This window comes from Aquarana catesbeiana, linkage group LG06, assembly GCF_042186555.1.
Source record: "Aquarana catesbeiana isolate 2022-GZ linkage group LG06, ASM4218655v1, whole genome shotgun sequence".
Lineage (NCBI taxonomy): Eukaryota > Metazoa > Chordata > Amphibia > Anura > Ranidae > Aquarana > Aquarana catesbeiana.
The window spans coordinates 49,871,718-50,015,896 of NC_133329.1; the positions used below are offsets into that span (position 1 = coordinate 49,871,718).

Sequence of the window (144,179 nt, forward strand, 5' to 3'; positions counted from 1 at the left end):
TGACAGGCTGACCCCCCACCCCTTTAACCTCTGCAGCAATGCTGGCAGCACTCATACATCTATTTCCCAAAGACAACCTCTGGATATGATGCTGAGCATATGCATTCAACCTCTTTGGTCGACCATGGCAAGGCCTGTTCTGAGTGGAACCTGTCCTGTTAAACAGCTGTATGGTCTTGGCCACCGTGCTGCAGCTCAGTTTCAGGATGTTGGCAATCTTCTTATAGCCTTGGCCATCTTTATGTAAAGCAACAATTCTTTTTTTCAGATTCTCAGTGAGTTCTTTGTCATGAGGTGCCATGTTGAACTGCCAGTGACCAATATGACAGAGTGAGAGCGATAACACCAAATTTAACACACCTGCTCCCCATTTACACCTGAGACTTTGTAACACTAACGAGTCACGTGATACCGGAGAGGGAAAATGGCTAACTGGGCTCAATTTGGACATTTTCACTTAGGGGTGTACTGACTTTTGTTGCCAGCGGTTTAAACATTAACCACTTCAATACCAGGCACTTAGACACCTTCCCGCCCAGGCCAATTTTCAGCTTTCAGCGCTGTCACAATTTGAATGACAATTGTTCAGTCATACAACACTGTACCCAAACTTTTTTATCATTTTGTTCCCACAAATAGAGCTTTCTTTTGGTGGTATTTGATCACCTCTGCGGTTTTTATTTTTTGCGCAACAAATAAAAAAAGACCGAAAATTTCGAAAAAAAAAAATTTTTTCTTTGTTTCTGTAAAATTTTTTGTAAATAAGTAAGTTTTCTTCTTCAATGATGGGCACTGATATGGCTGCACTGACGGGCACTGATACAGTGGCATTGATGGGCACCGATGAGGTGGCACCAATAAAGTGGCATTGATGAGGTGGCACTGACAGGCACTGATGATGGGCACTGATAGGCGGCACTGATGGGCACTGATAGGTGGCACTGGTATGGGGCACTGATGGGCACTCATAGGTGGCACCGATGGGCACTCATAGGTGGCACTGATGGGCACTCGTAGGTGGCATTGATTGGTACATATGGGTGACACTGATGGGTACTGATGGGTGGCACTGATGGGCACTGATAGGTGGGCACTGATGGGCACTCATGGGCAATGACAGGTGGCACTGAACACACTGATTGGTGGCACTGATAAAACTTATTGGTGGCATTGCTGGGAAGATCTGAAACATAATGGTGCCAATCAGTGCCCATTTGTGGGCACTGATTGGCACAGATTGGGCACATTGGGCACATGTGGATGGCCATGGGGTACATACCTGGCCATCCACATGTTGCCCCTTCCCTGGTGGTCCTAGTGGCGATCCCTGGTGGTCCAGTGTGGTGATCTGAGGGGGGGCTGCGCTGATAAACAATCAGCGCAGACCCCCCTGTCAGGAGAGCAGCCGATCGGCTCTCCTCTACTCATGTCTGTCAGACGCGAGTGAGGGAAAGCCAATCAACGGCTCTTCCTATTGACAGCGTGATCAGCCATGGACACGGCTGATCACGTGGTAAAGAGCCTCCGCCGGAAGCTCTTTACCAAGATTGGTGTAGCACCGCTCCACTGATCTGCGCAATGCACGCCCCTGCATGCGCACGGCGGCATGTTATCCTGCTGGACGTCATATGACGCCCAGTCAGGATAACTGAACCACCGCCCGGCCGTCATCTGCTATGGGCCGGGTGGGAAGTGGTTAATGGCTGTGGGTTGAGTTATTTTGAGGGGACAGCAAATTTACACTGTTATACAAGCTGTACACTCACTACTTTACATTGTAGCAAAGTGTAATTTCTTCAGTGTTGTCACATTAGAAGGTAGAATGTTTGCAGATTGGTCTGGCAGGAACTTCTTCTCATAAACCCATGCTGATTACCACTAATGATATTCTTCTCCTCAGTAAAACTTTGGATATAGTCCCTAATCATCCCCCCCAATAATTTACCCACTATTGATGTTAGGCCGACTGGCCTATAATTACCTGGAATATGTCTCCCTTTTTTTTACATTGGTACCACGTTGGCTTTTCTCCAACCAGCTGGTACCAATCCTGTCATTATGTTGTCCACAAAGATCAGGTATAATGGCCTGGCTATAACTTGACTGAGTTCTCTGAGGACTTTCGGGTGTAAGCCATCTGATAGCCAACAATCAGAGGTATTTTTCACTGCCATGGGAACACTGGGGAATATAACAATTGTAATGTATTTTTTAAACAATCCCTATTTAGACATAAATATGGCCCTCACTGCCTTTGCATTGCCTACTATAGTGTTGTAGTTTTTTTGACTATACTGTATTTTCCAGTTTATTCAAGAAGACTGAGAGGTAATGTAAAAACATATAACATTAAACATGTATTTTCTTACAGAAATTGATACCAAAAGGACCACCTGTCATCATCTAGCAGAAAAAATGAACATGGAACCTTACCTGACTTCAAAATTGACTCTGAGGGATATCCTGAGTATTGGCTTAGAGAACGTGCATGACGAATGAATGAAAACTGTAGATGACCTTCCCTGGAATTACTTAAGGAGACTCATGGCCTCAAACAGGACTGCAAGAGACATTCTTCTTGGGAAAGATCAGTCTACTGGTTTTGATGTATATGATAATGGTGATGATAATGATGATGAAAACCTATTTAATGCTTCTTTAGTTACAGGTGATAATTCATTTATCTCCATTCACCCCCTGGATATCCTGTGTGTCCTCCTGCATTGCTCAGACAGTTTTCTCCAACAAGAGATTGTAGCCAAATTGTCCATGTGTCAGTTTGCCGTCCCTCTGCTGCTCCCTGCTGGTGATGGATCACACTGCACCCTCATGCTTTGGGAAATAAGAGACATAGTGAAGAAGTGGAGACCTCAGTCATTCAGTCATTAGCGGACAGTAAAGGGTTCAGAGAAGAAAATATGGTGAATACTTCCATGCCAATCTTTTCTTATGTCAGATTGGGAAAAAGCAAATTATCCAATCTAAAATCCTGAACCAAGTTCTTAATCCACCTCAGCTACATAATAACTTCTTCATACATGACAATATGGATGGAGGAAACATTAAGAGGGAAATATCTGATGGACTTGTAGAAGTTTCCTGGTATTTTCCCTGTGGTAAGTTTGATGTTTTCCCAGAACCCATCACAGTGACCAATCTACGAGGTGACCTGGAGGCCAACTGGGACCAGTTCACATTTCTGACAAGAATGTCATCAGCTGTGTTTATATTCATTGAGGATATTTCTGAGAGGGAATTCAGACTGCTACCATCCTGCCCAACCACTGACACCCAGTATTACTTCATTGTTACTACTGGTCCCAGCAAAATCTTGAGTACACAGACACAGACAACCCTTAAAGACTTACTGCCAGTTCTAAAGTTAAAAAAGTCAAATATAATAATACATGAAGGCATGGCAAATGAGGCAGCATTTGTAAAAAAAAACTATGAAGCACTATTGTTTGCTTCTTAAACGGTAAGCCAAGAGAAAAGAAAATGAGAGACCTTGAGGAAGAAACTCATGGATTGAGCATCCAAGTGGACGAGAGAGTTCCTGAATGTCAGAAGGCCAGGGAACATACTAAAAAAATTACAAAAGAAATAACAAATGTATCTGAGTACAAAAAGAACACTATGAAGCTAAAGAAAGATCTCTGGAGACAGTTATCTGAACTGGAAAAGGAACTTTGCAGAATGACAAAGCAAGGTGGTAAAGACACACAACAATATCAGGATGAACTGCAAAAAAAACGTATTTTACTACATGAGGAACAATATAAATATAAATATAAATATAATATAAATAAATAATAAATAATATAAATACAATATAAAATCACCTGCTCCATGGTTTATATCTCTTTACTAGGGATGAGCCTAACACCGCCCTGTTTGGTTCGCACCAGAACTTGCGAACAGGCAAAAAATTTGTTCGAACACGTGAACACCGTTAAAGTCTAAGGGACACGAACATGAATAATCAAAAGTGCTAATTTTAAAGGCTTATATGCAAGTTATTGTTATAAAAAGTGTTTGGGGACCTAGGTCCTGCCCCAGGGGACATGGATCAATGCAAAAAAAGTTTTTAAAAGGGCCGTTTTTTCGGGAGCAGCGATTTTAATAATGCTTAAAGTGAAACAATAAAAGTGTAATATTCCTTTACATTTCGTACCTGGGGGGTATCTATAGTATGCCTGTAAAGGGGCGCATGTTTCCCGTGTTTAGAACAGTCTGACAGCAAAATGACATTTCAAAGGAAAAAAGTCATTTAAAACAACTCGCGGCTGTTAATGAATTGCCGGTCCGACAATACACATAAAAGTTCATTGATAAAAACAGCATGGGAATTCCCCACAGGGGAATCCCGAACCAAAATTAAAAAAAAAGACGTGGGGGTCCCCCTAAATTACATACCAGGCCCTTCAGGTCTGGTATGGATATTAAGGGGAACCCTAGGCCAAAATTTTAAAAAAATGGCGTGGGGTCCCCCCAAAAATCCATACCAGACCCTTATCCGAGCACGCAACCTGGCAGGCCGCAGGAAAAGAGGGGGGACGAGAGAGCGCCCCCCCTCCTGAACCGTACCAGGCCACATGCCCTCAACATTGGGAGGGTGCTTTTGGGTAGCCCCCCAAAACACCTTGTCCCCATGTTGATGGGGACAAGGGCCTCATCCCCACAACCCTTGCCCAGTGGTTGTAGGGGTCTGCGGGCGGGGGGCTTATCGGAATCTGGAAGCCCCCTTTAACAAGGGGACCCCCAGATCCCGGCCCTCCCCCTGTGTGAAATGGTAATGCTACCCCTACCATTTCACAAAAAAACTGTCAAAAATGTTAAAAATGACAAGAGACAGTTTTTGACAATTCCTTTATTTAAATGCTTTTTCTTTCTTTTATCGTCTGTCTTCTATCTTCCTTCTGTTTCTTCCTCCATCTATTTCTTCTTCTGATTCTTCTGGTTCTTCCTCCATTGTTCTCGTGTGGCATCTTCCTCCATGGTGTCTTCTTCCCTTCTTCTCCTCGGGCCACTCCGCATACATGATGGCATGATGGGAGGCTCCTGCTGTGTGACGCTTCTTCTCTTCTGACGGTTCTTAAATAATGGGGGGCGGGGTCACCCGGTGACCCCATCCCCCCTCTGATGCACGGGGACTTGACGGGGACTTTCCTGTGGCATTCCCCATGACATCAGAGGGGAAGAAAGAAGATAGAAGACAGAAGAAGCATTTAAATAAAGGAATTGTCAAAAACTGACTCTTGTCATTTTTAACATTTTTGACAGTTTTTTTGTGAAATGGTAGGGGTACTTTTGTACCCCCTTACCATTTCACACAGGGGGGAGGGCCGGTATCTGGGGGTCCCCTTGTTAAAGGGGGCTTCCAGATTCCGATAAGCCCCCCGCCCACAGACCCCCACAACCATTGGGTAAGGTTTTTTTAATATTTTGGCCGGGGTTCCCCTTAATATTCATACCAGACTTGAAGGGCCTGGTATGGAATTTAGGGGGACCCCCACGTCATTTTTTTTTCAATTTTGGTTCGGGGTTCTCACCTACTTTAGTTTGGAGGAAGGGGGCTGCACCCACAAAACGCGTACATTGGTATCCCATGATGGGAGATAGCACATGTTGACACACTGGGGTTGATTTACTAAAGGCAAAAAGACTGTGCACTTTGCAAAGTGCAGTTGCCCTCTGCAAGTGCAGTTGCTCTAGAGCTATAGTAGATGAGGTAAGGCTTCACCTTGCAAAGAGTACCCAATCACGTGCAAGGAACATAAAAAAAACTGAATTTTTGCTTGAACATGATTGGATGTCAGCAGAGCTTCTACTCACTTTTCTAAGCTCTGGAGCAAGTGCACTTGCAGAGTGCAACTGCACTTTGGAAAGTGCACAGTCTTTTTCCCTTTAGTAAATCAACCCCACTGTGTGCATCTTCAAAATTTGGCTTTGCAATTCATTTAAAACTGAAAAAACATGTACAACATAACGACAACTAGAAAAGTTTATTTTTGTTTAGATTTTTCCTAAAATATCTATGATGTTGCTCAGTCTTTTTTGAACATCATGGATCTTATGTTTAATTTGTTCCAAATCACGATTGTACACCATGATCTCCCTGATCAGGATTTGCGTACTTGCACTGCTGAAGTGAGTTTCTTCTTCCACAACATCCACATCACCTAAAAATAAAAAACACACCATGCATTATAAATATGCAGGCATCCATCTATTACCTGAAGCTTTTATCGACACCATTTCTACCACTTCACCCAGCACTTCCTGAACATATGCATCCACATCTTCAGGGTGTGTGGTGAGTTGCCTTTCTTCATTCAGTGTAGGGTTCCTGGTGTCCTCAGATGTCCCTATTCTTTTCTCCCCTATGTGAATACAAAAAAGGTATACTTAGCAGACAGATATGTTAGGCTATAAATAGAAATATGAAACATTGCTTGAAAGTGTCTTCCAATTGTCTGTTTTGGCAGAGTTCCAAGCTGAATACATTATTTATTCCCTTTCAAAAGCTAGAATACTTACCTGTTTTGTGCAAGTTTCACACATGGAGAGACCCCTAGTATCCACTGGAGCACCTGCGTGGGACACCATAACAAGGGTGTTATGGTGTCCAACACTAGTGCTCCTGCATCCAGATGTGTAAACAGTTGCTGAGTGTCCTCTCCTGACACTGAATAAAGTTGTCATTTCATTATAGTTTCAAACACATCTAAACAACAATGTAATAAACGTATTTTAATCAAAATAGACCTGAACAAATGTAGTTAACCTGCCAAAAACGACGTATTAGTGGTCGAACAAACAATGTTTAATACAAATGATTCCTGTGTCCACGAACCTCAAACTTGGCATTTTAAACTGTACAACAGTAAAGAAAAGCACATGGACCAGCAGGAAAGTAATAATAACAATAGGAACACACGACAAATACTTACTTTTTTGCAGCACTTTCCTGATCTTTCTATACTGATCTTGCTCCCTCAATTTCAGGTCTGATCAGCGTTTCCTCAATTGATCCTTGGATCATCGTACCCCAAAATTCCTGTGTAGATTTCTGACAACTTTAGCCATGATCCTAGCCTTTCTCACATTTGTGTTTCTGTACGGCCCATGATTCCCATCATAGTCTGTCCTCTTTAAGATGTCCACCATCTCCACCATCTCTTCAAAGGACATATTTGAGACCTTATATCTCCTCCTGGATCGGGAACTGCCTTGCTTCGGGCTTTCCTTGTTGCTGATAACAGCACACACCTGCTGTGTCTCCACCATGTGCTCACCCACTGCCTGGAAAGAGAAGAAGTGCGGAATACACTAGAAAGAAGGACAGGGGTGGAGTTTCATGCATGCGCAGTGTATATAAGGCATAACACACGGGTGATGTAACGGACGTACTTATGATCTGTGAGTGGAGGACGGAGGATCGTTATCTCTGAACGTTCAAACAAAGGTACAATTGTAAATTGGGGCATCAGTGGTTAGTCGCCTATACTGCTTATAGAATGAGGCCTATATTGGGACAAGATTATGAGAGTTTAGCCTGACATTAGGGTTTGTCTTGTGTTGTGTCTTGCAGATAAAATGGTTGATAAATTCACGGCCCCAGATTTTCTGCCTCTCTTTTTTTAAAAGTACCAGGAGCTGCCATGTTTCTGGCAAGTAAAATGCAGGGACTATTCTAACAAGATAAAGAGGAAGGCAGCGATGGAGAAACTGTTGGAATTGGTGAAGCCTGTGTATCCCAAGGCAGACATCAACTATTTGAAGTTGAAAATTGGTAGCCTGAGGATTACATATAATAGGGAGCACAAGAAAGTCCAGGATTCCCAGTCCAGGGAGCAGCAGCAGATGACGTATATGTCCCCAGGCTGTGGTACTACAGCAGTCTTCGTTTTTTGTCCGACCAGACAAAACCCAGGCCTTGCTATCAACACTTCCTTCCACATCATCTGAGGCTCCTGAGGTCCAACCTAGGCCTTCCATCCAGGAAGATGATGTGGAGGAGCCCAGCTTGACCCAGGTATAGCATTGTTGAACATATTTCTTGTCAAAAATTGGATGATGTTAACTAGATGTTATTGATCACAAATTTCTGAATTAACAAAGTGGTTTACAAATCAATAGACAGTAGTGGCCAAAAATGATTGGGACAAGAATGAAAAATGCTGGGGTCAGAATGATAGTCTCTTCTATTTGTTAGCATTCAATTTGAAACAGTCATAAGCTCAAGATTGTGTGTGATTGATGACCAAAAACCTAAAACTATGTACCATTTTCATACACAGGAAAGTCTCATCAGCCTCAGCCAAGAGGAGGCCGTGGCAAGCAGCCTGACCGAATCACAGGTTCCTCCCCTACGCCCTCTAACAAAAACCTGGATGATGCCACAGCTGATTTTCTGCGATTAGCATGACCCCTGATGGCCAGGAGGCCTTTGGATGCCTCACAGGGAATACATTCAAACAAATTAATTAAGGCCAGCGCACTATATGTGAGGAAATTATTCTAAAGGCCCTAAACAAGGGCACGAGGGGCAAACTCACCCTGAAAACGCATTTGTGCGAGTTGGACCATGCTCCTCCACCACCTCCACCAACACCACAGCCACCCCACCCACCACAGCAGCATGGAAGGAAGCAAGGAAGGAAGTGTTAAGAGTGATGGCCTGGGTTAGGTGTGGTCTGGCAAAAAACGCAGGCTGTTGTAAGACCACAGGGACATATATGTCATCTGCTGCTGCTCCAGATCTCTCTGAGGCCTGGACCGTATTGTGCTCCCTATTAAATGGACTCCTCAGGTTACTAATTTTGACAGTCAAATAATTGACTGCCCTTGGGTACAAGGGCTTCACCAGCTCCAACTGTTTCTCCATTGTTGCCTTCCTCTTTATTTTGATACGAACTTGTGCTCCCTATTTGATTAAAAATGTTTGTTTTGACAAATACTTGACTATGTGTTTTACTTCAAGAAGGACAGTTTGTTTGTGAGTAAATAATTATTCTGGCGATCACTAGAAAAAAAAAGAAATACGTTTGTCAGAACCGCAGCTTCATTATTATACCATTATAAAGAAGAGAATGTGCTGCATTGAGAGATTTCATAATTTGCTGCATCACAAATGTGATATCTCCATTACGAACGCTAGTTTTACAAAACCAAGTGCTTTCGGCTCGTCCTTGATTCCGAGCATGCGTGTTTGTACTTTGGACTTTTGTGCGACGTACTTGTGTACACACATGATCGGAAAGTCCGACAACTAACATTTGTTGCCCGAAAATTTGAAAACATGCTAGCCAACATTTGTTGACGGAAAGTCCGACAACAAATGTCCGATGGAGCATACACACGCTCACATCCAACATTTCCCGTCAGAAAGTCCGATCGTGTGTACGCGGCATTAGAGGTGGATTGGTTATAGTATGCATTGAACCATTGATTCATTCTAAATTTAAAAGTGAATCTTGGTTAAAATGACCAAGTTTGTATATGGTTAACCATATATTGAAAAAGTGGTTTTAGCTTTAATATCTGTTTGTTTTGAGAAGGAATCACAGTGCTAAAGTAAACACCAGTTTATTTTTTTAAGTCCATGAAGCCACGGAAAGCTATTCACTAAGTTACCAAGTCTAAAATTTACCAAGTTATCATTCAAATATTGAAATATGGTATTTTGTAATAGGAGCTTGAGTATAAATGTGATTATCATTTGTATTCCCATATATATTTGATATTTAAAAGTATATCCATATTTGTATTATCACGAAATATACCTTATATTAATTTGCACTGAATTTTTAGTTAATAAATATATATGTTTTAAGCATATAATTTGTGTCATTTGTCTTCAAAATAGCACAGATAAACAAACTTGAATTACTTGGTTGTAATTGTGGAAAAATGTAAAATCTCCCAAAACAAAGACTTGCATAATTTCATTAATACAATACTGTTTAATTATTTCAGTATAAACATTCTAACATAATTGGAGGTCCAACCGAGATCTGTCGAAGTTTGAAACAAGTGATATATTTGTGCAAAATTATATATATTTTATTGTCATTTTTTTTTTTTTTTTGAAAAAAAAAAAAAGAAATTCTTAAAAATTAAGATTTTTTTTGTTTTTGTTTTTGATATTGCATTGTTAGTTGCAATATTGAAAAATTACTGACACTAAAGTTATTTCTAGTGTAGCCGGCCCTGCTGATGCAGAAAATGAAATTGGTCTGCATCACAGAAAAACCGGAGAATTTGTAAAATATCAGGTGATGTCTTCTATCAGAGAAGTATGGGAAATGAAGACAGAACTTGGTCCCTATAGGTCAGCTATTGCTGCCAGAAGGACCATGTATACTTTGAAATGTAGGCCGAATCAAAGTCCCAGAGAGTTTTTAAAAGTTCTCAAGAAGGCCTGAAGCTTGGCTATAGCCTCATAAAATAAAAGTTGTTATGGCCCGGGATTACCATCCCTAAAATGGTTTGGATTGGCTAATAGAGAGCACCATTATCTGTTGCTGTTCTACAGAACAGTGGGAAGTCTCAGGATAAATTTTAAAAGATAATAGCTGAGGCTCAGTTTAAAAAGAGGCAGGGACAAATTGAGGCTCCAAAAAGTAATTATGCTGGAATTTTTAAAAACTCCAGTCCTCCCAATCAGAGGGAAGTTACACCAAGTTCTAGAACTCTGTCTAAAACTAAAAAGTGAAAAGCTAGCTGAGGTGTTAAATCATGTAAATGTCTGTGATTTACCAGTCAGCAAGAATGAGCAAACTTAGCTCAAATATTTAAATGTCTGTAATTGACCAGTAAAGAAAGAGAACACATGAGAAAAGCAAATCTAATGTTTATATATATTTCTTTCTTTCTTTCTTTTTTAAATGAGCTCTACCCCTCCTTTGCAAAAGTGTAGGAAAGGGGGGAGGAGACTGATTTCATCTCGCAGCCAAAACTTTGTTGTGCAGAATCTGACAGTCTTTAGGAATTTGTGTCTGTGTAAAAAAATCTGGGGGCCATCTCCTCCTTACACACAGCAGGCAAAAGTGAAGCAACTGTTACATGTCATTCCAGGTTTTTATATTTTTGTTCCTTACTAGGGATGAGCCGAACACCAGAACATGCGAACAGGCAAAAAATTCATTTGAACACGCGAACACCATTAAAGTCTATGGGACTCGAACATGAATAATCAAAAGTGCTAATTTTAAAAGCTTATAAGCAAGTTATTGTCATAAAAAGTGTTTGGGGACCTGGGTCCTGCCCCAGGGGACATGGATCAATGCAAAAAAAAGGTTTTAAAAACGTCTGTTTTTTCAGGAGCAGTGATTTTAATAAAGCTTAAAGTCAAACAATAAAAGTGTAATATCCCTTTAAATTTCGTAGCTGGGGGGTGTCTATAGTATGCCTGTAAAGGGGCGCATGTTTCCCGTGTTTAGAACAGTCTGACAGCAAAATGACATTTCAAAGGAAAAAAAGTCATTTAAAACGACTTGCCGCTATTAATGAATTGTCGGTCCGACAATACACATAAAAGTTCATTGATAAAAACTGCATGGGATTTCCCCACAAGGGAATCCCGAACCAAAATTTAAAAAAATGCGTGAGGGTTTTTTTGCATTGATCCATGTCCCCTGGGGCAGGACCCAGGTCCCCAAACACTTTTTATGACAATAACTTGCATATAATCCTTTAAAATGAGCACTTTTGATTATTCGTGTTCGTGTCCCATAGACTTTAACGGTGTTCGCGTGTTTGAACAAATTTTTTGCCTGTTCGCAAGTTCTGCTGCGGAACCTAGCCTGAGATCCTTCATATCACAATCCTTTTTATTACATCAGTGTTCTCAGTCCCACTGCTCATCATCCTCCCCTTTACATTACATTCCTCAGCTCCCTTTTTCCATTCTTGTTTGTGGCCCCCATTTATATCACCCCCTACTTCAAATTGCAGTTCCCAGTCCCCTTCATTTCACCCCCCTTCACATTCCTGTCCTCACCCCCTTTATAGTACCCCTCCTTCACATTGCAGTCCCCAGCCCCCTTCACATTCCTGTCCTCACCCCCTTTATAGTACCCCTCCTTCACATTGCAGTCCCCAGCCCCCCTTCACATTCCTGTCCTCACCCCCTTTATAGTACCCCTCTTTCACATTGCAGTCCCCAGCCCCCCTTTACATTCATGTCCTCACCCCCTTTATAGTACCCATCCTTCAAATTGCAGTCCCCAGCCCCCCTTCACATTCCTGTCCTCACCCCCTTTATTGCAACCCCCCTTAACATTCCTGTCCTCACCCCCCTTAACATTCCTGTCCTCACCCCCCTTAACATACCTGTTCTCACCCCCCTTCACATTCCTGTCCTCACCCCCTTTATTGCACCCCCCTTACATTCCTGTTCTCACCCCCTTAACATTCCCATCCTCACCCCATTTATAGCACCCCCTTAACATTCCTGTCCTCACCCCCTTTATAGCACCCCCCCTTAACATTCCTGTCCTCACCCTCCTTAACATTCCTGTCCTCACTCTCTTCGCATAATTGTCCGCACGCATTTTATAGCACCCCTTTTCACACTGCAGTCCCCACCCCCCCTTTACATTCCTGTCCTCACCCCCTTTGTAGAACCCCATCCCCCTTCATTTCACTCCCTTCACTCTACCCTTGGTAGGGTAACCCAAGGTCAGGTTATGGGTATATGGGTATCTCAGCCAATGGGCAGGGGTTTTCTTGAATTCACTTGGCCTGCTGGGATAACCTATATATTCGGGAGAGGTCAGGTGATCTGTGTTCTGTGCCACCCGGACTGTGCGATTCACATGCGAGCTATAGTGTACACCCAGGATCACTCACTGTGGTTCTCTGCTGGGGTTTCCTGTGTCCTGATCAATTGACTGATACTGCGTTTTCTGCTTTGGCAGAGTGGTAATCTTTGTATCTTACTGTATATTTTATAGAGAATTCATTTATTCTTGATTTATCCCTTCTACAGTTTACTTTGTGGATCTGAGCGCATGGAACATTTTTCTGTATTTTTTGGGGGCGATAAAATCCGAATCCCCAGCCACTTTCTGGGGATTCAGATTTTTAAAATACCTGTCTTCCATTCCATAATGCTGTGCCCTGTTTTACTTCGCTCCACCTGCCAACTGCCCGTAGTCACTGAGGGGAAGTGGGTAATACCATCTTCATTACACATTGGAGTGCAAATAAAGTGTATGCCACACAGGGGGGGGGGGGGGGGGTGGCGTCAGAACAGTGTGTGTGGAGGGGGGAAATGCACCCTCGCCTAAGTAGACACAAATACTTGCACCAGCCCTGCCTGTCACACAGAATAACTATCTGTAGTGTTGAAAATTTAACAACCACATTAAATATCGTGCATATCACAAATCAATCATAGCTCAGAACCAGAGGCGGCTCTAGACTTTGTGAGGCCTTAAGCAAAACTTAGTCATGAGGCCCCACCCACGCCCATAATGGGAAAAATATAGGCGATAAAAAATAACTATAACAAATAATTTCAAATCTTGTGACGTGCTAGTGGTGTCCTACACCCACGTGAAGAATCAAAAATTGTGGCGCTATCCAAAACACACTTGTGTTAACGCTGTATCCAGTGTACAAAACTAAGGGTCGGTTCACACATGGGCAACACGACTTTAGCGCGACTTTGTACCGCGACTTCAACGCGGCTTCAGCGCGACTTTAGCGCGACTTCAGCGCGACTTCGGCAAATTATGAGGCGACTTGAAGTCGCCTCCATGACAGGCGACTTCGCCTGTGGCCAATCACCTCTCTGGGAGGGAGGGGGGAGGGAGGGGTTTTCTCTGCAAAGTCGCTTGAGAGATCCGACTTGCAGGCGACTTACATTGAGTTGAATGGGTACAAGTCGCCTACAAGTCGGATAGAAGTAGTACAGGAACCTTTTTTGAAGTCGGAGCGACTTCAGTAGTGTCAGTTAAGACGGTTCAATTCACTACAATTGTAATCTAAATGCAAAGCGACTTGGGGCGACTTGGGGCGACTTGAGGGCGTACAAGTCGGATCCCAAGTCGCCCCAGTGTGAACCGAGCCTAATCTAGTGAACCCATTATTTCAGGTGTAAAATCAAAAATCAAAAATGAATACTAAATAAATCAAATAAATACATCAAATAACTAACATACCAACAGTGACTTAGTGTTGATAATAACAAATTACATATGTGACACCTTCCTTAGATAATAAAAATATATATAAATAACTTAATATAAATCGCTAGCACCTTGCACATTAACAATGTGACTGATAAATAAAGTCTGTGGAAGATACACACATATGTGTGAAAAAAAGTCTGTGATAGTGGTTTAGTAAAGAGCAACAATTGTGCCACAGCAAGTCCTTAGTGTATCTTGATGTTAGATGGAACCTTCCACCACACCTCTGTGTTCAGTGCTCCCTCTCCCAATAGACAGTCTCTCACCAGCTCTCTTTGCCTCCACTCTCGTATGAGGCTATAAAGCATAGGAGTATCCAGGCTACCAGCAGGGGTTAGGTCTCATCCATCCAGGGATTTGCTCCATATAAAAATGAAAAAACTCCCAATAGTGTGATAACGTAACAACTTTTAATAATACACACTTCAAATGACACTTCAAAGGATGCACTCACATTGTGTAAAATCTATAAAAGCACAGCACAAATCCACAGCAATCTGCACACAGCAAAATCAACACAGCGATCTGGACAAGCCTCCCTGGGGGGTATGCGGTCACGGCGGACCCTGTCACGGCTGGCGTGTAAGAAGACTCTCTCACCCTCTCCTCGCTTGCTCGTCCACCGGACTCACCGTCTCCCCTGTTAGGCAAAACCTCAACGATCGCTTCCTTCTGTCACTTAGTATGTAGTGTTTAATCTCTGCTCGGCCACGCCCCCGACATGTTTCGCTACGTCTGTAGCTTATTCATGGGATAGGCCGCTCAAAGCATCAATCTCCTTTTATGTACTCCCCTCCTCTCCATTCAAGCAGAGAGATCACAGTGCGCATGCGCATCCTGTGTGTCTCGCGCCTGCGCAGTTCGAGTGTCCCCGTAAGCGCAAACCCCCGCTACTCATACAGGCCGGTCTGTAGTGTGTAATACAACTCAAACAGATTGTCGGCAGCTCTCTACTGGATCATCCATATTACTGGCTATCTTACAGAGCAGTGGGTGATTTTATAGCATTCTAGCGTTCTGACATGTTTTTCCAACACACTTTATGTGTTCTAAAAGTCATTAAAATATGCAATATTATTTCAACATATATATTAAAAACTCTCCAAGCGCTATTTAATCAGGTTATTAATAACCCAACTACTTAGTATTTAAAATCAAATATCCGCAAAGACAAATGAACTACAAAATGCATGCAGAGTGATATAATAACATGAATGGGAAAACTATATCTTATAAAAATATTAGATATCATGAACAGTCTTGCCAAATACGACTGGCATAGCTGATATATAGTATTGGACGAATAAAAATATTAAATAAATATGGCTGGGCTGAGCTTGACATATCAAAACTGAAAGTAGATACTTCATGATTCAGTCTTGAATTATTCTAAAATCATACTGGTTACAATATTCCTTCACTCAAATACTTATCCTTGATTAAAACGTTGCTCACATAATACCCCAGGTTCCTATATCCGACTATCGATTCCTGAAATATCCATAAATACTGCTATTGGTCATTCGTGCGATTATATTACTTGCACTACTGTTACCTCAAAAAGCAGATTCATGTACGGACCACTAAAAATTTTATAAGAGACAATATTAGGCTAAAAATAGAACATGTATTTCAATTACATTGGGGGATTCTTGAAATCATTCCCATATCATATCTGAACGAGATTGTTATGTTGGTTAAAAGTCATTAATGAAGCAGTTGAGGTCTAATTCAATGTTAAGCCCCCTCGGGGTGAGACTTTTAAAAAGGAATATCCATTCCGTTTCTCTGCGTGACAAGTCTCTCACTCTGTTTGAGCCCCTCCATGAGGGGTATACCACATCAATGCCACAAAATTGCAGCAGAGATGGGTCCTGTTGATGTTTTTCCTTAAAGTGCATGGATACGCTGTGGTACTTGTAACCGTTTTTTATGTTGGTCAAATGTTCATTGATACGAACCTTCAGTTGCCTTTTAGTTCTACCAACATAATACAGACCACAGGGGCACCACATGAGGTAGACAACATGTGTTGTGGTACACGTGCTAAATTCTTTGATCTCAAACCTCTCCCCTTCTCTGTTGGTGACACTGGTGATGCCTCTATTACTAACCTTGCAGCAGACACACCTCCTACAGCAAAAGAAACCTCTAAAATTAAAAGATAAGGACCTTGGATTTGGTGGATCCAAAATCTTTTTAACTATTTTGTCTCCTATACTTGGGGCCCTCCTATAAATAAATTTCGGTTGGGTTGGTAAAATTTCTCCCAAGTGTTTGTCCTTACAAAGGATGTACCAATATTTTCTAAAGATGTGCTCAATTTCCTTATACTGGCAATGGAATCCAGATATAAAGCTTATTTGATGTTGGGTGTCCTCTTTTACCACTTCCTTTTCCTTTAAACATCGTTCTCTAGGAATATCTGCTATTTCTTGTGTAATTTTGGTTAGTGTATCTTCCTTGTAACCCTTCTGAATGAACTTCTTCTTCAAGATCTCCGATTGGGTTAAGAAGTCTTCCTTCAGAGTGCAATTCCGACGGATCCGCAATAGTTGGCCCTTTGGGATATTTTTTATCCAAGATGGATGATGTCCACTGGCCACAGACAAATAGCTATTGCGGTCCGTCGGTTTGAAATACACCTTGGTTTTTAACGTGCCACCTACTTTCTCTATGACAACATCTAAAAAGTTTACTGTAGTCTCGCTAATTTGGTAATCCAATTTAATATTGTTTGTATTCCTATTTAATTGCTCCAGGAATACTTCCAAGGATTCCTTGGACCCCTCCCATATTAACAAGATATCATCGATAAATCTTCGATAGAAGATCAACTGAGGCCTATTGATATTAAACACCCGTCTATCCTCCCATTCAGACATGAACAGGTTGGCGAGGCTGGGGGCATACTTCGCCCCCATTGCCACGCCAACCTGTTGGGAGTAGAACTGTCCATCAAACCAGAAGTAACTGTGGGACATGCAGAAGTCTAATGCATGTCCCACAAATTTCTTCTGTGCAAAAGGGATATCATCCCGCTTGCTAAGTGCCCAATTCAGGGCCAACGCAGCATCCTCATGCTGTATGTTGGTATAAAGAGACGCTACGTCTGCTGTTACCAAGTAGGATGTTAATGTGGGGTCAAGTTTCACTGGTTCCAGCAGGCGTAGCAAGTCAGCAGTATCCTTTAGGTATGCTTTTGTTGTCTTCACACTAGGTTGAAGAAACTTGTCTAAATATTCGCCCAACCTCGCAGTTACTGATCCGATTCCATTTACTATGGGTCGTGGAGGTGGGCACTGGGTGTTTTTGTGCACTTTAGGTAGCGTGTATATCACTGGTATGCGACTTGCACTTGGAACCAGATACCTTTTCTCTCTGGGGTTTAAGGCCTTCAGTCCGAACCCCCATTCCACCAGTGTAGTCAATTGTGCACTATATGACTCTGTAGGGTCAGATTTCAATTTCTTGTAAGTGTTATGATCGCTCAATAACTCCACCATTTGATCATGATAAAATTGCTTGTCCATGACTACCACCCCTCCCCCCTTGTCGGCTGGGCGAATGATGATGTTTTTCCTATTTTCCAAGGAATCAATCCCCTCCTTAATGTAATGGGGGTTTATCCCTTTCTTGACCGGGAGTACCTCAATATATTTCAATACCAGATTTTTAAACACCTCTACATAATGGTTATTCTGGATTTGGGGATTGAAGATAGATCTGTTTTTTAGGCCACTATCTATATTAGCTGGGGCTGTCGACGCCCTCGTTCCTGCTTCCACCGGATGATTCAAAAAATGTTTCTTTATGTTTATAGAACGGATGAATTTATGTGTATCGATGTACACCTGGAATTTATTCATTTTCTTTTTCGGTGCACATTTAAGACCTAGGTTTAAGATGTTCATTTCCCTATAATCCAATGTGACTCCGCTTAAATTATAAATTCCAGTGTTCACATGTCCCTCGGTCGTTTTTTTGGGTTGCTTTGATCTACCAGCCCTGCATCCCCTCCTTCTCTTGGTGGGGGCCTTGTATTCATGTCTTGCATGTATGGGGGTCCAGGTCTTCCTCCACCTCTCTGTTGTTGTGTTCGGGGGTTCCCTCTCGGTGTCCCTCGTTTCCCTCCCCTCCCCCGTTGTCCTAAAAAAGATTGGTGATGTGCTGGTGGATCATAATAGCCTTCATCTTCCAACCCTGTGTATCTATTATACAGCGGGATTCCATTATTTATTTCTGAATAGTGGTTCGGTGGGGGAAGCTGTCTCCACTGATGGTACTCCTGTGGAGGATGGTACCCTCGTGATCCATCTTCTCTGTATGGTGATTGGTAATTGTATTCTCTTCTTTGTGGGGTGTTATTTCTATAGGGTCTAGGTGATTGATACTCGTAGTCCTTTTGCACAGAAGAAATTTGTGGGACATGCATTAGACTTCTGCATGTCCCACAGTTACTTCTGGTTTGATGGACAGTTCTACTCCCAACAGGTTGGCGTGGCAATGGGGGCGAAGTATGCCCCCAGCCTCGCCAACCTGTTCATGTCTGAATGGGAGGATAGACGGGTGTTTAATATCAATAGGCCTCAGTTGATCTTCTATCGAAGATTTATCGATGATATCTTGTTAATATGGGAGGGGTCCAAGGAATCCTTGGAAGTATTCCTGGAGCAATTAAATAGGAATATGAACAATATTAAATTGGATTACCAAATTAGCAAGACTACAGTAAACTTTTTAGATGTTGTCATAGAGAAAGTAGGTGGCACGTTAAAAACCAAGGTGTATTTCAAACCGACGGACCGCAATAGCTATTTGTCTGTGGCCAGTGGACATCATCCATCTTGGATAAAAAATATCCCAAAGGGCCAACTATTGCGGATCCGTCGGAATTGCACTCTGAAGGAAGACTTCTTAACCCAATCGGAGATCTTGAAGAAGAAGTTCATTCAGAAGGGTTACAAGGAAGATACACTAACCAAAATTACACAAGAAATAGCAGATATTCCTAGAGAACGATGTTTAAAGGAAAAGGAAGTGGTAAAAGAGGACACCCAACATCAGCTTTATATCTGGATTCCATTGCCAGTATAAGGAAATTGAGCACATCTTTAGAAAATATTGGTACATCCTTTGTAAGGACAAACACTTGGGAGAAATTTTACCAACCCAACCGAAATTTATTTATAGGAGGGCCCCAAGTATAGGAGACAAAATAGTTAAAAAGATTTTGGATCCACCAAATCCAAGGTCCTTATCTTTTAATTTTAGAGGTTTCTTTTGCTGTAGGAGGTGTGTCTGCTGCAAGGTTAGTAATAGAGGCATCACCAGTGTCACCAACAGAGAAGGGGAGAGGTTTGAGATCAAAGAATTTAGCACGTGTACCACAACACATGTTGTCTACCTCATGTGGTGCCCCTGTGGTCTGTATTATGTTGGTAGAACTAAAAGGCAACTGAAGGTTCGTATCAATGAACATTTGACCAACATAAAAAACGGTTACAAGTACCACAGCGTATCCATGCACTTTAAGGAAAAACATCAACAGGACCCATCTCTGCTGCAATTTTGTGGCATTGATGTGGTATACCCCTCATGGAGGGGCTCAAACAGAGTGAGAGACTTGTCACGTAGAGAAACGGAATGGATATTCCTTTTTAAAAGTCTCACCCCGAGGGGGCTTAACATTGAATTAGACCTCAACTGCTTCATTAATGACTTTTAACCAACATAACAATCTCGTTCAGATATGATATGGGAATGATTTCAAGAATCCCCCAATGTAATTGAAATACATGTTCTATTTTTAGCCTAATATTGTCTCTTATAAGATTTTTAGTGGTCCATACATGAATCTGCTTTTTGAGGTAACAGTAGTGCAAGTAATATAATCGCACGAATGACCAATAGCAGTATTTATGGATATTTCAGGAATCGATAGTCGGATATAGGAACCTGGGGTATTATGTGAGCAACGTTTTAATCAAGGATAAGTATTTGAGTGAAGGAATATTGTAACCAGTATGATTTTAGAATAATTCAAGACTGAATCATGAAGTATCTACTTTCAGTTTTGATATGTCAAGCTCAGCCCAGCCATATTTATTTAATATTTTTATTCGTCCAATACTATATATCAGCTATGCCAGTCGTATTTGGCAAGACTGTTCATGATATCTAATATTTTTATAAGATATAGTTTTCCCATTCATGTTATTATATCACTCTGCATGCATTTTGTAGTTCATTTGTCTTTGCGGATATTTGATTTTAAATACTAAGTAGTTGGGTTATTAATAACCTGATTAAATAGCGCTTGGAGAGTTTTTAATATATATGTTGAAATAATATTGCATATTTTAATGACTTTTAGAACACATAAAGTGTGTTGGAAAAACATGTCAGAACGCTAGAATGCTATAAAATCACCCACTGCTCTGTAAGATAGCCAGTAATATGGATGATCCAGTAGAGAGCTGCCGACAATCTGTTTGAGTTGTATTACACACTACAGACCGGCCTGTATGAGTAGCGGGGGTTTGCGCTTACGGGGACACTCGAACTGCGCAGGCGCGAGACACACAGGATGCGCATGCGCACTGTGATCTCTCTGCTTGAATGGAGAGGAGGGGAGTACATAAAAGGAGATTGATGCTTTGAGCGGCCTATCCCATGAATAAGCTACAGACGTAGCGAAACATGTCGGGGGCGTGGCCGAGCAGAGATTAAACACTACATACTAAGTGACAGAAGGAAGCGATCGTTGAGGTTTTGCCTAACAGGGGAGACGGTGAGTCCGGTGGACGAGCAAGCGAGGAGAGGGTGAGAGAGTCTTCTTACACGCCAGCCGTGACAGGGTCCGCCGTGACCGCATACCCCACAGGGAGGCTTGTCCAGATCGCTGTGTTGATTTTGCTGTGTGCAGATTGCTGTGAATTTGTGCTGTGCTTTTATAGATTTTACACAATGTGAGTGCATCCTTTGAAGTGTCATTTGAAGTGTGTATTATTAAAAGTTGTTACGTTATCACACTATTGGGAGTTTTTTCATTTTTATATGGAGCAAATCCCTGGATGGATGAGACCTAACCCCTGCTGGTAGCCTGGATACTCCTATGCTTTATAGCCTCATACGAGAGTGGAGGCAAAGAGAGCTGGTGAGAGACTGTCTATTGGGAGAGGGAGCACTGAACACAGAGGTGTGGTGGAAGGTTCCATCTAACATCAAGATACACTAAGGACTTGCTGTGGCACAATTGTTGCTCTTTACTAAACCACTATCACAGACTTTTTTTCACACATATGTGTGTATCTTCCACAGACTTTATTTATCAGTCACATTGTTAATGTGCAAGGTGCTAGCGATTTATATTAAGTTATTTATATATATTTTTATTATCTAAGGAAGGTGTCACATATATAATTTGTTATTATCAACACTAAGTCACTGTTGGTATGTTAGTTATTTGATGTATTTATTTGATTTATTTAGTATTCATTTTTGATTTTTTATTTTACACCTGAAATAATGGGTTCACTAGATTAGTTTTGTACACTGGATACAGCGTTAACACAAGTGTGTTTTGGATAGCGCCACAATTTTTGATTCTTCACGTGGGTGTAGGACACCACTAGCACGTCACAAGATTTGAAATTATTTGTTATGGTTTATATTCACTAAAGTGGCAGCTATAGATAGAAAAGTACCAACTGAGGATAGTCATAATCTAGGTTGATTTCCAGAGGCGCAGTGGTGGTCTACTAAGTATAGGGAGGGTATCATACCTAGAAGGACCGCACGTTAATTGAGATAAAAAAAAACTGTATAAATGCATATATTAACAGCCTTAAATCCTATGAACTGCGAATTCACAGTTTCTATACATTTCTCTGACCAATTCTTTAATTAAATATCATTAAACACAGGATATATATATATATATATATATATATATATATATATATATATATATATATATATATATATATCTATTACATGCACACACATATAGATCAAATTGTGCAGCTGCCTACTCATTATCCTCGCTGCTGTCTCCTAAATGTGAAATAAATGTATAAAAATTAAAAAAATAAAAGTATAAAACAAAAAAAAAGTTATTTTACAACATAATCTTGCACATAACCTGTTTAATGTAACAACAAGCATGCAACAAGTGATTTTTTTTACAAAAATGTAAAACATAAAAACAGATAAATATGTCACTTTGCATATTTGCTCAGTAGTTCTTGGAACATAAGAGGTATAAAGTGCAATATTTTTTCAAGTAACATAAAATAAGTTTCTTGCATTCTTCAGAAAAACTTCAATAAAAAAAAATTAAATTGGAACTTTAGTTAGAAAATTAAGTCCTGCTAGATCCCTTCAGGCCCCTTTTGCAGGTATAGCTATGAATTTTTTTTTTTACAAATAAGTGTCTAGACTGTTTAAAATTTAGTAGTACACTCTCTCACCCCGCTTTGCACATGCTTAGTTGCTCTCCATTCATTCCATTAGACACTGCCGAGTTTGTAGAGGCCAATCTGCTGACAGCCTTAAAGTGGAATTAAACTCTCCTATCCATTACAGCCAAGAAAGCTGCTTCTGTTTGATCTGCAACTACCATTGTGCTGCTCCAACAAATGCCTGTCAATTCTGAACAGGTGTCTGTTTAGGGTGCCTGCAGAAAAACAGCCTGGTGTAAGGGTGTCCTGTTAGCATAGACTTATGCCAGGGTCCTTTCTCAGTCACTTACTGAAAGCCAACCAAAACCAAAAAAAAAACCTTTGTTTCAAAATACAATAATATTTATACAATACCACAATAGATGTGCTAACTATAGTTGAGGCTCATACACAAACCTCCTGGGAAGTTTTAACAGTAGTAAACTTTTTTAATGTTTCAGTATCAGAACAGTCTCATAAGTTTAATTTAGCAAAAGTTGGAGTTTCAAAACATTCTCCTACATTTTGCACTAAATTCATCTATCACAGATGAATAATTTCATTTTGAATCCAGATCACGTTCAATGGACAAAACTGCTAAGGCAGATAATCTCTCTTGGCTCATAGTTGATCTTAAGTATGTTTTTATTCATTTTAGTTTTGAAAAGCTCCTCTCAGCTGATGCAACAGTAACTGGAATTGTTAAGATGACTCTTAATGCAACATAGATGTTTGGATAAATGTCAGTTAAATTGTTATCAATGAGGTATTTCAAGGAACCGGACATATCCAATTTTGGAGGTACAGTACACATACACATTCGTAGCTCTTCATACAATTCCAGACCTCTTATGTCAGAATCAGAAGAATTGGGTAAAGTAAGTAGGGCTTCAAGTTCTTTGCAGTTTTGTAATAGGTCTTTTTTTCAGATTTCATGTATAAAGAGGAGATATCAAATAAATATCCAAAATTGCTGACATGGCTTTTTACACCTTCAAAGCGAGGCTCAGCACTAGCATGAATCTTGTCGGCAATAACATTGAAATATTCTGCTCTAAACCTGTCTGCAGGGTTTACAATTCCTTCATCTGGACACTCATAATCAAACATTCTTTTGGTCCTGCGTGTCCTGAACTGTCGAAATTCCCTTGGAATGTCCATTTCTTCAGCAATTTCCCTGGCAGTAACACTGGCAGAATTAAAACCATTTTGTCGATATTCCTTCAGCCAGCACAGGAATGCCTCCAAATGTTTTACTGCAGTGTCCAGCTGCATATAAAACTTTTGCCACACCTTGCTGATAAGGTTGATTTTTAATAAAATCTCATACCATACAATCAATGACAGAACAAACTCGTATGACAAAATTTCTTCTTTTAGTGAATTATATTCACTACAGAAAGCAGGATCAGCATTCTTCTGTGTCATCTCTTCCAGGCACTCAGCGATTTCTTTTAGTTGGTAATGAACAGCCTTTACACTCTCAACTCTGCACTCCCATCTGGTTTCTGACATTGGCTTGAGGGTAATATTTACCTTCTCTTTTAAAATTGCTCATCTATTGGATGAGCCAGAAAATAATGTGTAAAGTCTTTGCAAAACCCCAAAAAATTATTTGGCTTTTGCACAAGATGCTGCTGCATCACCCAGAACCAAATTCCAACTATGACAACCACAGGGTGTAAAAAAGCTAAAGGATTGATATTTAATATCCTAGTTTTTAAACCACTTTTCTCCCCTCGCATGTTTGCTCCATTGTCATATCCTTGACCACGGCAATTTTTGATGTCCAGACCTGATTCCTCAATTTCCAGCAGTATGGTTTTAGTTAACTCTTCAGCTGTCGTTTTGTCAACTGGTAAAAATCCAATAAAATGCTCTTCAACATCTCCTGATTTTTCATCAACATGTCGTAATACCACAGTCATCTGTTCAACGTGGCTCACATCCCTAGTGCAGTCAAGAATTATGGAATAATATTTTGCTTGAAGAATCTTTTCGTTTGACAAGTTTGGCCATCAATGAAATTAGTTCATTTTCTATGTTTTTTCCCAAGTAATGGTTGTGAATACGTTTCTCTTCAATTTGTTGCAAGTGTTGACAAAGAACAGGATCAAACCTTGAACAAAGCTTTATCAGATCAATAAAATTACCACTATTCTCTTCCTCTAAATGATCTCTGTGCCCTCGAAATGGTAAGTTATGGCATGATAAGAATTGAACAGTGGCTATAAGCCTTTCCAGAATTTCACGCCAACGTTGCTTTTCCAGGAGTATCTGCTTTTGCACCGACGCATCAATAGTTTTCCCACATCTAAATCTCTTCTCAGTTTCCATCCAAGTGATGATGTTCTCTAAGTGGTCAGAACTGTTTTCATGAAGACCAAGTCGATTGCTCAGGTTCTTCCAGTCATTGCAGCCATCAGACACTAAAGCGCTCTGTAATGGTGAGAATAAACGACAGGCAAAACAGAAAACACAGTCCTTGCTTCTGGAATAAACTAACCAGCGCCTATCTTGTGTTTCCTTGTTGCTTAGAACCCTGGTGTAATGAAAGTTAGAAAAATGTCTTTTTCCACTGTCTAATGGAAAAGTTACCTTTTCTTCCCTAATGCCCCATACACACGATCAGAAATTCTGTCACTTGGATGGTTTTTCCAACGAAATTCCGCTCAAGCTTACCTTGCATACACACAGTCACACAAAAGTTCTCTGAACTTTCGACCGTCAAGAACGCGGTGAGGTACAACACTACGATGAGCTGAGAAAATGAAGTTCAATGCTTCCGAGCATGCGTCGAATTGTTTCCGAGCATGCGCGATTCTTTGCGCATCCGAATTGCATACAGACAAACACATTTTCGGATAGGAACTTTTTACGACTGAAAAATAGAGAACCTGCTCTCAATATTTTGCTGGCTGGAATTCTGCCAGCAAAAGTCCGATAGAGCATACACATGGTCGGAATTTCTGACCAAAAGCTAACATCCGACTTTTGCTGGCAGAATTTCTGATCGTGTGCACGGGCCATTACTGGTCCTTTCTGAATATAACAGATTCTGTCTTTATCTTCCACTGGGAAAGTCCATTCTCCAGGATCATAACCTAGAGGCTGATATGTAGTCTCTGGTTGCTCAGAACCTGAAACATGAGGCTTTTCTCGAATTACTTCTTCTGTGCTACACAAAATGGTATACGATTCAGATTCAGCAGAAGTGCTTGGCTGTGAATCATCTTCTCTTTCAGTCAAAACTGATTCCATCGTCTCATGTTCACACTCAGGCACCTCTTCGCTTGTACTTATCTTACTATTAAAAAGCGTATGCATAGAGCCACGCAATTCTTGTTTGCATTCCTCAAAAGCAATATTCTTTTTTCTTTTTTGGTGACCAGATTCAAATTTTCACCCTTTGTCACATTCTCTTCCACTTTTATGCATATTTGTTTTAAAATTATGGAAAACTAATGTGAATTCTGCTAATCTAGTAATTACACACAGTGTAGTAACACACACAATTTTAGAACAAAATAAACAAAACGTTAAAAAGACCAATGCAGGAACAGAATTGAATTGATCAAAGTGGTTTCTGCTTCTGGTCTCTCAATTGGTCAGAATGTTTTCATGCTAAATCATTTCCCTTCTGTTGTTACGCCTTTTATAAGCAAACAAATACACTGATTAACAAGTGTACTTGTATAATGAGTTTTTGAGTGTATATCTGACAAAAAGCTAAGTGGCATTCCAATCCAGTTAAGAGGTAGTCCAATCTGTGGGACAGTCAAACCCAGCTGAGGGACAGTCCAATCCAGCTATGGGAGTGTGACAGTTCAATCCAGTTATAGGACTGTGACAATCCAATCCACCAAAGAGACAGTCCCAGATAAGGGACAGTCTTAGATAAAGGACAGTCCCAGATAAAGGACAGTCCGACCCAGCTAAGGGATGGTCCAACCCAGCTGAGGGATAGTCCCAGATAAGAGACAGCCCAGCTAAGGAACAGTCCGATCCAGCTGAGGGACAGGCCTATCCAGCTGAGGAACAGGCCAACCTAGCTGAGGGACAGTGCAACCGAGCTGAGGGACAGCGCAACCCAGCTAAGGGACAGCCCAAGCCACCTGAGGGACAGTCCAATCCAGCTAAGAAACACAGTCACAGACCTCACATCCATGAAACAAGAGATGGTCAGAGACTGCCTGGCTATGAGACAGGAGATGGTCAGAGACTGTGCGGACAATGATACAGGAGATGGTCAGAGACTGTGTGCAGACAATGATACAGGCAATGGTCAGAGACTGTGTGGACAATGATACAGGAGATGGTCAGAGACTGTGCAGACAATGATACAGGAGATGGTTTTATTATGGTAATGACAAGCAAATTTTTACCTGGCTAACACGGTAACAAACGTTGGAGCCACAGACAGGGTGCTGACAGACAATCACGCCACAAAGATGAAGGAGATGGTCAGAGACTGTGCGGAAAATGATACAGGAGATGGTCAGACACTGTGCAAACAATGATACAGAAGATGGTCAGAGACTGTGCAGACAATAATACAGGAGACGGTCAGAGACTGTGTGTGGACAATGATACAGGAGATGGTCAGAGACTGTGTGTGGACAATGATACAGGAGATGGTCAGAGACTGTGTGTGGACAATGATACAGGAGATGGTCAGAGATTGTGTGCGGACAATGATACAGGAGATGGTCAGAGACTGTGCGGACAATGATACAGGCGATGGTCAGAGACTGTGCGGACAATGATACAGGAGATGGTCAGAGACTGTGCGAACAATGATATAGGCGATGGTCAGAGACTGTGTGTGGAAAATGATACAGGAGATGGTCAGAGACTGTGTGTGGACAATGATACAGGAGATGGTCAGAGATTGTGTGCGGACAATGATACAGGAGATGGTCAGAGACTGTGCGGACAATGATACAGGCGATGATCAGAGACTGTGCGGACAATGATACAGGAGATGGTCAGAGACTGTGTGGACAATGATACAGGCGATGGTCAGAGACTGTGCGGACAATGATACAGGAGATGGTTTTATTATGGTAATGACAAGTAAACTCTTACCTGGCTAACACGGTAACAAACGTTGGAACCACAGACAGGGTGCTGACAGACAATCACGCCACAAAGATGCAGGAGATGGTCAGACACTGTGCAAACAATGATACAGAAGACAGTCAGAGACTGTGCAGACAATAATACAGGAGACGGTCAGAGACTGTACTCGGACAATGATACAGGAGTTGGTCAGAGACTGTGTGCGGACAATGATACAGGCGATGGTCAGAGACTGTGTGTGGACAATGATACAGGCGATGGTCAGAGACTGTGTGTGGACAATGATACAGGCGATGGTCAGAGACTGTGCGGACAATGATACAGGAGATGGTTTTATTATGGTAATGACAAGCAAGCCCTTACCTTACCTGGCTAACACGATAAAAATGGAGCCACAGACAGGGTGCTGGCAGACAATCACGCCACAAAGATGCAGGAGATGGTCAGAGACTGTGTGCGGACAATCATACAGGAAATAGTCAGAGACTGTGCAGACAATGATACAGGAAATGAGCAGAGACTGCACAGACATGATACAGGATGCTGATAGGGGAAAACAACAGAATAAGCATAATTGATAACTTATCACTGTAATGCTTCTTCATTATCAGCAGGTTTAGGGAGAGGGTAAATAACACTGCTGTATTAGTTACCTGTAATAGAGAAGGTGGTGCACCATTCTGGCTGTACTGTCTAGCAGAGGAATATGAATCACAAAAATGGGTGCAAAGAATTATAAATCTTTTGGTAGATGAAAAATATCACATATGTGTGTGAATAGCTGTTTCCCTGGCGTTCATTTTGAAAGTAGAACTGCAGCAAGATAAATAAAAAAAGCCCATTTAAATTTAATAGGCCCTCCAGTTTGAATGACAGCCAGCCTCATTCAACGGCCTTCCTCAAAGCCCACACTGGAATGTACATGCCCTCAGCCTGTCATTCGACGAGTAAGGAGAATCGGCACAATGATGATCCCATCCAGTGGCGGCTGGTGCTCAAAATTTTTGGAGGGGCTCAAAAAAACTGAAAAATTCTGAGAAAAAAACATCAATTGCAGCCTCAATGTACAGTACCATCAAACGCAGCCACTGTGCCCATCAAACGCAGCCACTGTGCCCATCAAACGCAGCCACTGTGCCCATCAAATGCAGCCACTGTGCCCAGCAAACTCCGCCACTGTGCCCCATCAAATGCAGCCTCACTGTGCCCATCAAATACTGCCACTGTGCCCAGCAGATGCAGCCACTGTGCCCAGCAAACACCGCTACTGCGCCCAAACGCCGCCACTGCGTCCATCAAACACCGCCACTGTGACCAATCAAATGCAGCCTCACTGTGCCCATCAAATACTGCCACTGTGCCCATCAAATGCAGCCACTGTGCCAAACAAACATGACTACTGCACCCATCAAATGCCACCACTGTGCCCCATCAAATGCCCCCACGGTGCCCCATCAAATGCCCCCACTGTGCCCCATCAAATGCCACCACTGTGCCCCATCAAATGTTGCCAGGGGGCAAATTACGTGCAGCCGGTCTGGAGAGTCACAGGCCGCTTATGGTGGCGCCAGTCCCCATGGCCAAGTACGCCTATATATTTTTTCAAGTGCGGCGCTACATACAGCAAGCCCCTGCAAAGTGCCGCCCTAGGCCTGGGCCTAGACCAAGACACAGGACTAATACAGGGTAGAGACCATGAGACAGACAGGGTACAGACCATGAGATCATAGACAGACAGGGTACAGACCATTAGACAGACAGGGTACAGACCATGAGACAGACAGGGTACAGATCATGAGACGATAGACAGACAGGATACAGACCATGAGACCGTAGACAGACAGGGTACTGGGTACAGACCATGAGACAGACAGGGTACAGACCATGAGACAGACAGGGTACAGATCATGAGACGATAGACAGACAGGATACAGACCATGAGACCGTAGACAGACAGGGTACTGGGTACAGACCATGAGACAGACAGGGTACTGGGTACAGACCATGAGACTGTAGACAGACAGGGTACTGGGTATAGACCATGAGACAGACAGGGTACAGACCATGAGACCATAGACAGACAGGGTACAGACCATGAGACCGCAGACAGACAGGGTACTGGGTACAGACCATTAGACCGTAGACAGTCAGGGTACTGGGTACAGACCATGAGACAGACAGGGTACTGGGTACAGACCATGAGACAGACAGGGTACTGGGTACAGATCATGAGACCGTAGACAGACAGGGTACTGGGTACAGACCATGAGACAGACAGGGTACTGGGTACAGACCATAGACAGACAGGGTACTGGGTACAGACCATGAGACAGACAGGGTACTGGGTACAGACCATGAGACAGACAGGGTACTGGGCACAGACCATGAGACAGACAGGGTACTGGGTACAGACCATGAGACAGACAGGGTACTGGGTACAGACCATGAGACAGACAGGGTACTGGGTACAGACCATGAGACAAACAGAGTACTGGGTACAGACCATGAGACAGACAGGGTACTGGGTACAGACCATGAGACAGACAGGATACTGGGTACAGACCATGAGACAGACAGGGTACTGGGTACAGACCATGAGACAGACAGGGTACTGGGTACAGACCATGAGACAAACAGAGTACTGGGTACAGACCATGAGACAGACAGGGTACTGGGTACAGACCATGAGACAGACAGGATACTGGGTACAGACCATGAGACAGACAGGGTACTGGGTACAGACCATGAGACAGACAGGGTACTGGGTACAGACCATGAGACAGACAGGGTACTGGGTACAGACCATGAGACAGACAGAGTACTGGGTGCAGACCATGAGACAGATAGGATACTGGGTACAGACCATGAGACAGACAGGGTACTGGGTACAGACAGGGTAAAGACCATGAGACCAAAGAAAAGGGTACTGTACAGACAGCATGTAGTAAGATGTTTGTACCTGCTCCTCGGTCCCCTACTAAAGGCAGCAGGAGAAGCTGGCGACAAGTGACGTTCTCTTTGAGCTCCCTGCAGTGCAATCTGGGAGTTGTAGTCTCTGCAGAGCACAGGCACCAGAAGGCCAAGTCTGTATGTCTGTGCTGTGAACTACAACTCCCGCCATGCACTGGGGCCAGCGACTTTGGGGGAAAGGCTAGGAGGACAGCGCCACGGTGGTGGAGCCTGCTTTTGGATGCAGCCAACTCGGTCGCCGAGATGATGTCATCTACCTTGTCTGCGGAAGCTCATCAGCTCAGAAAGGCGGCGCAGCGGCGTCAGTCTGTGTGCAGCGCCCGCCCACCCGCTCACCCCACCGGCTTGCTTGGGCACACTGACCAGGGGAAACTTCCTTCCTTCCACTCCCGAGTCCCACTGTCCAAGGCAAATTAGGCGGCCGCCTAGTTTGCCTAATTAAAGAGTCATCTCTGCTCAGAACACAGATGAAATACACTTAACTGAGCAAATGAACTGTTTGTCTGGACTTTAGGTTTAGACTGAATGACTTTCAATATGTTATTATACATACAACACATGATTTCTCTGAAGAGACCACTGCGAGAAAACAAAGGAGTTAAATGAAAGAAATGAAAGTGAAAGTCAGTGAAGAATTTGCGATTGTTCATATAACGGGAAGAGCGAGGAAGGAATTCATTTCCTTCCTGAAGAGCTGAACGCTGCAGACTGGGAGTATAGCGGGATTGGATCTCAGCTCTCTTATAACAGGTAAGATAATCCAGAGATTTCATCCACTACCTGGGGAAAACAAGGGGGATTTACTAATATATGAAATATTTTATCTTATTTGTTTAAATTATTTCTTACAGTATCTCACAAAAGTGAGTACACCCCTCAAATTTTTGTAAATATTTGCTTCTATCTTTTCATGTGACAACACTGAAGAAATGACACTTTTCTACAATGTAAAGTAGTGAGTGTACAGCTTGTATACAAGTGTAAATTTAATGTCCCCTCAAAATGACTCAACACACAGCCCTTAATGTCTAAACCGCTGGAAACATAAGTGAGTACACCCCTAAGTGAAAATGTCCAAATTAGGCCCAATTAGCCATTTTCCCTCCCCGGTGTCATGTGACTCTTTAGTGTTATAAGGTCTCAGGTGTGAATGGGGAGCAGGTGTGTTAAATTTTGTGTTATCGCTCTCACTCTCTTATACTGGTCACTGGAAGTTCAACATGGTACCTCATGGCAAAGAACTCTGAGGATCTGAAGTCGAGGGGGGGTATAATGGACCCCACTGGGCTCTATGCCCTTGGAGGACTGGAGCGATGTTAAACATCACTTCCGCCCTCTAGCCTTAAAGGGCCCTTTTTTTTTTAAGAAAAAAAAAAGACATTTCTTTTTTTTAATGCATTTTTGTGTAGATGTGAGATCTGAGGTCCCCAGATCTCGTATTAAAGAGGACCTGTCCTGCTTATTTCTATTGCAAGGGATGTTTACATTCCTTTTAATAGGAATAAAGGCAATTACATTTTTTTAAGTAACAGTGTAAAAAAAAATAAAAATAAAAATAAATAATAATAACAATAATAATAATTTAAAGCCCCCTGTCCCTCCAAGCTTGCGCGCAGAAGCAAATGCATAAGTCACGCCCACATATGTAAACGGTGTTCAAATCACACATGTGAGGTATGTGCGATTGTTATAGCAATAATTCTAGCGCAAAACCTCCTTTGTACCTCTAAACTGGTAAACTGTAGAAATTTTTAAATGTCGCCTATGGAGATTTTTAAGTGCCATTCCACGAACAGGCGCAATTTTGAAGCATGACATGTTGGGTATCAATTTACTCAGCGTAACATTATCTTTCCCAATATAGAAAAAAAATGGGCTAACTTTACAGGTTTCTTATTTTTTAACTCAACAAGTGTATTTTTTTCCCCAAAAAAATGCATTTGTAAGACCGCTGGGCAAATACAGCAAATACGGTGTGACATAAAGTACTGCAACGATCTCCATTTAATTCTCTAGGGTGTCTGAAAAAATATATATAATGTTTGGGGGTTCTAAGTAATTTTCTAGCAAATAAAATGATTTTAATTTGTAAGCATCAAGTGTCAAAAATATGCTCGGTCCTTAAGTGGTCAACAGGATGGATAAAAATTGGATGGGCAAAAAAATGTTATCCTGGCTCTGGATTTTTGTTATCAACAAAGTATTATATCGTTTCTATAGAAAGTGGGTAGGTGCAGTGGCCATCAGTAATGAAGTGGTTAGGTGCAGTGGCCATCAGTAATGAAGTGGGTAGTTGCAGTGGCCACCAGTTGAGAAGTGGGTTAGTACAGTGGTCATTACTGGAGAAGCTGGAAAGTACAGTGGTCACCAATGGTGGTGGGCAGAGTGGCCATCAGTGGAGAAGTGGGCAGGTGCAGTGGTCATCAGTGGAGAAGAGTAAGGTGCAGTGGTCATCAGTGGAGAAGTGGGTGGGTGCCGTGGTCATCAGTGGAGAAGTGGGTGGGTGCAGTGGCCATCAGTGGATAAATGGGTTAATACAGTTTTCATTATTGGAGAAGTTGATAAGTATAGTGGTCATCAATGGCAAAGTTGGTGGGTTTAGTGGCCATCCATGGAGAAGTGGGTGGGTGCAGTGGCCATCAGTGGCGAAGTGAAAGGGTGCAGTGGCCATCAGTGGCGAAGTGAAAGGGTGCAGTGGCCATCAGTGGCAAAGTGGGTTAGTACAGTTGTCATCAATGGAGAGGTTGGTAGGTACAGTGGCCATCAGTGGATATGTAGGTGGGTGCAGTGGCCATAAGTGGAGAAGTGGGTAGGGGGGTACACTGGCCATCGGTGGAGAACTGGATGGATGCAGTGGCTATCAGTGGAAATGAGGGTGGGTTTAATAGCCATCAGCAGAGAAATGGCCATGTGCAGTGACCATCAGTGGAGTTGTGGGAGGGTGCATTGAACATCAGTAGACTGATGGGGAAGGAAGTGAGATGATCTGAGGATTAAAGAGGAGCTGATCAGGGGTAATAAATAAGGTAGAACTCTATACAACTAAACCCATCTCTAGTGTTTGACATGTCAGTAAGGGGGGGGGGGGCACAATAATGCTTCATTAGAATATTGGCATCACCAGCCTTTGTGATTCAGCCTTACATGGGGAGCAATGACAAGCTCCATTCTGCTGCACCTGCTCTCCTTAGACACTAACATGCTTTGTAAACCTGTGAAAAGTGATTATTTTTGTTTCCCTACAATATCAGGAGGTCACTTGGAAAGGGATGGAAACCAGTGCATGCCATGTTCCCCTTTGCCCTCTTTCCTAGTTTCCCCACTGATAGGGTAAATGGAATAGCTATTTATTTATCAAAACATTTAGTTATGAGTAGCCAAAACCATGTATTCTGATTAACCAGAAATAGTGAATGGACTGGTGTTTTTGTTCAACCTTACTAGCTGTGTAGCCATGTAACTATGTAATTGACCATCTGTTTAACAATGTAAATAACCAACAAGTTAATCAAGACTTCAAAGAGACTTACAAGGTAGCCCGCAGCTATGTATAGAGTATAAAAGCTTGTTAGGTCCCAGCTTCAGTCAGAACAATCATATTGAATGTTACCCTGTACTTGCTGTATTGTTCTCCCTGCCTATATCTAAAACTATGGGCTTGTGTATTAAATACATCATCTATATTTTGGCTTCAGCAGTCAACGTTATTGAAAGTCCTTAAGTTCTGGGCTTTCCCTATCACCCACACACCTTACCCTCCAGCCAGAGCACCTCCCTGACACTCATCTCCCATACCACTGTCACATACCTTCCCATCCACTGACTTCACCCCATTCATAGATCCTGATCATGGCAGGGGTGGAGAGGAGAGCTGACCAGCAGAGGGTGAAGGGGACAGCTGAAAGATATCTGACCATAAAACACTAGAAGAGTAAGAGAAAGCAGAACAGGAGAACACCTGGAGAAGGCAGAGCATAAGCTAACTAAACAATGGGAAGAGACATCATAATGTAGATGATTATGAACAATGGGGAGAAAATGGAGGCAGAATCTGATCCAAATAAAAGCAGGGAGAATAGTAAAATAAATGGCAGAAAATAGTTAACCAGCAGTCCTCGACATTATGTGGGAGTTTAGTGAGAGTGAGTACAGCTGACATTTCTAATAGGTAGAGAGAGTTGGATAGTGTACTATACTGTGCTACTATAGCTTTGTGATATCCAGTACTCATAGGCGTGCGCACAGGGTATGCCAGGTGTGCCTGGGCACACCCTAATCACCCTGTGCTGTCTCCAGAGATTTTCCCCAAAATGCTGCATCTAAGAGAGTGTGTGGCCCGCGCTGCCTGTGAAACAGTTTCACAGGCAGCAGAGCGTGAGAATTGCCAGAGCTGATCAGTGTATGAAACTGTCAGATAATGACACTGCATGCAGGAAGTGAGACCAGCTGTCTTAATGTCAGGGTGATGTCGGGGGTGGGCGGGACTGAACGGCCATCAAACACAGGCCAATGGGATGGGGTCCCGCCCCCTCTCTAAAGCAGCTCAAACATTGGCTGGTGTTTATAGCACTTGGTCCCGCCCACCCACGATATCGCGGCTCAGTTGTAAGTCATCACAACTCAGCCGTGATGTCGGGGTGGGCGGGACCAAGCGCCAACACCAGCCAATGATTGGGCTGCTTCAGAGAGAGGGCGGAGCCAGAGAAATGTAGTGCCCGCCCAGACCCATCCTATTGGCTGCTGTTTGGTAACTGTTCAGTCCCGCCCACCACCAACATCACCGTTGACTTTTAACAGCTGGTATCTCTCCATGCATGCGGTGTCATCATCTGACAGTTTCATACACTGAACAGCTCTGGCAATTCTCACGATCTCCTGAATGTGAAACTCCCCCTCTCCCCTATCAGTGCCAACCAATGCTGCCAATCAGTGCCAACCAATGCTGCCAGTGCCAACCAATGATGCCAATCAGTGCCAACCAGTACTGCCTATCCGTGCCAGTGCTGCTTATCAGTGCCAACCAATTCTGCCTATCAGTGCCAACCAGTGCAAACTAGTGCTGCCTATCAGTGCCAACCAATGCTGCCTATCAGTGCCAGTGCTGCTTATCCGCACCAACCAATGCTGCCTATCAGTGCCAGTGCTGCTTATCCGCACCAACCAATGCTGCCTATCAGTGCCAGTGCTGTTCCTCAGTGCCAACCAATGTTGCTTATCAGTGCCAACCAGTACTGCCTATCCATGCCAGTACTGCTTATCAGTGCCAACTAATTCTGCCTATCAGTGCCAACCAGTGCTGTCTATCAGTGCAAACCAGTGCTGCCAATCAGTGCCAACCAATGCTGCCAATCAGTGCCAACCAGTACTGCCAATCAGTGCCAACCAGTACTGCCTATCCATGCCAGTGCTGCTTATCAGTGCCAACCAATTCTGCCTTTCAGTGCCAACCAGTGCAAACCAGTGCTGCCTATCAGTGCAAATCAGTGCTGATTATTAGTGGCGACCAATGCTGCCTATTAGTGCCAGTGTTGCTTATCAGTGCCAGTGCCAACCAATGCTGCCTATCAGTGCCAGTGCTGCTTATCAGTGCCAACCAATGCTGCCTATCAGTGCCAACCAGTATTGCCTATCCGTGCCAGAGCTGCTTATCAGTGCCAACCAATTCTGCCTATCAGTGCCAACCAATGCTGCTTATCAGTGCCAACCAATGCTGCCTATTAGTGCCAACCAATGCTGCCTATCAGTGGCAACCAGCCCCAGTCAGTGCACCCTATCAGTGCCAACCAATGCTGTAAATCAGTGCCAACCAATGCTGTCAATCAGTGCCAACCAATGCTGCAGATCAGTGCAGCGATTCAGAGCCCATCAGTGCCCATAAGTGCTACCAATCAGTGCCCATCAGTGCCAATCAGTGCTGACAATAAGCGACCATCAGTGCCACCCATCAGTGCCACCTATCAGTGCTGCCTATCATTGCCACCTATCAGTGCACATCAGTGCTACCAATTAGTACCCATCAATGCTGCCATCAGTGCAGCCTATTAGTGCCCATCAGTGCTGCGTTAGCAGGGATGGTGGAAACCCCTCTACAGATAATTGCAATTCAAATTACCTTAAAGTGCAACAACTTTTTAGTTGGGAGGTTCACACCATTATAGGACTTTGGAATTTTTATTTTTTAGAGTGATTTTTTACAGTGTTACACTTAATTGTATATGTTTTAGTTACGGTTATAATGTGAATTATTGCACTTGAAGTTAATTTCCCACCACCCCTGCTAAGTCCATGTCTTTATGGACCTTGTTTGTGCACTGGTGTGCAGGCATGTTGGAACAGGAAGGGGAGATCCCCAAACTGTTCTCACAAAGTTGGGAGCATGAAATTGTTCAAAATGTCTTGGTATGCTGACGACAGAAGAGTTCCCTTTACTGGCACTAAGGTGTCAAGCCCAACCCCTGAATAACAACCCCACACCATAATTCCCCCTCCACCAAATGATTTGGACCAGTGCACAAAGCAAGATCCGTAAAGACATGGATGAGCGAGTTTGGGGTAGAGGAACTTGACTGGCCTGCACAAAGTCCTGACCTCAACCTGATAGAACACCTTTGGGATGAATTCGAGTGGAGACTGTGACCCAGGCCTTCTCATCCAACATCAGTGCTTGACCTAAAAAAATGCCCTTCTGGAAGAATGGTCAAACATTCCCATAGACACACTCCTAAACCTTGTGGACGGCCTTCCCAGAAGAGTTGAAGCTGCTATAGCTGCAAAGGGTGGGCAAACTCAATATTGAACCCTACGGACTAAGACTGGGATGTCATTAAAGGAGGATGTCCCAATACTTTTGAATATATATATATATATATACACACATGTATGGGTGCTTGAGCTTTTCGGTGCACACCCTAATGTAATAGGCTGCGCACGCCTATGCCAGTACTATATTCTGTATTATACACAGTATCAGCGCCATAAACAGTACTATATCTGCTGATATATACAGTATTATATACCGTGCTATAAACAGTATCAGTGTTATATGCAGTACTATATCCTGTACTATATACAGATGAGTACTATATCCTGTACTATATACAGATGAGTATTATATCCTGTACTACAGTATATACAGATGAGTGCTATATACGATACTATATCCTGCACCATATACAGTATCAGTGCTATATATGGCACTATATCCTGGGTTATATACAGTATCAGAGATATACAGTAATATATCCTGTGCTATATACAGTATCAGTGTTATACACGGTTTTCTATTCTGTATTGTATATTTGATTCCAATACAATGAATTGAAGTTTGTGTGGTTAGGGAGACTGGAGTTTAAGTCCACCTACATTCATTCTGATTTCCAAGGACCCAACAGTCCTTCTTAGAACTATTTTTGTGTGTCAGTAGCAGGTTCTGTTGCTATGTTGCTTCTGTCCCCCATGTACCATGTATTGTTTATTTGGAAATAGATAAATGGGGAAGTGGTGACTAGTAGTCTGCCCTTAGAATAAAGGCTTTACAGGTACTGTGTCCTCCACCATATACAGTATCATATAATAAAGAGATTTGCTACATAGGACTTTTTGGGTATCACACAATGTATAGTAAAAAATATATCAAGTTTAAAGCAGAGTTCCGCCCAAAAAAATAAAATAATACAATACAATACAAATACTGCAGCTGCTGACTTATAATATATGGACACATACCTGTCCTGGGCGCCCACGATGTCAGATCCCGAAGCCGATTTGGCCCTTCAGGTCTGGTATGGATATTAAGGGGAACCCCATGCCAAAATTTAAAAAAAAATGGCGTGGGGGTCCCCCTAAATTCCATACCAGGCCATTCAGGTCTGGTATGGATTTTAAGGGGAACCCCGCACCAAAATTTTTAAAAAAATGGCATGGGGGTCCCCCTCAAAATCCATACCAGACCCTTAATGTCTTGTATGGATTTTAAGGGGAGCCCCGCGCCAAAATTAAAAAAAAATGGCGTGGGTCCCCCCAAAAAAACCATACCATACAACACAGGAAAAGCCACAGGGAAGTCCCATGAATTCCCCATGCATCAGAGGAGGGCGGGGTCACAGGGTGGCCCCACCCTCCATTATATAAGAAGTGTCAGAAGAAGTGAAGCGTCACATGGCTGAAGACTCCCACTGAGGCGGATCGTGCGAACGGAACGGAGAAGAAGCCTGGAGGAAGATGCGGGATGAGAAGAGCAGAGGAAGAAGACGATGGAGAAGAAGAAGATGAATAGGGATGAGCTTCGTGTTCGAGTCGAACCCATGTTCAACTCAAACATTGGCTGTTCGGTCGCCAAATTCCGAACATTATGGGCCGTTCGCGCCAAATTCGTGTGGCACGTCACGGCCCATAATTCACTGCGGCATCGCAGTGCATTGCTGGCTGATGATTGGCCAAGCATGCACTATGACCCGCATGCTTGGCCAATCACAGCGCCGTCGGTAGAGAGAGCTGTAATTGGCCAAAGCCAGGGTGGCTTTGGCCAATTATGGCTCAGGGGGTTTAGAACACGCCCCGCACTATATAAGGCCGCCTGCACGGCTGGCCTGTGTAGTGTGTTCCGGCGTGCTTAGATAGAGGGAGAGAGACAGTGTCATTTCATTTGAGTTAGCTAGATTAGGCAGGACAGTCAGTGAGTTAGCTGCACTTATAGTGTATTGTGTATATATATATATGCATCCAAGGTGTTGCATATATATATATATATATATATATATATATATATATATATATACACTGTATTCAGTTTAGCTAGATCCGTTCCTGTTATCTTCTTACTGACAGGCAGGCTTGTCTTGTTACAGTAATTACAGCTACCTGAAGAAAATTGCTGGTGTTCTTTTGATCCTATTAGTACCACAGTCAGGCAGCTAGACTATTTACAGTTAGTGCGTTAGTGCGTGTGTCCTGCTCACAGTGTTCAGCTAAAACTACAAGTTAGTGTAGTGAGACCTCTGCACAGTGTTCAGCTAAAACTACAAGTTAGTGTAGTGCGTCCTGCTCACAGTGTTCAGCTAAACCTACAAGTTATTTTTTTGCGAGCTCTGCACAGTGTTCATCTAAAGCTACAAGTTAGTGTAGTGCGTCCTGCTCACAGTGTTCAGCTAAAACTACAAGTTAGTGTAGTGAGACCTCTGCACAGTGTTCATCTAAAGCTACAAGTTAGTGCAGTGCGTCCTGCTCACAGTGTTCAGCTAAAACTACAAGTTAGTGTGCTGCGTCCTCCTCACAGTGTTCAGCTAAAACTACAAGTTAGTGCAGTGCGTCCTGCTCACAGTGTTCAGCTAAAACTACAAGTTAGTGTGGTGCGTCTTCCTCACAGTGTTCAGCTAAAACTACAAGTTAGTGCAGTGCTTCCTGCTCACAGTGTTCAGCTAAAACTACAAGTTAGTGTGGTGCGTCCTCCTCACAGTGTTCAGCTAAAACTACAAGTTAGTGCAGTGCGTCCTCCTCACAGTGTTCAGCTAAAACTACAAGTTAGTGCAGTGCGTCCTGCTCACAGTGTTCAGCTAAAACTACAAGTTAGTGCAGTGCGTCCTCCTCACAGTGTTCAGCTAAAGCTACAAGTTAGTGCAGTGCGTCCTGCTCACAGTGTTCAGCTAAAACTACAAGTTAGTGTGGTGCGTCCTCCTCACAGTGTTCAGCTAAAACTACAAGTTAGTGCAGTGCATCCTGCTCACAGTGTTCAGCTAAAACTACAAGTTAGTGTGGTGCGTCCTCCTCACAATGTTCAGCTAAAACTACAAGTTAGTGCGGTGCGTCCTGCTCACAGTGTTCAGCTAAAACTACAAGTTGGGACTTCCGGTTCCGGCGCCGCATGGAGTAGCTGCACCCTCACACAGCTCCCGCTCTGAGGACACCAAATCGGCATAAAAAGCCTGCCCAGAAGCCAACCAACACCCCCGGCCACCTTGGGCATACACACCTGCTATATGGACCGATTCGTGGAGGTCCGCGGCTCCCGCTCCAATACGGCCCTGACGGCGCCGCCGGCCCAGCCGCAAATCGAGGCCCCGGCTTCGGCCTACACGGAAGCCCACACAGGCGCGCAGCAGCAGCACACGGCGGAGATGGAAGTAAGTGAAAACACTGCTTCACACACATCCCTTCAGGCATCTCCTGCCCAACCACAATCTCATGCGCCCTCTCCTCAAGCACCTTCCTCCCAGGCCTTCTCCTTGTCAGCCACGTCTCCACAGCTTGCCGGGGATCACAAAACAGAACGCATTGCACAAGCTGTAGCAGCACTTCTGTCCCCCATGATATCTGCATCAGTGGAAAAGGCTGTAAACGCGGGGATGAAACAGATAAAGGCCCAGCTAGGAGAACATAACACTAGGCTAAACGAGCTAGAACATCGCCAATCAAGCATGGAAGAAGAGATGTACCAAGCTCAAGCCACGGAACAAGCACAAGACAAGACAAACCAATACATAATCCAAAAACTTGACGATTTGGAAAACAGATCCCAAAGGAGCAACCTGCGATTCGTGGGGATACCGGAATCGCTCCAAGCATCTGCTCTCAACGCATTCCAGAGGCGCTAGGCCTAACAGGCTCCTGCACGGTGGAGCGCGCTCACAGGATGGGGTCTTATAGTGAAGAACGCAAAAACCCTCGGCCCATCATAGCCAAGTACCTGAACTACGCTGATAAGGCTCTTATCCTCCAAAAATTCAGACAAACCCGCTCGCTTCAAATCGACGGGGTGAGGGTCCTGATCTTTGCTGACTATTCCATCGAAGTCTCCAAGAAACGCAAGGCCTTTCAACAGATATGCTCCGAACTCTTTAAACAACAAATCAAATTCACCCTAGCCTTCCCGGCTACCCTACGCCTTAAGACACCAAGCGGGGACCAACTCTCCTTCCAGGAACCCCCAGAAGCAGAAGCCTACATGCGGTCTTTGTTCCCCAACGCACAACAACACACACCTTCAAAAGGCTCTCAACTCAACCGCTCCCTGGATCAAAGAAGCCCGCGCAAGGACTCTCCCAAGCGCTTCAGATCCTCCATCCCGGACCAGCACCGCTACACTGCTCGCTGAACGGAAACCGGCATCCTACCTCTCTGGTCTCAAAATTTTGGACAGCAGATTCCTCTGTCCCCCCCCCCCAGGTTCCTCCTATTCTATATCGTGCATCGACACGTAATGTATAATGTTGTTATATACAGCCGTTTTCTATGTTTCATTTTTCTAGGTTACACCGTGGTAGTACTTTTCTGAAATATGTTCTTCACGTGCTCCTGGCCTCACTGTGTATGGCTAACTACACCCCACCCCCCCCCTTTTCCCCCAAGACCATGACCCCTTGGTGCCTATATGAATACCTGGCTAAATTCCAAGGGCTCACTGGGGATATACCGTAACGGTCCTGATATGGGAGTTGACCTACACAGTGACTCCATGCGGAAAAAAGCGAAGTTCTCATGTTTAATGGTTTTATTTGTGACACTCTCCTGTTTATTACTCCCTGTATATGTTATGCCCCCTCCCCCTCCTCCCTTTCTCCTCCATGGCCCTTACTAGGGATGAGCCGAACACCCCCCGGTTCGGTTCGCACCAGAACCTGCGAACGGACCGAAAGTTTGCACGAACGTTAGAACCCCATTGACGTCTATGGGACTCAAACGTTCAAAATCAAAAGTGCTCATTTTAAAGGCTAATTTGCACGGTATTGTCCTAAAAAGGGTTTGGGGACCCGGGTCCTACCCCAGGGGACATGTATCAATGCAAAAAAAACTTTTAAAAACGGCCGTTTTTTCGGGAGTAGTGATTTTAATGATGCTTAAAGTAAAAAAAAAAAAGTGAAATATTCCTTTAAATATCGTACCTGGGGGGTGTCTATAGTATGCCTGTAAAGTGACGCGTGTTTCCCGTGTTTAGAACAGTCCCTGCACCAAATGTCATTTTTAAAGGAAAAAATCTCATTTAAAACTGCTTGCGGGTTTAATGTCATGTCGGGTCCTGGCAATATGGATGAAAATCAGTGAGACAAACGGCATGGGTACCCCCCAATCCATTACCAGGCCCTTTGGGTCCTGTATGGATATTAAGGGGAACCCCGCACCCAAATTAAAATAAGGAAAGGTGTGGGGCCACCAGGCCCTATATACTCTGAACAGCAGTATACAGGCGGTGCAAACAAGACAGGGACTGTAGGTTTGTTGTTAACCACTTAAGGACCGCCTCACGCCGATTTACATCGGCAAGGCGGCACGGGCAGGCAAAATCACGTACATGTACGTGATTTGCCTCCCGCGGGTGGGGGGTCCGATCGGACCCCCCCCCGCCGCCCGAGGCGGTCCCGTTCTGTCCCCCGGCGATCAGAGACGAGGGGGAGGCCATCCGTTCGTGGCCCCCCCTCGCGATCGCCGCCGGCCAATGGGAACACTCCTTTGCTGCTGTATGCTAAACAGCAGCAAAGGAAGTGATGTCATCTCCCCTCGGGTCGGTAGTTTCCGTTCCGGCCCGAGGAGAGACGACATGTGAGTGAGTGCACCAACACACACACACACAGTAGAACATGCCAGGCACACATTACACCCTGATCCCCCCCCCGATCGCCCCCCAATCACCCCCCCCCTGTCACAAACTGACACCAGCAGTTTTTTTTTTTTTTTTCTGATTACTGCTGTGTCAGTTTGTGACAGTTACTGTGTTAGCACAGTTACTGTTACCCCCCTTTAGGTCTAGGGTACCCCCCTAACCCCCCCTAATAAAGTTTTAACCCCTTGATCACCCCCTGTCACCAGTGTCGCTAAGCGATCATTTTTCTGATCGCTGTATTAGTGTCGCTGGTGACGCTAGTTAGTGAGGTAAATATTTAGGTTCGCCATCAGCGTTTTATAGCGTCAGGGACCCCCATATACTACCTAATAAATGTTTTAACCCCTTGATTGCCCCCTAGTTAACCCTTTCACCACCGATCACCGTATAACCGTTACGGTTGACGCTGGTTAGTTCGTTTATTTTTTATAGTGTCAGGGCACCCGCCGTTTATTACCGAATAAAGGTTTAGCCCCCCGATCGCCCGGCGGTGATGTGCGTCGCCCCAGGCAGCGTCAGATTAGCGCCAGTACCGCTAACACCCACGCACACAGCATGCACCTCCCTTAGTGGTATAGTATCTGATCGGATCAATATCTGATCCGATCAGATCTATACTAGCGTCCCCAGCAGTTTAGGGTTCCCAAAAACGCAGTGTTAGCGGGATCAGCCCAGATACCTGCTAGCACCTGCGTTTTGCCCCTCCGCCCAGCCCACCCAAGTGCAGTATCGATCGATCACTGTCACTTACAAGGCACTAAACGCATAACTGCAGCGTTCGCAGAGTCAGGCCTGATCCCTGCGATTGCTAACAGTTTTTTTGGTAGCATTTTGGTGAACTGGCAAGCACCAGCCCCAGGCGTCAGGTTAGTGCCAGTACCGCTAACACCCACGCACGCACCGTACACCTCCCTTAGTGGTATAGTATCTGATCGGATCAATATCTGATCCGATCAGATCTATACTAGCGTCACCAGCAGTTTAGGGTTCCCAAAAACGCAGTGTTAGCGGGATCAGCCCAGATACCTGCTAGCACCTGCGTTTTGCCCCTCCGCCCGGCCCAGCCCAGCCCACCCAAGTGCAGTATCGATCGATCACTGTCACTTACAGAACACTAAACGCATAACTGCAGCGTTCGCAGAGTCAGGCCTGATCCCTGCGATCGCTAACAGTTTTTTTTGTAGCGTTTTGGTGAAATGGCAAGCACCAGCCCCAGGCAGCGTCAGGTTAGCGCCAGTACCGCTAACACCCACGCACGCACCGTACACCTCCCTTAGTGGTATAGTATCTGAACGGATCAATATCTGATCCGATCAGATCTATACTAGCGTCACCAGCAGTTTAGGGTTCCCAAAAACGCAGTGTTAGCGGGATCAGCCCAGATACCTGCTAGCACCTGCATTTTGCCCCTCCGCCCGGCCCAGCCCACCCAAGTGCAGTATCGATCGATCACTGTCACTTACAAAACACTAAACGCATAACTGCAGCGTTCGCAGAGTCAGGCCTGATCCCTGCGATCGCTAACAGTTTTTTGGTAGCGTTTTGGGGAACTGGCAAGCACCAGCGGCCTAGTACACCACGGTCGTAGTCAAACCAGCACTGCAGTAACACGTGGTGACGTGGCGAGTCCCATAAGTGCAGTTCAAGCTGGTGAGGTGGCAAGCACAAGTAGTGTCCCGCTGCCACCAAAAACACAAACACAGGCCCGTCGTGCCCATAGTGCCCTTCCTGCTGCATTCGCCAATCCTAATTGGGAACCCACCGCTTCTGCAGCGCCCGTACTTCCCCCATTCACATCCCCAACCAAATGCAGTCGGCTGCATGAGAGGCATTTTTATGTCCTCCCGAGTACCCCTACCCAGCGAACCCCCCCAAAAAAGATGTCGTGTCTGCAGCAAGCGCGGATATAGACGTGACACCCGCTATTATTGTCCCTCCTGTCCTGACAATCCTGGTCTTTGCATTGGTGAATGTTTTGAACGCTACCATTCACTAGTTGAGTCTTAGCGTAGGGTACAGCATTGCACAGACTAGGCACACTTTCACAGGGTCTCCCAAGATGCCATCGCATTTTCAGAGACCCGAACCTGGAACCGGTTACCGTTATAAAAGTTAGTTACAAAAAAAGTGTAAAAAAAAAAAAAAATATGAAATAAAAAAAAATAGTTGTCGTTTTATTGTTCTCTCTCTCTCTATTCTCTCCCTATTGTTCTGCTCTTTTTTACTGTATTCTATTCTGCAATGTTTTATTGTTATTGTTATTATGTTTTATCATGTTTGTTTTTCAGGTGTGTAATTATTTATACTTTACTGTTTACTGTGCATTATTGTTAACCATTGTTAACCATTTTTTTGTCTTCAGGTACGCCATTCACGACTTTGAGTGGTTATACCAGAATGATGCTTGCAGGTTTAGGTATCATCTTAGTATCATTCTTTTCAGCCAGCGGTCGGCTTTCATGTAAAAGCAATCCTAGCGGCTAATTAGCCTCTAGACTGCTTTTACAAGCCGTGGGAGGGAATGCCCCCCCCCCACCGTCTTCCGTGTTTTTCTCTGGCTCTCCTGTCTCAACAGGGAACCTGAGAATGCAGCCGGTGATTCAGCCAGCTGACCATAGAGCTGATCAGAGACCAGAGTGGCTCCAAACATCTCTATGGCCTAAGAAACTGGAAGCTACGGGTATTTCATGACTTAGATTTCGCTGGATGTAAATAGCGCCATTGGGAAATTGGGGAAGCATTTTATCACACCGATCTTGGTGTGGTCAGATGCTTTGAGGGCAGAGGAGAGACCAAGTCTAATAGACCACAATTTTTTCAAAAAAGAGTACCTGTCACTACCTATTGCTATCATAGGGGATATTTACATTCCCTGAGATAACAATAAAAATGATTAAAAAAAAAATATGAAAGGAACAGTTTAAAAGTAAGATTAAAAAAGCAAAAAAATAATAAAGAAAAAAAAAAAAAAAAAAAAAAAAAGCACCCCTGTCGCCCCCTGCTCTTGCGCTAAGGCGAACGCAAGCGGCGGTCTGTCGTCAAACGTAAACAGCAATTGCACCATGCATGTGAGGTATCACCGCGAAGGTCAGATCGAGTGCAGTAATTTTTCCAGTAGACCTCCTCTGTAAATCTAAAGTGGTAACCTGTAAAGGCTTTTGAAGGCTTTTAAACATGTATTTATTTTGTTGCCACTGCACGTTTGTGCGCAATTTTAAAGCATGTCATGTTTGGTATCCATGTACTCGGCCTAAGATCATCTTTTTTATTTCATCAAACATTTGGGCAATATAGTGTGTTTTAGTGCATTAAAATTTAAAAAAGTGTGTTTTTTCCCCAAAAAATGCGTTTGAAAAATCGCTGCGCAATTACTGTGTGAAAAAAAAAATGAAACACCCACCATTTTAATCTGTAGGGCATTTGCTTTAAAAAAATATATAATGTTTGGGGGTTCAAAGTAATTTTTTTGCAAAAAAAAAAAACTTTTTCATGTAAACAATAAGTGTCAGAAAGGGCTTTGTCTTCAAGTGGTTAGAAGAGTGGGTGATGTGTGACATAAGCTTCTAAATGTTGTGCATAAAATGCCAGGACAGTTCAAAACCCCCCCAAATGAACCCATTTTGGAAAGTAGACACCCCAAGCTATTTGCTGAGAGGCATGTCGAGTCCATGGAATATTTTATATTGCGACACAAGTTGCGGGAAAGAGACAATTTTTTTTTTTTTTTTTGCACAAAGTTGTCACTAAATGATATATTGCTCAAACATGCCATGGGAATATGTGAAATTACACCCCAAAATACATTCTGCTGCTTCTCCTGAGTACGGGGATACCACGTGTGTGAGACTTTTTGGGAGCCTAGCCGCGTACGGGACCCCGAAAACCAAGCACCGCCTTCAGGCTTTCTAAGGGCGTGAATTTTTGATTTCACTCTTCACTGCCTATCACAGTTTCGGAGGCCATGGAATGAATGCCCAGGTGGCACAAAACCCCCCCAAATTACCCCATTTTGGAAAGTAGACACCCCAAGCTATTTGCTGAGAGGTATAGTGAGTATTTTGCAGACCTCACTTTTTGTCACAAAGTTTTGAAAATTGAAAAAAGAAAAAAAAAATGTTTTTTCTTGTCTTTCTTCATTTTCAAAAACAAATGAGAGCTGCAAAATACTCACCATGCCTCTCAGCAAATAGCTTGGGGTGTCTACTTTCCAAAATGGGGTCATTTGGGGGGGTTTTGTGCCACCTGGGCATTCCATGGCCTCCGAAACTGTGATAGGCAGTAAAGAGTGAAATCAAAAATTTTCACCCTTAGAAATCCTGAAGGCAGTGATTGGTTTTCGGGGTCCCGTACGCGGCTAGGCTCCCAAAAAGTCCCACACATGTGGTATCCCCATACTCAGGAGAAGCAGCTAAATGTATTTTGGGGTGCAATTCCACATATGCCCATGGCCTGTGTGAGCAATATATCATTTAGTGACAACTTTATGAAAAAAAAAAAAAAAAAGTGTCACTTTCCCGCAACTTGTGTCAAAATATAAAATATTCCATGGACTCAATATGCCTCTCAGCAAATAGCTTGGGGTGTCTACTTTCCAAAATGGGGTCATTTTGGGGGGTTTTGTGCCACCTGGGCATTCCATGGCCTCCGAAACTGTGATAGGCAGTGAAGAGTGAAAGCAAAAATTTACACCCTTAGAAATCCTGAAGGCGGTGATTGGTTTTCGGGGCCCCGTACGCGGCTAGGCTCCCAAAAAGTCCCACACATGTGGTATCCCCATACTCAGGAGAAGCAGCTGAATGTATTTTGGGGTGCAATTCCACATAGGCCCATGGCCTGTGTGAGCAATATATCATTTAGTGACAACTTTTTGTAAATATTTTTTTTTTTTTTTTTTTTGTCATTTTTCAATCACTTGGGACAAAAAAAATAAATATTCAATGGGTTCAACATGCCTCTCAGCAATTTCCTTGGGGTGTCTACTTTCCAAAATGGGGTCATTTGGGGGGGTTTTGTACTGCCCTGCCATTTTAGCACCTCAAGAAATGACATAGGCAGTCATAAACTAAAAGCTGTGTAAATTCCAGAAAATGTACCCTAGTTTGTAGACGCTATAACTTTTGCGCAAACCAATAAATATACGCTTATTGACATTTTTTTTACCAAAGACATGTGGCCGGATACATTTTGGCCTAAATGTATGACTAAAATTTAGTTTATTGGATTTTTTTATAACAAAAAGTAGAAAATATCATTTTTTTTCAAAATTTTCGGTCTTTTTCCGTTTATAGCGCAAAAAATAAAAACCGCAGAGGTGATCAAATACCATCAAAAGAAAGCTCTATTTGTGGGAAGAAAAGGACGCAAATTTCGTTTGGGTACAGCATTGCATGACCGCGCAATTAGCAGTTAAAGCGACGCAGTGCCAAATTGTAAAAAGACCTCTGGTCCTTAGGCAGCATAATGGTCCGGGGCTCAAGTGGTTAAGTAGAATCTCTTTGTAATTTTGAACGGGTACATTTTTAACGTGTTTAGCTCCAGCCAAAAAATCTTTTTTAAGCTTTTTGGAAAACATAGGGAAGGGTTATCACCCCTGTGACATTTGTTTTGCTGTCTTTCCTCCTCTTCAGAAGATTTCACCTCACTTTTTGTCCCAATGAAAAATGTTTTTTGAAAATTTGGGTTTTTTTGTGGAACAAGGATTGGAAAGCATCAGTGGAAAGGAGAATTTTTTTTCCCATATTAACTCTTACAGGAGAGAATTTCCCTTCCTAGGGGTAGATTTCATCTCACTTCCTGTTGTCTCCTTCCGTTTGCAAGTAGGAGTCGTTTGTAAGTTAGATGTTTGAAAGTAGGGTCCTGCCCTATATACTCAGCAGAAATTTGGGCCTTAGGTGTTGCTGTGGCCACAACACTGTAAGCCCTCGCAGGGCCCTGCTGTGAAATATTAGATCAAGAATTGTAATTACATGCCCCTGTTGAACAGGAGCTGAAAAATTAGGCCTTAGGCACTGGTGCTGGTGCCACAACACTGCAACCCCTTACAGACACTCTAGTTGGAACGCAGGAACGAGCCCTGCTGCAAAGTATTGCATCAAAAATTGTAATTACACGCCCCTGTTAGACAGGGGCAGAAAAATTGAGCCTTAGGCACTGGTGCTGGTGCCACAACACTGCAACCCCTCACAGATACTCTAGTTGTAACGCAGAAACGAGCCCTGCTGGAAAGTATTGCATCAAAAATTGTAATTACATGCCCCTGTTAAACAGGAGCTGAAAAATTGTGCCTTAGGCACTGGTGGTGGCGCCCAGAACCAAAAATGTTCTTACAAGCTATCAGCGTGATGATTGAGGAGGAAGAGGATAATTTCTCAGGGATAGTAACTCAGCATCAGCATAGGCAGTCTTTGAAGGGATCTGAGATTTCAAAAAAAAATATTCGGTTACATCAGCATCAGGTGCTTGGTAGCTGGTGGTGATCCAAGACTGATTCATTTTTATGAAGGTCAGTCGATCGACCGAGTCGGTGGACAGACGCACCCTGTGATCGGTTACCACGCCTCCAGCAGCACTGAATGTACGTTCCGAAAGAACGCTGTATGCAGGACAGGCCAGTAGCTCAATTGCATACTGTGCAAGCTCTGGCCAGTGATCCATCCTCAAGACCCAGTAACCCAGAGGATTTTCGGTGGGAAAGGTGTCCAAGTCTGATCTTGCCCCTAGGTATTCCTGCACCATGTAAACCAGACGCTGGCGATGGTTGCTGGAACCGATCATACCTTGGGGCTGCGGACCAAAAAATTGTCTGAACGTATCGGTCAGACGGCCACCTTCTCCACTGCTCCTTCTTTGACTGACCGAAGCCTCAGCAACACGTTGTCCAGAAACAGGAGTTTGTAACCTCCCAGTCTCTGGGAACGCGTTGCACAGACCTTTCTGCAAGGCCTCCCGAAGATGTTTCATCCTCTGCTCCCTCTGCGATTGCAAGATAAGGTCCGCAACCTTACCCTTGTAACGTGGATCAAGGAGGGTTGCCAGCCAGTATTGGTCCTTCTCCTTGATACCACGAATACGAGGATCCTTACGCAGGCTTTGCAGGATCAGGGAGGCCATGCAGCGTAGGTTTGCTGAGGCATTCGGTCCGGAGTCCTCTGGGTCACTAAGGACGACATGGTCCGCAGCCACCTCCTCCCAGCCACGTACAAGTCCATGTGTTTCTTGGGACTGATCCCTTAAAGACTGCTGCTGATGCTGAGTGCCAGGCTCCACCTCCATACTGACACAATCTTCCTCCTCCTCCTCCTCCTCCTCCTCTTCCTGTGTGATCGGAGGGCACGCAGGAACACTGTCTGGATAAAGGGGGCCTTGAGAGCTAAGGAAGTCCTCCTCTTCCTGCCTCTGTTCTGCCTCAAGTGCCCTGTCCATTATTCCACGCAGCGTGTGCTCCAACAGTTGGACAAGGGGGACAGTGTCACTGATGCATGCACTGTCACTGCTCACCATCCTCGTGGCCTCCTCAAATGGTGACAGGACAGTGCATGCATCCCTGATCATGGCCCACTGGCGTGGGGAAAAAAAACCAAGCTCCCCTGACCCTGTCCTGGTGCCATAGTCGCACAGGTACTCATTGATGGCCCTCTGCTGCGTGTGCAGCCGCTGCAGCATGGCCAACGTTGAGTTCCACCTGGTGGGCATGTCACAGATTAGGCGGTTCTTGGGCAGGTTAAACTCCTTTTGGAGGTCCGTCAGCCGAGCACTGGCATTATATGACCGGCGGAAATGCACACAGACTTTCCTGGCCTGCCTCAGGACATCCTGTAAGCCCGGGTACCTGCCCAAGAACCGCTGCACCACCAAGTTAAGGACGTGAGCCAAACAGGGCACATGGGTCATTTGTCCCTGTCGGAGGGCAGAGAGGAGGTTGGTGCCATTGTCACAAACCACCATTCCTGCCTTAAGTTGGCGTGGCGTCAACCACCTCTGAACCTGCCCCTGCAGAGCTAACAGAACCTCTGCCCCAGTGTGGCTCCTGTCCCCCAAGCACCCCAGCTCAAGCACCGCATGGCATCTTTTGGCCTGCGTACTTGCGTAGCCCCTTGAACGACTACGGAGCACCGCTGGTTCCGAGGAAGAGGCCATGGAGGAAGAAGAAGAGGAGGGGGTGGAGGAGAGAGGTGTGTCACAATCATTAGCATTTTGGAGGCGTGGTGGCGGAACAACCTCCAACACTACTGCACCTTGTCCTGCATCCTTCCCAGCTGCCAGCAGAGTCACCCAATGCGCCGTGAAACTTAAGTAACGTCCCTGTCCATGCCTGCTGGACCATGAGTCAGCGGTAATATGCACCTTACCGCTGACCGCCCTGTCCAGCGAGGCATGGACATTGCCTTCCACATGGCGGTAGAGAGCCGGAATCGCCTTCCGTAAGAAAAAGTGGCGTTTGGGTACCTGCCACTGAGGAACCGCACATTCCATAAACTCACGGAAGGGGGCAGAGTCTACCAACTGAAAAGGCAGCAGTTGAAGTGCCAGCAATTTTGCCAAGCTAGCATTCAACCGCTGGGCATGTGGATGGCTGGGAGCAAACTTCTTTCGGCGGTGCAGCAGCTGGGGCAGGGAAATTTGCCTGGTACAATCTGACGTCGGTGTACCAAAAGCAGATTGCCCACAAGTACTTGGCTGTGACACACCTAATTCTACACCTTCATTCCTCTCAGTGCAGGTCTCAGAGAGGACTGAAGGTCTAGTGGGGTTGGAAATCTCAGCTGATGAGGAGCAAGGAGAGGTCCTCTTTGTTCTTTGGTGTGGGTCTTTTAGATGCGCTTGCCAACGAACTGCATGGCAGGTCAACATATGTCTGGTCAAGCATGTGGTACCCAAGCGGGAGATGTTTTGGCCACGTGAGATACGCTTGAGACATATGTTGCAAATAGCAGCGGTGCGATCTGATGCACTCGTCTCAAAAAAGGCCCACACCAAAGAACTTTTTGAATAACGCGCAGAGACTGCAGCGCCCTGCACATGTGATGCAGTCAATGTGCTGCCCTTAGGCTGGCCCCTGGAGGGCATCCTGCCTCGTTGGTGATGTGCCGCCTCCTCCTCCTCCTCCTCCTCTCTCCTATCAGGCACCCACGTTGAGTCAGTGACCTCATCATCCCCTCCCTCCTCATCACTGGAGCAAACCCGGCAGTATGCTGCAGCAGGGGGAGCATGACTGCCAGATTGCTGTCCTTCTTGGGCACCCCCTCTGTCCGTGCTCATGTTACTGCCTTCATCGAGCTCAGTATCATCATCAGAGCCTTCCAAACGCTGGGCATCCTCCTGGAGCATGTACCCAACACTGTGGTCAAACAGTTCGAGGGACTCCTCAGGAGGACATGGTGGAGCTAGGGAAGGAGTCACTGATGACATTGAGCCGAGGGAAGAGGCCGCTGCTTTGCCAGACAAAGCACCCTGGGCATGGGTGAGAGAGGATGAGGAGGATGAGGATGGCTTGGTCATCCACTCGACCAAGTCTTCCGCATGTTGCGGCTCAACACGGCCAGCTGGCGAAAAAAAGGCCAAGCGTGTCCCATGGCCACGTGCTGATGAGGATGCACCGTCTCCACGACCAGCACTAGACACAGAGCCTGCTTGCCCTCTCTTATTGGCTTGTGACTGTCTGCCTCTCCTTCTTGGCCTTCCAGACATACTAATGGCCTGCAGCTGCACTAAGCTGGGATATATATATATATATATATATATATATATATATATACTGCAGCTAGCAAAATCAACTACCTGCCTGTAGTATGAGAACACCACCAACCTTCTACAGGTAGCTTTAGCTGAACACTGTGAGGTGGACGCACCCCACTAACTTGTAGGTTTAGCTGAACACTGTGAGCAGGACGCACTGCACTAACTGTAAATAGTCTAGCTGCCTGACCGTGGTACTAATAGAATCAAAAGAACACCAGTAATTTTCTTCAGGTAGCTTTATATACTGTAACAAGACAAGCCTGCCTGTCAGTAGGAAGATAACAGGAACGGATCTAGCTGAACACTGTGAGCAGGACGCACTGCACTAAATGTAAATAGTCTAGCTGCCTGACCGTGGTACTAATAGGATCAAAAGAATACCAGTGATTTTCTTCAGGTAGCTTTATATACTGTAACAAGACAAGCCTGCCTGTCAGTAGGAAGATAACAGGAACGGATCTAGCTGAACACTGTGAGCAGGACGCACTGCACTAAATGTAAATAGTCTAGCTGCCTGACCGTGTTACTAATAGGATCAAAAGAACACCAGTAATTTTCTTCAGGTAGCTGTAAATACTGTAACAAGACAAGCCTGCCTGTCAGTAGGAAGATAACAGGAACGGATCTAGCTGAACACTGTGAGCAGGACGCACTGCACTAAATGTTAATAGTCTAGCTGCCTGACCGTGGTACTAATAGGATCAAAAGAACACCAGTAATTTTCTTTAGGTAGCTGTTAATACTGTAACAAGACAAGCCTGCCTGTCAGTAGGAAGATAACAGGAACGGATCTAGCTGAACACTGTGAGCAGGACGCACTGCACTAAATGTAAATAGTCTAGAAGATAACAGGAACGGATCTAGCTGAACACTGTGAGCAGGACGCACTGCACTAAATGTAAATAGTCTAGAAGATAACAGGAACGGATCTAACTGAACACTGTGAGCAGGACGCACTGCACTAAATGTAAATAGTCTAGCTGCCTGACCGTGGTACTAATAGGATCAAAAGAACACCAGTAATTTTCTTTAGGTAGCTGTTAATACTGTAACAAGACAAGCCTGCCTGTCAGTAGGAAGATAACAGGAACAGATCTAGCTGAACACTGTGAGCAGGACGCACTGCACTAAATGTAAATAGTCTAGAAGATAACAGGAACGGATCTAGCTGAACACTGTGAGCAGGACGCACTGCACTAAATGTAAATAGTCTAGAAGATAACAGGAACGGATCTAGCTGAACACTGTGAGCAGGACGCACTTTACTAAATGTAAATAGTCTAGCTGCCTGACTGTGGTACTAATAGGATCAAAAGAACACCAGTAATTTTCTTTAGGTAGCTGTTAATACTGTAACAAGACAAGCCTGCCTGTCAGTAGGAAGATAACAGGAATGGATCTAGCTGAACACTGTGAGCAGGACGCACTGCACTAAATGTAAATAGTCTAGAAGATAACAGGAATGGATCTAGCTGAACACTGTGAGCAGGACGCACTGCACTAAATGTAAATAGTCTAGAAGATAACAGGAACGGATCTAGCTGAACACTGTGAGCAAGACGCACTGCACTAAATGTAAATAGTCTAGAATTTAACAGGAACGGATCTAGCTGAACACTGTGAGCAGGACGCACTGCACTAAATGTAAATAGTCTAGAAGATAACAGGAACGGATCTAGCTGAACACTGTGAGCAGGACGCACTGCACTAAATGTAAATAGTCTAGAAGATAACAGGAACGGATCTAGCTGAACACTGAGCAGGACGCACTTTACTAAATGTAAATAGTCTAGCTGCCTGACCGTGGTACTAATAGGATCAAAAGAACACCAGTAATTTTCTTTAGGTAGCTGTTAATACTGTAACAAGACAAGCCTGCCTGTCAGTAGGAAGATAACAGGAACGGATCTAGCTGAACACTGTGAGCAGGACGCACTGCACTAAATGTAAATAGTCTAGAAGATAACAGGAACGGATCTAGCTGAACACTGTGAGCAGGACGCACTGCACTAAATGTAAATAGTCTAGCTGCCTGACCGTGGTACTAATAGGATCAAAAGAACACCAGTAATTTTCTTCAGGTAGCTTTATATACTGTAACAAGACAAGCCTGCCTGTCAGTAGGAAGATAACAGGAACGGATCTAGCTGAACACTGTGAGCAGGACGCACTGCACTAAATGTAAATAGTCTAGCTGCCTGACCGTGTTACTAATAGGATCAAAAGAACACCAGTAATTTTCTTCAGGTAGCTGTAAATACTGTAACAAGACAAGCCTGCCTGTCAGTAGGAAGATAACAGGAACGGATCTAGCTGAACACTGTGAGCAGGACGCAGTGCACTAAATGTTAATAGTCTAGCTGCCTGACCGTGGTACTAATAGGATCAAAAGAACACCAGTAATTTTCTTTAGGTAGCTGTTAATACTGTAACAAGACAAGCCTGCCTGTCAGTAGGAAGATAACAGGAACGGATCTAGCTGAACACTGTGAGCAGGACGCACTGCACTAAATGTAAATAGTCTAGCTGCCTGACCGTGTTACTAATAGGATCAAAAGAACACCAGTAATTTTCTTCAGGTAGCTGTAAATACTGTAACAAGACAAGCCTGCCTGTCAGTAGGAAGATAACAGGAACGGATCTAGCTGAACACTGTGAGCAGGACGCACTGCACTAAATGTTAATAGTCTAGCTGCCTGACCGTGGTACTAATAGGATCAAAAGAACACCAGTAATTTTCTTTAGGTAGCTGTTAATACTGTAACAAGACAAGCCTGCCTGTCAGTAGGAAGATAACAGGAACGGATCTAGCTGAACACTGTGAGCAGGACGCACTGCACTAAATGTAAATAGTCTAGAAGATAACAGGAACGGATCTAGCTGAACACTGTGAGCAGGACGCACTGCACTAAATGTAAATAGTCTAGAATTTAACAGGAACGGATCTAGCTGAACACTGTGAGCAGGACGCACTGCACTAAATGTAAATAGTCTAGAAGATAACAGGAACGGATCTAGCTGAACACTGTGAGCAGGACGCACTGCACTAAATGTAAATAGTCTAGAAGATAACAGGAACGGATCTAGCTGAACACTGTGAACACTGTGAGCAGGACGCACTGCACTAAATGTAAATAGTCTAGAAGATAACATGAACGGATCTAGCTGAACACTGTGAGCAGGACGCACTGCACTAAATGTAAATAGTCTAGAAGATAACAGGAACGGATCTAGCTGAACACTGTGAGCAGGACGCACTGCACTAAATGTAAATAGTCTAGAAGATAACAGGAACGGATCTAGCTGAACACTGTGAGCAGGACGCACTGCACTAAATGTAAATAGTCTAGAAGATAACAGGAACGGATCTAGCTGAACACTGTGAGCAGGACGCACTGCACTAAATGTAAATAGTCTAGAAGATAACAGGAACGGATCTAGCTAAACTGAGTACAGTGTATATATATATATATATATATATGCAACACCTGGGATGCATATATATACACAATACACTGTAAGTGCAGCTAACTGAATGACTGTTCTGCCTAATCTATCTAACTCAAATCAAACACTGTCTCTCTGTCTATCTCTTTCAACACAACACTACACAGGGCCGCCGTGCAGGCGGCCTTATATAGTGTGGGGCGTGTACTAAATCCCCTGAGCCATAATTAGCCAAAGCCTCCTTGGCTTTGGCCAATTACGGCTCTCTGTTCAGGCGGCGCTGTGATTGGCCAAGCATGCGGGTCATAGTGCATGCCTGGCCAATCATCAGCAAGCAATGCACTGCGATGCCGCAGTGAATTATGGGCCGTGACGCGCCACACGAATTTGGCGCGAACGGCCCATATCGTTCGCAATTCGGCGAACGACCGAACAGCCGATGTTCGAGTCGAACATGGGTTCGACTCGAACACGAAGCTCATCCCTAATCCCAACCTATTCTGGGACGCTGGTAAAGCATTCTTAAGGGGCCGTATCATATCTTATGCAGCCTCCTACAAATGCAACACCCTTACTAAATACAAAGAGGCTAGCTCCCGCCTACATCAAGCACAACGAGAACTATACACTAAAGACTCCCCAGCCGCACGCTCTGAATGGCAAGTAGCAAAAAGAGAATTTGACACTTGGGTAAACACCCTGGAAAAAACCAAGAAGGCCCATCTAGATGCTACATTCCACAAATTCGGAAACAAAGCAGGAAAACTTTTATCCAGATTATGCAAAGGTCCATACCGCCCCACACACATCACATCTCTACGTGATGACACAGGCGCCATACACACCACGCCACTCTCAATTAACAAAGTCATGCAAAAATTTTACACTACTCTTTATGCCTCAGATCCCATAGATATACAAAAAGCACGAGCTTTTCTCGAAAAAATAACTATACCCAAAATATCCCCAAAACAACTAGAAGCCCTCAATGCACCTATCACTCTCCCTGAACTCTCGGTAACCACCCGGAATCTAACTCTATCTAAGGCCCCAGGCCCAGATGGCTTCACCAGTGAATTTTACAAAACCCTACAACCCCTCCTGGAACCCACTCTTCTCCTAGTCTATTAGAACATATGGTTAGGAGGTACATACCTACAATCAGGGAACCAAGCCATTATAAAACTATTGGCAAAAAAAGGCAAAGACCCTCAGGAACCGGGCTCATATAGGCCCATATCCCTACTCAACCTAGACGTGAAAATCCTCTCAAAAATCGTTGCCACTAGGCTAGCAGATATTATGCCCTCTCTAATTCACCCCGCCCAATCAGGCTTTATCAAAGGAAGAACTGCCACCCTTAACATCCGCAAAGTCATGCTAGCACTCGAACATGCACTCCATTCCCCAAACACTGATCATGCCATCATCACGTTAGACGCAGAAAAAGCTTTTGATAACGTCAGCTTCGACTGGTTATCCTTGACAATGTCAGCAATGGGCTTCACTGGTCCCTTCCATCATCTTATCACCGCCATGTACACAGCTCCAACAGCTAGATTAGTGGTAGCAGGTCATCTATCAGAAGAAATCCGCCTCCATAAGGGCACACGCCAGGGTTGCCCCCTTTCCCCACTCCTCTTCAATAGGGATGAGCTTCGAGTTCGAGTCGAACTCATGTTCTACTCGAACATTGGCTGTTCGCAAGTTCGCCGAACAGCGAACAATTTGGGGTGTTCGCGGCAAATTCGAATGCCGCGGAACACCCTTTAAAAGTCTATGGGAGAAATCAAAAGTGCTAATTTTAAAGGCTTATATGCAAGTTATTGTCATAAAAAGTGTTTGGGGACCCGGGTCCTGCCCCAGGGGACATGGATCAATGCAAAAAAAAGTTTTAAAAACGGACGTTTTTTCAGGAGCAGTGATTTTATTAATGCTTAAAGTCAAACAATAAAAGTGTAATATCCCTTTAAATTTCGTACCTGGGGGGTGTCTATAGTATGCCTGTAAAGGGGCGCATGTTTCCTGTGTTTAGAACAGTCTGACAGCAAAATGACATTTGGAAGGAAAAAACTCATTTAAAACTACCCGCGGCTATTGCATTGCCGACAATACACATAGAAGTTCATTGATAAAAACGGCATGGGAATTCCCCACAGGGCAACCCCGAACCAAAATAAAAATAAAAAAATGATGTGGGGGTCCCCCTAAATTCCATACAAGGCCCTTCAGGTCTGGTATGGATATTAAGGGGAACCCCAGCCAAAATTTTTTAAAAAAATTGACGTGGGGTTCCCCCTAAATTCCATACCAGACCCTTCAGGTCTGGTATGGATTTTAAGGGGAACCCCGTGCCAAAAAAAAAAAAAAAACAGCGTGGGGTCCCCCTAAGAATCCATACCAGACCCTTATTCGAGCACGCAACCTGGCAGGCCGCAGGAAAAGAGGGGGGGACGAGAGTGCGGCCCCCCCTCCTGAACCGTACCAGGCCACATGCCCTCAACATTGGGAGGGTGCTTTGGGGTAGCCCCCCAAAATACCTTGTTCCTATGTTGATGAAGACAAGGGCCTCATCCCCACAACCCTGGCCGGTGGTTGTGGGGGTCTGCGGGCGGGGGGCTGATCGGAATCTGGAAGCCCCCTTTAACAAGGGGACCCCCAGATCCCGGCCCCCCCCCTGTGTGAAATGGTAAGGGGGTACTTACCCCTACCATTTCACTAAAAAACTGTCAAAAATGTTAAAAATGACAAGAGACAGTTTTTGACAATTCCTTTATTTAAATGCTTCTTCTTTCTTCCTTCATCTTCTTCTTCTTCTGGTTCTTCTGGCTCTTCTGGTTCTTCCTCCGGCGTTCTCGTCCAGCATCTCCTCCGCGGCGTCTTCTATCTTCTCTTCTTCATTTCTTCTCCGCTGTGTGACGGCGTCTCTTCGTCTGACGGTTCTTAAATAACGGGGGCGGGGCCATCCGGTGACCCCGCCCCCCTCTGACGCACGGTGACTTGACGGGACTTCCCTGTGACGTCACGGGAATGCCACAGGGAAGTCCCGTCATGTCCCGTGCGTCAGAGGGGGGCGGGGTCACCGGGTGGCCCCGCCCCCCGTTATTTAAGAACCGTCAGGCGAAGAGACGCCGTCACACAGCGGGAGCCTCCCACCATGCCAGCATGGCTGCGGAGCGGCCCGGAGAAGAAATGAAGAAGAGAAGAAGGAAGAAGAGAAGAAGAAGAAGAAGATGAAGAAGAAGATGAAGAAGAGAAGAAGATGAAGAGAAGAGCGGGAGCCTCCCTCCCCATGCCATGGGTGCGGAGCGGCCTGAGGAGAAGAAGATAGAAGACGCCGCGGAGGAGATGCTGGACGAGAACGCCGGAGGAAGAACCAGAAGAGCCAGAAGAACCAGAAGAAGAAGAAGATGAAGGAAGAAAGAAGAAGCATTTAAATAAAGGAATTGTCAAAAACTGTCTCTTGTCATTTTTAACATTTTTGACAGTTTTTTAGTGAAATGGTAGGGGTAAGTACCCCCTTACCATTTCACACAGGGGGGGGGGGCCGGGATCTGGGGGTCCCCTTGTTAAAGGGGGCTTCCAGATTCCGATAAGCCCCCCGCCCGCAGACCCCCACAACCACCGGCCAGGGTTGTGGGGATGAGGCCCTTGTCTTCATCAACATGGGGACAAGGTGTTTTGGGGGGCTACCCCAAAGCACCCTCCCAATGTTGAGGGCATGTGGCCTGGTACGGTTCAGGAGGGGGGGGGCCGCAGTCTCGTCCCCCCCTCTTTTCCTGCGGCCTGCCAGGTTGCGTGCTCGGATAAGGGTCTGGTATGGATTTTTAGGGGGACCCCACGCCGTTTTTTGTTTTTTTTTTGGCGCGGGGTTCCCCTTAAAATCCATACCAGACCTGAAGGGTCTGGTATGGAATTTAGGGGGAACCCCACGTCAATTTTTTTTTAAAATTTTGGCTGGGGTTCCCCTTAATATCCATACCAGACCTGAAGGGCCTTGTATGGAATTTAGGGGGACTCCCACATCATTTTTTTTTTTAAATTTTGGTTCGGGGTTGCCCTGTGGGGAATTCCCATGCCGTTTTTATCAATGAACTTCTATGTGTATTGTCGGCAATGCAATAGCCGCGGTAGTTTTAAATGTGTTTTTTCCTTCAAAATGTCATTTTGCTGTCAGACTGTTCTAAACACGGGAAACATGCGCCCCTTTACAGGCATACTATAGACACCCCCCAGGTATGAAATTTAAAGGGATATTACACTTTTATTGTTTGACTTTAAGCATTATTAAAATCACTGCTCCTGAAAAAACGGCCGTTTTTAAAACTTTTTTTTGCATTCATTCATGTCCCCTGGGGCAGGACCCAGGTCCCCAAACACTTTTATTGACAATAACTTGCATATTAGCCTTTAAAATTAGCACTTTTGATTATTCATGTTCGTGTCCCATAGACTTTAACGGTGTTCGCGTGTTCGAACGAATTTTTTTCCTGTTCGCATGTTCTGGTGCGAACCGAACAGGGGGGTGTTCGGCTCATCCCTACTCTTCAATATCGCACTAGAACCACTATCCAGATACCTAACATTAATAGCCCCCCTTCATGGCATAAAGATAGGCACACATGACCTGCGTACATCCCTATTTGCAGATGATGTCCTCATATTCTCAGCCGACCCCACCTCCGATATGCTTACCATAAAAAATGTATTCGACGAATTTCGCTTGTGCTCTGGTCTCCGTATTAACTACAGCAAAAGCGAAATTCTACCCATCGGTACCCACACCCTACCAAAATGAACCCAGCACTCAATCTTCCCTGTTGCTAAATCCCATATCACCTACTTGGGAATAAAAATTGGAAAACTCCCTTCTTCCTTATACCATCTCAACTACCCTCCTTTATTGTCAAAAATAACCCAGGAACTAAATATCTGGATGGATCTGCCCCTCTCGCTTTTGGGAAGATGTCATTTAGTGAAAATGGTCAGTTTTGCTGGATTACTATACCCAATGCAAACTATCCCACTACTTCTCCATCATAAAGATGTGACTTCACTAAATAACTCTATATCTAAATTCCTTTGGCAAAACAAACGACCACGTATAGCTCTCAAAAAATTATATCTTCCCAGACGCGAAGGGGGCATCAGTCTCCCCCATATTAGAAATTACAACATAGCATGCTTACTTAGAACTAGTCTAGACTGGATAACACAATCCTCCCGCTACTCTAATTTTTCTTTGGAATCTGCCATGGCCCATCCATACTCACTAGTAGCCCTCCTTCACTGCAGATGGAAGGCAGTCCCTCTTCCCTACCAACATAATCTCCTATTAAGGGACACCGCAGTGGCATGGGAAAATACTCAAGATATCCCCCTTTATGTCGGTTCACCTCCCGATTCAAGGAAATCCAGCTTTCCCGCCAAGTCTAGAACACAAATCTTTTGAAATATGGGAACAGAAAGGCCTAACTAAATTCTCCCTCCTCTGCAACAAATGGACAGGTCAACCGTTACCCTTTGCCAGTATTGCGGAAACATTCTCTCTACCCTCAACACATAACTTCTACTATGGTTAGGGATGAGCTTCGAGTTCGAGTCGAACTCATGTTCTACTCGAACATTGGCTGTTCGCAAGTTCGCCCAACAGCGAACAATTTGGGGTGTTCGCGGCAAATTCGAATGCCGCGGAACACCCTTTAAAAGTCTATGGGAGAAATCAAAAGTGCTAATTTTAAAGGCTTATATGCAAGTTATTGTCATAAAAAGTGTTTGGGGACCCGGGTCCTGCCCCAGGGGACATGGATCAATGCAAAAAAAAGTTTTAAAAACGGACGTTTTTTCAGGAGCAGTGATTTTATTAATGCTTAAAGTCAAACAATAAAAGTGTAATATCCCTTTAAATTTCGTACCTGGGGGGTGTCTATAGTATGCCTGTAAAGGGGCGCATGTTTCCTGTGTTTAGAACAGTCTGACAGCAAAATGACATTTGGAAGGAAAAAACTCATTTAAAACTACCCGCGGCTATTGCATTGCCGACAATACACATAGAAGTTCATTGATAAAAACGGCATGGGAATTCCCCACAGGGCAACCCCGAACCAAAATAAAAAAAAAAAAATGATGTGGGGGTCCCCTAAATTCCATACAAGGCCCTTCAGGTCTGGTATGGATATTAAGGGGAACCCCAGCCAAAATGTAAAAAAAAAATTGACGTGGGGTTCCCCCTAAATTCCATACCAGACCCTTCAGGTCTGGTATGGATTTTAAGGGGAACCCCGCGCCAAAAAAAAAAAAAAACGGCGTGGGGTCCCCCCAAAAATCCATACCAGACCCTTATCCGAGCACGCAACCTGGCAGGCCGCAGGAAAAGAGGGGGGGACGAGAGTGCGGCCCCCCCCCTCCTGAACCGTACCAGGCCACATGCCCTCAACATTGGGAGGGTGCTTTGGGGTAGCCCCCCAAAACACCTTGTCCCCATGTTGATGAAGACAAGGGCCTCATCCCCACAACCCTGGCCGGTGGTTGTGGGGGTCTGTGGGCGGGGGGCTTATCGGAATCTGGAAGCCCCCTTTAACAAGGGGACCCCCAGATCCCGGCCCCCCCCCCTGTGTGAAATGGTAAGGGGGTACTTACCCCTACCATTTCACTAAAAAACTGTCAAAAATGTTAAAAATGACAAGAGACAGTTTTTGACAATTCCTTTATTTAAATGCTTCTTCTTTCTTCCTTCATCTTCTTCTTCTTCTGGTTCTTCTGGCTCTTCTGGTTCTTCCTCCGGCGTTCTCGTCCAGCATCTCCTCCGCGGCGTCTTCTATCTTCTCTTCTTCATTTCTTCTCCGCTGTGTGACGGCGTCTCTTCGTCTGACGGTTCTTAAATAACGGGGGCGGGGCCATCCGGTGACCCCGCCCCCCTCTGACGCACGGTGACTTGACGGGACTTCCCTGTGACGTCACGGTGAATGCCACAGGGAAGTCCCGTCATGTCCCGTGCGTCAGAGGGGGGCGGGGTCACCGGGTGGCCCCGCCCCCCGTTATTTAAGAACCGTCAGACGAAGAGACGCCGTCACACAGCGGGAGCCTCCCACCATGCCAGCATGGCTGCGGAGCGGCCCGGAGAAGAAATGAAGAAGAGAAGAAGGAAGAAGAGAAGAAGAAGAAGAAGATGAAGAAGAAGATGAAGAAGAGAAGAAGATGAAGAGAAGAGCGGGAGCCTCCCCCCATGCCATGGGTGCGGAGCGGCCCGAGGAGAAGAAGATAGAAGACGCCGCGGAGGAGATGCTGGACGAGAACGGCGGAGGAAGAACCAGAAGAGCCAGAAGAAAGAGAAGAAGATGAAGGAAGAAAGAAGAAGCATTTAAATAAAGGAATTGTCAAAAACTGTCTCTTGTCATTTTTAACATTTTTGACAGTTTTTTAGTGAAATGGTAGGGGTAAGTACCCCCTTACCATTTCACACAGGGAGGGGGCCGGGATCTGGGGGTCCCCTTGTTAAAGGGGGCTTCCAGATTCCGATAAGCCCCCCGCCCACAGACCCCCACAACCACCGGCCAGGGTTGTGGGGATGAGGCCCTTGTCTTCATCAACATGGGGACAAGGTGTTTTGGGGGGCTACCCCAAAGCACCCTCCCAATGTTGAGGGCATGTGGCCTGGTACGGTTCAGGAGGGGGGGGGCCGCACTCTCGTCCCCCCCTCTTTTCCTGCGGCCTGCCAGGTTGCGTGCTCGGATAAGGGTCTGGTATGGATTTTTGGGGGGACCCCACGCCGTTTTTTTTTTTTTTGGCGCGGGGTTCCCCTTAAAATCCATACCAGACCTGAAGGGTCTGGTATGGAATTTAGGGGGAACCCCACGTCAATTTTTTTTTTAAATTTTGGCTGGGGTTCCCCTTAATATCCATACCAGACCTGAAGGGCCTTGTATGGAATTTAGGGGACCCCCACATCATTTTTTTTTTTTTATTTTGGTTCGGGGTTGCCCTGTGGGGAATTCCCATGCCGTTTTTATCAATGAACTTCTATGTGTATTGTCGGCAATGCAATAGCCGCGGGTAGTTTTAAATGAGTTTTTTCCTTCAAAATGTCATTTTGCTGTCAGACTGTTCTAAACTTGGGAAACATGCGCCCCTTTACAGGCATACTATAGACACCCCCCAGGTATGAAATTTAAAGGGATATTACACTTTTATTGTTTGACTTTAAGCATTATTAAAATCACTGCTCCTGAAAAAACAACCGTTTTTAAAACTTTTTTTTGCATTGATTCATGTCCCCTGGGGCAGGACCCAGGTCCCCAAACACTTTTATTGACAATAACTTGCATATTAGCCTTTAAAATTAGCACTTTTGATTATTCATGTTCGTGTCCCATAGACTTTAACGGTGTTCGCGTGTTCGAACAAATTTTTTTCCTGTTCGCATGTTCTGGTGCGAACCGAACAGGGGGGTGTTCGGCTCATCCCTAACTATGGTCAATGCACCAGTTTTTTAAGGGAGGCGTGCAAACAAGTCGATAAAAGGTTCCAAACCAATGTTACAGACCAAATGATCTCGAATAACTCATACAACATCTCAGAAATTTACAAACCTCTCCTCAGCAAGTCCTCTCTACCCCCCTCATCATCTTCAATTAAAAACTGGAACAAAGACTTCCCGGACCCAAACCTAGTGGACAAAATCCTCCATGGACTCAATACTGTACAAAAGTTAACACCCAACGAAATATGGAGAGAAACACAGCTGAAAATAGCCCACAGAGCTTATATGCCTTTCCTCTCATCAAAAACGGACAAAAGCAAAGCCTTCTGCCCACCATGCAACCACCAGAAACCATCTCTGGCACATCGTTTCTGGGACTGTTCATACATATCCACATTCTGGGAACAAGTCCTCGCCTACATTTTCGAAGTAACCCTACTTAAACTACCTAAGGATCCTTTGCTCCTCATCTTCGGCCACTGGGACCCAATACTCCTGCCATGGTCCAACACCGCCAATGTCTCTGCTGGACCCACAATGACCTCAAACGATGCTACCCCACACAAAGTGTGGTCCCTGACATGCCTCCTAATCGCAAGAAGAACTATTCTGAAAAACTGGATCTCACCTATATGCCCCAACATCACCCAAATCAAGCGAGATCTCATGCATCTACTCATCAAAGACCGACTAAACACAGACTTCAAACAGAAAAATGCCTCAAAACACTTCCACTCCAAGTGGCACGCCTTTATGCTCTCCTCCCTCTCACAGGAGGAAATAGCAAATTTCAGCCTATCCTCATTCTCCTACTACGACACCTCTCATCAGATGCCATCTCAAGTTAGCTCAAATGGAAACCCATTCTAATCTCTGACACCACCCTGCTCAGTGTTAATGTTAATGGGACCTTATAAACCTGGACAATCATATATTACACTACCTCTTACCAACTCTATATTTTATTTTACTTATTCCATGCAGGCCCCCCTCACCCGTTTTTGTTCTCTTCTCTGTAATATTACTATCGTATAAGTTAATTTAAGTAGGGATTCCCCAAACAGATCCATCCAGGTATCCATAAATTGTAATTAAAAATGGAATTGTTACGATCTGATAAATGTACTCTTTCAGCCAACTCATATGGGTAAATTCATTGGAATCTTTCCCCTACTTAAAACTAAGTTTGTACCTAAGTTTATACTTTTCTTTGTCGCCTCAGTACATGCTACAAAATCTGAATGTACACAATACTATACTGTAAATGTATTCTTTTCATTTGAAAATCAAATAAAAACTTTTTGAAAAAAAAAAAAAAAAAATACAAGTTAGTGTGGTGCGTCCTCCTCACAGTGTTCAGCTAAAACTACAAGTTAGTGCAGTGCGTCCTGCTCACAGTGTTCAGCTAAAACTACAAGTTAGTGGGGTGCGTCCTGCTCACAGTGTTCAGCTAAAACTACAAGTTAGTGTAGTGAGACCTCTGCACAGTGTTCATCTAAAGCTACAAGTTAGTGCAGTGCGTCCTGCTCACAGTGTTCAGCTAAACCTACAAGTTAGTGTGGTGCGTTCTCCACACAGTGTTCAGCTAAACCTACAAGTTATTTTTTTGCGCGCTCTGCACAGTGTTCAGCTAAAGCTACCTGTAGAAGGTTGGTGGTGTTTTCCTCATCCTATCACTACCGCAGGCAGCTAAAAAAGCTACAAGTTAGTTTTTTGCGAGCTCTGCACAGTGTTCAGCTAAAGCTACCTGTAGAAGGTTGGTGGTGTTCTCATACTTCAGGCAGGCAGTTGATTTTGCTAGCTGCAGTATCAGTACATATATATATATATATATATATATATATATATATATATATATATATATATCCCAGCTTAGTGCAGCTACAGGCCATTAGTATGTCTGGAAGGCCAAGAAGGAGAGGCAGACAGTCACAAGCCAATAGGAGAGGGCAAGCAGGCTCTGTGTCTAGTGCTGGTCATGGAGACGGTGCATCCTCATCAGCACGTGGTCGTGGGACACGCTTGGCCTTTTTTTCGACAGCTGGCCGTGTTGAGCCGCAACATGCGGAAGACTTGGTCAAGTGGATGACCAAGCCGTCCTCATCCTCCTCATCCTCTCTCACCCATGCTCAGGGTACTTTGTTTGGCAAAGCAGCGGCCTCTTACCTCGGCTCAATGTCACCAGTGACTCCTTCCCTAGCCCCACCATGTCCTCCCGAGGAGTCCCTCGAACTGTTTGACCACAGTGTTGGGTACATGCTCCAGGAGGATGCCCAGCGTTTGGAAGGCTCTGATGATGATACTGAGCTCGATGAAGGCAGTAACATGAGCACGGACAGAGGGGGTGCCCAAGAAGAACAGCAATCTGGCAGTCATGCTCCCCCTGCTGCAGCATACTGCCAGGTTTGCTCCAGCGATGAGGAGGGAGGGGATGATGAGGTCATTGACACAACGTGGGTGCCTGATAGGAGAGAGGAGGAGGAGGCGGCACATCACCAACAAGGCAGGATGCCCTCCAGGGGCCAGCCTAAGGGCAGCACATTGACTGTATCACACCCCAAAGCTCCACATGTGCAGGGCGCTCCAGTCTCTGTGCGTTATTCAAAAAGTTGTTTGGTGTGGGCCTTTTTTGAGACGAGTGCATCAGATCGCACCGCTGCTATTTGCAACATTTGTCTCAAGCATATCTTGCGTGGCCAAAACATCTCCCGCTTGGGTACCACATGCTTGACCAGTCATATGTTGACCTGCAATGCAGTTCGTTGGCAAGCGTATCTAAAAGACCCACACCAAAGAACAAAGAGGACCTCTCCTTGCTCCTCATCAGCTGAGATCTCCAACCCCACTATACCTTCAGTCCTCTCTGAGACCTGCACTGAGAGGAATGAAGGTGTAGAATTAGGTGTGTCACAGCCAAGTACTTGTGGGCAATCTGCTTTTGGTACACCGACGTCAGATTGTACCAGGCAAATTTCCCTGCCCCAGCTGCTGCACCGCTGAAAGAAGTTTGCTCCCAGCCATCCACATGCCCAGCGGTTGAATGCTAGCTTTGCAAAATTGCTAGCACTTCAACTGCTACCTTTTTAGTTGGTAGACTCTGCCCCTTTCCGTGAGTTTGTGGAATGTGCGGTTCCTCAGTGGCAGGTACCCAAACGCCACTTTTTCTCACGGAAGGCGATTCCGGCTCTCAACCGGCATGTGGAAGGCAATGTCCATGCCTCGCTGGACAGGGCGGTCAGCGGTAAGGTGCATATCACCGCTGACTCATGGTCCAGCAGGCATGGACAGGGACGTTACCTAAGTTTCACGGCGCATTGGGTGACTCTGCTGGCAGCTGGGAAGGATGCAGGACAAGGTACAGTAGTGTTGGAGTTTGTTCCGCCACCACGCCTCCAAAATGTCACTACTAATGATTGTGACACACCTCTCTTCCTCCATGGCCTCTTCCTGTGCTTTGTCCTCGGAACCAGCGGTGCTCCGTAGCCGTTTAGGGGGCTACGCAAGTACGCAGGCCAAAAAATGCCATGCGGTGCTTGAGCTGGTGTGCTTGGGGGACAGGAGCCACACTGGGGAAGATGTTCTGTCAGCTCTGCAGGGGCAGGTTCAGAGGTGGTTGACGCCATGCCAACTTAAGGCAGGAATGGTGGTTTGTGACAATGGCACCAACCTCCTCTCTGCCCTCCGACAGGGACAAATGACCCATGTGCCCTGTTTGGCTCACGTCCTTAACTTGGTGGTGCAGCGGTTCTTGGGCAGGTACCCGGGCTTACAGGATGTCCTGAGGCAGGCCAGGAAAGTCTGTGTGCATTTCCGCTGGTCATATAATGCCAGTGCTTGGCTGGCGGACCTACAAAAGGAGTTTAACCTGCCCAAGAACCGCCTAATCCGTGACATGCCCACCAGGTGGAACTCAACGTTGGCCATGCTGCAGCTGCTGCACACGCAGCAGAGGGCCATCAATGAGTACCTGTGCGACTATGGCACCAGGACAGGGTCAGGGGAGCTTGTTTTTTTTTCTCCACGCCAGTGGGCCATGATCAGGGATGCATGCACTGTCCTGTCACCATTTGAGGAGGCCACGAGGATGGTGAGCAGTGACAGTGCATGACACTGTCCCCCTTGTCCACCTGTTGGAGCACACGCTGCATGGAATAATGGACAGGGCACTTGAGGCAGAACAGAGGCAGGAAGAGGAGGACTTCCTTAGCTCTCAAGGCCCCCTTTATCCAGACAGTGTTCCTGCGTGCCCGCCGATCACACAGGAAGAGGAGGAGGAGGAGGAGGAGGAGGAGGAAGATTGTGTCAGTATGGAGGTGGAGCCTGGCACTCAGCATCAGCAGCAGTCTTTAAGGGATCAGTCCCAAGAAACCCATGGACTTGTACGTGGCTGGGAGGAGGTGGCTGCGGACCATGTCGTCCTTAGTGACCCAGAGGACTGCGGACCGAATGCCTCAGCAAACCTACGCTGAATGGCCTCCCTGATCCTGCAAAGCCTGCGTAAGGATCCTCGTATTCGTGGTATCAAGGAGAAGGACCAATACTGGCTGGCAACCCTCCTTGATCCATGTTACAAGGGTAAGGTTGCGGACCTTATCTTGCCATCGCAGAGGGATCAGAGGATGAAACATCTTCGGGAGGCCTTGCAGAAAGGCCTGTGCAATGCGTTCCCAGAGACTGGGAGGTTACAAACTCCTGTTTCTGGACAACGTGTTGCTGAGGCTTCGGTCAGTCAAAGAATGAGCGGTGGAGAAGGTGGCCGTCTGACCGATGCGTTCAGACAATGTTTTGGTCCGCAGCCCCAAGGTATGATCGGTTCCAGCAACCATCGCCAGCGTCTGTTTTACATGGTGCAGGAATACCTAGGGGCAAGATCTGACTTGGACACCTTTCCCACCGAAAATCCTCTGGGTTACTGGGTCTTGAGGATGGATCACTGGCCAGAGCTTGCACAGTATGCAATTGAGCTACTGGCCTGTCCTGCATCCAGCGTTCTTTCGGAACGCACATTCAGTGCTGCTGGAGGCTATGTAACCGATCACAGGGTGAGTCTGTCCACCAACTCGGTCGATCGACTGACCTTCATAAAAATGAATCAGTCTTGGATCACCACCAGCTACCAAGCACCTGATGCTGATGTAACTGAATAATTTTTTTCAGATCCCTTCAAAGACTGCCTATGCTGATGCTGAGTGACTATCCCTGAGTAATTATCCTCTTCCTCCTCAATGATCACGCTGATAGCTTGTAAGAACATTTTTGGTTCTGGGCGCCACCACCAGTGCCTAAGGCCCAATTTTTCAGCCCCTGTTTAACAGGGGCGTGTAATTACAATTTTTGATGCAATACTTTGCAGCAGGGCTCGTTTCTGCGTTCCAACTAGAGTATCTGTGAGGGGTTGCAGTGTTGTGGCACCAGCACCAGTGCCTAAGGCCCAATTTTTCAGCCCCTGTTTAACAGGGGCGTGTAATTACAATTTTTGATGCAATACTTTGCAGCAGGGTTCGTTCCTGCGTTCCAACTAGAGTGTCTGTGAGGACTTACAGTGTTGTGGCACCAGCACCACCACCACCACCACCAAAGGCCCAATTTTTCTGCCCTTGTTCAACAGGGGCATGTAATTACAATTCTTGATCTAATATTTCACAGCAGGGCCCATTTCTGCACCCACCAAGAGCGAGTGAGGACTTACAGTGTTGTGGCACCAGCACCACCACCACCACCACCAAAGGCCCAATTTTTCTGCCCTTGTTCAACAGGGGCATGTAATTACAATTCTTGATCTAATATTTCACAGCAGGGCCCATTTCTGCCCCCACCAAAAGCGAGTGAGGACTTACAGTGTTGTGGCACCAGCACCACCACCAGCACCAAAGGCCCAATTTTTCTGCCCTTGCTCAACAGGGGCATGCAATTACAATTCTTGATCTAATATTTCACAGCAGGGCCCTGTGGGGGCTTACAGTGTTGTGGCCACAACAACACCTAAGGCCCAAATTTCTGCTGAGTATATAGGGCAGGACCCTACTTTCAAACATCTAACTTACAAACGACTCCTACTAGCAAACAAAAGGTGACAACAGGAAGTGAGATGAAATCTACCCATAGGAAGGGAAATTCTCTCCTGTAAGAGTTAATATGGGAAAAACATTTCTCCTTTCCACTGATGCTTTCCAATCCTTGTTCCACAAAAAAACCCAAATTTTCAAAAAACATTTGTCATTGGGACAAAAAGTGAGGTGAAATCTTCTGAAGAGGAGGACAGACAGCAAAACAAATGTCACAGGGGTGATAACCCTTCCCTATGTTTTCCAAAAAGCTTAAAAAAGATTTTTTGGCTGGAGCTAAACATGTTAAAAATGTACCCGTTCAAAATGACAAACAGATTCTACTTAACAACAAACCTACAGTCCCTGTCTTGTTTGCACCGCCTGTATACTGCTGTTCAGAGTATATAGGGCCTGGTGGCCCCACATCTTTCCTTATTTTAATTTGGGTGCGGGGTTCCCCTTAATATCCATACAAGACCCAAAGGGCCTGGTAATGGACTGGGGGGTAGCCATGCCGTTTGTCTCACTGATTTTCATCCATATTGCCAGGACCCGACATTACATTAAACCCGCAAGCAGTTTTAAATGAGATTTTTTCCTTTAAAAATGACATTTTGTGCAGGGACTGTTCTAAACACGGGAAACACGCGCCACTTTACAGGCATACTATAGACACCCCCCAGGTATGATATTTAAAGGAATATTTCACTTTTTTTTTTTTACTTTAACCACTTCAGCCCCGGAAGGATTTACCCCCTTCCTGACCAGAGCACTTTTTACAAATTGGCACTGCGTCGCTTTAACTGCTAATTACGCGGTCATGCAATGCTGTAACCAAACGAAATTTGCGTCCTTTTCTTCCCACAAATAGAGCTTTCTTTTGATGGTATTTGATCACCTCTGCCGTTTTTATTTTTTGTGCTATACACGGAAAAAGACCGAAAATTTTGAAAAAAAATGATATTTTCTACTTTTTGTTCTAAAAAAAATCCAATAAACTCAATTTTAGTCATACATTTAGGCCAAAATGTATTTGGCCACATGTCTTTGGTAAAAAAAATGTCAATAAGTGTATATTTATTGGTTTGCGCAAAAGTTATAGCGCCTACAATCTAGGGTACATTTTCTGGAATTTACACAGCCTTTAATTTATGACTGCCTATGTCGTTTCTTGAGGTGCTAAAATGGCAGGGCAGTACAAAACCCCCACAAATGACCCCATTTTGGAAAGTAGACACCCCAAGGAAATTGCTGATAGGCATGTTGAGCCCATTGAATATTCATTTTTTTTGTCCCAAGTGATTGAATAATGACAAAAAAAAAAAAAAAAAATTACAAAAAGTTGTCACTAAATGATATATTGCTCACACAGGCCATGGGCATATGTGGAATTGCACCCCAAAATACATTTAGCTGCTTCTCCTGAGTATGGGGATACCACATGTGTGGGACTTTTTGGGAGCCTAGCCGCATACGGGGCCCCGAAAACCAATCACCGCCTTCAGGATTTCTAAGGGCGTACATTTTTGATTTTACTCCTCACTACCTATCACAGTTTTGAAGGCCATAAAATGCCCAGATGGCACAAACCCCCCCCAAATGACCCCATTTTGGAAAGTAGACACCCCAAGCTATTTGCTGAGAGGCATGTTGAGTCCATGGAATATTTTATATTTTGACACAAGTTGCGGGAAAGTGACAATTTATTTATTTATTTTTTTTTTTTTTGCACAAAGTTGTCACTAAATGATATATTGCTCACACAGGTCATGGGCATATGTGGAATTGCACCCCAAAATACATTCTGCTGCTTCTCCTGAGTATGGGGATACCACATGTGTGGGACTTTTTAGGAGCCTAGCCGCGTACGGGACCCCGAAAACCAATCACCGCCTTCAGGATTTCTAAGGGTGTACATTTTTGATTTCACTCTTCACTGCCTATCACAGTTTCGGAGGTCATGGAATGCCCAGGTGGCACAAACCCCCCCCAAATGACCCCATTTTGGAAAGTAGACACCCCAAGCTATTTGCTGAGAGGCATGGTGAGTATTTTGCAGCTCTCATTTGTTTTTGAAAATGAAGAAAGACAAAAAAAAAAATTTTTTTTTTCTTTTTTTAATTTTCAAAACTTTGTGACAAAAAGTGAGGTCTGCAAAATACTCACTATACCGCTCAGCAAATAGCTTTGGGTGTCTACTTTCCAAAATGGGGTCATTTGGGGGGGGTTTGTGCCACCTGGGCATTCCATGGCCTCCGAGACTGTGATAGGCAGTGAAGAGTGAAATCAAAAATTTACGCCCTTAGAAAGCCTGAAGGCGGTGCTTGGTTTTCGGGGTCCCATACGCGGCTAGGCTCCCAAAAAGTCTCACACATGTGGTATCCCCGTACTCAGGAGAAGCAGCAGAATGTATTTTGGGGTGTAATTTCACATATTCCCATGGCATGTTTGAGCAATATATAATTTAGTGACAACTTTGTGCAAAAAAAAAAAAAAAAAAAAAAAAATTTGTCTCTTTCCCGCAACTTGTGTCACAATATAAAATATTCCATGGACTCGACATGCCTCTCAGCAAATAGCTTGGGGTGTCTACTTTCCAAAATGGGGTCATTTGGGGGGGGTTTGAACTGTCCTGGCATTTTATGCACAACATTTAGAAGCTTATGTCACACATCACCCACTCTTCTAACCACTTGAAGACAATGCCCTTTCTGACACTTTTTGATTACATGAAAAAATTATTTTTTTTTGCAAGAAAATTACTTTGAACCCCCACACATTATATATTTTTTTAAAGCAAATGCCCTACAGATTAAAATGGTGGGTGTTTAATTTTTTTTTTTCACACAGTATTTGCGCAGCGATTTTTCAAACGCATTTTTTGGGGAAAAAACACACTTTTTTACATTTTAATGCACTAAAACACACTATATTGCCCAAATGTTTGATGAAATAAAAAAGATGATCTTAGGCCGAGTACATGGATACCAAACATGACATGCTTTACAATTGCGCACAAACGTGCAGTGGCAACAAAATAAATACATTTTTAAAAGCCTTTAAAAGCCTTTACAGGTTACCACTTTAGATTTACAGAGGAGGTCTACTGCTAAAATTACTGCCCTCGATCTAACCGTCGCGGTGATACCTCACATGCATGGTGCAATTGCTGTTTACATTTGACGCCAGACCGACGCTTGCGTTCGCCTTAGCGCGAGAGCAGGGGGGACAGGGGTGCTTTTTTTTTTTTTTTTTTTTTTTTTTCTTTATTATTTTTTTGCTTTTTTATCTTATTTTAAAACTGTTCCTTTCATTTTTTTTTTTTTTAATCATTTTTACTGTTATCTCAGGGAATGTAAATATCCCCTATGATAGCAATAGGTAGTGACAGGTACTCTTTTTTGAAAAAATTGGGGTCTATTAGACCCTAGATTTCTCCTCTGCCCTCAAAGCATCTGACCACACCAAGATCGGTGTGATAAAATGCTTCCCCAATTTCCCAATGGCGCTATTTACATCCGGCGAAATCTAAGTCATAAAATGCTCGTAGCTTCCGGTTTCTTAGGCCATAGAGATGTTTGGAACCACTCTGGTCTCTGATCAGCTCTATGGTCAGCTGGCTGAATCACCGGCTGCATTCTCAGGTTCCCTGTTGAGACAGGAGAGCCAGAGAAAAACACGGAAGACGATGGGGGGGGGGGGGCATTCTCTCCCACTGCTTGTAAAAGCAGTCTAGAGGCTAATTAGCCGCTAGGATTGCTTTTACATGAAAGCCGACCGCTGGCTGAAAAGAATGATACCAAGATGATACCTAAACCTGCAAGCATCATTTTGGTATAACCACTCAAAGTCGTGAATGCTGTACCTGAAGACAAAAATATGGCTAACAATAAAGCACAGTAAATGGTAAAGTATAAAAAATTGCATACCTGAAAAGCAAACATGATAAAACATAATAACAATAAAACATTGCAGAATAGAATACAGTAAAAAAGAGCAGAACAATAGAGAGAATAGAGAGAGAGAGAATAGAGAGAGAACAATAAAACGACAACTATTACTTTTTATTTTATATTTTTGTTTGTGTTTTTTTTTTTTTTTTTTTACACTTTTTTTGTAACTGTAACTTTTATAACTGTAACCGGTTCCAGGTTCGGGTCTCTCAAAATGCGATGGCATCTTGGGAGACCCTGTGAAAGTGTGTCCTAGTCTGTGCAATGCTGTACCCTACGCTAATACTCAGCTAGTGAATGGTAGCATTCAAAACATTCACCAATGCAAAGACCAGGATTGTCAGGACAGGAGGGACAATAATAGCGGGTGTCACGCCTATATCCGCGCTTACTGCAGACACGACATCTTTTTTGGGGGAGTTCGTTGGGTAGGGGTACTAGGGGGAGGACATAAAGAAAATGCCTCTCATGCAGCCGACTGCATTTGGTTGGGGATGTGAATGGGGGAAGTACGGGCGCTGCAGAAGCGGTGGGTTCCCAATTAGGATTGGCGAATGCAGCAGGAAGGGCATTATGGGCACGACGGGCCTGTGTTTGTCTTCTTTGTGGCAGCGGGACACTACTTGTGCTTGCCACCTCACCAGCTTGAACTGCACTTATGGGACTCGCCACGTCACCAAGTGTTACTGCAGTGCTGGTTTGACTATGACCGGGGTGTACTAGGCCGCTGGCGCTTGCCAGTTCACCAAAACGCTACCAAAAAAACTGTTAACGATCGCAGGGATCAGGCCTGACTCTGCAAACGCTGCAGTTATGCGTTTAGTGTTTTGTAAGTGACAGTGATCGATCGATACTGCACTTGGGTGGGCTGGGCTGGGCCGGGCGGAGGGGCAAAACGCAGGTGCTAGCAGGTATCTGGGCTGATCCCACTAACACTGCGTTTTTGGGAACCCTAAACTGCTGGGGATGCCAGTATAGATCTGATCGGATCAGATATTGATCAGTTCAGATACTATACCACTAAGGGAGGTGTACGGTGCGTGCGTGGGTGTTAGCGCTACTGGCACTAACCTGACGCTGCCTGGGGCTGGTGCTTGCCAGTTCACCAAAACGCTACCAAAAAAACTGTTAGCGATCGCAGGGATCAGGCCTGACTCTGCGAACGCTGCAGTTATGCGTTTAGTGTTTTGTAAGTGACAGTGATCGATCGATACTGCACTTGGGTGGGCTGGGCTGGGCCGGGCGGAGGGGCAAAACGCAGGTGCTAGCAGGTATCTGGGCTGATCCCGCTAACACTGCGTTTTTGGGAATCCTAAACTGTTGGGGACGCTAGTATAGATCTGATCGGATCAGATATTGATGCGTTCAGATACTATACCACTAAGGGAGGTGTACGGTGCGTGCGTGGGTGTTAGCGCTACTGGCACTAACCTGACGCTGCCTGGGGCTGGTGCTTGCCATTTCACCAAAACGCTACCAAAAAAACTGTTAGCGATCACAGGGATCAGGCCTGACTCTGCGAACGCTGCAGTTATGCGTTTAGTGTTTTGTAAGTGACCGTGATCGATCGATACTGCACTTGGGTGGGCTGGGCCGAGCCGGGCGGAGGGGCAAAACGCAGGTGCTAGCAGGTATCTGGGCTGATCCCGCTAACACTGTGTTTTTGGGAACCCTAAACTGCTGGGGACGCTAGTATAGATCTGATCAGATCAGATATTGATCCGTACAGATACTATACCACTAAGGGAGGCGTATGCTGCGTGCGTGGGTGTTAGCGTTACTGGCGCTAATCTGACGCTGCCTGGGGCGACGCATATCACCGCCGGGCGATCAGGGGGCTAAATCTTTATTCGGCGGGTGCCCTGACACTATAAAAAATAAACAAACTAACCAGCGTCACCCGTAACGGTTATACAGTGATCAGTGGTGAAAGGGTTAACTAGGGGGCAATCAAGGGGTTAAAACATTTATTAGATAGTATATGGGGGTCCCTGTCGCTATAAAACGCTGACGGCGAACCTAAATATTTACCTCACTAACTAGCGTCACCAGCGACACTAATACAGCGATCAGAAAAATGATCGCTTAGCGACACTGGTGACGGGGGGTGATCAAGGGGTTAAAACTTTATTAGGGGGGGTTAGGGGGGTACCCTAGACCTACAGGGGGGTAATACTAACTGTCCTAACACTGTAAATGTCACAAACTGACACCAATACAGTAATCAGAAAAAAAAACAAAAAAAAAAAAAAACCTGCTGGTGTCAGTTTGTGACAGGGGGGGGGGGGGTGATTGGGGGGGGATCGGGGGGCGATCGGGGGGGGGATCGGGGTGTTTTGTGTGCCTGGCATGTTCTACTGTGTGTGTAGTGTGTTGTGCACTTACATTACAGTCTTCTCTCCTCGGCCCGGAACGGAAAATACCGAGCCGAGGAGAGATGACATCATTTCCTCTGCCTCTGTGTACAATACAGAGGCAGGGAAATGATCCCATTGGCTGAGAGCGATCGCGAGGGGGGGGCCACGAATGGATGGCCTCCCCCTCACCTCCGATCGCCGGGGGAGATTTGCCGACCGCCGCTGGCACCGGGGGGGGGTCCGATCGGACCCCCCACCCGCGGGCAGGCAAGGACGTACATGTAAGTCCTTTTGCCTGCCCGTGCCATTCTGCCGACGTATATAGTCGTGCGGCGGTCGGCAAGTGGTTAAGCATCATTAAAATCACTGCTCTCGAAAAAAAGGGTCGTTTTTAAAAGTTTTTTTTGCATTGATACATGTCCCCTGGGGCAGGACCCGGGTCCCCAAACCCTTTTTATGACAATACCATGCAAATTAGCCTTTAAAATGAGCACTTTTGATTTCGAACATTCGAGTCCCATAGACGTCAATGGGGTTCTAACGTTCGTGCGACCGGGGGGTGTTCGGCTCATCCCTAAAGATGAAGAAGAAGATGGAGGAAGAAGAAGAACACCGAAAGAACACCAGAAGAAAGAAGATGGAAGAAGAAGCCGAAAGAAGAAGAAATTAATAAAGGAGCTGTCAAGAACCGTCTCTTGTGTTTTTTTAAACTTTTTGACACTTTTTTTGTGAAACAGGGGGGGCCGGGATCTGGGGGTCCCCTTGTTAAAGGGGGCTTCCAGATTCCAATAAGCCCCCTGCCCGCAGACCCCCACAACCACCGGCCAAGGGTTGTGGGGATGAGGCCCTTCTCCTCATCAACATGGGGACAAGGTGCTTTGGGGGGCTACCTTAAAGCACCCTCCCAATGCTGAGGGCATGTGGCCTGGTGTGGTTCAGGAGGGGGGGCGCTCTCTCGCCCCCCTTCTTTTCCTGTGGTCTGCCAGGTTGCGTGCTCGGATAAGGGTCTGGTATGGATTTTTGGGGGGACCCCATGCCACTTTTTTTAAATTTTGGCGGGGGGTTCCCCTTAAAATCCATACCAGACCTGAAGGGTCTGGTATGGATTTTGAGGAGGACCCCCACGCCATTTTTTTAAAAATTGTGGCGCGGGGTTCCCCTTAATATCCATACCAGACCTGAAGGGCTTGGTATGGAATTTAGGGGGAACCCCACGCATTTTTTTTTTAAATTTTGGTTCGGGGTTCCCCTGTGGAGAAATCCCATGCAGTTTTTATCAATGAACTTTTATGTGTATTGTCAGACTGACAATTCGTTAATAGCCGCAAGTAGTTTTAAATGACTTTTTTTCCTTTGAAATGTCATTTTGCTGTCAGACTGGTATAAACACAGGAAACATGCGCCCCTTTAAAGGCATTCTATAGACTTCCCCCAGGTACGAATTTTAAAGGAATATTACACTTTTATTGTTTAACTTTAAGCATTAAAAAATCACTGCTATCAAAAAAATATCCAATTTTAAAACGTCTTTTTGCATTGATACATGTCCCCTGGGGCAGGACCCAGGTCCCCAAACACTTTTTATGACAATACCATGCATATAAGCCTTTAAAATTAGCACTTTTGATTTCTCCCATAGACTTTTAAAGGGTGTTCCGCAGCTTTCGAATTTGCCGTGAACACCCCAAATTGTTCGCTGTTCGGTGAAATGGCGAACAGCCGCTGTTCAAGTCAAACATGAGTTCGACTCGAACTCGAAGCTCATCCCTAGTCTTCAGTGCCAAAAGATGTCTGCTACCAGAACCATCAGTAGTGACTGTATCACACGGTGGCCAATTATCTCTGGCAAAAGTGAATGCAGAGACTCTCCGAATGGATCACTCCCTCAACTCCCTCAACTACTGGGTCACAAGGATGGACCATTGACCACAGCTCGAACAGTGAACAAATGAGCTGCTGGTCTGCCCTGTAGTCAGTGTGCATTTGCATTCAGGTCAAAAGGGGGCTTTCTGACAAACAAGAGTACTTGTCAGGACCTGGCTAACCTGATGGTGGCACTATGCTTCCCAGAGCAGGAGGTTGCAGTTTCAATGGGTGTCTCCCAGCAGCCTACAGTCTCCACCTGATGCTGGTTGCTGGGAGGGTATGTAGGTCTTCCTTTGCTTGTTGTCAGTAATCCTGGTCTTGCACCTGCCTGTACCTCGTACTCTTAACCGCTGCCGCCTTGCACCTGCTCTCCTTTGTTCCTGACCCCAGTTTTGGTTCCCTATTGCTCCCTGTAATTCCAGTTTTCTCTGCTTTTCTATGTTCCCTATGTTATATATATATTGCATATAGTTAGGTGTTAGTTTGTTTCCTGTTTGTTAGGTTTATTAGTCTGGTATTCTGCCATTGGGGTTTTTGTTCAAGTTACTTTTATGTTTGGATGGTTTTTGTTTTACTGTAAATAAATCTCACTTAAGCATATATAGTTTGGTCTCAGTTTCTAAGTGTAGCTATGCAGATCTGGCCATCTCAGCTGCTGATACTTGAAAGAAGTCATGGAAATTCGCATGATGTCATTGACGAAATATGGGCCATATTTAGTCAAGGCGCACCCATGATACCCGCCCCTTCATTTACCAGGAGTTTTAATTTGCTCTGAGCAGTCATACATCCTGAGACAGTTTTTGTGGTTATTTACTGGAACAGTTTATGTGTGATTATTTCCTATTTATATTTTGTTTTGTGAATAAGTATGGACACTAGGTACCCCCTTCTCAATCATATGAGGGAAGGCTGGTATCTGGAGGCCCTCCTTTATTTAAAAGGGTCTTTCAGATTTTGATAAGCTTACAGACCCCCACAACTACCAGGTCAGGGTTTTGAGAAGAGACCCTTGTTTTCACCAACAAGGAAACAATGTCATTTTCCAGAGGGGTCCCCCCTGGCAAAGTACTCTTCCCATGTTGAAAGCATGTGGCCTGGTATGGTTCAGGGGAGGAAAGAGCATGCCCCCTTTCCTGGCCTGTCGGGCTGCATGATCAGACAGACGTTTGGTTTGAATTGGGGGCATCACGTTTTCCCTTTTTTTTGCATGGGTTTTCTCCTTTAAATCCAAATTTTTAGGGTTACCCCATGCAGTTTTTTTCTGCCTGGAGTCCCTCTTGATAGTCACACCTGACCTTAATCAATCAAAATAATCTGGTATGTATTTTTAGGGGGGCCCATGCTTTTTTGTGGGATCCCCTATTAACATCTATACCAGATCCTCATCTAGGAGAAGAGTCAGTGACTCCAAATGTAATAAAACCAGAGACAGCCAAGTACATAGTATATCCTGTAGGTGTAATGAGATATGTCAGCCAACACATTTCACTTAGTACAGGTTTTTAAAGCAAGCCTGACAGTTGCCTAGAAGAACTGACAGGCTCAAGGATTACAAGGTAGGCAAGAAATGATACCTGCACACATCTTCAGATATATTCTTCTTCTGCCCCGGAGTCCTGAATCCTAATTTTAACACTTTCTGCTCTTGTATATTGCTCCCACCACTTCGCTTCTTCACTAATGCTCAAAATCACAAAAGTGACCCAATATATGGGCCAATAGGGGACATGCAGTAAGTTGGAATGGTGAGTTCAGCACTTGTGACTAACAGAAATATTTTAAAATGTGCCACTTACAGCAGGGATCCCAGACTGCAGAGGAACACATCTAAAGGTATATGCAGACACCATGCTTTTACTGTAGTGCTGGAGTCTGCCAATAACCTATACTCACAAGTAGGGATGAGCCGAACACCCCCCTGTTCGGTTCGCACCAGAACATGCGAACAGGAAAAAAATTCGTTCGAACACGCGAACACCGTTAAAGTCTATGGGACACGAACATGAATAATCAAAAGTGCTAATTTTAAAGGCTAATATGCAAGTTATTGTCAATAAAAGTGTTTGGGGACCTGGGTCCTGCCCCAGGGGACATGAATCAATGCAAAAAAAAGTTTTAAAAACGGCCGTTTTTTCAGGAGCAGTGATTTTAATAATGCTTAAAGTCAAACAATAAAAGTGTAATATCCCTTTAAATTTCATACCTGGGGGGTGTCTATAGTATGCCTGTAAAGGGGCGCATGTTTCCCGTGTTTCCTTCAACAACTGATAAACACTCCCACGCATGGTTCAGGACACACCCTAGCTCTCATCTTCAAACAGAATATGGACATCAACGTATTTGACAACACTCCGCTACCATGGACGGACCACCATGCTATCAAATTTAAAATCACCACTAACACCATCCTGCAAATACAGAAACACGTAACAGCAACACACTGGAATAGATCTCAGAAGAAACTTCACTCTGATCTCTTCAAAACTACATTATCGAGCAAAATTCTCTGGCTAAACTCAAACCTCTCAACAGAACAAACACTCAACTCCCTAAACAATGTATTACTACAAACAGCAGACTTCGTGGCGCCAAAACGTAGAACACTCATCCGCAAAAAAAACTCTAGCTGGTTCAATGATACTCTCACCCTACTCAAGCAAGAACGTAGAAGAGCTGAAAGAGCATGGAGAAGAAATCCTACCAAGGAAAACCATGCTAACTACAAAGCACTCACGGGGAAATACCACAAGGCAATCTTCAAAGCCAAAAAAGAACATTTCTCAGACACCATCTCATCCGCCTTAAACCGTCCGCGGGAACTGTTCAAAATAGTGGCTCAGTCTATGAACCCGACCTGCTTAGAGCCCCCAGGAAACGATACTCAAGAATTCTGCAATGAGTTATCAGATTTCTTCATCGACAAAATCGACAACATTCGGAAATCAATCCATCAGAAAACAACGATCACCCTCACTGAACCAAAGCAAAAAGAGGATATCGACACAAACATCACTCAACCACCGAATTTCATTTTGTCCCCAATCACCATAGACACAACCAAAAACATCATCAGAAGCCTTCGAGACAGCACATCACCGAACGACATCATCCCCACTAAACTGCTTAAAGAATGTTCCGACATCTTGGCTCCGATCCTATCACAGCTCATAAATCAATCATTCAAAGAAGGGACTGTGCCAACCTCCCTCAAGCAAGGCATCGTCAAACCTCTGCTAAAGAAAGCCAATCTCGACCCTAAGGACCCTAACTGCCGCAGACCAATAACTAGCCTCAACGCCATCTCCAAGATTATGGAGAAAGCGGTAGTACAACAGCTACAACGCCACCTGGACACACACCAACTCCTGGACCCTCTGCAATCAGGCTTCCGCCCAGGCCATGGCACAGAAACAGCACTTCTCAAAATATGGGATGATGCCCTTGAAGCAGCAGACGACGGAGAACAGAGTCTCCTGGTACTGTTAGACCTCAGCGCAGCATTCGACACAGTGAACCACAACACTTTACTCGTCCGCCTCGCTGAAGTAGCAGGAGCAACAGGTTCTGCTCTAAAATGGTTTACATCCTTCCTAGAGAATCGCTCCCAGACAGTGAAACTAGGTACATTCACCTCGGAAACCCGGGCAGTCTCCTGCGGAGTCCCTCAAGGATCACCCTTGTCACCAGTACTATTCAACATATACATCCGCCCACTTCTCAATAACATCAGGATAACTGATCTTTGTTTCCATTCATACGCTGACGACACCCAACTCTACCTTCGTATCAACGGACAAAAAGACCTTCATCAGCAATTACAGAAATGCCTCTCCTTAATAGACGACTGGATGACCACTAGCTCCCTCAAACTCAACTGATCAAAAACAGAACTTCTTCTCCTACAAGCTAACAAAAATTCCAAAATAAAGACTACATGGACACCTCCCACCATCCTTGGACAGACCATCTCCCCAAGCACCAAAGCCAAGAGTCTCGGAGTCATTTTTGACTCAGGAATGACAATGGATGCACAAATAGGATCAGTGGTGAGCGGATCCCACCATCTCCTCCGCCAACTACGTAGACTCATCCCCTTCATCCCAGAAGAGGACAAAGCGGCAGTTGTGGGAACAATCATCAATTCCCGACTCGACTACGCAAATTCGCTCTACGTAGGACTACCCCAATATCAGCTTGCGCGCTTACAACTCATCCAAAACACGGCGGCAAGACTGTTAACAGGAAAAAAACCCTGGGAATCCATCTCCCCCTCCCTAAAGAGCCTACACTGGCTAACCGTGAAGAAACGGATCACATTCAAGACCCTCTGCCTCACCCACAAATGCGTACAAGGAAACGCCCCACCATATCTCCGCGAGAAAATAAAACACTACACACCGAATCGCAGTCTTCGATCAGCTAACCAAAACCTCCTTACCATTCCCAAATACTGCTACAAAGCAAAGGGAGAACGAAGATTCGCAGTCCAAGGACCTCGACTATGGAACGCTCTTCCTACCAACATACGCATGGAAGAAAACCACCAGGCCTTCAGAAAAAAACTAAAGACCTTCCTTTTCTGAGAAGCTGACATCAGAGAATGCATCCAGCGCCTTGAGGTGATTCAGTTCACATTTGCAGCGCTTTATAAATCATTCATTCATTCATTCATTCATTCATTCAAGAGAATGCTAACGGGTTGTGTGAACCTGAGGTCCATAAAGAAACTGATAATCGTCTTGATGATGTGTGTGAGCCAACATCCTCCAGCCTCCCATACCCCCAAGGTAATAAAGAAAATATGGGCAGCTTTTGCAAGTTGGAGTCTACCAGCTACGTAGACCTTAAGAACCATAAACATGGTCTTTATAGCAAGTGTGAACCAACATATCCCAGCCTCATATCCCCTCAGGGTAATAAAGGGAATGTGGAAGGCTTGTGTAACCTAGAGTCTTTCAGCCTTGTGCCAGCTCAGCATTGCAAAGAATTGGAAGAGAACGCTGACAGCTTGTGTGAACTTGAGGCCCATAAAGAAACTGACAATAATCTTGATGATATCTGTGAGCCAACATCCTCCAACCTCATATCCCCTCAATATAATAAAGAGAATGTGAACAGCGTGTGTGAACTTGAGCCCCACAAAGTAACTGAAGATAATCCTGATGATGTGAGTGAGATTAAATATCCCAGCTCCATATGCCCTCAAGATAATAAAGAAAATGTGGAGAATTTTTGTGAGCCGGAGTCTACCAGCCATGAAGATGGTAAGATACATAAAGGAACTAAAGACAGTCTTCATAGCGAATGTAATTCATCATATCCAAGCCTTTTATCCCCTCAGGGTAATAAAGAGAATATGGATGGATTTTGTAATGTGGGATTTCCCAACCTTGCCACCTCAGGGTAGAACAAATGTTAAAGAATTTGTTACCCTAAAAAAAATATTGATCCTGTTCCTTTACAGCATGTTATACAGCACAGTGCTTGTGCTGTGAAATTTGGCCCCTTCTATCAACTAAAAAGACTGATCCTGCCAGTTTCTTCCCTCCCCCTGCAAACTGACCACGCTTATCATGGCTGCTGAGCTCTGACACCGTGGCCAGTTTACATACCTTCTTCAGCTGCAGCTATCTGCAGCTCTCCTGTGTCTTCCTCTGTCCTCCTTCCCCCTCCCCTCCCTGCCTGTCTGCTCCTATGTCAGTGCCCACCCACTCCCCTCCTGCTGCAAAAGTTACTTTCAATGTTTGTTTTGCCATTCTCTCTGTTTAACAATGCTTTGCACCCATGTGTCTGTGTTTTATAAAAAGAAGCCGTTCTTTACCTTATTTCAGAGCGTTGCTCGGCGCTCATGTGACCCGCCGCCTCTCTGCTACTCTCCTCCCCACCTCCTGACTGACGTCAGCTGGGGTTTCTTGGCCCCGCCTGCTGCAGCTGTCAGACGGGGAGAGCAGGGAGGGGGTGGGTCAAGTGAGCGGCACTTTCAGATAAGGTAAAGAAAAAATGGTATAAAGTGCATAAAGTGGCTTAACAACCACTTTAATGCCTAAGAACAATTTTGCAAATTTAACATTTGTTAGTAATGCTGTACATGTTATGTACATATTATCACAACTGCTTTGTGCATCCAGGTGGATTTACCTTGTTTTTTTTACAGGACAAATTGGGCTTTCATTTGGTGGTAAATGGCAATGGCTTTCTTTTACTATCAAAGGAAAACTGGCCCAAAATATAAAAAATTATATACATTTTTTAAATGTAGCTGTATATTTTTTGTTACTACCATAACCTTCCACCAAAGAACAACCCAAAATAAATGATCTTGCTCGCGACTTTTACAACAATTACCGTATATACTCGAGTATAAGCCGAGTTTTTTCAGCACATTTTTTTGTGCTGCAAGTGTCCCCTTCGGCTTATACTCGAGTCAAGCACTTTTCTGCAGCAAAAAATGTAGTTTTCTGACCCAAAGTTGGGGCCACGTATCTCGGGGCCACTTGATGCTAGGAACCCCAAATTTGGTGTGCAAACCCAGTGGAAGTGGAGTACCACAACATATCCAAAGCTGGGGTTCCTTGCACCAAGTGGCCCCGAGATATGCGGCCCCAAATTCAGTTCAGAAAATGTTATTCTCTGCTGCAGAAAAGTGCTTGACATTTTCTGAACCAATTTTTGGGGCCCTGTATCTCAGGGTCACTTGGTTCTAGGAACCCTAGCTCTGTGGTTCTAGTTCCAATGGGTTTGCACACCAAATTTGGGGTGCCTAGCACTAAGTAGCCCTGAGATACGGGGCCCCAAATTTGGTCAACTGTGTCCATCTGCAGCAATGTCATTTCGGAACCCTTTGTGTCCAGAGACCCCAAATTTTGGCTGCAGATAGGGGGCATTTAGGAACCCTTAACTACTGAGTTTGAAGTTTGGGGGACCTATGGCTGCAAATGGGCACAGTGAGGCATGCAAATGGGCACAGTGAGGCTGCAAGTGGGCATTGTTGACCCTCTTTTCCACTTACAGTAGCTGCGCAATTCTCACCCTAGGCTTATACTCGAGGCAATAAGTTTTCACAGTTTTTTGTGGTAAAATTAGGTGCCTCGGCTTATATTCGGGTCGACTTATACTCGAGTATATACGGTAAGTATTAAATAATCTATTTAATGATAGTCCTTAAGAAGATCCCTGAATTTCTGTGAAGATGGCTCCAGTTGAGAATACAAAAGAAGGTTAATTAGAATTCTCCTATTTCTTGAGTGGGAAAATACTACATTAAAGTGTTCATTGATAATAACATTTGAACAATAAAGGGAGGGAGTACAGTGGAATGCCTTCTAAAGGAAGGAGTGTTGAACCTTGTTTGGAACATAAAAATATACAATCAACAGGTCCTTTCCCATGTGATTCCCTTTTAAAATTTTGTATTTACTTTTAGGATCCAGATATGTATATGTAACCTGTAACAGGCATGTTAAAGCAATATATCCACCCGGCCTGATTTAGCAGTTGCTGAAGACAAATAACCTGTGGGATATGCTAAATAGAAAAGATCATTTAGATAGATTTAGGAGAGGAAAAAATGAGTCTCCTATAAACATACAATATCAGAAGAGGGCCTTTTCTATTCCTTAAAAGCCAATCAGTGTTTCTAAGTGAGTTTATTCCCTTTATATTTAAAGAAAATGTAGTCAACAGAGATAGGGCTGAACATATTAAGAACAAAGGGAAACAGAGGGATAGTAAGTGGAACAGGGGAGGGAGGGAAGAGAAATGTGGAGCAATTAATGAAAGAAAAAAATGGAAAAAAGAAAAGGAAAAGTGGGAAAGGGAGAGAGAGACAGCAAACAAGGGACAGAAGGACTAATCTTGCATGAGGGAACTAAATGACTAGAGGCCCCAGAAGGGATTCCCTGAGATTTACACTTCATAGATGGAGACATACTTAGAATGAAGGATGAAAGTAGCCACCAAACTCTAATGCCCTGTACACACGGTCGGATTTTCTGCCAGAAAATGTGCGATCTGAGCTTGTTGTCGGAAATTCCGACCGTGTGTGGGCTCCATCGGACTTTTTCCATCGTTTTTTCCGACAAGCAAAGTTTGAGAGCAGGCTATCAAATTTTCCGATAGATATAACAAAAAGCACAGCGCTGGATATAAATGCAAAAATACAACAAAAATTGATATTACTATTAAAGCACCAATAACTTTCATATGTGATCCATAAATAATAAGAAAAAATATAAATGAACAATAACATGAATGTTTCACTATAGTGATATATATGCGTGACTGTTCCCAGTTTTTTATCCACACATTTAAAAAAAGTCCAAAGATGCAAAAATTATATCAAAAGAAAGTGTCCAAAAGAGCAATTAAATGTGACTTTCTATGAATAATAAATCCGTGACTGTCACCGTGTTGAAATCCCGTCACCTGGTATAGATTAAAGGCTTACCAGACAGCCTCTGATCAGAGGCATAGAGCTAACAGCTTGGGGTTTACCCTCCACAGCGGCTGGAGCTTTAACTGGGATGATGGATGTAGATCCACAAACGATCGCCACAGGCTTCCAGACAGCGATACAATCAAGGGAAGAGAGCTCTCACCGATATGGAAGTGTTCAAAAGAAAAGAGAGAACTCCAATGGTGTAGAACGTTTTTATCTCTTGTTTATTAAAAATCGCCACATTGGCATCCATAAAAACACTTTTCCTTGCAAGGAACCAATACAGCTTTAAAACGAAACTCCGCGCATGCGCCGTCGGTACGAACGTGTCAACCCTACGGCCATTTCGTCAGAAATGACATCATCAGGGACACGCCCGCACGTCTGCGCATGCGCCTTATATATCCGAGCGGCAAAACGAAGAAGTTCAGCCATTGGTTACACTAGGAGGGTGTTAAAGCTGCAAACAATTGTCATTACAGGGGGATGGCAATTACACACACCCCTGCTTTTTAACCTTTACAATTAAAACTCCATAGAGTCATCATAGTGCCATCTTGTGGACAAACCTGATATTACTTCAGAGCAATGGATTTTATTACATTACCCTTACTATTCAAAAACATTATTAAAAAACACTAATGCCGCGTACACACGGTCGGACTTTTCGTCTACAAAAGTCCAACGGATGCTGACGGACTAAAGCTGGCTGGTAATCCGATCGTGTGTGGGCTTCTCCGGACTTTCAACTGACTTTTTTAGCCTCAAATCCGACGTACTTTAGATTTGAAACATGCTTCAAATCTTTCCGTCGGACTCGAGTCCGGTCGAAAAATCCGCTCGTCTGTATGCTAGTCCGACGGACAAAAACCCACGCTAGGGCAGCTATTGGCTACTGGCTATGAACTTCCTTATTTTAGTCCGGTGTACGTCATCACGTAAGAATTCGACGGACTTTTGTGTGATCGTGTGTAGGCAAGTCTGTTCGTTAGAAAGTCCGCCGCAAGTCCGTCGAAAGTCCGCCAAAAGTCCGTCGAAAGTCTGTCGGACAGGCTGTCGGACTTTTGTAGCTGAAAAGTCCGACCGTGTGTACGCGGCTTAAAAGAGGTGGGGGGAAAACCAATGACTAAAGAATCATTCGAATCACCCTTCAGAAAGGAGGGGTTTAGATATATTTCAATCAAAATTTTCTATGTATTCAGAAATACATTCTATATTCAGAAATCACAATCTGAATCCTGTATCTCCATTCAGACCATATCATGGAATAGCGAAAACCCCATTATAAAAAAAGGGGGGGGATATTAACTTTAGGAGGAATTGAAGGAAAAAGAAAAAATTACAAAAGAAGGAAGAAAGACAGGAGAGGGGATATCAACTGTTATTAATAAAACAGTTGATGTCCCACTCTACATTAAGGCCCATGGGTACATGACAGCCCAGACGGTATATCCAGTTAGTCTCACTCCTGGATATACAACGTCTACTGTTGCTCCCTCGCCAGTGTGGTATATATTTCTCCAAGGCAAAAAATGTCGTGCCTGTGGGGTCCCTGTCATGCTTAAGGTCATAATGTTTTGAAACATTATGTTTGTCAAAACCCCTTCGTATATTGGCGATGTATTCACCCAATCTGACCTGTAACTTCCTGGTGGTACACGCTACATATTCTAACCCGCAAGGGCACCTCAAAAGATATACTACACATCTTGTGGTACAGGTGATGAAAGATCTAATCGGATACGTAATACCTGTCCCAGTTGATGTGAACTCAGTGAGTTTCCTACCCTTAAACTCATTAATTTTACAAACTTGACATTTTTTGCAAGGAAAAAAACCTTTTAGATCACCAAAGAAGGTGGGTCTTGTGGGTGGATCCGGGACGTTAGGTGCTATAAAATGCCTAAGGTTTGAGGCTCCCCTGAATAATACGCAAGGTTTATCTGCCAGCAAAGGCCCCAAGACCCTATCATTTTTTATAATGGGCCAATGTCTCTTAATTATTCGTTTGATGGCCCAGTGTTGACTGGAGTAAGTAGTCAAAAAGGCCGAACCAAAATCCTCTCTGTTCTCTACTTGTGGTGGATTGTCAACTAAAAGGGACTGACGATCTCTATTTCCCACTTCTGCTATTATTAAATCTAGGGTCTGATTTTCATAGCCCTTGATTAAAAATCTAGATTTAAGAACCAAGGCCTCTTTTTTATAATCCTCTAGATTAGTGCAGTTGCGCCTGAGTCGCAAAAATTGTCCCTTAGGGACTGCTGATAGCCAGGAATGGTGATGGCAAGAGTCTAATGGAATGTACCCATTCCTGTCTGTTGTTTTGAAATACGTAGATGTAATAAGCCTCCCATTTTCTATGGTTATTTTCAAATCCAAAAAGTGAATCTGCGAAGCATTCACTTCATGTGTAAGGACAATACCCCTGTCGTTATTGTTCAAAAATGATAAAAAGGCCATGACAGATTCGATGTCACCGTCCCATATGAAAAGGACATCATCAATGAACCTTTTCCATAGGATCAGCTCATCGCGTCTAACATTCAAAACCACATCCTCCTCCCACTTGGCCATGAATAAGTTAGCCATGCTCTGAGCAAATTTTGCTCCCATGGCTACTCCCTTTATTTTTAGATAGTGAGTACCACTATACCAAAAATAATTATGCTTCATCGAAAAGTCCAGTAGCTCCAACACGAATTTACTCTGCGTGATGGAGATACTGGAGTCTCGATAAAGGAAATGCTGCACCGCTTCAAGGCCTAAGCGATGGGAGATAGCCGTATAGAGTGATGCTACATCTGCGGTTACCAGCAGATATGAAGATTTCCACTCTATCTCACCTAGTAGGTTGATGACATGTTTAGTGTCGTTTAGGAAGGAGGGGGTCCCCATCACCAGTGGTTGTAAGTACTTGTCAATGTACTTACCGACTCGTGATGTGACTGAGTCAATCCCACTGATGATGGGTCTTCCAGGGGGATTGACCAAGGTTTTATGTATCTTAGGCAGTATATACATAATTGGCAGCCTTGGTGCCAAAGGCCTTGGTATCAAATTTTCCGACAACAAAATCCAATCGCGTCAATTCTGACCGTGTGTGGACAATTCCAACGCACAAAGTGCTGCGCATGCTCAGACTAAATTCTGATATGGAACTGCTCGGTCTGGTAAAATTAGCATTCGGAATGGATATAGCTCTTTCGTCAGGCTGCAATGTTTTAAATTGTTTAATGCAGCGCACTCTCTTCTTCTTTATAATGCTAGAAGAATGAAGTAGTTTTGCTGCTCATATTCACAGAGAATTCTCACAAACTTATTTCTTTATTATTTCTCGTGATTTCATCAATATAATATTTTTATTTGTCACATCTCCCGAAAAAATAATATTTTTTGGATTTTTTTAGATTAAATATTTTTTTGGGGATTTTTTAAAATCCTGATCTTGTGTTTTATTCTTATTTTTTATTTTATTTTTTTGCTCCAGAACAGTTTGGTGTGTGTTTTGTGTGTCAAGTTACCACAACACCATTATTATCTTGTATTATTTAATCTCAAGGAGGTTGCTTGGTGTCTCTTGTTAATTTCACATTGTATTTTTGAAATGTACCTGCCTCCTCACAAACAAACTGTCCTTTTTGAATGAAAACACACATAGGCGAGTATAATAAATCAAACCAAAAATGTATTAAGGGGTCCTAACCAAACAAAGAGGGAGGCAACGCTGGAGAAACAGCAGAAATTGGCGAAGCCTTTGGCCCCCAGGGAACACATCAATTGTTTCCAGGCAAAATTGGTGGGCTGAGGAGTCCTTATCTAAGTGAGTTCAATCTGGTCCAGAAGTCCAAGAGAATCATGAACAGCAGAAGATGACATATCTGTCCCCAGGCTGTGGTCATACAAGAGCCTGCATCTTTTGTCAGACCAGACTGAACCCAGGTCATCACTCTCTGGTCTTCCTTCCATGCTTCCTTCCAGGCTGTGTCTGTGGTGGTGGAGTTGTTGCAGGAGGAGGACGATGCAACTCACTCAGGTGGGTATTGGGTATGATTTCGCCCCTCAACCCCTTATTTAATGTTTGATAAATGAGTTCCTCACACATGAGGCATTGGCCTTCCTGCATGTCCTTCAGTTTGGTGGCAGCCATGGAGGCAAAGGCCTTTTCACGAGTGGGGGTGGCTCTCAGGGACGCAGAAACCTCCTGAATCAGCCTGAGCGCTGAATCCTCCATGTTACTTCCCTTCCTGGGACTTTTGTTTGGAAGGCGGAGGGGAGGGACCTGTGATTCTATCAGGCTCCTACTGGGCCTGGCCTTCTCCTGGCTGCCACTAACCCCCGCCTCCTCCTGTGTGCCACATTCCACAGCCTCCTCCTGTGTGCCACATTTCAAAGCCTCCTCCTGGCTGAGGTCTTCTTGTGTATGAAAAAGGGACATAGTTTTAGTTTTTTCTTCATCAATCACACACAATTTTCATCTCATGACCATTGCAAATTGAATGTTAACAAATATAACAGACTATCATTCTGAGCCCAGCATTTTTTATTCTTGTCCCAATTATTTTTGCCCACTACTGTCTATTGATATGTAAAACACTTTATTAAATCAGCAATTAGTGATCAATAATAACATCTAGTAAACATCATTTATTTCTTGACCAGAAATCTGTAGAACAATGCTATATCTGGCTCCAGCTGGGCTCCTCCACTTCTTTCTGGCTGGAAGTCCCAGGTTGGGCATCGGAAGCCTCAGCTGGGGTGGAAGATAGGGTGGAAGGAAGAGTGGAAGGAAGGGTTGAGAGGGATTCCCTGACTTCAGTCTGGTCTGACAGAAAACGAAGTCTCTCATAGTACCACAGCCTGGGGACATAAACGTCATCTGCTGCAGCTCAGGATCTCTGGGAATCCTGGACCTTCTTGCGCTCCCTAAGATAAGTGCTCCTCAGGCCACCAATTTTGGCTTTTAAATAGCGGATGGTTGCTGTGGGGATCACCGGCTTCACCAACTCCAGCAGTTTCTCCAGGGCTGCCTGCCTCTTTTGTTTATGATTATATTGCGGATGTTTCACCTGCCACAGACAGGGCAGGTGAAAGGGGGACAGGGGGAGGAAGTTGTGGTCATTGAAGCCATCTATTTTATCTGCAATACAGAAGACAAACCCTAATGTCAGGCTAAAGTCTCCTAATCTTGTCCCAATATAGGCCTCAATCTATAAGCAGTATAGGCCCAAGTTTAAATGTTACCTTCGTTATCACGATCGGCACTTCCGATACTCCTTCCTCCGCTCACAGATCGTACGTACTACGCACGCGTGTTACGCTTTATATACACTGCGCATGCATGAAAATCCACCTGCACCTGACGTTCTTTCTAGTCTATTCCCCACCCCTTCTCTTTCGGCGCAGTGAGGAAGAGCACATGGTGGAGACAGAGCAGGTGCGTGATAATTACAACAATGAGGAGGAGGAGGAGGAAAGCCCGGAGCCAGAAACGTCACGATCCTGGAGGAGACGATTTAAGGCCTCAAATATGTCCTTTGTGGAGATGGTGGAGATGGTCGACATACTAAAGAGGGCCGACTATGACGGGAAGTATGGACCTTACCCCAACCCCAATGTCAGAAAGGCCAAGATCATGGCGAAAGTTGTGAAGAGTCTGCACAGAAATTTTGGGGTACGGCGATCCAAGGATCAACTCAGGAAGCGGTGGTCGGATCTAAAATCTCAGGAGAGTGCTGCAAAAAAGTAAGTAGTTGTCCTGTGTTCCTATTCTTTATTTTTATTTCGTTCATGCTGCTCCATGTGCTTTTCTGTACTGTTGTACAGTTTAAAATGGCAACTTTCATGTTCATGGACACATTATTCGTTCGTAGGAAACATTGTTTGTTCGGCCCCACACAGGTGCTCCAGTGTATACTATAGGGGTGACTCCATCTGTGAAGCTTGTACAAAACAGGTAAGTATTCAAGCTTGACAAAGGAAAACAATATTTCTTCATCTTGGAACTCTGCCAAAACAGACAATTGTACACCACTTCCAAGCAATGTTTCATATTCCATATTTCTGCCATCAAATATCTGTGTGCTAAGTATACCTATTTTTTTTACATAGGGGAGAAAAGACTCGGAGGACACCACTCATCAGAGGAGACCACGGACCCCCCACCTCAGGAAGAAGGGGAAATCCCACAAAGCCAAGCAGAGGAGGAAGAGGGAGATGTGGTGGAAATAGTCACCACAACAGGTGAGTGTCTGCGACCACAGGCTCAGGTAAGGGATGGATGCCGGCATATTTATAATACATGGTGTGTTTTTGTTTCTATATTTTTAGGGGATCGTGATGTTGTGGAAGAAGGTCATTTCACCAGTGAAAGTGCCCAGATCCTGATCGGGGAGATCATGGGGTGTAATAGGGACTAGGAAAACATAAAGCAAACCATCAATGATGTTCAAAACAAAATGAAGAACATCATTGATGTTTTAGGGAGAATTTAAAACCCCTCGAAATCCCGAATTTTTTCAGTTTTTTTGTCCGGAAATTTTTTTTAACTTTTTTTGACATATTCTTGAAAAGTCAAATTTTGAAGATGCACACAATGTGTCAACATGTGCTATCTGCCATCACGGGAGATCAATGTATGCGTTTTGGAGGTGCAACCCCTTCCTCAATAATAAAGTAGATGAGAGGAAGGGGTTGCACCCACAAAACATGTCCCTTGATCCCCCATGATGGCAGCTAGCACATGTTGAAATTCGGAAAATTTGGCTTTTCCAGCGGTGACATCACTCCATCTGAATGCTATATCAAACACAGTTTGTAAATACTCTGTCTGATATTGCCTTCAATTTCTATAAAAGTTGAACTTTGTAAGTTCCAGATTTGTGTATTTCTTGTTGCTTTTAAACATGCCTGTTTTACCTTAAAAGGAAATTTCTACTTTTATTAATGTAGCGCTGGTAGATTTTCTAATCTACCGCTTATAGGTAAATTTAATGGGTCACCTGTACTGTACATATTTGACATTCAATTTATTGTTAGATTAGCCTCTGTTCTAGTTTGGCTGTGTTGCGTGCAGTTCCGCATTCTGCCTGTGGGTGTCGTTGTCTCCATGGGTCGGTGTTGGAAAGCAACAAGCTAAAGTATATGAGTGCTCTTCTGTCCCGTAGACAACTCGGCGGAGGTGGTCCTCCGGGTTGCATTCTGGGAGAGGGTATTTATGGGACAGACGCCATGTTTCTAGAGTTCTTTTACCTCATGGCCCTCCTGGCCTGAAGGTATGTGTTAGTGAGTTCTACCTCGCAGCCCTCCGGGCTGGAGGGTTGCGTCGCTGCAGCCGCGTGGGTAGGCCCAGAAGCCTGTCTGGGGCCTGCTATCGCCGGGATGGTCCTGTGTTGTCTGTCCTGCGGGAAGAAGCCGGACAATTGGGAGGATCCAGGGGAGGACCCATCTTGGAAGGGACCATGCAAGGCTGGTCTTAAGAGGGGCCTGGTGACTCACTTGGAGGATGCATCTTAAGCTAATCTACCGCACAAGTACTGCCTAAAGGTTCTGGTACTGTGTTTGCTGTTCATCGAAAACTACTACATCCTGTGGCAGAGGATCGTGCAGTATTGTTCTACCCAAGTCTGTGGCAGAGACTTTTGTTCGTGCTACGTTCCGGTTGCTAGGTTAGTGAGAGAGACCTATCCGGACGGGCAAAGATTCAATCCTGAATTGAGGATACATTCACCCCTAAGATTTCAATTTCTTATTGCTACACCAAGAAAAGGTATTTGAACTTCCCTGCAACTCTTCTTCTACCTCTTTCCTGCTACTTCTTCCAGTTATCTCCCATTAAAGCATTGGAAAAGTGCCCAATGACTGGTGCCTATATTGACCGATAATAAGCTCAACGTGGACTCTAAGTTTGGTGTTGGTGAAATTTCAGGTAAAAAGGTGACGGTAATAGCCCGCTTTAAATCAGCAGCTTCACCATGAGTTAGTGCTACATGTGGGTGCGTCGTCCGGGATTGTTTGCCGTTACCCTAAGCAGCCCTGGGAAGTTTTTCACTGAGAGTCTATGTTAAAAGAAGTTTCTGGACTTTGTCACTTTTGCCAGGAAAAGAAGGGGTTAAATTGCAGGATTACATTTCTGGCTGCGTAGGCTGCGGGTGAGAAGTAAAAGCCCGGGAGCTACGTGATCAGAAGAACAAGTAAGAGGAGCCACAGCTACTTGTTACCGCGTGGGACGTGTGTGTGTGTGTTTGGCGCCAAAGGAGAAGAGAGGCCTTGTGATCATGCTGAGAGGATCAGAGTGCAGCCATATCTTCTTTTCCATTGGTACCATCAACTATGGGGTCCAAGATGTTCCCTACAAGTACCACTGAGGGTGCTATGCTGACCGGAACCCTGCTGACAGATACCGGCATTCGTTTGAAGCCGCAGGGGGGTTTGTACTATACACTGTTGGAGATATTGAAGGGCTGGGCATGCTTTGCCACAAGAGTGAAGGACTGGCCGTACATCTCCGTCTATTTGTCCAATGTTTGCAGTGCGGAGAATATTTGTTCACAGTGGAGCAACTTACCATGTCGCCCCATGCTTATCGTGTGGATTGGGCTACAGGAATTGCCACAGTAGAAACTACTGCCATTACTGTTGGAGATCAACAGGCCGTGATCTCGTCTGCTACCGTGAGTGCTTTCGAGGGAGATGTTGCTGTTACCGCTTCATCAGCGGATATCACCTTTATTTCCACGTCTACTACACCTATCCCCGTTGCACCTGCTTCAAGGAAGGTGGGATATGTGAAGGCTTCCCACGGCCAGGGTCGAGGCCTACCCCAGAGACTACCAGAGCCGGAGAAATACATGGATCCGGAGAAGTCCATATCAGGAACGGGTGAGAGATCAAAGGGGAACATATCTGGGACTCTTTGTAAATATTTGCCAGCGGAAGAGTTGAGAGACTCAGAGACAGAATCTATGTCAAATCTCTCTGGTGATGATGATTTGTTTGAGACAATGTCACAGAAACTATTGTGGGCCCAGGGTGAAGATGTTGCTTCTGCCCTTACTTTTTCAGAATGGATGGCCATGGATTCTGGGAAGACATCACCTTGTGTGGAGCCGCACAGTACTACCAAAGAGACATTGTCTAAAGTTGCTAGTTTGCTTGAGTTTGAGCCGATGCTTGTCGGATCTATGGTACGCAAATCACCAAATTCTTGTGTGCCTCCTGGTTTGGGGAAAAACAGAACTTTGCCTAGACTTGCCCGTTTACAGAGAGTGCTCACCAAATGAGTTGCCACAGAATATGGTCTGAAATTACCCTACGTTACTCAGGACATTATGCAGGAAATTGAGGCCAACCGAGAACAGTGGTACCGTGAAGCTGTTTGGGACTATCTGTCTGTGCCAAAACCTTTCCGGAGAGCTGGATGTTCTACTGCTATGGATGAACGTTTCAATGGATGTTTGCTGCATTGGAACTATGGTAGGCACATCTATGCTGATAAAGTGGTCATTTGCAGACCCGGAAAAGATGACATTGTTTATTTTATCACCACCATGGATAAACAGGGGAAGAAACTGACATTGCCAGATCCCCGGTTTTATTGGTGATTATGCTGCCTTTTGTTTGCTAAAAGAGAAGAGAACTTTGGGGTATATAGGTAGATAGTGTTAGTGTTTAGAGATCTCCGTGATCAAGGGGTTTTGTTTGCTTCAGCGCTTCTATACCTAAAAGACTTTTTGCTACCTGGAATTCCTTTATCGAACGGGATGGATCTTTCAAGTTACTTTAGTTCATTTTCATTAGAAGGAAAATATGTGGGGAAGAGAGTGTCATTCTTTTGTGGAATGAGGCTTTGCTTCTGAATCGTTTAGTGATGCTATTGTACTATTTTGTGTGTGTTTAACTCTGTTTCTTTCAGGAACAACCAGATCTCCTATCAAGCTGTTAGGCTTTTCAGCTAGGTAAATAGTGGGGTTTTGTGACATGACTAATGTGATTTCTTTTGCTGAATATGTTGATGTATAAATGTTGAAACTGTAACATTTCTATATTGTCTCTTTTTCTTCCTCATCCAAGTTTTTTTAAGTTCAAATACCTACTCTTAGGCTTGGGAGTCATATTTTGCCAGATGTTGAGGACAACATCTATTGTAGTGGGGGGAGTATGTAGCGCTGGTAGTCTACCGCTTATAGGTAAATTTAATGGGTCACCTGTACTGTACATAGTTCAGATTCAATCTATTTTTAGATTAGCCTCTTCCAGTTTGGCTGTGTTGCGTGCATTTCCGCATTCTGCCTGTGGGTGTCGTTGTCGCCATGGGTCGGTGTTGGAAAGCAACAAGCTAAAGTATATGAGTGCTCTTCTGTCCCGTAGACAACTCGGCAGAGGTGGTCCTCCGGGTTGCCTTCTGGGGGAGGGTATTTATGGGACTGACGCCATGTTTCTAGAGTTCTTTTACCAGCGATTAGTTTAGTTTAGTTCTTTTCCAGCGATGTCGGCACCCGAGACCGAACCGTCCCTCGATCCTCGGGTGCTGCTGCCGCCATTCTCAGTGAGGGAATCAGGAAGTGAAGCGTTGCGGCTTCACTGCCCGGTTCCCTACTGCGCATGCGCGAGACGCTCTGCACGTCTACACTGGTCCCCATTGTGTTGTGGGAACTGTGTATTTCCCACAACACAATGGGGGTGGGCGGGCATTTTGTGGCAAGCTGCGACTAGCTATTCCCGGAAGTGGGTGCAGATACCTGTATTATACATCTGCACCCCCCTCCCCCCTTAAAGGTGCCAATTGTGACACCAGAGGGGGGGAGGAATCCGATGAGCAGAATCTCCACTTTAGGGTGGAACTCCGCTTTAATGTGACCTAAAAATTTGTTATACAACAAACATGTTGGTTTGTTTTAAAAAACTTTTATAAATGCACATGTGATTTTGCTTGTATTAAAAAGATTGATAATCAACAATGTGTGGCTTCTTCTTTCAATGCTCATAAACATTTTTTGTGGTAAAATTGGTGTTTTCAGTGACAATGGGGGTTATTTCCTAAGGGCAAATCCACTTTGCACTACAAGTGCAGTTTCAGTGCAGGCTCAAGTGCACTTGTAGTGCAAAGTGTCTTTGCCTTTAGTAAATAACAACCAACAGTGCTTTATAATTTTACAGACTCACGCCATTTTCTTGACTCCCCAAATTTCAGTCTTGGTCAGCTAAAAGAAACACAAGCAGTAAATGTAAGCAAATATTTGTTCAGTTTAAAAAAAATGTATTTAAAAAATGTCTCAGACATTGTCTGGCATATTGATGGCCCCCCTACCCGCAAAGTATTCCATGTATCTTATACGGACCTCGCGGACACTCAGGGGGGGCAAGCCAGGATGGCCAGCTTCAAGCGCCGTGAGGGTTGGTTCATTGAGATTAATTCCGGCTTCAGGCCCAACTGAGCCGGCATAGTTTTCTCCGTAAAAAGTTGTGGAGAACACAGCAAGCCAGGATGATGTGATTGAGTTTATACTCCGCCATGTGTATCGGTGTAAGAAATAGGCGGAACCGGCTAGCCATTATTCCAAACGTGTTCTCCACCACTCTTCTGGCTCTGGCCAGCGGGTAATTAAAAACCCTCTGGTCCGGGGTGAGTGTCCTCATAGGGAATGGCCGCATAAGATGGTCCCCCAACGCAAACGCTTCATCCACAACGAAGACGAATGGGAGTCCTTCCGCATTGTCTTCTGGAGGTGGCAAGTCCAAGCTGCCATTCTGGAGACTCCTGTAGAACTCCGTGTGGGCGATGACTCCACCATCTGACATCCGGTCATTCTTCCCCACGTCCACATACAGGAACTCGTAAGTAGCCGACACCACCGCCAACATCACAATACTATTGAACCCCTTGTAGTTGTAATAGTATGACCCCGAGTCAGGTGGCGGGACGATGTGGACGTGTTTCCCATCAAGAACGCGGTGACGTATGACGAGTCGAGAAAATTGAAGTTCAATAGCCAGATCGGCTCTTCTGCTTGATTCCTAGCATGTGTGAAACTTTGTGCATCGGAATTATGTACACACGATCGGAATTTCCGACAACGGATTTTGTTGTCGGAAAATTTGAGATCCAGATCTCAAATTTTGTGTGACGGAAATTGTCCCATGGAGCCTATACATGGTTGGAATTTCCAACAACAAGCTCCCATCGAACATTTCCTGTCTGAAAATCCGATCGTGTGTACGTGACATATGAATGTCTCCATTTTTCTGCTTCACCAAAGTCAGCTTAAATAAACTTCAGCGAGTAGTAAGTAAACTAACCCCACTATAAGAAACTGACTGGTAGCTGAAAAAGGAGAAAAACTGGTACCTTGGGGCTGAGCTGAGTTCATGCATGCCCCCCCCCCTTTTCTCTCTTTCTCCTCCAGTATGTGCTCAGGTATGTGTTCATTAACTCTCCCAATGTCCCATGCTAATAGCAATTCCTCTCTCCCCTCCACCCCCTTCTGCGATCAGCTTCCTCTCCCCCTCCTCTATTCCTCCCGGGACACAAGTAGGTGTAGTTGTTCCTCCTTTACTCTTCTCTCCCACCCACAGTCAGCTGCCATGTTACCTTCTCCTTCTGTCTGTGACTCGAGATTTCCCCTCTCTTCCTATTCATGCAATGGCTGTACAAGTAATGGGGTTTGCAGTTGTCACTGGGAAAGGAAGGTATACAGAGCAATAAAAACATTGTCACAGGTTATTCAATTTCTCCACAATACTAAAAAAATGTGTTTTTCTTTTAGTCTGTTCCTCTGTTGGATACATTTCCAATTCCTTTTTGGCAGTGAGTGAAAATCTCGTCATTAGACATACAAAAGCCAATAAGAACCTGACAGAGGTTCTAACCTTTCCTCAATCCATTCAAAACCACATTAAGAGATCTGGTTGGAGTTGCACTTTAGGGCTAGTTTACACCAGTGTTACTCTCTGAAGAGCAATTCACTCTGAAGAGCCTCCTCACCAACTATTTTAACTCCTTATACCCTGCACTAGCATGCCACAACTGTGTGCAATTCATGTAGTTGTGGGGTGTCCCCCCAATCAGTTGAATGGATTGCGTTCAGTGGGTGGTATTGCCCAGTGAATGCAAAAGTGGGGATCGTTTTTGCAGTGCTGCAATGCGAAGCATCACGACCGTGCCATATGAACGTCTTCCTTCACTGCCTTTGCAGTAGAGCTGCACGATTAATCGTGAAGAATCATTATCGCGATTTTTTACCCGTTGCGATCTTGAAAAACGTATTTCCCAATTCTTTCTATGCAGAGAATTCTCTGCTCTGCTAAAGCCGACAGCCATCAAAAGAAAGGAAAAAAAAAAAGGGCAGTCTGCCAAGAATCACAACATTGTTTAGCAGTGGAACCTAAGTAGAGACATTGGGGGTCATTTACGAAAGGCAAATCCACTTTGCACTGAAAGTGCACTTGTAAGTGCAGTCGCTCTAAATCTAAAGGGTAGATCTGAAATGAGGGGAAGCTCTACTGATTTTATCATCCAATCATGTGCAGCTAAAATGCTGTTTTTTATTTTCCTTGCATGTCCCCCTCGGGTCTACAGTGACTTTACTTCCAAGTGCACTTGCAGTGCAAAGTGGATTTTCCATTAGTAAATAACCCCCATTGCAACAATTTGACCTTTAGATCAAAGGAATACACTTTGATGTGAAAATGAGGGAAGTTTAATCACTTAAACACTAAACCTTATTCTGACATTTGTTGGTTTCAAGTTAAAATCATTTTTTTTTTTTGCTAGAAAATTACTTAGAACCCCCAAACATTATATATATATATTTTTTAGTAGAGACCCTAGAGAATAAAATGGTGGTTGTTGCAATATTTTATGTCACACTGTATTTGCGCAGCAGTTGTTCAAATGCAATCTTTTGGGAAAAAATTACACTTTAATGAATTAAAAGAAAAAAAAACTAACCAGTAAAGTTAGCCCAATTTTTTTGTATAATGTGAAAGATTTTATGCCGCGAGAATCGTGAGAGAATAGTGATCTTTTTATTCTAAGTAAAAAAAATTGTGATTCTCATTTTGGCCTGAATCGTGCAGCCCTACTTTGTAGCAAATGGGGGAGCAGTTGGGGTGGTAAATATGCAGATCAACAACCCATTTTTGCTGCCCCCAAAAAAGGCCTTAGGGCTCTGCACACCCTTCCTTAAATTTAAAGTTAAATCTTTTTGCATTTCCCTTTCCTATTTCCTCACCAATTACATTTTTTGAAATAAAACCTTTCTGTATTCACTCCACACCTTATTTTAGTCCCAGTGACAGTAGCTGGGTCTCTGTGCTTCTCATTGCAATTCAGGAAGATCATGGCTGGTAAGAGGGGCAGACAGGGTCCTGTACATAGTTTCCTGAAAACATCACAGCACCCTATCACCTTACTCCTCTCAAGACCCTTCAGAACTGATGCAAGCGGTGGGCTGACATTTGGGAAGAGGTATGCAAATATCAAACTGCCGTAACATGGTTGTAAAGGTTGAAGGTTTTTAACCTTCATATATTCTATACATGAAGGTAAAAAACCTTCAATATTCAGCTCCCCCGGTCCCCTAATACTTACCTAACCCCAATCCTGACCCAGCCATGTGTGCAAGACCCGAGGCTCCCCCAGGGAATCACCCTTCTGATTGGCTGAGATGCAATGCCAATCACAGCCAGTGAGACGGGATCGGGGGAGGGGCTAAGCCACACTCTCTGTATCTTATGGACGCAGAGAGCCGTCTCAGCAAGCCACTTGCCCCCACAGCAAGTGGCTTGCTATAATGGGCACTCGGCAAGGGGAAATGGGCCCAGAGCGCTGGCAGGGGACCCGAGAAGGGAAGCATCAGAGCTGCTCTGTACAAAACCACTACACAGAGCCATGGGCATCTGCAAGTAGGGGCAAGGGGGGCGATTGCCCCCCCTAGAATCATCAAGATTGTGTTGGTGTTGCAGTTGCACTGTGTGTTGAAGTGTCCACCACGGCCGCCGCTGACTTTTTTCTAGCTCCACTACTCTGCTGGCTATCCTGACAGTGACACTGACACTGTCCTCCGCTCAGCAGCTCAGCCGTTCTGCGCTCCTCCTCAGTGATTGGCCACCTGCCTGTGTGTGTAGTGTGTAAAGATTCGCCCACTCAAGTGCAGTCAGTGGCCGAGCCACCCAGTGATATGCTGCAGTGCCAGTGCCTAGGCAACATAAGAACCCCCAGGAACCACAGGTAACAGCAGCCAGTTAGGAGGATTTTTATAAACTAGAGAATGTACATCTTTTTGTATTGCAATACATCTGTTATGGCCATATTTTAATCTTGATGAAAACAGCTATACAGACTGTATAGCTGTTTTCATCAAGGTCAAAATATGGCCAGAACAGATGTATTGCAATACAAAAAGATGTACATGCTCTAGTTTATAAAAATCCTCCTAACTGGCTGATGTTACCTGTGGTTCCTGGGGGTTATAAAAAGATGTACATTCTCTATGCTGGAAAGGTATAAGTGTTATACAAGACAAAAGAGATCATATTCAGCTCCACATTGTATTGAAATTTGCTCAGGCCAGGCGTGCGTACCAGTCCATATAAATATAGCCTAGAGAATGTACATCCTTTTTATATTGCAAATTTGCAATGTATTTGCAATGTATAGCAAAATACATGATCTTTTATGAACAAGGGGCCGAGCATGGGTGTCCATAAAATTATGCCCCCCCCGTAAAAAAGTCCTGCGGACGCCCATGCACAGAGCAGGTAAGTATAACATGATTGTTATTTTTTTTTAGATAAAATGTTCCGTTTACAATCACTTTGATATCAGGATGACAGTCTGGAGGAGTGGACATCCCTATGTAGGTTTTATTTGCATGCAGACCTCCCCAAATAACATCCACATGTGATGCTGGACCTCCATGATCAAAAAAACTAAAATCCAAAGAATGAAAGGGGTGGGACAGTCATTCAGGTTTAATGCTTATTGTGAGAAGCTCACAGTGTGCAGTGAAATCAAAATAAGCAATTTCAGTAATGCTATGTTTAGGGGCATAAGTAGAAATCACAATACCGTTTATGTAGATATTGATGTCCCATCATTAGCAGGTGGTCTATACTATAACCCTATTATAATTCCTTTAACACAGGGGATCAAAGGAGGGCAGCTTATAATGCGCTCATATAGGACCCCAGTTATAACCTCCATCATATGTGACTGTGTAATTTGAACACAAAGTATAGCCATTCAGTCCGAATATGTCACTCCATGGACCTCAGGTGGAGACAGGGCTGCTTTGAGGTTCAAATTTCTCCTTGAAAGACAATGTTATGTCAAGCCTGTGATATGTTCCCTAGTCGGGGAGTTTGTGCTAGTGCTCATCTAGAAGTAAATAAACTTGGCCAGTTAGATAAATATGGAGAAAAGTAAACAGCTCTCAATCCCAAAACCAGCAATCAGAGGTCTCTCTTATTCAGATATCTTCAGACATACATGAGATGCTCAGTGCCCTTCCATGGACTGCTATGGTTGCATAGTTCCCAACTATCCCTGATTTGGAGAAATGTCCCTCTGTCCCTCTCCCCCCCCTCATTTGTCCCTCATTTTGGTCTGATCCATATAGTTGTATATAAAATGAACTTTTTATCTTTCAAAATGTGTTTCCCAGTGCTAAAACTTTCATCCAATTTCTAAACTGATGCATTTGTACATTTCAAAAGTCAGTATAAAGGAATAATATTGGTAAACAGAGCCCTTGTAGAATTAATTAACTTTTTTTGGTAAATTCTCCTTTAAGAGGGTGTGGCAGAGGGTGTGTCCTATGCCTACATACGTTTGTTAGTAGGTGTCCCTCATTCCCATCTCCAAATGTTGGGAGGTATGTGGTTGTAGAAGCGTTCTTGACTATGCTGTATTTTCCAGCTGATTAAAACTTTGCATGTAGACTGACTGGTAATGTAGAAACTTGTAAAGTTAAGAATGTCTTTTCTTACAGAGCTCCATAGAAGAAGAACTACCTTACTTCATCTAGCAGAGAAAATGAACATGGAGCCTTACCTGACTACAAAATTGACTCTGATGGAAATCCTGAGTATTGGCTCTGAGAATGTACATGACAAACCACCAAAAAATGTAGAGGATCTTCCCTGGAATTACTTAAGGAAACTCATGGCCTTAAACAGGACTGCAAGAGACATTGAGAAAGACCAGTCTGCTGATGACAATTTAGACAATAGTGGGGATGATGATGATGTTGACAGCCTATTTAATACTTCAGATGATAATTCATCTGCCTCCATTCACCCCCTGGATGTCTTGTGTTCCCTCCTGCATTGCTCAGACAGTTTTCTCCAACAAGAGATTGTAACCAAATTGTCCATGTGCCAATTTGCTGTCCCTCTGCTGCTCCCTACTGGTGACGGGTCACACTGCACCCTCATGCTTTGGGCAATGAGAGACATAGTGAAGAAGTGGAGACCTCAGTCATTAGCGGACAGTAAAGGGTTCAGAGAAGAAAATGTGGTGAATACTTCCATACCAATCTTCTCTTATGCCAGATTGGGAAAAAACAAATTATCAAAATCTAAAACCCTGAACCAAGTTCTTAATCCAGCTCAGCTACATAATAACTTCTTCATACATGACAATATGGATGGAGGAAACATTGAGAGGAAAATATCTGATGGACTGGTAGAAGTTTCCTGGTATTTTCCCTGTGGTAAGTCTGATGTTTTCCCAGAACCCATCGCAGTCACCAACCTACGAGGAGACCTGGAGACCAACTGGGACCAGTTCACATTCCTGACAAGAATTTCATCAGCTGTGTTTATATTCATTGAGGATATTTCTGAGAGAGAATTCAGTTTGTTATCATCCTGCCCAACCACTGACACCCAGTATTACTTCATTGTTACTCCCGGTCCTGGCAAAACTGTAAGTACACAGACAAAGATGGCCCTTCTAGAATTAATGCCAGTGCTAAAGTTGAAAAAACCAAATTTGATAATACATGCAGGCACTGCAAATGAGGCAGAATTTGTAACAAAAATAGAAAGTACTATAACTAAGTTCCTAAACAGTAAGCCAGAAGAAAATAAAATGAGAGACTTTGAGGAAGAAACTCATGGATTGAACATCCAAGTGGATGAGAATATTACTGAATGTCAGAAGGCCAGGGAACATGCCAGGAAAATTACAGAAGAAATAACAAATGTGTCTGAGTACAAAAAGAACACTATGAAGTTACAGGGAGATCTCTGGAGACAGTTATCTAAACTAGAAAAGGAACTTTGCAGAATGACAAAGCAAGATGGTAAAGACACACAACAATATCAAGATGACCTGATAAAGAAACGCATTTCATTACATGAGGAACAATATAACCATGATCTGCCCCATGGTTTAATGCTCTTTATTGATGCAATCACCCATTTATCTGAGACTGAGAAACAATATTTTCTGAAATGGATGAAATTTGAACTGGATTCAATCGCTAGAAATCATCTTTCTAAACTACAAGCTGAATACAAAGAAAATTGTAACAATATCTTAGATAATAAGGAAAAGCTCAGACAGATAGACCAGGAAATCTCTGACAGTTCTTTAGGAATTGAACATTTCCTACGTGAGATGGGACAGTTTTATGAAGCAGAATGTTCCATGGTTCAAGAAAATAAAATAAAAAAAATACAAAGACAATTTACTAGATTGCCAGGAATTGCTGCTGATCTTTTGTTGAATGGTTTCCCATTGGAGCTGATAGATGGAGATGCCTCCAACATTCCCCTACGGTGGATAACTGATGTCCTTAGTGAGCTGGACAGCAGAAGAGGGGGGGAATGCAGAATGAGAGTGATCACTGTGCTGGGAGTGCAGAGTACAGGAAAATCCACTCTTCTCAACACCATGTTTGGTCTGCAGTTCCCGGTGGCCAGTGGACGATGCACACGAGGAGCCTTCATGACTCTTCTTAATGTGAAAGAGAAATTCCAGGAGGAGCTGGGCTGTGACTTCATCCTGATCATTGACACTGAGGGACTGAAAGCTGCAGAGTTGGCTTCCTTGGAGGGCAGTTATGAACATGACAATGAACTGGCCACATTAGTGGTTGGGTTGAGCGATATCGCCATCATCAATATGACCATGGAAAATACAACAGAAATGAAGGATATTTTACAGATTGTGGTCCATGCTTTTCTTAGAATGAAAGAAATAGGAAAGAAACCCAAATGCCAGTTTGTACACCAAAATGTGAGTGATGTGTCCGCTCATGACAAGAACATGAGAGACAGAAAAAAACTTCTGGAACAACTGAATGAAATGACAAAAGTAGCTGCAGAGATGGAAAAGAAAAGTGAAATCAAAACTTTCAGTGATGTGATGGACTACAACCTGGAGAAAGACAACTGGTACATTCCTGGGCTCTGGCTTGGGGTCCCACCAATGGCTCCAGTAAATTCTGGGTACAGTGAACATGTGTGTGAATTGAAAAAGTATTTATTAGAATTAATGACAAACAAAGGATCCCTGCACAGGCCTTTAATCATTCCTGAATTTATAACATGGATAGAAAGTTTATGGAAAGCTGTAAAACATGAAAAATTCATCTTCAGTTTCAGGAACAGTTTGGTGGCTGAAGCTTATAATAAACTGTCTATAGAATACTCACAGTGGGAATGGGAGTTCCGAAAAGCTGTCCATGATTGGCTGATCCGTACCAAGACAAAGATTAGGAATCAGACTGAAGAGAGTCTAAGTGATGACCTTTGCTCTGAATTTAAGAATGAGCTCAACAATTTGTTGTTTAATAGAGAAAGTCAAATGTTGGAATCCCTTAAAAACTACTTTAACAATAAAAACGAAAATGTTCATCTAATAGAACGATACAAACAAGATTTTATTCTGAGCACAAAATTCCTGAAGGAAGAACTGAAAAGGAATTCCCTTGTGAAGTTGGGTGAGGCTGTTTCAATTCAAAAAGGAAAATTCAAGATTCAGAACATACAAACAAATTCCCAGAAATTGATGGAAGGCAAAATCACAGATCTCCTCAAGAGGTGCCGAGAGAAGAAAAAAAAGCTGAACGATGAAGAGTTAAAGAGAGAATTTGAGGAGATGTGGGAGAGGACACTGACTGATCTACAGATAGAGGAATTAAAAACACGCATTGTCAGTAGATCTATGTTTTATCAGCTAATGAATGACATAAGCTATAAAGGATCAGCTGTAAATGAACACTTACTGGGTGTGAAGGACTTGGCAGATATTACACAGACTGATTTCAAGATGGATGAGAAATATATTGAGAGTGGATATTTCAAGGAATTGACAAATACAGTTTTAGATACATTAAGTATTAGGAAGAAAAAAGATAATTTTGACCAAATAAATGATATTGCTTGTTCTCTTATAGATAAATGTAAAACATATATCAGAGAGAAGGTGGAAACTGGAGAGGACTATTGTGACAACTACTGCCTAGAATTACTTCATATGATTACAACAGAGATTTATAAACAGTCCAGTAATCTTCATTTGTCCTCAGAGTTTGAATTGGATATCAAGATTCACATTCTTGGAAAAGCTTCCAGAGATTTTCAGGAGATGCATGATAAATTCATCAGAGAGAACGATCCAAAACTGTGTTTGGAGAAACTAAAGTCTGGATATTTAGAAACATTTATCAGCATATTTCAAGAGAAAGATATTTGTCAGACTAAAGCCAAAGAATTCTGTGAGCGATGTCTAAAACCAGCAATGATGGATCATGTTTTCCACCATCTTGGGCAGAAAATAGTGGATGAGATAGTAAGTTTAGACAAGAAATTCAGCAGTAGAACATTCTTTCAAGAGTTTTTACTTAGAGAGCTGCTGGAAGAAATGTCCTTCCAGAAATATGCAGACTATATGCGAAACTATGAGAAATATACAAAAGCCTGGATACTAAATCACACTGAAACATGTGCAACACCCCAAATCCTAAAACCATTACAAGAAACTCTGCTCTCTTTACTGGTCAAAAGCACAATAGCAGCTCTTAATGACGAAAACTCTCTTAAAAGTTTGTCAGTCTCAGATTTTCTGAAAAGTGTATGTGAGATACTAAAGGAAGAATTAGTGATCCCACAGAATGAGATGCAAACGGTCACTTTCCAGAACACGGCTGATGTTGGACAATTTTCATCTGACATTCAGCTCTTCCTCCGAGATACAGAAACAGAAGTCTTATCAGAGCTGCAATCTATGGATATAAAGTCTGTACTCTCCAGGGTGATGGTGAAGCCTCAGGATGAATTGTTCAGGAAGGTTGTTGGCTGTGGGAAGCAATGTCCATTCTGTAAAGTCCCCTGTGAGGCCGGAGGTGAAAAGCACGAGGAGCACTTTGCAACCATTCATAGACCTAAAGGACTGGGGGGATACAGACGGACTGATACTCAAATCTTAAACTCTGATATATGTAGTGCAGCTGTTGTATCTAATGGTGCATTTCAATGTTCAGATACAGAATGGAAACCACACCCATACAAAGATTATCGTGCATATTATCCAGACTGGTCCATCCAACCAGATCCCAGCATCGAGTCATCAGATTACTGGAAATATATTTTTGTTACGTTTAATGACAAGTTTGCGGAAGAATACAAAGCAAAACCAGCAGAAATACCAGATGGCTGGAAATCCATCACAAAAGAAAAAGCTCTGCAAAACTTAAAGAAAATATTCAATAGCTAAACAGAGAAAACAAATCAACAAACAACATGTAATTCTTCATCCAACTTATTATCTGCAAATCATTTACTAATATTAAAAATAATCTTTCCATTTATTTTCTCTAATTGGAAAAAAATAATTTAAATATTTCCCCCACAACCATGGTCACAGTAATCAGGGTGTTAACAGAATTTATGCTAATCCTCATTCCCCCGATGATATAATGGGCTCATTACTTCTCTCAGAAGATTCCAGAACATCCCAATACATATTACAGGTGATTGTTGTATCCATTGACTATGACATTCCTAGCACTGCACTGGAAATGTTAGAGTTGCTTCACATATGTGATATCTCTCTAGAAATGAACATCTGATTATATGTTTTATTGTACTACAGATTACATTATAATATGACAGAACTTCTATTTAGCTCTCATGTTGATGGATTTCATCATTTGTACTAAAATAGATCATCTCAGAATCTATAGAGCAGAGCTAGGGAAGGTTTTTACAAGAAAGTTTTCTAAAGTACTTGTAATGTATGGGGATTCCCTGGATAGGATCGCTTTCCCCAACATTGGAGTTTTACATATAGAGGGGAATTCATCAACACTGGAGCAGACAGAAACTGGAGCAGCTGTGCATGGCAACCAATTAACTTCTAGCTTTAATTTTTAAAGCTTAACTGAACAAGCTGAAGATAGAAGCTGATTGGCTGTCATGTACAGCTGCTCCAGAATCTGTCTGCTCCCGTTCTGATAAATCCCTCCATAGTGTTTCTGTATATACAGTATGTGTGTGTTACTGTATGGTTACATTCATAGACCTATTGTAAGCTGTTCTTCCAATACAACCTACAGAAATGATTTAGCTCACACTGAGGGGAGTATTTATAAAAAATAATATGCATAGTAATTCACCTAGTGACAGTGCATGTGTATTTATTCTGTGTGAATAGAGGTAATAAACAAATGTCATTGGGCTATTTCCTGTGGCGGACACATTTGTTTATTAATTCAAAACACCAAAAACAAATGTTTTTCATTGATCTTGCAAATACTGGATTTGGCCACTAGAAGGTGCTAAATATTATTGGATTTTCTTATCATAATTAGTGCCATCTAGTGGCCATATGCAGTATTTTCTGTTTTAAATCAATGAAAACATTTATCCCACACAGGAAATAGCCTAATGGCATTTCTTTTATTTTCCCCATTAACACAGAATGAATGGACATTTTCACTGGGCAAATTTCTATGTGTATTTTGTAACCCTGAGTTTTTTGTTTTTTTTTAAATAATGTTTTTGAGTGTATATTCCGTCTATAACCACATCGTCATGTTAATCTCAGTTATATATTCTTCCTATTCTTACTTCATGAATAATTTGGATAAATGAATCTTTTCTCATGATCTTTCTTTTGTTCTACCTAAGATAACAGAATTGTTATATTTTGGAATGATTCAGGGGTAAAGGGTTAGGGGTCGGTAGGTGTAAGTAAATGGTTAGATTAGATTATATTGTCTGTTTAAAGCTGGCCTAGCATCACTTTTTTTTACGTTCAGTACATTATTGGTAATATTTAACCCTTCCAGGTATTTATCACCTCTCTCAGAGATCACAGAACTCCCCCTGACAATATCTTCATCTGTTTGTCTCTTCAGACAGCGCCATCTTTGTTCAGGCATAATCCAGGGTCACTATTTACTGCCAGGGCTTAGGGATGACAAATTCTGACACAAATCAGCCTCTGTCGCAGCCTCTCACCTTATGACTTGCTACAATTTTATTATAGCAGCAAAACAAATACTCTTTGCACACAAATGTGTTGACCAGGCGATCCAAAGTTCAGAGTGGATAATATCTCAGGCCTTGCTGCCCTCCAGGATAGGGGTAGCAGTCAGAAAAGAAAGTAGAAAAAATAGACGGAGCACCAGCCTTGTGCATTATCCTTTGATGTATTTATTAACCACTTCAGCTCCGGACCATTTGGCTGCCAATTGACTGGGCACCTTTTTTGCCATTCGGCACTGTGTCACCTTAACTGACAATTGTGCGGTAGTGCGACATGGCTCCCAAACAACATTGACATCCTTTTTTCCCCACAAATGGAACTTCCTTTTGGTGGTATTTGATTATCTTTGCAATTTTTATTTTTTGCGCTATAAACAAAAGAAGAGCGACAATTTTGAAAAAAAGCACAATATCTTTTACTTTTTGCTATAATAAATATCCCAATTTAAAAAAAAAAACTATTTTTTTCCTCAGTTTAGGCCGATATGTATTCTTCTACATATTCTTCTACATATTTTTGGTAAAATAAAATCGCAATAAGCGTATATTGATTGGTTTGCGCAAACGTTATAGTGTCTACAAAATAGGGGATAGTTTTATGGCATTTTTATTATTATTTTTTTTTACTAGTAATGGCGGCGATCTGTGATTTTTATTTTGATTGCGACTTTATGGCGGACACATCGGACACTTCTGACACATTTTTGCGACCATTGTCATTTATACAGCGATCAGTGCTGTAAAAATGCACTGATTACTGTAAAAATGACACTGGCAGTGAAGGGGTTAACCACTAGCGGGCACTGAAGGGGTTAAGTGTGTCCTAGGGAGTGATTCTAACTGTGAGGGGGCGTGGCTACGAGTGACACGTCAGTGATCTCTGTTCGCAATCACAGGGGGCAGAGATCACTGTCCTGTCCCTAGAAAGAACAGGGAAATGGCGTGTTTACATCGGCATCTCCTTGTTCTTCCTCTCCTGACCGCAATCGCGGGCCGCCCGGGAGGGCGCACCAGCGAGACACGCGGTAGGCACGCAGCCGCTGGGTGGCAAATTTAAAGCGACGTACTGGTACGGCCATTTGCCTGCCTGTGCCATTCTGCCAACGTATATCGGCGCGTGGCAGTTGGGAGGCGGTTAAAAGAAAAATTATTAAAAATTACTCAAAAACATAGAAAGAAAACCACAATGTAAGAGTCTTTGGTTTATGACGATCCGTCTACTGGTAGCAATCTCCATCAAAGGATAATGCACAAGGCTGGTGCGCCCTCTTTTTTTTTATCATGTTGCGGTCCTATCACTGGGGGAGGGGAGACTGAGGAAATGCTTCCTCCTGCCTGCAGCAGACTGATGACATCATCTAAGCCTAGGCAAAGTTTCAAATGGATTTCAAGGATGAAGATGGGTTTTTAATGATAAAATGTGGAGCTTTAAAAATAATGATGATGTTTACTGTGACATGTCAGTGAATCAATCGTTCAGCCTTGTAAAGTTACTGAAAGGTCTACATTAAGGATTGGGTTTAGGGATTAGATTACAGTCTCTTGTAGTCCAGTCATTGTACATGTATGACCAGTCCCCTCCCCTATCATGTCATAATGCCCTCTGGGAGCTCCTGTGCATGGGCAGTCCTGTGATTGGACACAGTGGATCACAGGCAAAAGTTACAGAGCCAATGAGAGTGGATCTTTACCATGTGATCACTATGAACAAACAAGGTGATTTCGCGCAGAACACTATTGACAGAAACACGTCACAATATAAAATATAAGAAATAAATGACATGTGAAAAAATGTAGTTATAATGTTTGATTGCTACATGGGAAAGTCTAAGATGAGAATCAAAGTGATTCCGTGGGGATAGTGATAAAACAAAACCAATTTGGATTTACGTTAGCCGACGCAACCGGAAGCCATTACCCCGTGACCCGGTTGTTTTTTTTGCGGACCACCTTGTACTGTGCTATGCTCCTTGCAGTGCCTTGTACAGCGCTTTTTACTTAATAAATTTGGATTTTATTACTACATGATTGGAGGCCCCCCTCTTTCTTCTTTCCCTATCTATATGGATATCCGGATCTTGATGCAAGCCTGACGCGGCCCCACAACCGACATCCATCTAACCTGAGGCAATCTATGGTCCTTACTGTCATCTATCAACATCGACTACTAAGGCATTTATCTATGCCTTTTGAGGTAAGGGCACTGTGAGCACATCTTTATACAGATGCCATCCACTTCTGTCCATATCACCCACTTCACCTATTGAGAAGATCCATGAACAACATTCATCATTTTTGTGGACTTACTGATTCATTAATTGATTTATCCCATCACGCTTCTTCATTAATTTTTAATTTATTTTCACGTTTGTATTTTATATCCACTATTTTTTATACGTCATAATTTTTTATTATTGATATGGTTTTTTATTATCACTATCCCCACGGGATCACTTTGATTCTCAGCTTAGACTTTCCCATGTAGCAATTAAGCATTATAACTACATTTTTTTACATGTCATTTATTTCTTATATTTAATATTGTGACGGGTTGCTGTCAATAGTGTTCTGCGCGAAATCACCTTGTTGTTTGTTTTATGGTTGAGTTGTGTACACCATCAGATTTTGCAGCATTACACTTATTTGCACTTTTTAGTAGCGCAGAGGTTTTCACATTGTTGTATGTGATCGCTATGACCAATCACCGCATCACAGAAAGTAAAAACCGGGCCGCAGCGTGCAGTCATGTTTCATTTATTGGCGAGTGATCAGGAAGCCATTATACATCGATCGGAAGGAAAGCCGCTGACCGCCAGCCAGCAGCAGTGCTTTCCAGTAACAGTGCCAACAGTATAAAAATTCACCTTCACTGTCATTTACCCCTCCACAGTATATGCCAGCTCCATAGTGTCTCTGATGGGACCTGTATATCAAAGTAGAACTAAAGACAAAAGTTTTTTTCCATTTTGAATAGAGTAAGGGATTGTTATAACCTCTGCCAGGTTTATTTTTGTCATCTGTGTTTTATTGGGGAGATTTCCCTTCACTTCCTGTCCTATAGCCAAACAGGAAGTGAGAGAAAAGCCCTCTAAAATGAGTTAATCCAGGCTGTCACCAGGGTTGCCTGAATTAATGTTCCCATTAGAAGATTTCCCCACCCTTCCTGTTGTGGGGACAACCCAACATTTAGGATTTTATTTTACTTTCACTTTCAGTGAAAATGGTAAATAGGATTAATATAGAGGGTGAATCTCCCCAATGGGGACACAGGAAGCAATAACAACCTGATAGGTGTTCTAATCCCTCTCCATTCTATCCGAAAATAAGAAAAGTTTATAGTTTCTGTACACTAACCCCTTCATCTCCTTTCCACATTACATGTGACCTGTACATTAACCCCTTCATCCCCCCCCAAACCCCCTGTGTGCATGACCTGTATTTTTATGCATCTAGTAGGGATGAGCCGAACACCCCCCTGTTCGGTTCACACCAGAACATGCGAACAGGAAAAAAGTTCGTTCGAACACGCAAACACCGTTAAAGTCTATGGGACACGAACATGAATAATCAAAAGTGCTAATTTTAAAGGCTTATTTGCAAGTTATTGTCATAAAAAGTGTTTGGGGACCTGGGTCCTGCCCCAGGGGACATGGATCAATGCAAAAAAAAGTTTTTAAAATTTTTTCAGGAGCAGTGATTTTAATAATGCTTAAAGTGAAACAATAAAAGTGTAATATGCCTTTAAATTTCGTAGCTGGGGGGTGTCTATAGTATGCCTGTAAAGGGGCGCATGTTTCCCGTGTTTAGAACAGTCTGACAGCAAAATGACATTTCAAAGGAAAAAACGCATTTAAAACTACTCGCGGCTATTGCATTGCCGTCCGACAATACACATAAAAGTTAATTGATAAAAACGGCATGGGAAATCCCCACAGAGGAACCCCGAACCAAAATTTAAAAAAAAAAATGACGTGGGGGTCCCCCTAAATTCCATACCAGGCCCTTCAGGTCTGGTATGGATATTAAGGGGAACCCCGGCCAAAATTTTTAAAAAAATGACGTGGGGGTCCCCCTAAATTCCATACCAGACCCTTATCCGAGCATGCAACCTGGCAGGCCGCAGGAAAAGAGGGGGGGACGAGAGTGCGCCCCCCCTACTGAACCGTACCAGGCCACATGCCCTCAACATTGGGAGGGTGCTTTGGGGTAGCCCCCCAAAACACCTTGTCCCCATGTTGATGAGGACAAGGGCCTCATCCCCACAACCCTGGCCGGTGGTCTGCGGGCGGGGGGCTTATCGAAATCTGGAAGCCCCCTTTAGCAAGGGGACCCCCAGATCCCGGCCCCCCCCTGTGTGAAATGGTAAGGGGGTACTTACCCCTACCGTTTCACTAAAAAACTGTCAAAAATGTTAAAAATGACAAGAGACAGTTTTTGACAATTCCTTTATTTAAATGCTTCTTCTTCCTTCATCTTCTTCTTCTCCTCCGCAGCGTCTTCTATCTTCTTCTCCTCGGGCCGCTCTTCTCTTCTTCTCTTCTTCATTTTCTTCTCTGGGCCGCTCCGCATGCTGGCATGTAGGGAGGCTTCCGCTGTGTGACGGCGTCTCCTCGTCTGACGGTTCTTAAATAACCGGGGGCGGGGCCACTCAGTGACCCCGCCCCCCTCTGACGCACAGTGACTTGACGGGACTTCCCTGTGACGTCATGGGGAATGCCACAGGTAAGTCCCGTCATGTCCCGTGTGTCAGAGGGGGCGGGGTCACCAGGTGGCCCCACCCCCCGTTATTTAAGAACCGTCAGACGAGGAGACGCCGTCACACAGCGGGAGCCTCCCTCCATGCCAGCATGGATGCGGAGCCGCCCAGAGAAGAAAATGAAGAAGAGAAGAAAAGAAGAAGAGAAGAGGATGAAGAGAAGAGCGGGAGCCTCCCCCCATGCCATGGGTGCGGAGCGGCCCGAGGAGAAGAAGATAGAAGATGCCGCAGAGGAGATGCTGGACGAGAACGCCGGAGGAAGAACCAGAAGAACCAGAAGAAGAAAGAAGAAGCATTTAAATAAAGGAATTGTCAAAAACTGTCTCTTGTCATTTTTAACATTTTTGACAGTTTTTTAGTGAAATGGTAGGGGTAAGTACCCCTTTACCATTTCACACAGGGGGGGGCGGGATCTGGGGGTCCCCTTGTTAAAGGGGGCTTCCAGATTCCGATAAGCCCCCCGCCCGCAGACCCTCACAACCACCGGCCAGGGTTGTGGGGATGAGGCCCTTGTCTTCATCAACATGGGGACAAGGTGTTTTGGGGGGCTACCCCAATGTTGAGGGCATGTGGCCTGGTACGGTTCAGAAGGGGGGGCCGCACTCTCGTCCCCCCCTCTTTTCCTGCAGCCTGCCAGGTTGCGTGCTCGGATAAGGGTCTGGTATGGATTTTTGGGGGGACCCCCACGTCATTTTTTAAAAAATTTTGGCCGGGGTTCCACTTAATATCCATACCAGACCTGAAGGGTCCCCCACGTCATTTTTTTTTTTTTTTGGTTCTGGGTTCCCCTGTGGGGAATTCCCATGCCGTTTTTATCAATGAACTTCTATGTGTATTGTCGGACGGCAATGCAATAGCCGCGAGTAGTTTTAAATGGGTTTTTTTCCTTCGAAATGTCATTTTGCTGTCAGACTGTTCTAAACACAAGAAACATGCGCCCCTTTACAGGCATACTATAGACACCCCCCAGTTACAAAATTTAAAGGGATATTACACTTTTATTGTTTGACTTTAAGCATTATTAAAATCACTGCTCCTGAAAAAACGGCCGTTTTTAAAACTTTTTTTTGCATTGATACATGTCCCCTGGGGCAGGACCCAGGTCCCCAAACACTTTTTATGACAATAACTTGCATATAAGTCTTTAAAATTAGCCCTTTTGATTTCTGACATAGACTTTTAAAGGGTGTTCCACGGCATTCGAATTTGCCGCGAACACCCCAAATTGTTCGCTGTTCGGCGAACTTGCGAACAGCCAATGTTCAAGTCGAACATGAGTTCGACTCGAACTCGAAGCTCATCCCTAGTATCTAGTCCACCATTACCAAGCTCCAAATGTTTTTTTTTGGTATACCAACCTAAATACCAGTATGTTTTTTTTTTTTTTTTACAAACAATGCAAAAAAATGAGATCAACTTAGGGTGTATACTTTCCAAAAAGGGGTGTTCGTATGGTCCTGACTTTTTTATTTTATATGTTTTAAAACATAAAGTAGGGGAAACTCCTTGTTTTAAATATTTTTCCCTATATATAGTAAATAATAAAACCCAGTGGTTATTAAATACTACCAAAAGAAATTTCTATCTGTCTGAAACAAATGATATGAAATTAATGTGGACAGAGTGTCGTATGACGGAGTAATCGTCAGTCAAAATATCACAATGCTGGAAATTGAAAAATGACTTGGTAAGGAAATGGTTGAAACTTACTGGTACTGAAGTGGTTAAATAATGATATTAAAAGCAACAAATAATATTACAAAGGAGTTTCCCCATCAAGATCTGCACATACATCACAGCCAAAGTAGAATTCCTGTGGTGAAGTTTGGATTGAAACCCAACTTTATGGGAGGTGACTAGGGATGAGCTTCGTGTTCGAGTCGAACCCATGTTCGACTCGAACATCGGCTGTTCGCCCGTTCACCGAATTGCGAACGATATGGGCCGTTCGCGCCAAATTCGTGTGGCGCGTCACGGCCCATAATTCACTGCGGCATCGCAGTGCATTGCTGGCTGATGATTGGCCAAGCATGCACTATGACCCGCATGCTTGGCCAATCACAGCGCCGTCAGTAGAGAGAGCTGTAATTGGCCAAAGCCAGGGTGGCTTTGGCCAATTATGGCTCAGGGGATTTAGTACACGCCCCACACTATATAAGGCCGCCTGCACGGCGGCCCTGTGAAGTGTGTGTTCCGGTGTGCTAAGAGATAGAGAGAGAGAGAGACAGTGTCATTTGATTTGAGTTAGATAGATTAGGCAGAACAGTCAGTCAGTTAGCTGCACTTACAGTGTATTGTGTATATATATGCATCCCAGGTGTTGCATATATATATATACACTGTATTCAGTTTAGCTAGATCCGTTCCTGTTATCTTCTATCTAGACTATTTACATTTAGTGCAGTGCGTCCTGCTCACAGTGTTCAGCTAGATCCGTTCCTGTTATTTACATTTAGTGCAGTGCGTCCTGCTCACAGTGTTCAGCTAGATCCATTCCTGCTATTTACATTTAGTGCAGTGCGTCCTGCTCACAGTGTTCAGCTAGATCCGTTCCTGCAATTTACATTTAGTGCAGTGCGTCCTGCTCACAGTGTTCAGCTAGATCCGTTCCTGCTATTTACATTTAGTGCAGTGCGTCCTGCTCACAGTGTTCAGCTAGATCCGTTCCTGCTATTTACATTTAGTGCAGTGCGTCCTGCTCACAGTGTTCAGCTAGATCCGTTCCTGCTATTTACATTTAGTGCAGTGCGTCCTGCTCACAGTGTTCAGCTAGATCCGTTCCTGTTATCTTCTAGACTATTTACATTTAGTGCAGTGCGTCCTGCTCACAGTGTTCAGCTAGATCCGTTCCTGCAATTTACATTTAGTGCAGTGCGTCCTGCTCACAGTGTTCAGCTAGATCCGTTCCTGCTATTTACATTTAGTGCAGTGCGTCCTGCTCACAGTGTTCAGCTAGATCCGTTCCTGTTATCTTCTAGACTATTTACATTTAGTGCAGTGCGTCCTGCTCACAGTGTTCAGCTAGATCCGTTCCTGCTATTTACATTTAGTGCAGTGCGTCCTGCTCACAGTGTTCAGCTCGATCCGTTCCTGCTATTTACATTTAGTGCAGTGCGTCCTGCTCACAGTGTTCAGCTAGATCCGTTCCTGCTATTTACATTTAGTGCAGTGCGTCCTGCTCACAGTGTTCAGCTAGATCCGTTCCTGCTATTTACATTTAGTGCAGTGCGTCCTGCTCACAGTGTTCAGCTAGATCCGTTCCTGTTATCTTCTAGACTATTTACATTTAGTGCAGTGCGTCCTGCTCACAGTGTTCAGCTATATCCGTTCCTGTTATTTACATTTAGTGCAGTGCGTCCTGCTCACAGTGTTCAGCTAGATCCGTTCCTGCTATTTACATTTAGTGCAGTGCGTCCTGCTCACAGTGTTCAGCTAGATCCGTTCCTGCTATTTACATTTAGTGCAGTGCGTCCTGCTCACAGTGTTCAGCTAGATCCGTTCCTGCTATTTACATTTAGTGCAGTGCGTCCTGCTCACAGTGTTCAGCTAGATCCGTTCCTGCTATTTACATTTAGTGCAGTGCGTCCTGCTCACAGTGTTCAGCTAGATCTGTTCCTGCAATTTACATTTAGTGCAGTGCGTCCTGCTCACAGTGTTCAGCTAGATCCGTTCCTGCTATTTACATTTAGTGTAGTGAGTCCTGCTCACAGTGTTCAGCTAGATCCGTTCCTGCTATTTACATTTAGTGCAGTGCGTCCTGCTCACAGTGTTCAGCTAGATCCGTTCCTGCCATTTACATTTAGTGCAGTGCGTCCTGCTCACAGTGTTCAGCTAGATCCGTTCCTGTTATCTTCTAGACTATTTACATTTAGTGCAGTGCGTCCTGCTCACAGTGTTCAGCTAGATCCGTTCCTGCTATTTACATTTAGTGCAGTGCGTCCTGCTCACAGTGTTCAGCTAGATCCGTTCCTGTTATCTTCTAGACTATTTACATTTAGTGCAGTGCGTCCTGCTCACAGTGTTCAGCTAGATCCGTTCCTGCTATTTACATTTAGTGCAGTGCGTCCTGCTCACAGTGTTCAGCTAGATCCGTTCCTGCAATTTACATTTAGTGCAGTGCGTCCTGCTCACAGTGTTCAGCTAGATCCGTTCCTGCTATTTACATTTAGTGCAGTGCGTCCTGCTCACAGTGTTCAGCTAGATCCGTTCCTGTTATCTTCTAGACTATTTACATTTAGTGCAGTGCGTCCTGCTCACAGTGTTCAGCTAGATCCGTTCCTGCTATTTACATTTAGTGCAGTGCGTCCTGCTCACAGTGTTCAGCTAGATCCGTTCCTGCTATTTACATTTAGTGCAGTGCGTCCTGCTCACAGTGTTCAGCTAGATCCATTCCTGTTATCTTCTAGACTATTTACATTTAGTGCAGTGCGTCCTGCTCACAGTGTTCAGCTATATCCGTTCCTGTTATTTACATTTAGTGCAGTGCGTCCTGCTCACAGTGTTCAGCTAGATCCGTTCCTGCCATTTACATTTAGTGCAGTGCGTCCTGCTCACAGTGTTCAGCTAGATCCGTTCCTGTTATCTTCTAGACTATTTACATTTAGTGCAGTGCGTCCTGCTCACAGTGTTCAGCTAGATCCGTTCCTGCTATTTACATTTAGTGCAGTGCGTCCTGCTCACAGTGTTCAGCTAGATCCGTTCCTGTTATCTTCTAGACTATTTACATTTAGTGCAGTGCGTCCTGCTCACAGTGTTCAGCTAGATCCGTTCCTGCTATTTACATTTAGTGCAGTGCGTCCTGCTCACAGTGTTCAGCTCGATCCGTTCCTGCTATTTACATTTAGTGCAGTGCGTCCTGCTCACAGTGTTCAGCTAGATCCGTTCCTGCTATTTACATTTAGTGCAGTGCGTCCTGCTCACAGTGTTCAGCTAGATCCGTTCCTGCTATTTACATTTAGTGCAGTGCGTCCTGCTCACAGTGTTCAGCTAGATCCGTTCCTGTTATCTTCTAGACTATTTACATTTAGTGCAGTGCGTCCTGCTCACAGTGTTCAGCTATATCCGTTCCTGTTATTTACATTTAGTGCAGTGCGTCCTGCTCACAGTGTTCAGCTAGATCCGTTCCTGCTATTTACATTTAGTGCAGTGCGTCCTGCTCACAGTGTTCAGCTAGATCCGTTCCTGCTATTTACATTTAGTGCAGTGCGTCCTGCTCACAGTGTTCAGCTAGATCCGTTCCTGCTATTTACATTTAGTGCAGTGCGTCCTGCTCACAGTGTTCAGCTAGATCCGTTCCTGCTATTTACATTTAGTGCAGTGCGTCCTGCTCACAGTGTTCAGCTAGATCCGTTCCTGCAATTTACATTTAGTGCAGTGCGTCCTGCTCACAGTGTTCAGCTAGATCCGTTCCTGCTATTTACATTTAGTGTAGTGCGTCCTGCTCACAGTGTTCAGCTAGATCTGTTCCTGCTATTTACATTTAGTGCAGTGCGTCCTGCTCACAGTGTTCAGCTAGATCCGTTCCTGCCATTTACATTTAGTGCAGTGCGTCCTGCTCACAGTGTTCAGCTAGATCCGTTCCTGTTATCTTCTAGACTATTTACATTTAGTGCAGTGCGTCCTGCTCACAGTGTTCAGCTAGATCCGTTCCTGCTATTTACATTTAGTGCAGTGCGTCCTGCTCACAGTGTTCAGCTAGATCCATTCCTGTTATCTTCCTACTGACAGGCAGGCTTGTCTGGTTACAGTATATAAAGCTACCTGAAGAAAATTACAGGTGTTCTATCCCAGCTTAGTGCAGCTACAGGCCATTAGTATGTCTGGAAGGCCAAGAAGGAGAGGCAGACAGTCACAAGCCAATAAGAGAGGGCAAGCAGGCTCTGTGTCTAGTGCTGGTCGTGGAGACGGTGCATCCTCATCAGCACGTGGCCATGGGACACGCTTGGCCTTTTTTTCGGCAGCTGGCCGTGTTGAGCCGCAACATGCGGAAGACTTGGTCGAGTGGATGACCAAGCCGTCCTCATCCTCCTCATCCTCTCTCACCCATGCCCAGGGTGCTTTGTCTGGCAAAGCAGCGGCCTCTTCCCTCAGCTCAATGTCATCAGTGACTCCTTCCCTAGCTCCACCATGTCCTCATGAGGATTCCCTCGAACTGTTTGACCACAGTGTTGGGTACATGCTCCAGGAGGATGCCCAGCGTTTGGAAGGCTCTGATGATGATACTGAGCTCGATGAAGGCAGTAACATGAGCACGGACAGAGGGGGTGCCCAAGAAGGACAGCAATCTGGCAGTCATGCTCCCCCTGCTGCAGCATACTGCCAGGTTTGCTCCAGTGATGAGGAGGGAGGGGATGATGAGGTCACTGACTCAACGTGGGTGCCTGATAGGAGAGAGGAGGAGGAGGAGGAGGAGGAGGAGGCGGCACATCACCAACGAGGCAGGATGCCCTCCAGGGGCCAGCCTAAGGGCAGCACATTGACTGCATCACACCCCAAAGCTCCACATGTGCAGGGCGCTGCAGTCTCTGCGCGTTATTCAAAAAGTTCTTTGGTGTGGGCCTTTTTTGAGACGAGTGCATCAGATCGCACCGCTGCTATTTGCAACATATGTCTCAAGCGTATCTCGCGTGGCCAAAACATCTCCCGCTTGGGTACCACATGCTTGACCAGACATATGTTGACCTGCCATGCAGTTCGTTGGCAAGCGTATCTAAAAGACCCACACCAAAGAACAAAGAGGATCTCTCCTTGCTCCTCATCAGCTGAGATTTTCAACCCCACTAGACCTTCAGTCCTCTCTGAGACCTGCAGTGAGAGGAATGAAGGTGTAGAATTAGGTGTTTCACAGCCAAGTACTTGTGGGCAATCTGCTTTTGGTACACCGACGTCAGATTGTACCAGGCAAATTTCCCTGCCCCAGCTGCTGCACCGCCGAAAGAAGTTTGCTCCCAACCATCCACATGCCCAGCGGTTGAATGCTAGCTTGGCAAAATTGCTAGCACTTCAACTGCTGCCTTTTCAGTTGGTAGACTCTGCCCCCTTCCGTGAGTTTGTGGAATGTGCGGTTCCTCAGTGGCAGGTACCCAAACGCCACTTTTTCTCACGGAAGGCGATTCCGGCTCTCTACCGGCATGTGGAAGGCAATGTCCATGCCTCGCTGGACAGGGCGGTCAGCGGTAAGGTGCATATTACCGCTGACTCATGGTCCAGCAGGCATGGACAGGGACGTTACCTAAGTTTCACGGCGCATTGGGTGACTCTGCTGGCAGCTGGGAAGGATGCAGGACAAGGTGCGGTAGTGTTGGAGGTTGTTCCGCCACCACGCCTCCAAAATGCTGATTGTGACACACCTCTCTCCTCCACCCCCTCCTCTTCTTCTTCCTCCATGGCCTCTTCCTCGGAACCAGCGGTGCTCCGTAGGCGTTCAAGGGGCTACGCAAGTACGCAGGCCAAAAGATGCCATGCGGTGCTTGAGCTGGTGTGCTTGGGGGACAGGAGCCACACTGGGGCAGAGGTTCTGTCAGCTCTGCAGGGGCAGGTTCAGAGGTGGTTGACGCCACGCCAACTTAAGGCAGGAATGGTGGTTTGCGACAATGGCACCAACCTCCTCTCTGCCCTCCGACAGGGACAAATGACCCATGTGCCCTGTTTGGCTCACGTCCTTAACTTGGTGGTGCAGCGGTTCTTGGGCAGGTACCCGGGCTTACAGGATGTCCTGAGGCAGGCCAGGAAAGTCTGTGTGCATTTCCGCCGGTCATATAATGCCAGTGCTCGGCTGACGGACCTCCAAAAGGAGTTTAACCTGCCCAAGAACCGCCTAATCTGTGACATGCCCACCAGGTGGAACTCAACGTTGGCCATGCTGCAGCGGCTGCACACGCAGCAGAGGGCCATCAATGAGTACCTGTGCGACTATGGCACCAGGACAGGGTCAGGGGAGCTTGGTTTTTTTCCCCACGCCAGTGGGCCATGATCAGGGATGCATGCACTGTCCTGTCACCATTCGAGGAGGCCACGAGGATGGTGAGCACTGACAGTGCATGCATCAGTGACACTGTCCCCCTTGTCCACCTGTTGGAGCACACGCTGCGTGGAATAATGGACAGGGCACTTGAGGCAGAACAGAGGCAGGAAGAGGAGGAATTCCTTAGCTCTCAAGGCCCCCTTTATCCAGACAGTGTTCCTGCGTGCCCGCCGATCACACAGGAAGAGGACGAGGAGGAGGAGGAGGAGGAGGAAGATTGTGTCAGTATGGAGGTGGAGCCTGGCACTCAGCATCAGCAGCAGTCTTTAAGGGATCAGTCCCAAGGAACACATGGACTTGTACGTGGCTGGGAGAAGGTGGCTGCGGACGTTGTTGTCCTTAGTGACCCAGAGGACTCCGGACCGAATGCCTCAGCAAACCTACGCTGCATGGCCTCCCTGATCCTGCAAAGCCTGCGTAAGGATCCTCGTATTCGTGGTATCAAGGAGAAGGACCAATACTGGCTGGCAACCCTCCTTGATCCACGTTACAAGGGTAAGGTTGCGGACCTTATCTTGCCATCGCAGAGGGAGCAGAGGATGAAACATCTTCGGGAGGCCTTGCAGAAAGGTCTGTGCAACGCGTTCCCAGAGACTGGGAGGTTACAAACTCCTGTTTCTGGACAACGTGTTGCTGAGGCTTCGGTCAGTCAAAGAAGGAGCGGTGGAGAAGGTGGCCGTCTGACCGATGCGTTCAGACAATTTTTTGGTCCGCAGCCCCAAGGTATGATCGGTTCCAGCAACCATCGCCAGCGTCTGTTTTACATGGTGCAGGAATACCTAGGGGCAAGATCAGACTTGGACACCTTTCCCACCGAAAATCCTCTGGGTTACTGGGTCTTGAGGATGGATCACTGGCCAGAGCTTGCACAGTATGCAATTGAGCTACTGGCCTGTCCTGCATCCAGCGTTCTTTCGGAACGCACATTCAGTGCTGCTGGAGGCGTGGTAACCGATCACAGGGTGCGTCTGTCCACCGACTCGGTCGATCGGCTGACCTTCATAAAAATGAATCAGTCTTGGATCACCACCAGCTACCAAGCACCTGATGCTGATGTAACCGAATAATTTTTTTTGAAATCTCAGATCCCTTCAAAGACTGCCTATGCTGATGCTGAGTGACTATCCCTGAGTAATTATCCTCTTCCTCCTCAATCATCACGCTGATAGCTTGTAAGAACATTTTTGGTTCTGGGCACCACCACCAGTGCCTAAGGCACAATTTTTCAGCCCCTGTTTAACAGGGGCGTGTAATTACAATTTTTGATGTAATACTTTGCAGCAGGGCTCGTTCCTGCATTCCAACTAGAGTGTCTGTGAGGGGTTGCAGTGTTGTGGCACCAGCACCAGTGCCTAAGGCCCAATTTTTCTGCCCCTGTCTAACAGGGGCGTGTAATTACAATTTTTGATGCAATACTTTGCAGCAGGGCTCGTTCCTGCGTTCCAACTAGAGTGTCTGTGAGGGGTTGCAGTGTTGTGGCACCAGCACCAGTGCCTAAGGCCCAATTTTTCTGCCCCTGTCTAACAGGGGCGTGTAATTACAATTTTTGAAGCAATACTTTGCAGCAGGGCTCGTTCTTGCGTTCCAACTAGAGTGTCTGTGAGGGGTTGCAGTGTTGTGGCACCAGCACCAGTGCCTAAGGCCTAATTTTTCAGCTCCTGTTCAACAGGGGCATGTAATTACAATTCTTGATCTAATATTTCACAGCAGGGCCCTGTGAGGGCTTACAGTGTTGTGGCCACAGCAACACCTAAGGCCCAAATTTCTGCTGAGTATATAGGGCAGGACCCTACTTTCAAACATCTAACTTACAAACGACTCCTACTTGCAAACGGAAGGAGACAACAGGAAGTGAGATGAAATCTACCCCTAGGAAGGGAAATTCTCTCCTGTAAGAGTTAATATGGGAAAACAATTTCTCCTTTCCACTGATGCTTTCCAATCCTTGTTCCACAAAAAAACCCAAATTTTCAAAAAACATTTTTCATTGGGACAAAAAAGTGAGGTGAAATCTTCTGAAGAGGAGGAAAGACAGCAAAACAAATGTCACAGGGGTGATAACCCTTCCCTATGTTTTCCAAAAAGCTTAAAAAAGATTTTTTGGCTGGAGCTAAACACGTTAAAAATGTACCCGTTCAAAATTACAAACAGATTCTACTTAACAACAAACCTACAGTCCCTGTCTTGTTTGCACCGCCTGTATACGGCTGTTCAGAGTATATAGGGCCTGGTGGCCCCACACCTTTCCTTATTTTAATTTGGGTGCGGGGTTCCCCTTAATATCCATACAAGACCCAAAGGGCCTGGTAATGGACTGGGGGGTACCCATGCCGTTTGTCTCACTGATTTTCATCCATATTGCCATGACCCGACATGACATTAAACCCGCAAGCAGTTTTAAATTAGATTTTTTCCTTTAAAAATGACATTTGGTCAGGGACTGTTCTAAACATGGGAAACACGCGTCACTTTACAGGCATAATATAGACACCCCCCAGGTACGATATTTAAAGGAATATTTCACTTTTTTTTTTTTTACTTTAAGCATCATTAAAATCACTGCTCCCGAAAAAACGGCCGTTTTTAAAAGTTTTTTTTGCACTGATACATGTCCCCTGGGGTAGGACCCGGGTCCCCAAACCCTTTTTAGGACAATACCATGCAAATTAGCCTTTAAAATGAGCACTTTTGATTTCGAACGTTCGAGTCCCATAGACGTCAATGGGGTTCTAACGTTCGTGCGAACTTTCGGTCCGTTCGCGGGTTCTGGTGCGAACAGAACCGGGGGGTGTTCGGCTCATCCCTAGAGGTGACCATGACAATCTCTCTTGTCAGGACAAAATCTAAACCACATTCTGGGCCTTTTAACAAAACATGCACATTTCCTCATCTTCTATCCCTATAAAGACCCTGAAAGTACAGAAAATACCTGCTGATCCTGGCAGAAATCCACTGAGCTCCTTATTTCCTGTTGTGAGCTGAGAAAACATCACCATTACTGCATCCAAAGTCTAATATACAGCTGGTCGGAGGAACTTCTAAACTAGTGGGAGTCTCTGGTGAGAGTATCTGTAATGTACAATCACACAAATTGTGGAGGCAGGGGAGTCATTTTTGTTACAGCGGAAGTACTTAAAATATGGACTGGAAAAGGTAAGGGGTTACTGTTGTTAATTGACCCAGTTTTAATGGTTTCATCAATGGTTGTAACAGTTAAAGTGGTAATAAGGGCTGTACACACAAACAGAAAAAGTTTTATCGGATGAACCTGAATTAAACACAGACCAAATTGGCTGTAATGTATGATGCCCTGTAAGATTGTATTGACTATGTCACCTACTTTGTTATGACAATTCATATGCTCAATAAAAACTTTAAAGCCCCATACACACTATCAGATTGTCTGCTGATTTTTGTCTTCAGATTTACCAAAACCATGTAGTGCAAGGGCCTGCCTGATTGCATACAAATTGAAACTCCTAAGGTTTGACCTCATATTATATAAGTATATATGAACTGCTGCGCTTAGGACAGAAGATAAGGTGTGCAGCCCCCCTACAGAAGTTTCCCTAAGGAGACTCCACAGAGTGTTTGGAATATATAATGGGGTATGGCGCTACCTTTAGGATAAATGGGATGGTATAATGGGAGGAAGGTTTTATTGTATAGTCCCTTGCTCTCCTGACAGAGGCTAGACTAGAAGCACTTACAACCTATGCCCCTAGTGGTAATCCAAATTACCACCAGCCCTAATATGTGCCAAAAAGTTCTAATGTGCAAAAGTGCAATTTTCAGTGAATAAATTAAGCAGTTCCAAAGATCATAAATTATACATGTGACCATACAAAAAAGGGGGGTTATGTACTGAACCCCTATTTAGTGATAAATCTTCACCAACAGGCCACCACTAATATTAATGACTTATTAGCAAAGACATACGGTGCCTTGAGGCACATACATAAATTAACTATTAATAACAGTGATCAAAATCCTTGGTATACTAAATCATTGATATTCGGCAAATCCTTATATCACATAAACCTCCAGTGTGCACCTGTACTCAATTAATGCAAATGTGTCCAAAGCCGTTAATAATTAATAATCATAGTCCGTATAGTAATAAAAGTCTTCAAAGCAAATGTTCAAAATTATTTCCAGAAAAACTGTGACTGGGGTGCTCTCAGATGATGTTGGTGACTTTTTTGTGCTCCCCCTCAAGGGTTCCCACTCACCGGATCCCGCAACCCCAAACGGGGCAAACAGCATAGATTATCACGGCCACAGGCTCATCTCCACCACGGTCATATGAGGTATCCAAGTTGATCTCCGTTCACCGTGTTGTGTTTACAGTATGTTCCCAATAGGTCCCATTACATACTATTTTCCTTGCTCTGTTGTGTTCAGTGACTGGGATTCCAGTAGGTAGGACATTAGAGGAACTGAGGAACCTTTGAGGATACTCTCCGACAATTCTTACCCTCTTCAGGAGATTTACAGCCTATATGGGGGGGTCTTCTGAACCGGGAGAGGATAAACCCGACAGGATGGATGGATGGATTGAGAAGAAAAAAAATAAAAATAAATGAAAATAAACTTTAAAAGGCGTCCTGAGCGAGGACGAAAAAAGGTTCTTTTTTTCGTCCTCGCTCAGGACGCCTTTTAAAGTTTATTTTCATTTATTTTTATTTTTTTTCTTAATTTATTCACTGAAAATTGCACTTTTGCACATTAGAACTTTTTGGCACATATTAGGGCTGGTGGTAATTTGGATTACCACTAGGGGCATAGGTTGTAAGTGCTTCTAGTCTAGCCTCTGTCAGGAGAGCAAGGGACTATACAATAAAACCTCCCTCCCATTGACCTCATATTATATGGTTTTGGTAAATCTGAAGGAAAAAATCAGCAGAAAATCCGATAGTGTGTATGGGGCTTTATTGGTAAAAAAAAAAAAAATATGGACTGGAACCAAAATGGGTGCCCAGATGGGTTACCAGATCACTCTTCGGTAAGCATAGCTTTGCTTGTCCAAGGGCAACATCTGTATTTATCTTTGTTTCAAATTGTATTTTACTGTGATCTGAGATGTAGCTTATAAACAATGTGATTATTGTATCCCAGAGACTGTTCAATCCTATGGGATGAAAGCAAAATAAATATTTCCACCAATGACTCCACCACTAACTAGGAAACAATTAAACAAACTTGACAAATAGCACAGACTTGTATGGAGGATTCGATCATGAACCTAGTCCCATCTCACTCCTTTATGGGTGAAGTCTGGAGTTTGGGGGGTGGTGCAATAAGTACCAGCTGGTTAACTAATGATCAACATAGGAGAAGGTATATGTCACCAGCACACCATGGATCCATGTAAAAGTCCAAAGATTTATTAAATCAATCACATCAACTGTATGTACAATATTTTGGAGCTGCATAGGACCCCTTAGTCAAGCCTCTGAAAAGTGCCAAGTTCAGTAAGCAAGCATTTAAGGAAATATCCACCAATTAAAGAATAACAAACATCAAAAAGAGCCCCCTTGACCTCTGACATCATGTCAAAATCATAAAATCCATGTAAACAATAACAGTAAAACATATACATATGCAGAGCCACTGATAGGGGGGTACAGACAGTCCCCCCATACTGGGCCCGGACTCCATCTGGCAAACCTGGCAAAAATGTAACAGGCAGTGGAAGAACCTGGGCTGTCGGTGAGGTTGGCAGAAGGTAGGATGGAGCAGAGTGATGCCAGGGAGGGTGACCGGGAAAGAGGATTGGTAGGAGCAGATGAGGAAAAGCAAAGGGGGACTTCACTCTTCACTTCACTCCATACATGGATTACACTCTGGGAAGGAACACTGGTAACTGCTGGACATGATTGGTGTGTTTACTTGTATCAGCAACAGGAATGAGGCAAACTGAGATGTAAAATAATCTCCCTTTATTAAAAAAGCTAAAAGCTACCTACAAGCTTCTATAAGTCTGGGCACCTTATTGAATCTTCTGTGTCAGCCAGCCCAGATTCAGGGGAAAGGAGGGGCCGCCAACAATGGATGGTCCATAGTAAGACTATGAGTGACATCACCACTTAGGCAACACTCTCAGGCATTGTTGGAGTACGTTCTCCTATCCCCTTTAGCTGGTGCTGGCTGACATAAGGGAGATTATGTGACTGGACCGGAGTGGCCTGAGAATAGGTAAGTATACACACCTTTCTTCAACAGGGATCCTGGAATTCTACTTTAAGGGAACTTATAGGGTGACATGAACCACCCCATGATGGACCTCTAATACACCTGATCACAATGCCCTTATTACACATGATCAGCATGCCACTAATACATGTGATAACAGTACACCTAATAAATAAAATGATAAAATATTCTAAAAAAATTGCAGAAAAGAATATTACAAAAGAAAAGAGATAATAATACAAGTAAAACAAAAAGGGATTAAGAATGAAAGCACTCTACCAAGTCCCGAGTTCCTAGGGTTCCAGCAAAGTTCAGTCATTGGAGCATAAGATGAATCTGAGTCTTTGGCTCTCAAGAAATAAGTCTCTTGGCAGATTCTTCTGGTAATGGTGAGCTCTGACTGTTGATACATCACCTCTTTTCTATGTAAAGGAGAGATCTGGGGAATTGGCGCTGCCCTATTAACAGTAAGTATTACTTGAAGGTCAGAAAAATAAATAAATAAATAAATAAATAAATAAATAAATAAATAAATAGAAATAGTGACAAAAAATGTGTATGAAAGGAAAGGACTAGATGTGTGTCCCTTAGGTGAATGTACCCCTATGTATGTGCCAAAAAATAAATAAAACTAGTGAAACAATTATTTTATATAGTATATGATCCTTTAGAGTGAACGTGCAATTCCCCTGTGTTGTGTAAATAAATGATACAGTAAGTGAGTTGGGTTTACACTTGCCCCACCTCCATTGTGAAACTTTGCATTTACAACAAACCAAACAAAACAAAAAATTTTTTGTTGAAATTAGTGAGTAGCCTACTTTTGAAATTATTGGGGTCCGTGAAAAAGCACACTGTTTGGGGGCTAACAGTATCCGTATGAGGTTACCACATATCCCCAATATATATGGTGACTAAAGTGCACTGTGTATAAGGTGAAACCAAAGTGCAAAAAAACCTCTATAATACAGTATATTAGACTTCCTCAAAATTCATATATAAAAATAGGAATCCAAACAGTTAACACTGAAATTAAAAACAGCGAATATGAATACAACATCTGTAAAACAGTCCCTGTAATGGACCCAGGCAAAAATAAAATGTCTTATTTGTAGAGACAGGGATAATTAAGAACATCAAGATCGGTTGACATGCATTTAAAAATGCCCAAGGGGTGATAAGAGGTGACTTCCGTGCATGTAGAAGCTCGTGACTCCAAGTGCTCCCCCCCGTGCTCCCCCACTCACCAGAATCCGTCACCCCCTAGGGGGTATTAGGCAGAGGAGTGGGTGTCTTTGGGTAGCTGCCTCTGATGGATGTCCCTCTTAAGCTTCACTGCACAGTGAGTTTCTTCCGTTAGACCAGAGACCGTCTAACGACAACGTCTGATGACGAAACGCGTAAGGCGGAGTTACGCTCACACGTCATACCCGGAAGAGCCGGCTGGAACGCAAGGTGGGACGCATGCTCGGATTCGATTCCCGATCCCATCCTTAGCTTACAGCCGTGATTGTAACGCTTTTATTGAACTTTTTAACTTTCAAATAAACTGGACGTACTTCACTATGCAAGCCCCCTGTCTATTTCTTTGCGTGAGGAGGATCTAGCAGGAGAACTGGGGAGAGGGATGGGGCGGAGTGTCGTTACGTAGGAGCGCTCCGTAGGAAGCCTGGCGCCACCGCCCCCCCCCGCATATCCGCTCAAACAGTGAGGAGGAAGCTGGGAAGCCACAAAGACGCCGGCGCAGAGAGATGATGCCGGTACGGAGCGGAGTGGGAGAAGAGAGAGACAGCTGCTAACCACTACCGCTGCCGCCGCCACTGCTGGGATAAGCCCTCAACACCGCAACCAATGCGGATATCTGGAGCGGGAGCTCTGAAGCAACGGAGGGGGGAGAGAACCCTGGGAGTTGGAGCTGCTAAACAAGCAATAAGGTAACGCCGCAGCTGGAGGGGGGTAGCCTGCAGGGAGACACACGGGAATAGGAGCAGAGTGAAGCGAGAGCCGAGGAGAGGCCCCGTGTAAGCTGATATCCCCTTGTGTGTCTCCCCGGCCCCCCCCTGTGAAGTTTCTAGAGAAGCAGCTGGAAAACAGGGTAAGAAATCAAACGTTACTCTTCATTTACTCTGCATTACTCTGCGTTACTCTGCATTTTTATTCTCCGGATAAGAAATCAAACGTTACTCTGCATTTACTCTGCATACTCTGCGTTAACCTGCATTTATATTCCCCGGAAATTAACCCCTCTTGTCACTGTTTGAACTACCTGGACCTAGGACTTACAGTAAGGGTTGAGGGAAATATCCCCAGAACAGCAGCAAGTAGTAGAGAGGTGTTTGGGATGTATTTATTTACATACAGGTATCCGGGACAGATGAACTGATTACCTACTACCTGATTTGCATACTACCTGTTTTTCCTACCTGTCTAATGTGAACACCTGTGCGTCCTTACACTCATCCATTTTTGTGACATTTTAAACCTTAAAAAGAATTGAGTTGGCTCCATACTTAGAGGAGTAGTCTGAGTGAAAGAAATAAGGATCTTAACTTTATGTTGGAATGTTGGAAGAACCCCAGGGGAGCCCCAGATTGGGAGCACCCTCACGCCCAGGGATAAACAAACAGAAAGGGGCAACAGAAGAGAATAGAAGTAAAAGCGCAAGAGCAAGGATCAGTGGAAGCCAACAGATTCACGGCTTCGAGATACAGGAAGGCCCTCATGGGAGATATGAAGAGGAGGATATCACCGGGGGGAACAAATCATCACCCCAACTCATTTAGGAAGAGGCCCCACAGATCAGAGAAATGCTCACTGAATTACTAATGAAACTGGAGACCTCCCTCAAAAAAGAGATCGCGTCCGTAAGGGTAGATATTGGGCATGTGTTGAAAAGGGTGGAAGAGACAGAAGACAGACTGGAAGAACATGAGCGGAGGCTGGAAAGTATGAACACGCAAATAAGGGATCTGCAAAGAGCGAATAGAAGCCTCCTCTATAAATTAGAAGATCAGGAGAATCGCAGCCGACGCAAAAATCTGCGATTCAAAGGCCTCCCAGAGAAAGCCGGGAAGGAAGAGCTGGTGCCGGTATTACAAAAATTGCTAAACCCATTGCTAGATAAAGAAGTGACGGCCCCCTTGAAAATTGACAGAGCCCATAGGGTCGCACGATACCCCAGAAATACATCGGAGAACCCAAGAGATGTGATAGTGAAGTTTCACTATGAGGAGGAAAAAGTCAAAATCCTGGGAAAGCTGCGACATCAACCAGGCTTAAGCTTTGAAGGGGCAGAGATACAGGTCTATCCAGACCTTTCTGCAGAGACCCTCACAAGAAGGAGGCTACTAAAACCACTGACAAGCATGCTGAAAATGACAGAAATACCATACCAATGGGGGTTCCCGGCTTGCTGAATGGAGGAACGGCAGTGCTCAGATTCCCAGAAGACCTCGAGGACTTTTGCTACAAGCTAGATATTGCCCCTCCAAATATTCCGGGCTGGGGTATGGGGGAGACTGTAACCCCAGCGCAAGATAAAGCATGGCGGAGGGAGGGTAGGGGCATGATGGTCAACGCAAGTTAGTATCCAAGAGACATAGCTAAGGGGAAAAGGGCAATGCCGAGATGAGCGGTGCGGGGGGGAGGGTGCTGGGGTGACACGGGGAACCCTCGCGACATGAGCCCTATGGGGAAGATGGATGCGGGAGGGCATCCGATTGAGGATGACCACCTGACCCATGTTTTGAACAGAGGAATCTGCCCCGCCAGAATAGGCGACCTGTTCCAGAGGGAGGGTGGGGGGAGGTGGGAGTGGAGGGTGGGGGCGGGGGGAGGGGGGTGGGTGGTTGTCTGCATGGGTTTTTTTTTTTCTTTTTTTTTCTTGGGTTCTCTCTCCCTCTCTCTCTCCCCTGCTATGCCGCAGGGGATTGGCCGGACGCTCCTTCCAGTAATATAAAATGGGAGTAATAAACCTTGTTACCTACAATGTAAGGGGAATGAATACGGAAAAAAAAAGGTATAAAATCAATCAAGAACTGCACCTTTTAGGTGCAAATGTGGTATTCCTACAAGAGACCTATGTAACACACTCAAGTAGGGGACTTGCATCTTATTGGTTCCCAGAATGGCGCTATGGGGATGCTAGCTCAGTACACTCAGGGGGAGTGGCCATTGGGTTCGATAGAACAGTAAGGTTTGAAGAAGAGGAGCGACTGGCCGATCCTAGGGGCAGATTTTTGTTTGTGAAAGGGAAGATGTTTGAGTCATGGATCACATTGGCAAATATCTATGCTCCCAATAGAAACCCGGAGAGCTTCCTAAAGAGAGTCTTGGTGAAATTAGAATCTTTTAAAAAAGGGAGGCTAATAGTCGCAGGAGATTTGAACATGTGTATGGACCCTGAGGTGGATACATCAAGGAGTGAGTTAAGATCGGGCACACAGGGAGGGACACTTAAGAAAATGTTAAATCGCATGCAATTGATAGATGCATGGAGGATAAGCCACTTAAAAGATCGAGACTACACATTCTTTTCCCAGGTACACAAATCATTCTCGAGACTCGACTATATTTTAATAGAACATCAGCTGGTCCCTTTCTTGAAGGTAGCAGAAATAAAGGCTATTACCCTATCCGATCATGCACCGGTGAAAATCCAAGTGGAGATCGCCGGTGCAGATCGGTCTAGGATAAACTGGAAACTTAACGATTCCCTGATGCAGTACCCAGATGTAGTTGAGAAAATAGAACAGGAATTAAAAAGTTACTTTAAGATCAACGATACAGAAGAGATATCTAGACCCACTCTCTGGGAAGCATATAAAACCTACATAAGAGGGATTTGGATTGTTATGGGAACAAGGAAAAAAAAAGAGAGAGGGGAAAACCTGACACGATTATATAGAGAGATTCAGGAAACGGAACAGAGTACAAGACCTAGGGGGCTACCCGAAAAGCGTGAATTAATTAAGAAAAGAAGAGACCTGAATGAGTTGCTGGAGAAGGAAAGGAAGTGTGCTTTCGACACGATAAACAGAGACGTTTATAGAGAAGGGAACAAACCAGGAAAGTGGATGGCTAGAAGGGTCAGGGAAAAAAAGAATAGGACTTTTATACCTAAAATAAGAGACGAAGAGGGGAACCTAGAATTCTCTACGCCAAAAATTGCTAAGATATTCCACTCTTACTACAGCGCCCTCTACGATGTAGGCCAGAGAGAGAGGGGGAGGGACAAGAGGAAGGAAAGAATAAGGGAGTACCTTCGGGGACTAGACCTCCCCAGGGCAGAGAAGGATATGGTTGAACGTCTGGATGCTCCCATATCCCAAGAGGAGGTAGAAAAGGCAATAAAAAACACTGCCCTGGGGAAGAGCCCGGGCCCCGACGGATTCTCCGTAGCTTATTATAAAAAATTTTCTGAAATACTCGCACCCAAACTATGTGAATATTTGAATGCACTCGGGGAGAATGAAGAGTCCCGAGAAGAATCTCTATTAGCGCACATAACCCTAATCCTGAAAGAAGGAAAGGACCCATCCTCCCCTGGAAGCTACAGACCAATTTCACTATTAAATGTAGATACAAAAATCTTTTCTAGAATACTCGCAGACAGGATGAAAATGGGCTTAAAACAATGGATACACAATGACCAGGTAGGATTTGTCCCGGGCAGGGAGGGGAGAGACAATTCCTTAAAAACACTTCTCCTCATGCAGGAAGTAATCAGGAGCAATACCCCAGCAGTCCTGCTATCTATCGATGCCGAAAAGGCATTCGATAGAGTGGATTGGGGATTTATGACGGAAACCTTGAAGCACCTAGGACTAGGAGAGAGGATGATGAAATGGATACTCTCATTATATAGACATCCCAAGGCAAGGATTAGAGTAAACGGAACCCTGTCTTGTCCCCTTGAATTGTTTAATGGGACAAGACAGGGTTGCCCCCTCTCCCCAATTCTGTTTGTTTTATCCCCAGAGCCACTCCTAGCGGCTTTTCGTGGGAATGGGGATATTCAGGAAATCAAGGTTGGATCGAAGGAATACAAGATAGCAGCATTTGCTGATGACCTGTTATGCTTTATTACTTGCCCTAGAACAACAATCCCCATGGTGTTAAAGGAATTTGAGCGGTATGGAGGCCTGACAAACTTCAAAATAAACATGAATAAGTCAGAGCTCCTAAATATAACAATCCCAAAGCGAGAGCAGAGAGCACTGCAAATTGGGCTCCCATTTACATGGTGCGAGAGGGAACTGGCATATCTAGGTATAAAAATACCACCTTCACCAAGGGATCTATTTGTCGCTAACTATATACCACTACTTAACAAAGCTAAAGACCTATTAGGCAGGATGAGATACAAAGCCCTGTCATGGATCGGCAGGATAAACTCGATCAAAATGTTTGTGTTACCCATGTTATTATATACCTTCCAAATGGTCCCAATAGAAATCCCCCCTAATTTTTTTGTCAAACTACAATCCTTAATAGTGAGATTTATATGGGCACGTAGACAGCCTAGGATAGCATATGACACTTTAACGAGGGATAAAGAAATGGGAGGGCTAGGTGCACCGGATTTAAAAAAATACTACCAGTCGGTGGTGATGGCTAGGATAATTGACTGGTTACACAATAAACAGGAGAAAAGTTGGGTGAATATTGAAGTAACACTGAGTGGGGCGGATATAGAAAAATTAATATGGAATCCACCACAACATAGAGATTTGGGTGATAGAACCAATTTTTTGACTAGAAACACTTTTAGAATATGGGATAGGGTAGGTAAGAGTAGCCACTGGGAATTTAATTCACCCTTATTATCACTATTAAACACGGATTATTTTTTACCGGGGAAGGAGGAACATTTATATTTCACGAGATGGGCAAAAAAAGATACAATACAACTTAAAGATGTAATGAGAGGAAATAAACTATACACCTACACTGAAATCACACAGGCCTGGGGGAACAAACCACTAGACAAATGGAGGTACGCCCAGATACAGCACTTTACACGCTCACTACCACAACCACTGAGAGGAAAAGACCAGCTAAGGCCCATAGAAAAATTATTAAGCTCCCCAATGTGCGTGAAAGGAAGTATTTCAAAACTATACAACATCATAAGAGGGGAAGCGAGTAAAGGATATCCCACCTTCCTGGAGAAGTGGGAAAAGGAAATGGGGGGGCTAGAAGGTGTAGATCACAGAAACAAGATCCTAAAGATGGTGTACTTATCGGCAAAAGACTCTCGGACATATGAAATGGCCTATAAAATGATAGCAAGATGGCATAGGACGCCCCAAAAGATACACAAATACGATAAGGAGACCCCTCAAACCCGCTGGAAGGGATGTGGAAAAGTTGGTACTCTTGCCCACTTATGGTGGGAATGCCCTAAAATCCAGAAATACTGGGGAGAAGTCTTAGATGAAATACAGCAGATAACGGGGGAGCAGGTTAATAATAACCCCTGGGCGTGCATGTTTCACGACACGGAAAGAGAGATCCCCCAATACACAAAGTCAGTAATCCCATTCCTCTTAAACGCAGCCAAAGCACTGATCCCGTGTCATTGGAAGGATCTAGAAATCCCAAGGATGAAGGATTGGATAACAAGAGTAGAATGGGTTAGAGGAATGGAAGAAGCAAGACACTCGACGGAAGGGCGACGAGATAAATATATTAAGATGTGGGCAAGATGGCATGAGTATAGGGATACAGAAAGATACGTGACAATTATGGATGCTTGAGGGGGAGAGAGAGAGGGAAGAGGAGAGGGAGGACAGATATAAATTTTGTGCTCCCCCCCTTTTTTTTTTTTTTTTTTTTTGGGGAGGGGGGATGAGGGGAGAAAAATATAGATAAGTAAATATTGGCATTTTCAGTGGATGTAAGGGAAAGAGAAAATGTACCTTAAAAGTTTTGTATAAAAATTAGTATATCGCTTTATAAGCCACAATGATGCGAAAAAGAGAGGGGGCGCAGCGTAAATGACGCAGCTGACTTAAAAACTCTCTAAAAGATTGCTGATGTGGAAGAAAAAAAAAAAAAAAGGAGGATCTAGCAGTACGGAGGTGGAGATAGTAGTGGAGGTACCCGGGCCTGGATCAGTATAAGGGGACCCTTATTACCGGTCTAACGGAAGAAACTCACGGTGCAGTGAAGCCTAAGAGGGACATCCATCAGAGGCAGCTACCCAAAGACACCCACTCCTCTGCCTAATACCCACTAGGGGGTGACGGATTCTGGTGAGTGGGGGAGCACGGGGGGAGCACTTGGAGTCACCAGCTTCTACATGCACGGAAGTCACCTCTTATCACCCCTTGGGCATTTTTTAAATGCATGTCAACTGATCTTGATGTTCCTAATTATCCCTGTCTCTACAAAAAAGACATTTTATTTTTGCCTGGGTCCATTACAGGGACTGTTTTACAGATGTTGTATTCATATTCGCTGTTTTTAATTTCAGTGTTAACTGTTTGGATTCCTATTTTTATATATGAATTTTGAGGAAGTCTAATATACTGTATTATAGAGGTTTTTTTGCACTTTGGTTTCACCTTATACACAGTGCACTTTAGTCACCATATATATTGGGGATATGTGGTAACCTCATACGGATACTGTTAGCCCCCAAACAGTGTGCTTTTTCACGGACCCCAATAATTTCAAAAGGAGGCTACTCACTAATTTCAACAAAAAAATTTTTGTTTTGTTTGGTTTGTTGTAAATGCAAAGTTTCACAATGGAGGTGGGGCAAGTGTAAACCCAACCCACTTACTGTATCATTTATTTACACAACACAGAGGAATTGCACGTTCACTCTAAAGGATCATATACTATATAAAATTCACTAGTTTTATTTATTTTTTGGGCACATACATAGGGGTACATTCACCTAAGGGACACACATCTAGTCCTTTCCTTTCATACACATTTTTTGTCACTATTTCTATTTATTTATTTACTTATTTATTTATTTATTTATTTATTTATTTATTTATTTTTCTGACCTTCAAGTAATACTTACTGTTAATAGGGCAGCGCCAATTCCCCAGATCTCTCCTTTACATACTTTCAATTAACTCCTATTAGGAATTAATTAAGGGAAGGCTGCAGCCCTTCTAATTACTTTCCTAAGCGCGGACTTCCAACTAAGTATCACCTCTTTTCTGGTTCTGGAGGAGGGTGTTGACATAAATAACCTGACCAATCAAGGGGTCTAAGGAGTGGCTGAGGGGATGTCAAAAATGCTTAGGATCACGCAGCTGCCACTCCCTCAGATAGTTTTCTAAACGTTTTAACATTTTCACATGCCCACAGGGTACAGTCTAGTAACCAGAATATTATTGTAAAATATGAAATTATCTTTAAAATGAATGTAAATAGTATACTATATGTATCAGATGCATATTTCACCTAGGGGATGGAATGCGGCTAATCTGGGTCTTGCACTTCATATTATAGACATGTTTAGATCCCGTACTGTTAGAAATTGCTCCCGTTATGTCAGTATTTACAAATCGAGCTAAAAGCATGGCAAAAACACAGACGTGCGTTTGGGTTTCATTCATTCTTAATGGCACCCAAATGCAGTGCAATTTTGCCATGATTGTTACATAAAAACTGTAGCAAAACACATTTGAAAAAATAAGCCTAGCTCAGGGCCAAAGCTTGGTGCTGGATTGTTTGCCACGACAAGCGGAAACACATGGAAATCACTAATAAAAAATCAAGAGTGGGAATGTGCGTTCCCACTATGGGAAATGTGAATGGGGCCTTAGTCTTAAAATTGTTCCTTCCTCACACTATTATATATACAGTATCTCACAAAAGTAAGTACACCCCTCACATTTTTGTAATTATTTTATTATATGTTTTAATGTGACAACACTGAAGAAATTACACTTTGCTACAATGTAAAGTAGTGAGTGTACAGCTTGTATAACAGTGTAAATTTGCTGTCCCCTCAAAATAACTCAACACACAGCCATTAATGTTTAAACTGCTGGCAACAACCCCTAAGGCTTAGTTTCCACTAGTGCGACTTGTCATTCGACTTGGGACTGCAAAGTCGCATGACAAGTCGTACCCCATGATTTCCAATGAGTACCGCTCATATCTGTGTGACTTCAAGTCGCAGCGACTTTAAAGTAGTCCCTGCACTACTTTGGTCCCACTTTGATGCGACTTGATATACATAGACCTCAAGAATACACAGGCATTGCTTCAAATCACATCAAAATTGCGGCAAAAATCGCAGTAAAATCGCGGCTAAAATTGCGGTAAAATCGTGCCACTTTGGGGTTGCAATAGTGGAAACCTAGCCTAAGTGAAAATGTCCAAATTGGGCCCAAAGTGTCAATATTTTGTGTGTCTTCCATTATTTTCAAGCACTGCCTCAACCAGAGCTTCACAGGTTGCCACTGGAGTCCTCTTCCACTCCACCATGAAGACATCACGGAGCTGGTGGATGTTAGAGATCTTGCGCTCCTCCACCTTCCATTTGAGGATGCCCCACAGATGCTCGATAGAGTTTAGGTCTGGAGACATGCTTGACCAGTCCATCACCTTTGTCCTCAGCTTCTTTAGCAAGGCAGTGGTCGTCTTGGAGGTGTGTTTGGGGTCGTTATCATGTTGGAATACTGCCCTGCAGCCCAGTCCCCATAGGGAGGAGATCATGCTCTGCTTCAGTATGTCACAGTACATGTTGGCATTCATGGTTCCCTCAATGGTAACTCCTCAATGTCAGCAGCATTCATGCAGCCCCAGACCATAACACTCCCACCACCATGCTTGATTGTAGGGAAGACACACTTGTCTTTGTACTCCTCACCTGGTTGTCGCCACACATGCTTGACACAATCTGAACCAAATACGTTTATCTTGGTCTCATCAGACCACAGGACATGGTTCCAAATATCCATGTCCTCAGTCTGCTTGTCTTCAGCAAAATGTTTGGGGGATTTCTTGTGCATCATCTTTAGTAGAGGCTTCCTTTTGGGATGACAGCCATGCAGACCAACTTGATGCAGTGTGCGTATGGTGTATGGTCTGAGCACTGACAGGCTGACCCCCCACCCCTTCAACCTCTGCAGCAATGCTGGCAGCACTCATACATCTATTTCCCAAAGACAACCTCTGGATATAATGCTGAGCATGTGCATTCAACCTCTTTGGTCGACCATGGCAAGGCCTGTTCTGAGTGGAACCTGTCCTGTTAAACAGCTGTATGGTCTTGGCCACCGTGCTGCAGCTCAGTTTCAGGATGTTGGCAATCTTCTTATAGCCTTGGCCATCTTTATGTAAAGCAACAATTCTTTTTTTCAGATTCTCAGTGAGTTCTTTGCCATGAGGTGCCATGTTGAACTGCCAGTGACCAATATGACAGAGTGAGAGCGATAACACCAAATTTAACACACCTGCTCCCCATTTACACCTGAGACTTTGTAACACTAACGAGTCACGTGATACCGGAGAGGGAAAATGGCTAACTGGGCTCAATTTGGACATTTTCACTTAGGGGTGTACTGACTTTTGTTGCCAGCGGTTTAGTCATTAACCACTTCAATACCAGGCACTTAGACACCTTTCCGTCCAGGCCAATTTTCAGCTTTCAGCGCTGTCACAATTTGAATGACAATTGTTCAGTCATACAACACTGTACCCAAACTTTTTTATCATTTTGTTCCCACAAATAGAGCTTTCTTTTGGTGGTATTTGATCACCTCTGCGGTTTTTATTTTTTGCGCAACAAATAAAAAAAGACCGAAAATTTCGAAAAAAAACAATTTTTTCTTTGTTTCTGTTAAAATTTTTTGCAAATAAGTAAGTTTACTTCTTCAATGATGGGCACTGATATGGCTGCACTGACGGGCACTGATACAGTGGCATTGATGGGCACCGATGAGGTGGCACCAATGAAGTGGCACTGATGAGGTGGCACTGACAGGCACTGATGATGGGCACTGATAGGCGGCACTGATGGGCACTGATAGGTGGCACTGGTATGGGGCACTGATGGGCACTCATAGGTGGCACCGATGGGCACTCATAGGTGGCACTGATGGGCACTCGTAGGTGGCATTGATTGGTACATATGGGTGACACTGATGGGTACTGATGGGTGGCACTGATGGGCACTGATAGGTGGCCACTGATGGGCACTGATGGGCAATGATAGGTGGCACTGAACACACTGATTGGTGGCACTGATAAAAGTTATTGGTGGCATTGCTGGGAAGATCTGAAACATAATGGTGCCAATCAGTGCCCACAAATATATACCCATTTGTGGGCACTGATTGGCACAGATTGGGCACATTGGGCACATGTGGATGGCCATGGGGTACATACCTGGCCATCCACATGTTGCCCCTTCCCTGGTGGTCCTAGTGGCGATCCCTGGTGGTCCAGTGTGGTGATCTGAGGGGGGGCTGCGCTGATAAACAATCAGCGCAGACCCCCCTGTCAGGAGAGCAGCCGATCGGGTCTCCTCTACTCATGTCTGTCAGACGCGAGTGAGGAAAAGCCAATCAACGGCTCTTCCTATTGACAGCGTGATCAGCCATGATTGGACACGGCTGATCACGTGGTAAAGAGCCTCCGCCGGAAGCTCTTTACCAAGATTGGTGTAGCACCGCTCCACTGATCAGCGCAATGCACGCACCTGCATGCGCACGGCGGCATGTTATCCTGCTGGACGTCATATGACGCCCAGTCAGGATAACTGAACCACCGCCCGGCCGTCATCTGCTATGTGCCGGGTGGGAAGTGGTTAATGGCTGTGGGTTGAGTTATTTTGAGGGGACAGCAAATTTACACTGTTATACAAGCTGTACACTCACTACTTTACATTGTAGCAAAGTGTAATTTCTTCAGTGTTGTCACATTAGAAGGTAGAATGTTTGCAGATTGGTCTGGCAGGAACTTCTTCTCATAAACCCATGCTGATTACCACTAATGATATTCTTCTCCTCAGTAAAACTTTGGATATAGTCCCTAATCATCCCCTCCAATAATTTACCCACTATTGATGTTAGGCCGACTGGCCTATAATTACCTGGAATATGTCTCCCTTTTTTTTACATTGGTACCACGTTGGCTTTTCTACCAACCAGCTGGTACCAATCCTGTCATTATGTTGTCCACAAAGATCAGGTATAATGGCCTGGCTATAACTTGACTGAGTTCTCTGAGGACTTTCGGGTGTAAGCCATCTGATAGCCAACAATCAGAGGTATTTTTCACTGCCATGGGAACACTGGGGAATATAACAATTGTAATGTATTTTTGAAACAATCCCTATTTAGACATAAATATGGCCCTCACTGCCTTTGCATTGCCTACTATAGTGTTGTAGTTTTTTTGACTATACTGTATTTTCCAGTTTATTCAAGAAGACTGAGAGGTAATGTAAAAACATATAACATTAAACATGTATTTTCTTACAGAAATTGATACCAAAAGGACCACCTGTCATCATCTAGCAGAAAAAATGAACATGGAACCTTACCTGACTTCAAAATTGACTCTGAGGAGGGGCGTGGCCAAGATGGCGATGTGAGCGGCTGCTTTTCAGAGAGCTCCGCACATCGCTGCTTTAATCCGGATCCATCTGCCTCATAAAATTCTCCAGATACATCCCCGCTGTCTCTGGGGGGCTCACAGACCCTCTGCCTCTTGAGGGGGGAGGACAGTTTAGATCCGGGACCGCGATCGGGGCCGTCGGACGTTCCGGCCTACTTCGGGACGCTAGGCCGCAGCCGCGGCCTCTCCTGGCGGGCCGCGCCGCGATCCGGATGACCCCTGGCGTGGTCGGCACCTCCGGACGCATCACAGCCCATCGCGGACCTCGGGTGGGGGATCGGGCCTAGTCACGGCCGCGGAGTCGGCTCGGACTGCATCCACAGGCCCCAAGAACGGCTAGGCCGCATCCGCGGCCTCTCCTGAAGACCTAAGGCCGCCGGAGCAGCTGAGGGTGAGACTGACCCCAGGGAACTGAAGGAGGGGAGCCTGGGACTGTTGGAGGTCTCTATCCAGATTGAGGAGCAGGCCCTGGATCATCTCTTCCC

General features: G+C 44.4%; 1 protein-coding gene across 1 annotated transcript; it reads left to right on the forward strand.

The window, feature by feature from the left end:
- Positions 1 to 31,384: 31,384 nt before the first annotated feature.
- Positions 31,385 to 110,820, forward strand: LOC141148388 (up-regulator of cell proliferation-like). The gene is made up of 2 exons (XM_073635834.1): positions 31,385 to 31,450; positions 104,611 to 110,820. The coding sequence occupies exon 2, from the start codon at positions 104,655 to 104,657 to the stop codon at positions 109,344 to 109,346; it is 4,692 nt and encodes a 1,563-aa protein (XP_073491935.1). The 5' UTR covers positions 31,385 to 31,450; positions 104,611 to 104,654; the 3' UTR covers positions 109,347 to 110,820.
- The last annotated feature ends 33,359 nt before the right edge of the window (positions 110,821 to 144,179 follow it).

Excerpts from the sequence above, each read along its gene's own strand:
- LOC141148388 (XM_073635834.1), top strand. The coding sequence starts at position 104,655 with ATGAACATGGAGCCTTACCTGACTACAAAATTGACTCTGATGGAAATC.